The 130,134-nt window shown below is 41.3% G+C and overlaps 4 protein-coding genes and 1 long non-coding RNA gene across 7 annotated transcripts; 3 read left to right on the forward strand and 2 right to left on the reverse strand.

The window, feature by feature from the left end:
* The first annotated feature begins 7,453 nt into the window (after positions 1 to 7,453).
* On the forward strand, positions 7,454 to 45,085 carry LOC149323611 (uncharacterized). The gene is made up of 3 exons (XR_016277298.1): positions 7,454 to 7,566; positions 35,992 to 36,076; positions 44,988 to 45,085. It is a non-coding gene; the product is annotated as an uncharacterized LOC149323611 (long non-coding RNA).
* On the reverse strand, positions 19,600 to 51,200 carry RCL1 (RNA terminal phosphate cyclase like 1). The gene is made up of 9 exons (XM_089490063.1): positions 51,037 to 51,200; positions 47,604 to 47,675; positions 45,058 to 45,233; positions 37,256 to 37,330; positions 34,079 to 34,203; positions 33,307 to 33,432; positions 31,487 to 31,643; positions 26,906 to 27,009; positions 19,600 to 20,115 (listed from the first exon to the last, which is right to left on the reverse strand). Exons 1-9 carry the CDS (start codon positions 51,170 to 51,172, stop codon positions 19,968 to 19,970), a joined length of 1,119 nt encoding a protein of 372 aa, XP_089346189.1. The 5' UTR covers positions 51,173 to 51,200; the 3' UTR covers positions 19,600 to 19,967.
* Positions 51,201 to 53,816: 2,616 nt separating this feature from the next.
* On the forward strand, positions 53,817 to 69,169 carry AK3 (adenylate kinase 3). The gene is made up of 5 exons (XM_089490075.1): positions 53,817 to 54,001; positions 57,603 to 57,722; positions 59,452 to 59,624; positions 66,862 to 66,980; positions 68,737 to 69,169. Exons 1-5 carry the CDS (start codon positions 53,848 to 53,850, stop codon positions 68,834 to 68,836), a joined length of 666 nt encoding a protein of 221 aa, XP_089346201.1. The 5' UTR covers positions 53,817 to 53,847; the 3' UTR covers positions 68,837 to 69,169.
* A 1,122-nt stretch (positions 69,170 to 70,291) lies between these two features.
* Positions 70,292 to 86,489, reverse strand: CDC37L1 (cell division cycle 37 like 1, HSP90 cochaperone). 2 transcript variants are annotated; one of them, XR_016277300.1, is made up of 8 exons: positions 86,310 to 86,489; positions 83,590 to 83,871; positions 82,047 to 82,137; positions 81,376 to 81,491; positions 79,724 to 79,846; positions 77,788 to 77,952; positions 75,744 to 75,938; positions 70,292 to 72,821 (listed from the first exon to the last, which is right to left on the reverse strand). XR_016277300.1 is itself a non-coding variant. In XM_089490099.1 (7 exons), exons 1-7 carry the CDS (start codon positions 86,421 to 86,423, stop codon positions 75,855 to 75,857), a joined length of 975 nt encoding a protein of 324 aa, XP_089346225.1. In that variant the 5' UTR covers positions 86,424 to 86,489; the 3' UTR covers positions 73,899 to 75,854. The 2 variants fall into 2 exon arrangements, 1 of the variants encoding a protein (XP_089346225.1); XM_089490099.1 differs by lacking the exon at positions 70,292 to 72,821 and having other exon boundaries at positions 73,899 to 75,938.
* Positions 86,490 to 86,939: 450 nt separating this feature from the next.
* On the forward strand, positions 86,940 to 120,519 carry SPATA6L (spermatogenesis associated 6 like). Of its 2 annotated transcripts, none has more exons than XM_089511784.1 (13): positions 86,940 to 87,033; positions 89,996 to 90,133; positions 92,147 to 92,195; positions 92,659 to 92,700; positions 96,882 to 97,006; positions 98,075 to 98,152; positions 100,213 to 100,509; positions 106,274 to 106,385; positions 109,200 to 109,243; positions 111,979 to 112,154; positions 114,170 to 114,263; positions 117,613 to 117,728; positions 119,784 to 120,519. In XM_089511784.1, exons 2-12 carry the CDS (start codon positions 90,119 to 90,121, stop codon positions 117,712 to 117,714), a joined length of 1,134 nt encoding a protein of 377 aa, XP_089367910.1. In that variant the 5' UTR covers positions 86,940 to 87,033; positions 89,996 to 90,118; the 3' UTR covers positions 117,715 to 117,728; positions 119,784 to 120,519. The 2 variants fall into 2 exon arrangements, with proteins under 2 accessions (XP_089367910.1, XP_089367900.1); XM_089511774.1 differs by lacking the exon at positions 86,940 to 87,033 and adding an exon at positions 87,561 to 87,640.
* Positions 120,520 to 130,134: the final 9,615 nt, after the last annotated feature.

The following is a 130,134-nucleotide window of genomic DNA, read 5'->3' on the forward strand; positions in this document are numbered from 1 at the left end:
GCGGCCGGAGCTCCGACCGCGGAGCCGCCTCCAAGGCCTCGCTGGGGCCCGGGAGGGAGCGTCTCCGCGGCTGGAGCTCCAACCGCGGAGAGCCTTCCCAGGCCTCAGCAAGGCCTTGGAGGCGCCGCGGGGCCTGAGGTGGCCGCGGTGGGCGGGGCCATCCCGGTTTGGGCGCCAAACCGGACCGGGACCAGGTTGGCACCGCCCAAACCGGGATTGTCCCGCCCCCTGGCGGGATATGGCAACCCTACTTGTTGTAAGCCTCCCCGATCATATTAGAGAGGCGGGATAAAAATAAAAATTATTATTATTATTATTATTATTATTATTATTATTATGTCCAATCAAAAATCCACCAAACAGTGATACCTTTAGTTTTCTGTGGGTTTTTCGGGCTATGTGACCATATTGTGGAAGAGTTCATGCCTGATGTTTCACCAGCATCTGTGGCTGGCATCTTCAGAGAATGCTGGCATGGAAGAGAATGGTGTGTTTGTTTGTATACATACATACATATATACATATATATTACACACATTATGTGACCCGTGGTTAAGAGAAAGTGATTTACATGTTAATCTGTGTATTGGTCTGTTGTTGAATGCCCAGCCTCCGCATAAAATGCTGTTTGAAAACACTGAAATTCTGGAACATGCCAACAACTATCAGGTCAAAATGCACAGGGAAGCCACTGAAATCCACAAAAAGTGTGGAGTTCATCAGACAAGGGAAATTGGAAGTATAATCCAATGGCAATCTGAATGCAATCATGGCGTCTAACGTTATTGAGTGATAGACTACCACATGCAATTTCAGGCAATGGGAAGTCATTCCAAATGCAATCATGGGGTTTCACGTTATTGCATGAGAAGTAATCACATGCAATTTCAGGCAATGGCAAGCTATTTTCGGGCAATGGCAAGTCAGTTCGAATGCAATTCAAATTCATATAAATTCACTGAACTAAGGAATTCACGTAAATGCGTTCTGGCCCCACTTTCTTTTCATTTGAAATTAAGAGAAATTCATCCCGTGTGATAAACTCAACAGGAAAGAAGAAATCCTTAAAGTAAAAGATGTTTGGCTACCTGTCCTGAAAACCACCAAAATGAATAGTTTTTTGTGGGTTTTTCAGGCTATCTGGCCATGTTCTTGAAAAGTTTATTCCTGATATTCCTCCTGCATCTGTGGCTTGCTCTTCAGAGATTGCAGGCGAAATGTCAGGAATAAACTCTTCCAGAACACAGCCACAAAGCCCAAAAGACCCACAAAAACAGGATGCCAGCTGTGAAAGCCTTTGAGTTCACAGCAAAATGTAGACACAGCACATGCAAATGAACACCATGCAGGGTTAGGGGGTTTCCCAGCAGACAATGGATCACTAATGAAATAGACACAATCCTCATCACATATCCTCCCATCCTGAGGCCTTGCCATTCTCCAACAGACCAACACACAGATTAACATGCAAATCACTTTCTCTCAACCAACAGTATATATACCCCACTCTCCTCCATGCCAGCATTTTCTGAATATGCCAGCCACAGATGCTGGTGAAACGTTAGGAATAAACTCTTCTAGAACACGGCCTCATGGGCCAAAACCCCCCACAAAATATTATTATTGTTGTTTGGCGCCAACCCAATTGTGTCCCCCCCCCCACACACACACACACACGTGTTCTGGAAGGATTTGTTCCTGCTGAATATGCCAGCCACAGATGCTGGAGAAACATCGGGAATAAACTCTTCTAGAACATGGTCACATAGCCCAAAAACCCCACAAAAAACTATGGATGCTGGCCGTGAAAGCCTTTGACTTCACAGTGATACCTTTATTGGGCAATCAAAATGCACAATATGCAAGTTGCAAGCTTTTGAAGCTTGATTGGCTTCTTCATCAGGGCAAGGTATTACAAACCAAACAGGAGGGAAAAAATAGAAGTTGTGAGTCATAGGCCTGCATTTTGCTGTTGGTACTTATAGATGGAAAAGTAAATAATAAGATACCTGCACCAAAGGGCTATATTCGATTATCAATATATTATTGTCCATTTGGAATCTTTTCCAAATAGCTTTCCATATGGTGACAACAATACCTCTGCTTGGGACTGCCACTGTGCAATCTCTATCCTGTTCAGTGAAACGTACTTGCAAATGAGTGTGACTGATAGCATATCTTTGAGAGCTCAAATGCGAACTATTTTAAAAACATAGCATGTAGCTAAAGTTTGCTTTTACACACAGGTTATCACATACAACCCCAGTCCAGATGAGAAGTGTTGTGCTTGGATCGTATAGGAGTTTAACCCTTCTGGCTAACTGGATTACACCAAACCAAGCCATCAACTGATGGTAATGCAGATTTCTTCTTTTGAATGTGCATTTGGGAGCAGGCATAAAACTAGTTAAATCTCCCTGGTTCTGATCCAGACTGGAATGACCATATTTATTTGTACAGTGGACTCTTGGAATCTGCTAGGGTTTGGTTCTTCTGGGAGGTGGGGTGGGGCTGTGCATACTAAAATCCATGGATGTTCAAGTCCTATTAAATGCAACGGCACAGTAAAATTGTGTCCCTTTATATAAAAATAGCAAAATCAGAGTTTGCTTTTTGGAATTTAAACACACATACACAGACAGAGTCAAGCTGTGGATGGCTGAGTCCATGGATAAAAATCCATGGATACGGAGGACCAACTAAAAAAGAGAAGTGGTCCTTAAAAGCCTTCTGCTTGTTTCATGTAGCCTGCAGTTTAGCAGCACTAAGAGTTCTCAGCAGGAAAATATTAATTAGTCAGCAGTCTAGATGAGTGATCAGAGAGACCTATAAACAGAACCCTGGATTTAGTCTGTAAATAAAACCTTTGTTCATGAAGTAGCTGTCTTCTTGACGTAATGCTTGAAGAATAAGATAAAGTCTGGAATAAGCAAAGAGGTTTTGCAAAAGCCATTAAATGAAGAGCTGAAAGCATTTGCAATTGAAAACATCTAGAAATGTAAGACTGATTGATGTTGATGACGGAAAATATTTCATATATGAGTCCGATCTATATTTGAGAGGCAATGGCTTAAATCCCAAGGAAGATACTATGGAAGGTTATTTCAAAATATTGCAAGCATTTAAGATACTTTGTTATTTAACAGCAGTACAGCTCAGTTTTGTGCATATTTAACTGAATGTATCAAGTTGCACTGTAGTACAAATCACATCCAAGACCTGCCACAGATCTAGTTCTCAAAGCATTGGTCTAGTTGTTACTCACGGCACTTAGCCTGCTACAGTAGGGTTAATAAATCTTTTAGAAGGGTGTGAGGGCAGCTTCAGCTAGGGATTACCTGGAGTATAATGTATTCAGATACATGAGACAGCATTGCCAGTTTGGAGATGCCACTGAAACACCGAGCTTCTATTCTTTGTGAAGTCAAAGGCCTTCATGGCCAGCATCCATAGTTTTCAGTGGGTCTTCAGAGAAGATGCCAGCCACAGCTGCTATTTAAACATCAGGAACAAACTCTTCTAGAACATGTCCTCATAGCTTGAAAAAACCACTAAAACTTTATTATTTTCTAAGAAATATATCAACTTTTGAAGAGATGTCAAACTCCTTTAAAAAAAAAATAAGACAAAAGGTCTTAGTGTGGTACAAGGGTACTATGATTCAATTCAGAGCCCGGATTTGTGATTCAGATTGGGCCCTCATCTGATTTAGCACAATTTGGACCCAAGCTGACCCAGTTTGGACCACAAAACTAAATGAAAATTTGGAAAGTCAGTTGGGATTGACCTGTGCTTTTGACTTTTGACATATCAAAACAGATGTAACTTTTCGGTGGTTGTTTTTTTTTTTAACACAAATGTATGAAATCTGGAAAAATTGTAACTCCTTCAGAGAAGCTCATTCTTGCTAAAGATCCAAAGGTGTTTTATTTTAGTAGCCACTGTTCATAAGGTTTTTCAAATGATATATAATTATAGCATGTAAAATTAGTTGGGTATCTGTTCCTCCCAGTTCATGCTACTCTCTCCATTGTAGTGATACAGTATGACCCCCCCATATCCACGGGATTAGGGATCCACAGTTTCACTATCTGAAACATTTTGTTCTTGCTAGGCATTTTCCAGATACTTTAACACAATTATATGGTATGCTTCCAGCGGAAATAGACCGTGGGGGACATATAAATGGACAGAGAGGTGTTATCTCTAGAAATCTCTAGGTCTTCCAGCATGACTCTATAGTCAACTTCCTCTGGAAGTAATTTGTTTCAATATAGTTTTCTATTATCCTTGGTTTTGTGTTTCCACAGTAAGCCTGGGAACGTATCTCCCTGTGGATATGGAAGTTGTACTGTATATGTCTGCTGCTTGTGCCATACAAAATTGTGTGCATAGGTGACAGGGGAGTTTATCGCATGGGAGGAATTTCTCTTAATTTTGAATGAAAAGAAAGTGGGGCTAGAATGCATTCACGTGAATTCGCTAGTTCAGCGAATTTACGTGAATTCGAATTGCGTTCAAACTGACTTCCTATTGCCCGAAAATAGCTTGCCATTGCTCTAAATTGCGTGTGATCACCTCTCACGCAATAACGTGAAACCCCATGATTGTGTTTGGACTGACTTCCCATTGCCTGAAATTGCGTGTGGTACTCTATCATGCAATAACGTTAAACCCCATGATTGCGTTTGGATTGCCATTGGATTATACTTCCAATTTCCCTTGTCTGATAAACTCTGTGGTCACACAATACAGCCAAAGATAAATTAAAGACAAAAAAAATAAAATAAAGCAAAGCACCATGCGCACATGGGCACAAGCCCCCTGCCCCAGTAGTGGAGTCCCCATGCTAGAGTCCCTAAAAGCATGCCCAAGGTTGAGAATTCAAATACGTAGCACAAGGGAGCACAGCCAAAGGATAAACTACGTACTATGCTGGGAGACAGCATAGTAAGCACTAGGTAGGCAGGCCAGCCACCAAACATTTTGGTATCAGCTAAATTTGGATTAAGAAAAGAAACCTGTAGTGTGTATACAGTTCAGTGACCTCAGATTATCTCGCTCACTCCCCACCAAATGCTATGATTGGCGAGTGTTGATGTGATTGTTGTCTTGGACTGAGTGCTAGAGCTGTCACTGGGAAAAACCCAGCTGTTCCTACCCCTCCATCCCCCACCATGGTGTTTTTCTTACATGGCATAGTCAAAGATGCACTGTCTACTCCCTATGTCAGATTAGTTCAATAGTTCCAAATTACTTCCAACCAGGCTAAATCATTCTGGATCCAAACTGGACTAATCCAATCCATTTTGGACCTGATCTCAATTGGTTCCAATCAACCTAATTCTCTATGGAATTGTCTGAAGTGGTTGCACAGCCTTAGAGGGCACATAGGCTGTGACTTTGTAAGTGACTAGCATGCAGTTCATTTGAACAGTTATTTTATCTTCATATGAAATCTAAAAAAGCAGGCATATACTAAGTGTTAATAAAAAACGGTGTCTGAAAATAACAGCCCAACTCAGGCAAAAATAGCAAGAGGGAAAGCCAAAGGGTACGCATCATGCAAACAGAGGTACATAAAGCAATATGGTAGGAATTTGGCCCAAGAGTTGTCAGTCAAAAAGTTAAATAGTCCTCCAGGAAAGGTCTTGTGGTGTTTTCTTTACCCTACTAAAAATTCATCTAGATTAAGGCTGCATACGCACTGCAGAAATAATCCAATTTGACACCGCTTTAATTTTGTTGTTGTTGTGTGCCTTCAAGTCATTTCTGACTTATGGTGACCCTATAATGGGGTTCTCTTGGCAGGTTTCTTCAGAGAGGGTTTGCCATTGCCATCCTCTGAGGTTGAGAGAGTGTTACTTGCCCAAAGTCACCCAGTGGGTTTCCATGGCCGAGCGAGAATTCAAACATTGGTTTCCAGAGTCATAGTCCAATGCTCAAACCACTACACCTCTCTCTCTCTCTTTTTCTGGTGTTGTAGCACCAGAGCTTTCTGTCAGAGAAGATTAAATGTCTCACAAAACTACAGTTCCCCAAACCCCATAGCACTGAGCTATGACAGTTAAAGTGGTGTCAAACTGGATTAGTTCGGCAGTGCAAATGCATCCTAAATCATCTGGAAATATAGTTTTGTTACATAAAATCAGAGCCAAACCATTCAGTTATTAATTCTGTTTAAAAAGGTGTTTAGAGAAAAAGAACAAAGTTTCTTGAGGAGCGGCACACTGCATGCAACTCCCCCTTCCATAATACTGATATAGGAAAAAATGTACAAATTCCCATCAGATGTCCTAGTGTGCCATGATAACACATTTGGAAGCCCAAGTGCACAGTGGCTTTGAGACATCTGTGAATCAATCATCCCTGACAATGATTACTGTATCCAGTCAGGGTCACTTCTCCCAGAGCCATGCCCTGTGGTAGCCCTGGTCCACAAAGGCAGGCTTTGTTTCACTTAGAACAGATTGAAAAGCCACTTGAATGTTTTCTGGTTCTGCTGCATGGAGTACAAAACCTGGGGTTGGCTTTTAGCTGGGGAGAACAAGATGTTCTGTGAGGGCTGATAGCTCAGAGGAAATGAGAAGTTGAGCTTCCAATTCAGGTTAAATCAAATGCACCTGATAATTCAACAGAAACATTGATGTCACCTATCTTCCTTGCCAGAGAAATTGAACTGCCCTTGCTAATAGAGGTAAATCCAGAATATTTTTTCAATGAGACACATATTTGGAGAACTGCTTCAGATATGGAGTTTGGAAAAGATATATGTGTCAGGAAGGAAGAGTAGTGATTATTTGACAGGACATAGTTATTTAATAAAGGGATCAGATCAACAACGCACTGAATTATTTGTTCTCTGGCACTTATTTTTTTAAATATTGTCCTTATTGGCTTTATATAATGATTAGCTATTAATTACAAAGCACACACGACTGTGAAGAGCAAGAATATACTGTATAAGGGATAAAACCAATACAATAAATCATAGTGCTATTTATTAGTTTCGGTGCATAGATTCTGTTTGATAAAGCACATAAAAGAAAGGGATTGGCTCATTTGTTGTCTTTCCAAAATTCCTTATATTGAGGCATGGTGTTTTATAGATACAATCTTCTTTTTAGCTCTTCTCCCTCTGTGCCTTCCTTCCTAATATGTCTTGGATTTAGGTTAACTTGTAAGGTAGGGCTTGTATTTCTAAACTAAAATGAATTCATGGTGAGCCTGCCAATTTTTAAGTGCTCAGTAAAATAAACTGATGAAGAAATATGCAGTCTAAAAGAGATGCCTTCTGGGGTGGAACAGAGATTTTGTAAAGAGTGAGGAAAGTCCAAGAATTAGCAGGATCAAAAGGTTTCTAACTTTTGACTCTGTAATTATTCCTTAGGACCGGAATGGGAAAGTATTGCCCTCCAGATGTTGTTGAAATGCAACTCCCAGCAACCCTAACTAACATAGCCAATGGACTGTGCTTTGACTACATACAAAGTCGCAAGTCTATCCAAAATGCTGATGCAGAGGTGGAAAGGGTGCAACCCCAAAACCACAGCGATAGAGGCTCAGGTAGAATTCTATATTACAGATCTATACATAGAATGTATACCATAGGTCAGGAAAGCAAGTAAAATATTTGAGCGGAACATTTAGTCAGGAATGGTAAGCTGGACAAGATGGGACAAGGTGGATGAATCCTGGCAAAAATACACAGCAGCAAAAGACTTATATGGTGATGCTGTGGGGACTGTCTAAATAAATGATTTTGACATTAGTGTGCAGTGACAATATAGATGCTGTAACAATTTTTGTTCAGGAAGGAATAGATGATGGTGAGTTCCGTTGTACTGTGGTGCTATCTAGCCATACTCCCCTTGTTGATGTGCATCCTGCATTCCACAGTTTGTGGTATAGCTGTCTATATGTATATGCCTCCTTCCAAAGAGAAATAACAGGTTAATTTGGACTCTCTCTCCTACTCACACATGTTCAGACCCTTCACACTGACACTAGATGCACAACTACCATACGGCAAGGCCAAAATACACGATACCTAGATGGATGCAGCTTGTGAGAACAGATTCTACTCCAACAATGCAAAAACAGTGTTAATTTGTCATTTCTAGGAGATGTCTTTGGATGACCAATCCTACAGTTGAATCTCCTCACAACCAGTCCCACAGGTGAAAACCAAAACACTTCTAGGCTTAAGTGATTTGGCTGCCATCCTAAGTTACCAAGGAAATACGTTTTGTTGGACACCATGGGATTTAAGCTCTGAGTAACAGTTCACATGATTGCTTTATTGGCTCAATACCCAACTGTTACACATTTTGGTAAAATGTGTACCTTACTATTTAATATCTGAATGAGAAGATATTTTCAGTTGAATCAAAACATATTTTCAGTTGACTGCCTGGTGAGGAATGATAAGCAAGCCTTGTGAAATGTGGCCTAAGTTGACACTGAGTATTTATAAAGGCACTTAATTGAGACACTTTTTTTTGTACTTTCAGGTGGCCTCAATCTTCTTAGCCATGATAGTTAAAGTAGTGTCAAACTGCATTAATTCCGCACTGTGGCAGCAACCACAGTTTTGGGAGACTTTGGCAGGATACAGGCCACCCAAAAGGGTGGTCTCCCGCCACCCTTGTTTGTTGCGCGAGGGTGCCGCAGCGGACAAACCGCACGGCTCCCTCACGCAACAAAAAGAAGCCGCAAAAAGCGGCTTCTTTCTGTGGCGCCATTATGACACCGCAAGGCACCAATGGCGCACTTGAGGCGTCATGAAGGCGTCAAGACGTGCGGACACTAGGCATCCATCACGTCAAAATGGCGGTACCCATGTGTATAGGGCACCGCCATTTTTACACACTCGTTACGTGCAAGGGGCAAGGTGCATCAGGAAACACTGTCCCTTGTGCGTAACGACGGCGCCCGGTAGGGCCCGTCTATTCAGCGCCTATGAAAGGGCTTTTTCTTTACTCAGTAACAATTCAGTACAATTTTTTTTAAAAACTGAATTGTCCTTAGATTTGTTCACTGCCTCAGGAGTCCTTGTGGGCTGGAAGGCGATCTAGAAATACTTCAAGTAAATAAATCCTGGAGGTAGCTGAATATTGAGCTGGATTGCTATCCAGCATTTATTTCAGAACTGTCACTCAAAGTGGGTCATGACAATATTATTGCAGGTGCACATGAAAGCTGATAAAAAAAGTACAGCTAATAACAGATAACAACCCACAGTAGCAAAACATAACCAAACTTGTTGCAATATTAAAATACCATTGGACTTCAAGCCAATTTAAAGCCACATTGGTAAAAAGTACAGCAGCAATCCTTTAAAAACACTTTCAGTAGGAGTCAGTCATTTACTAAAAACCATCCACTTATTTTTTAAAAAATGTTGTTGACTGCTGAGACACAGGCTTAGCGTTCACATGAACAACAACGTTCACAAAGTTGGGTGCAACCACTGAGAAATCCAAGATATCTGGAGGACCAAAAGTTGAAAAGGACTGTAACTTTTTCCAGCTCTGTGGTTCTATGATTTATTCCCTCCTTCACAATGAAGGTAAATTTGTGGCCAGCAGGATGCATATGTTTGGTTGGGGATTTTTTTTGTGGGGGGGGGGATAGTTAAAAGTCATGATTCTATGTACCCTCAAACTTCAGTTAGCACAAGAAGGGCACAGTGTGATCTCCTCTTCCAAAGTAACTCACATGTCAACCAGAAGGCCTCTTATCTAAATAAGTATGTGGCATTTGCTTGGTACCAGAGCAATGAACAGAATGATTTTTTTCCTCTTAATCATAGCCAACATTTTTGTGAGCAGTATCTAATAGTGCAGAGGGTGATGAGTGAATACATTTACGTTAGCAAGCATTAGTAATGCTGATGGAGAAATCCCCTGGCTTACAAAACCCTTTTTAAATGGGAACATCAGGAATGCTTTTTCAGAGCGGAGAATTACGAGAGACATCCAGTAAATTAGATTACTCATTGTTGTAGGTTTGAGAAAATGGTTAAAGCTTTGGGAGGATCGGCAGGATGAGTGTTAAGGATTTGTCAGCATTAGAGCCAAACTGTCATAGGTCGTTATCACATGGGGCAAAATCGGAAGTTTAAAGTGGGTCAATGCACAGTCATCCAGGGTTCAGGGACCAATTTGCAGCTGCTTTTCACATGATGCTGCAGCCAATCAGAAGAGAATCCAGGGTGAATGTGAGGTCAGTCTGGAAATAAGTAAATTTGCAAAGCTACCGGATTTATGAGTCCCTTTTCCTTACGAATTGGCTGCTCTCACGTAATGGCTGCTGTGTGAAAATACAAGGCTCCAGATGCGTCCACTTTCCTGATTTCACAAACTGCCTTGCTGTCCCTGGGAGAGACTTCTTAAAGGGATACACACAGACATCCCTCCTCACCCTGTTCTCTGCTCCTCTAATGGAGCCTCTCATGAAGGGCAGGCAGAGCTGGTGGGAGAAGAAGGCAGAGGGAGGGTGTCTTGGAGGGACACGGTTTATGGACCCACTCTCTCTGACAGAGATGATAGATAGATAGACAGACAGACAGACAGACAGACAGACAGACAGACAGACAGATAGATAGATAGATAGATAGATAGATGACAGAGAGAGAGATGACAGAGATAGATAGGTAAGTGGATAGATAGATAGATGGCAGAGATAGATAGGAAGGAAGGAAGGAAGGAAGGAAGGAAGGAAGGAAGGAAGGAAGGTGACACACACACACAGAGAGAGAGAGAGAGAGAGAGAGAGAGAGAGAGAGAGAGAGAGAGATGGATGACAGACAGATAGACAGACAGACATGGATGGATGGATGATAGACAGGGACCCTGCTTGGTCATAAAAGCCACTGGGTGACCGTGAGAAAGTCACATTCTCTCAGCCTCAGAGGAAATAGGACTCATATGACTCTTGTGTGTAGGTGTGTGTCTTTGTGGTTTTACGGAGTTTGTCTGCCTTCCTCTGACACAGCTTTTGGGGCAAAGAGGCTTCCCTCCCTGGTTTCCCCTCACTCCCTGTGGCATTTGGGGGAGGGCACTTCCAGAAGTGACAGTTTTGAGCATACTCAGAAAAGATATTTCTAAGAAGGCAATGGGGATTTGTCCTCACCCATCTGATAGCCAAATTCAAATCTAACCCTCAGTAATGTACCTTTAACCCCTTGTTGTGCTCTTGTGTGTGATAACCATTAGCAAGTGGGCTTGCTTTTCTGGAATGACTGCACTTTAACCATTTTTGGGATGACAGCACATAGGTCACCGTGTGATAACTTCCTTAGTCTCAGAAAATTCTGTGATAGTTTATATTAATTAAAACATTATTTGTGATTGTGTTTATATTTAATATCTGTGATTTAATTTTTTTTAAAAGATTGGGAATTGTTCATTACATATTTGCAGTCTTATTGTGGATACCTTACCATTTTGTAAGGTAAAGAGAGTTGTTATTGGTAAAGGTATAAATATTTTTTCATATACAAGGAAGTAGAGAAGTAGCGGTATATATCGGTCAGTGGAGGTGGGGGTCAGTAGTGAATGTTTACTTTTGTTTAGTAGTTTAATTCATTTTGTTAGTGTTTGTTATTTGTTTGTGTGTTGGTGTTCGCTGTGTTTTTAAAATGTTTGTGGCTGTGTTTAATGTTTAATAAAAATGTTTATATGATTTAAAATGATATTTAAAATGAAAGAAAATAAAGTTGGAAATGAATTGAAGACATAGAACAGCAACAAAGATGAGACACATTTCTGCTTCTCATGGATGCATCCACATCGCCAAAAGAATCCAGTCTGATGCCACTTTAACTGCAATGGCTCAGTGCTATACAATTCTGAGGTTTGTAGTTTGTTGTAGCACCAGAGCTCTCTGACAAAGATGACTAATATCTCACAAAACTCCAAATTTCAGATTTCCATTGCACTGAGCCATGGCAGTTAAACCAGTCTCAAACTGGATTATTTCTGTAGTGCAGATGCAACCTCAGTGTCCTTAATTCCCCCCCCCCCCCCAGCAGCCACCGTGGAAAAGATAGTGTGTTATCTGGACTGGGACCGCAGTGCAAGGGATAGGGTTAGCACCTTTTTTTGTCATGCCATTATTCCACTTGCTAAAACCACCCCAGCTGCTACTTGCCCTGACAGAAACATGTATGTGTGCAAGTGTATTTTATCTTTTGGGAGGATGTTCCCTAGCAGTTTATGTGGAGACATTCGTTAGGCTATGGTGCTGGGTGAACAGGCTAAACGTTGTCCGATTGTCCTGTGCCAGACTAAGACATTTTCCTGCTTCTGGCCGCGCAGCCAATTCCATCACATACCCTTCAAGATATATAGTACCCAAAGCTGGCCAACTTATTTTATCACATGAGGTAGGAAATCTTACAAGTCTCTCCCTCTCTCTCTCCCTCAAATGCTTGCAGTGTGTGTGTGTGTGTGTGTGTGTGTGTGTGTGTATACTATTTACTGACCTTCCATGGGACAGAACATTTCCTGCCTAAGCTAAGCTTTTCATTCTTCCTAATGGTAGGATTAACCATTCTGGTACAAGGCCTTTAGCCTTGTTTGCCAAAAGAGTGCTGGTGTTTCATAGAACTACAAATCCCAGGATTTTGTTGGATGAAGCCAAGGCAGTTAAAGTGGTGTCAGACTGCATTATTTCTACAGTGCAGATGTACCGAGTCCTTGTGGCTTCTGGAGGGTGGTGGAGATAAGAGATGGAAATGCATCCAGGCCAGAATTTCAAGAGAGTAACTTGCGTGGACAATAGTAGTGGGCTTAAGGTGGAAATAATGCTTTTGTTGTTATCGTGTGCCTTCAAGTAGTTTCCCATTTATGGTGACCCTATAATGGTGTTTTCTTGGCAAGATTTGTTCAGAGGAGGCTTGCCATTGCCTTCCCTGAGGCTGAGTGCATGCAACTTGGCCAAGGTCACTCAGTGGATTTCATGGCCAAGCTAGGAATCAAACTCTGATCTCCAGAGTTGTAGTCCAGCACTCACACTACTATGCCACACTCGCACTGAGCAACTCTCTTTCTCTACCGTTAACCCTGAGGCTAACTTTATACAGAAAAAAGTCCTTAGGGGGAATAAACCACCACAGAGCTTTCTATAATATGTAGCTCCACTTTTAAAGTGAGCCGCAATGTCTAAACTTTCCCAGAAGCAATGCAGTCTATTTTCTTGACTTATTTACCTACAAAGGACAATGTCATCAGTACTTTGGTACGGTTAAGCCACTTTACTGCTTTGGGCTTCTGGATTTCAGTAATAAAGGTTTTGAGTTACAGCTAGCAAGTCTGGTCTGTATGAAGAGTAACCAAAACAGGCACATGTTGAAGTACAGCTGTTACAATTTTGCTGCCTTCTCCAGTCGCCAAATGGTGCTTCTTTTTTCTGGCATGGTATGCAGACTAGACTGATGTGCATTTTAACAATATGTCTGTCCACCTGGTGCTTTTAACACTTTCAACACTCTCAAACTAAATGACTGCAACGATATTTTTTTGTAATATAGCACACTGAAACTACAAAGAGTCAAGGTGTTGCCCAGCTTTTTCTTCCTGCTTTTCATACTACAGTATTTCCTATTAAACGGACAACTCACAATTTAAATGAGCAAAGGTAATCCTGCTCAGTGATGTCTACCTGTTCTGGCATGAACTAAACACTCAACCTGATGTCAGCGGTGGCTGATATCTTCTTATCAATGGGCTGGATATCAGTCTAAACTTTAAAGGTGCTGAACCCTGTTCCGAATCATAGAAAGAGTTGGAAGGAGCCTCAGGGATGTCTAGTCCAACCCACTGCCATGGAGGAATACACAGCTAAAGCACTCCTGAAAGATGCTCATTCAACCTTGGCTTAAAGACCTCTAACAATAGAGAGTCCATTACCCTCTAAGGCAATCTATTTCACTGTTGAATGGATCTTACAATTAAAAAGTTCTTAATGTTTAAGTGGAATCTCTTTTCTTTTTTGAATCCACTGGTTTGTGCTTTAGTTCCTGGAGCAGCAGAAAAAAAGCTTTCTTCACCTTCTACATGACATCCCTTAGATACTTATAAAATACCTTTTCCCTCAAAATTTAACACATAAATAATTGGACATACATAAACATTGACATAAACCAACATGTAAACATACAAACAACAATCCCTGTTCCCCCTCCCTTATAAAAGACTTCCTGCTCATTCTCTATCTGGTTTCTTAAATGATAATATTCTTTTCCCCTTTAAGTCTTTTAAATTCATCTTCTAAAGTAAATATTCAGCATATTAATATTATTCCATGTTCCTCCCATTAACACAACTAATTAACACATTAATGCAACTAACACATTAACACAACTAATTTCAATTACTTATCAAACCCAATCATGTTAATATCTCCCTTTAATTGCTTAACATATTCTATACTGTAAATGGTTTCCATTTTTATATAAATATGTCAATTTGCCAGTTTACCAGTGTAGTCAGTTTATCTAACTGAGCCATTTCCATAACATTTTCAAGTCAATCCATACATGTTGGAATTTCATTTGTTTTCCACTTTCTCGCAAGAACCAACTTTGCTGCTGTTACCATATAACTTATCAGATTCCTATACTTGCATTCTTTACTATATCCAAATTTGTCAAATTTAACAAATATAATTCTGGTCATTCCTTCAGATATTTAGAGATGGCTATCTTGTCATAGGTTCAGTACTTTGGATAACTTTTATATAGGGCCCGTACAGACAGGCCAAAATAAAGCTGCTTCGGTTCACTTTGGAAGTATGCTGTTTAAATGACATGCATTTTAAGAGACCAGAAGCTGCCCCAAAGCTGTGCTTGGCCTGTCTGTATGGGGCCATAGTTCCCACTAAAATCCAAAGTGGATTCATGCCCTCCTCCTCCCCTCTCTTAAAAAAAATTCCGGACAACAGGAGCCACAAGCTACTGCAGCATAAAGAAGAATAAAGTTAATGAGGTGGGCACAGGTTTTTGGAAGGACAACACTGTGACATGGTTTGGTCTCCCTCATTTCTCACAAACAACTAATGAAGATTACTGAAGAGGTAGTAACCAGATAGCACATTCTGCAGTGATCCAAGGAAACAATAATGCTGCTCACAAAGAAGCAGAGAAGAAAGTGCTGCTGCTGGGGGGGGGGGGACTTTGCCTTTTATAATGCTGTTGTTCACAGCCCTATTGTGGATGGATTTGTACAGAGCTAAAGTGATAAATACATCATGACTGCAAGAAGCTGCAGATTGTAAATGAGAAAGGGAGTTTAAAGAGACAAGAAAATGGTATGAGGGACAAACACAGCTGCAGGAAGATCCTACCTAAAGTTACTCAGAAACAGCTTTTATTGTAACCAATAGGATTTATTTCCCAGCAATAGGATTACGTTCAGCATACAGCAGCATCAGAAGATGGGCCTTCTAAGCTGCGTGAATCATCCAAGCAGTACTTACTTAGGGGTCAATCAGAGAGTTACTGGGCTGTCATCAAAACATTCAGCTCTGACAACAGAGGAACAGAAGATACAATGATCTGCTACAAACAACTTTGCCAAATGTCTGAAATACACTTGCAACCCCTCTAGTATTTTCTTATGCTCCATAATCAAACTACTGATGCATTTCAGATTGAGAAGATTAGGTGCAGCTGCATGGAATCCAAGGCAAAACACATTTAAACACAATCTGGGCAGTTATAAACATAATGTAAGAACATAAAAACCCTTTCTGATTTGAATGGATTAATCCATTAACTATCCTCACTTATGCTGAAGTGGTCTCATTTCAGGTATGTGACAAAAGAATACTCAGCAGCATAGATAAACAAGAGTTGTAAGTCTGAATTTTTTCATCAATCTGCATTCATTCATTCATTAAAAATACCATTATTAATAGATAGATAGATAGATAGATAGATAGATAGATAGATAGAGATATGGCAGTACTATGTCAGGAGGTTCTGCCAAACAACTGCTCTGATTATCTCAGAGAAGGGGGTTTGTATAAGAGTACAGTAGGCCCTTGGTATCTGCTGGGATTTGGTTCCAGGACCCTTTATGGATACCAAAATCCATGGATGCTCACGTCTAATTAAATACAATGACATAGTAAAATGGTGTTCCTTATATAAAATGGCAAAATCAAGATTTGCTGTTTGGAATTTATATAGTTTTAAAATATTTTCAAGACGTGGATAGTTGAATCCATGGATAAATAAAAATCTGTGGCTACAGAGGGCCAACTGTACATGCTTGTCTTTCATTAGCATCACTCTTTGGGCCATTCATCCTCACTGCATGAGGACACAGGTAGTCTCAGATGTCTAAACCAATGTGGGGAGTGGAATAAAAAGGTGGCGCCAGATCAGATGCATTTTTGCTGTTAAAAGCTCTTGTGGGAGGGATACTTGGTGGAAAAAATGACAAATTGCTCAGTTTATGAGGCTGGAAATTAGGTAGCACTGTCCAGCAGAAGGACGGACATTTTGCTGCGGCTGAAACTTCAGGGGCAGTGACATTATGTTAAATTCCTCCTTATTCAAACATGGTACTGGGTGTTTGGGACACTTAGCAAGTATGGCAGCTGGTACTGGAAATCATCACTAAAGGCTGTTTCCGCTGATGATCTTTATTAAAGCAAAATGCATACTTATTAGAGGGTTTCTTCTACCTCCATCATGAAGAATAAACAAGGAATGTGTGAAATGCTGCACACTGCAGAATTAATGCAGTTTGATGTTGCTTTAACTGCCATGGCTCCATCCCACAGAACTCTGGGATTTGTAGCTCTAACAAAGGCTATATATCTCATAAAACTACAAGTTCCAGAATCCATAGTATTGAGCCATGCCAGTTAAAGTGGTGTCAAACTGCATGAATTGTGCAATGCACATGCAACTGTGGGAGTGAAGTCAAGCCTAAAACTCATCAGACTGGAATTCAAGGAAGAAACAAAACAAACAGAAAAAGGAGATACTCCAGGAAAACTATTGCTATCTCTGTTGCCCTCTGGTGGCACAAATTCATCTGGGCATGGATGAGTGCACCTTTCTTCACTTCCTAGTACCAGCAGTGTGTATTCTCACCAACACAAGTGAATTCTTAATATCTGAACAGAGCACTATAATTCTTAAAATCCAGAACCAATGTGTAATCCAGTGACAAATTTGCTGTTTAAATAACAAGCCAATGTTTGGACTTCCTTATTCTTAATGGATTTTAGCAATCCTGAAAAAGAATGCTGAAGGGATTACCAAGTGAAACTGGATTCTCTGTGAGCATCGATTAAGCTACAAACTGGATAACGTGATTGGGTTCCTTGAATGTTGCCTGACTGCCATGTAAATGTGTCCAGTATTTAGGATATTTTTTGTAAGCCTGGTTTCCAATGTGCCTGCCACACAAAACAGGCTCAGAGCAGGGAAATGTTACTTTTTTGGACTACAACTCCCAGACTTCTACACCCAACATGAACAGCAGCATGGGTTTTGTTGTTCACTCTTATCCTCCCCAGAGAGATTTTGACTGGCACCAAGACTGCTTCCTTCCAGAAGGCAAGTTACGTTGTTTTTACTCTCCCGAGTATTTGATGGCAGACCAGTTTTACTGCTTTTATTACTCTGATCTCTTCTGTCACAACTGTTGTTCACCAACCTAAAGGCTATTATGCAGAAAGTTGAGGTAGAATTTAAAAACAAATAACAGTTCACCAGCATTAATGGTGCTGGTTTAGCAAAACAAAAAAGAGCTATCTGAACTACTATTTGGTCTACTAAGAGATGACCCAAGTCTAGATTTAGCTTTTCAGAAACTGTGTTAAACCTCAGGGATGTAAAATAAAGAAAACGCCTGTTTATAATAGGATAATGGCCATTCCTTCCATTCTAGCATCTGTGGACAGATGCTAGAAGCTATATTATGTGTGGCAGTAATGCAAATGTCTGCCTCCAATAATGTATATTTCAGTGTAATCACATACTCCAATGTTAATAAATGATCAACATAACTAATGCATGTGACGTCTTTGCTAACTTGATGCAATAAAGACTGGATGCAAGAACTACAAACAGGCAGCATTCTGTATGGCTCAATATAATGTTGCAGTTCTGTGGGCAGAATTAGATTACAGTTCACTATTCCCTACTCCTTGGAGTTAACACTACACCCCATCAGCCATTCCATTCCATTCCTGGTGGAGAGGTGTGGGATTGGAGAAGCATCAGGCTACATCCCCATAGCCAGATGCAAAATGGTATCATCACCCACTGAGATCTTCCAGTGTGTTACGGAGGTCTGAGCATATGATGAAACCATTTTGTGTCTGACTCCATTCTACAGGGACACAACCAGGTGATTCTTTGATTTTCCCCTTCTCTCCATCAGATACAGAATAGTCATGGAGAAGGCTGCTTTAGTGGCTCTACTGTATGCTATAGGGGTGGCTTTAGTCACTGTTGAGAAAGCCAACATCTTTGAAAGAAATATATGCAGGTATAAGGCTGACCTTCATCTGCATGTGCCACTAACAGGCAGCCAGCCACAATGTGAATTAATTACACAGTTGTAAGTAACTTGTTATGAATGGGAAGGTTTTCATACAATATGCAGTCATGGATTGTATCCAGATATGAATGTCCCCCAGCAGGTCTGTGTCAGTAGAGTGGGCTTCCCTTCACCGTGGTAGCCTTCCAAATCTGCATCACAACAAATATGGGACATGCATTTATCCGAAGAGCTCAATAGATACCCTGTTCTAAGGTGCTTTCCATGCACCAGCACTGACCCTGAACTACTTCTGTCCACAGAAAGCTAAAACTATTTCAATGTTAGTGCAATGAATCAGCACTAATGGGCTTATAGTCCTCTGATTATGTGTCCGACTCAGGTACCTTAGTTTCCCACAGTTGCTAGGCAGCAAAACCAGTCACTGTCTTCATCAGTCATCACTAAAGAGACTATGGCCTGTTACAGACTGCCAAAATAAAGCTGCTTCGGGTCTCTTTGGAGGTATGCTGTTTAAATGATGCATGCATCCTAAGAATCCGGAAGCTACACCAAAGCTGCACTCCAGTGCTTAGGAATGGAGTGTGGCTTTGTCGTGACCTCCGGACTCTTAGGACCCATGCATCATTTAAATAGCATACCTCCAAAGAGACCCGAAGCAGCTTTATTTTGGCAGTCTGTAACAGGCCTATAGTTTTCATTCAACATGGCTAGAGACAGCATGGCACGTCTATAAGCACCATAAGTATTCATCTGTTTGAAAACATGATTATATAAAGTCTAGCCTTAGATCAAGATTTGACATAGGAGTCAGCAGGCAGATAATGCAGATGAATAGTAACTCTGTTACCACAACTAGCTTATTTGCTATGGTGCACATAATAATTGCAGTCTCTCTCTACAATGCATTAACTGTTAGCCCACCTATAGGATGAAGAGGAAAGCTTTAGAAAAACAAAACCAAGTAGACTAAGAGGAACTCATAACATATAGACAAAAGTTTTGGTTTGCTGTCATTTATAAATAGGCTTTATTTTGTAGCCTAGCCTTAATAAACATATGATTACAATGGGACCTATTTATGAATGAACTTCTAGCCTGAATTTTTCAAGGGGAAAATTGCAAAAGAATTTTGTATCTGAAATGCACAGTTTCATATTATATGGAAGCATTCCTTACTGAATTAGCCACTCACTAAACATTTTATATCATATAACTTATGTACTTTTTACATAATATTTCAGAGTGAACAGTTTAACAAAAATATAGCAGCTATTGCATTACAAAGTTTGTAAAAAAACAGATGCAATTAGAAAATCCACTTTTTTTTGAAAGCAAAAACAGATGTTACATGAAAGTTTTACAACAGAATTATCTCTTATGTAACAAACCATCAAGTGCCAAAGCAATTTTAATTAAAAGCCCACAGAAACAAAATCATTTTACTGTCTTGCTAAGATTGGAAAATCCTATGCCAACACATGTCATTAACACCTTTTCGCCACCTTTGTATTCTTCTGGTGATTTGGTTTCAATTTTAAACATAACCTGGAAATAACTCCTCAAATGTCGCAGAAACTCAATTCTGAAAAGAGAAAAGAAGTGAAATATGAATATACAAAACATCTCAAACTATACCACAGTTAACAAGGAAACCATCTGGACTCTAGTTGGGTGGGGAAACAAGGCTTGTCTCAATTGGTAACAATCCTCTATGCTAGGGATGAAAATCTTTGGCCCACAGTTCCCCCATTTGGCTTAGAACTTCTTATATTGTTTATTGTTGTTACCAAGCAATGATACACAATTATTATTTTAAGTCCTGGATTTGAGTTTTGGGAAACTAAGATGTGGCTTGTGGCCTGGGAGGATATTCCATGGAACCTAGCTCCAGCCTGGAACCAGGGTTTACTAAAGAATAGACATTTACAGACCTGAGCTGTGCTTTATATGGCTAGTTGGAAATGTCAAAACTAGAAAGATTTGCTATGGCCCCTTTCTGTCCCTTCCTGTCATAGAAATACTGTTACCAAGACCATTCCCAAATTGTTATTCATCAGAGACCAAAAAAAAAAAAAAAAAAAAAAAGGATTCTCCACCCTTGTTGCAGATTGTGGCTGGAAAGCCTATTTCAGCCTGAGGGCCAATTTCAGTTCCAGAAAAGTTCTTGGAGGGGAAGGACTGCATTCCGGGGAAGGGTGGGCCAAAAGATAACTGCATGTGTTATCTTAAAAGCTTTTACTAACAGTGACTAACCTTTAAAAGAACAATTCAAAAATATAGCCATGTTAATCTATAGAATCAGTATGTAGAGAGATCTTATACCACCTTTGGGACAGAAAGAAAGAAAGAAGGAAAGAAGTTGGCAGCATGAGCTTCCGTAGATATAAGTCTTAAATCCAAATGCAACTGAGGAAGTAGACTTAAGTCTACAAAAGCTCATGCTTCCAACTTCTTTATTTCAGTTAGTCTCAAAGATGCTACATACTTTAAAAGTAGTACTTCAAATTTTTTGAACAATACACACACAAATTGGGGGAGACCCCAAATGATGGGGTCGTAGGCAAGGGAGTGTGGTCAACTAGCAGGGGTGAACTCGGAGCTTAATAAGGTATAGGGTTCTTCACCTCTGCTCTATAGCATTGACCTAAAGAGGTCCTTCTCAAGTTCCTACGCAGTGTTACAGAGAGTATATTTCATAGCAGCAGATTATTCTTACAGCTGGTGCAGATGTTGCTGGAGGTGGGAGAGGGGATCACCTGTCCCATTAACTGATCTCACTGATCTTAACTGAGCTCTCCCTTCAGCCCATCTGCCATGGCCCCAGAGGAGAGAAGAAGCAATGAACATGATTCCTTCACCACCACCATTCCCATTTCTTTTTGTGTCACATCTTTTAGATTGTAAGCCTGAGGACAGGGCACTCTGTAATTGAAAAAATAATTGTAAGCCACTCTGAGAGCCTTTGTGGCTGAAGAGTGAAGTATAAATACTCCAAATAAAATAAATAAATAAAATCTCATGGAATCACTGGAATGCACTGCAAGAGCCATTTGTTCTAAATCCCTGCCATGCAGGAATACACAACTAAAGCACTCCTGAAAGATGACCATCCAGCTTTTGTTTAAAGACCTTCAAAGAAGGAGAGGTCTTTATATAATTAGTGATCTAATTAACTAAGGAGTACAGTATGTCAAGAGCTGCTCACCAAAGGTCACAGCAAGGCCTAGGAGGTCATGTGGCCCTCTGGATGTGGTTGGATTGCAACTCTCAGCAGCTGTAAACAACAGAGCCAATGGAGAGGAATGATGGGAGTTGCAGACCACCAACAACTGGGGGCCCACAGAATTCTCACACCTGCTCTATGGAGATGGAAAGTATCAGCTTGCTCAATGCACCCTGTTGGCAGAAATAATCATCTGAGATGTCGTATCACTTTTTTTAGTAACAGCACTTGCACAAGCAGTTGTATATTCAGGGAAGCCCCTCAAAATCATGCCAGTACCAAAATATGGCATTCTAAGCACTTATGACTTGAAATTCTACAGCGTGTATGTTTCCATTTCATGGTTTTAGAACCTGTACTTTAAGGAGATTTTTACTAAGAGATACTTGCACACCAAAAGGTAATCCATTCTCCCCTTACCAAATGGGACTTCTTGAATGTAACCCACTTGTAACTCTGGATTGGAATCCCAAGATTAAAACAACACAAACCTGTATGTTTATATTACAGTAAAGCCCATTGCTTTGAGCTCTACTATGGCCCTGGAGATCATGGTTTGGTTTTTTCCTCAGCCATGGAAACCCATTAAGTAAACTTGGGTGTGTCACAGACTCTCAGTCCCAGAAAAATCTGTGATAGGTTCACCTTAGGATTGCCATAAATCAGAAACTACCTGAAGGCTCATAACAACAAACTCCACTGCATTTGAAAGGATTACTGTTGGGTATATGCCTACAGGAATGAAGATAAAGGCAGACTGAGGGTCTGAACAAATACCATATTGCAGGGACATACAATTGGCATTTATGTCATGATGACTGAAATTAAAAATCAGGCAGTCGTGCTTATCAGGAGCAATTACATGGTGCTTGAAGATTTCATCAAGCATCACTACACTCATAAGAATTAGGTCTTCTGTATTCTGATGTTGTCTGCATTCCTACACAGGTTTTGAATATGAACCAACTTTTCCATTTCCACCCTTCAAAATACACACACAAATATTTAACAGCACATTCCAATGTACGGATACATTTGTTGCTGCTTATTATTTTGGGGAAAAGAGTTAATTGGAAGCATGACAGATGTGAACAAAATTGAGCATGTGCGGAGTAAGTAGCTATAGTAAGGGTCTTCTTCATAACATCAGGCCCACTCAAGAAACCTGAATGATAGGAAATTCAGTAGAGGTAAAAAGAAGTGGTCATTTATACCACACATGGTGAAACTGTGGGGACTCATTGCCACAAGATGGCTTGCCAGCTTGGATGGCTTTAAAAGGAATTATATGAAGTTATGTCAGGTGGGGCTATCACTAGCTACCAGTTAGGATACCTGCACATCACTTCCAGTATCAGAGACCATGTGTCTCCGTATTTCAGTCATTTGGTAGGGTACATGAGGCAGAAGATGCAGTTGCACTCATATCTAGCTGGTCGGCCATTGATTGGGCTGGTAGCTAATGAATCCACAGAATGATAGATTAGATAGGCCTCCAGCATGATCTAGCATGGCCTATTCCAACACAGGTTAGATTCAAAAACATAGCCATGTTAGTCTGGAAAATCAGTATGCAAAGGGATCTTGTAGCACCTTTGAGACTAACAGAAAGGAAGAAATTGGTAGCATGAGTTTTCATAGACTTGAGCCAATTACCAACTTGTCCTTTCAGTTAGTCTCAAAGGTGCCACAAGATCCCTTTGCATACGTTAGATTGTGTTTAATGGAGCTTTCTCCAAGCAAAGTGTTTATAGGATTCAGAATGTGGAAGTAATGAGTTACAAGCAATGAAGTTACCTGTAATAAATTATCTTTCTTGGCAATGAGAGATGCAATGTAAGTTACCATTTCAAAAATAACATACTCAGTAGCGGAAAAACCACTCTATTAGTATAATGGTTTCTGCTCACTTTTAAAAGTTCCCCCTTTTAAAGGGAATTTCAATGCAATCTGACAGGGAACTTTTTGAAGTGTTATGCCATTCCCTTATCAATCCTAATAACTGACTGGGATATGCCAGAGCTCCTTCCTCTGTCGTCTATCAGGTGTTCTGCAGGACAGCCATTTCCAAAGAATTAATCCACCCAACAGGGCAGGTCATCAGGTAGCTTTGCTTTGAAGCCAAATGATGTCTTCCTATGATCACTAGCACCAGTGACAACAGTTTAGTTTTTACTAAAGCCAATAGACACTACTTTCTTGCTTTTGTCTCTTGTCAGCTATAAACACTAGTTATAATCAATATTTTTCAGAGAAAGTACTAGTTAAGAGTGAAATTGATGACAGCAGGTCATTTTGTGATGAACTGTAGCAGGCTGTGAGGAACCTGCGGCACTCCAGGTTTTGTTACACCACAACTCCCATCATTTCTGTCTGTTAGCATCATTTCTGTCTGTTATACAAAACATAGCCCAACAACAACTGGAGGACCACATATTCCCTACCCCAGGACTAAAGAAAGCACAAGTGTCATGGACATTTACAGGCTTACTTCCAACTTTTATATTTATTTATTAATAGGTAAGTTGATACCAACATTTGAAATCTTTCTTTTGTACCATAGCTCCCAGAATCCTCCAACCAACATGGTCAGTGATTGCAGATTCTGTGAGTTACAGTACAAAAATAATTTTCCAAGTCTGACATTTTCATTTCTCTTGGAAACGCTTAATCAAACAGATGTTTGGGCCTAAATCTAATGTCTAATCTCAACTAGAGGAGACCCACTGAACCAACTGCCAGTACACTCATAAAAAGAGCAATTATTTGCATGAAGAACTGGCTTGCGTATGGAGGACTTTGGCCTCATTTTAATATACAGTCGGCCCTTCTTATACACTGATTTTTTATACACGGATTCAAGCATACACGGTTTGAAAATGTTCCAAAAAAGTATAAATTTACCTTGATTTTCCATTTTTTATTAGGGACACCATTTTGCTATGTCATTATATTTAATGGGACTTGAGCATACATGGATTTTGTTATACCCAGCGTATAACAAGGGTCCACTGTAATGTTTAAATGCAAGTTATCAGGTCAGCAATGACTTTTCTCAGCTAAGTGAGCCTGACCTGAATTCACTAATAAATATCAAAGTGGATTTTTAATGCCAAGCAAAAACCTTTTATTGAAAACTAGAATTAACATTGTAAGACCATAAAATACAAGAACTATTATGTCTATAATTTAAATTTTTTAATTTGAATGACTTATTGGTTAAGCCTGAAATATGAATGGAAAATTCATCTAAAGAAAGTATATTTAGAGCTGGGTGGAGAGTATCTAAGGATCTCCTCCAACATGCCCATCCTTGAATTCCCCTAATTGTTTCCCCCAAATTTAAATTTGGGCCATGAAGGCTTCTGAGGGACATGACTTGTCATTTAAGCATAATACCCTGGCACTATTTAAGGTCTCAAAACACTTTTGTTCTTTAGAAACAGGAAGTGACAGGTCAATGTGGAAAACATATCCAGCCCTACCTTTCTGAACCATGAGAAAATTATCTCTTTCCTTCCAAATAAACTAGTATTAACAGTTTACTAAGACTGCAATCCTATACATTCTTGGGCATTCACTCAAGTCAGTTTTCAGTCTGGCAACTCTACATGAATGTGAGATGTTCTAAAACCTGAACAGCAGCAGCTTCTGCTAAAAGATGTGAAAAAGGAGAAACTCCTGTCATCATTAACTACTTGGTCATGGCTTCTGCACACCAATCTTCCACTTCTCACCACTGCTTGTCAAAAGCTAGTTTCAGCCAACATTCCTAAAGAACTTCTCTTACCCACTTGAAATATTTTTCCATTCTGACCCTATTTATTAAATGTCAAGGAAAACAGATAACTTCCTTTGAAGTCTCTTAGGTTTTCTACATCTCCAATGCCAGGGGAGAGGAACTTCTGGCCCTTCACATATTTTGGCCTACAATTTCCATAAGCCACTGGGAACTATGGGGCAGAATACTTGTGGTGAGGGCAAATGTCCCCCCCACCTCTGACCTCAGCTACAACCCTATTTACTTGTCCAGTTCTTGCATATACATACAAAACACTATACCACTTTCACACATATACACCTGGCTCCTATTCTATCATCCCTCTTGCAAATTTTGCAATTAAAACTCACAACCATCATGAATCAGCTACTCTATTCATCCCTTTCAGCAACCACAGTAGGACCACAATACTCCAATGGATTTTACCCTTTATAGGCTTATCACCTGTCTAATGAAGTCCACATCACTGAATTACCATGTACCAGTATGCCACACAGGCTTTGCCCCTTCCAGTGTATTCTGAGATCCTATCATTTCTTACTTCTAAAGTCAGAGACCAATGTTCAACAGTTGTTTTCCAGTACATCCCATCTCATTGTGATGGCACCATCATTCTTCAGTTATCACAGTACTGTACCTTTCAGATATACAGCACCGGTACCATGATAACCGAAAAAGGACAGTTCACAGTCTAGTTGTTTTAATATTATTCCCAAATAAATGAGTATACCACCTGGCAGAAGAATCCTCGAAATGTGAAGAATCCTCAAAACAAAGCCAACTATTTTCCCCCCAGAAGTAATAAGTCACATACAAAGAAAGCAAGAGTCATATCTAATATTCAAACCCACAACTCAAAGAGAAAGAGTTTTCCTTCTTATAGATGGCTTTACGCCACCTGCTTAAGTATTAAACACACACACACACCTTCTCTCTCCTTTCATCTCTGCACACAAATTGTCAATGGTCCCTGATAGTTTCCCCTAAAGGATCACAGAACATATTAGAGCATGTTTTAACATATCTTTCCAAAATGACTGCTGCTCTAAGTCTTAACTATGAGGAACTGCAAGAGGCTATAGCAAACTCTCTCTTCATGTGTGTGTATGTGTGTAAGATCTGTCACTACAAATTTAATTTCTCTGGCCTTGTGAATTAACCAAGAGTAAGAAAGTCATTGGCTTAAGTAAAATCAGACAGCATGAAGTGTGTGGCATCATATATATTTAAAAAAGAAGAAGTACAAGTTGCTCCTTCAGCAGCTACAAATTAAGTACTCAACGCAAGGAGAAAAACTATTATTTAGTACAGTTAGCAAAAACTGAATAGGACTGGGTAATAAAATTTTCAAAAGGGGGGAGAACTTACGTGTATGGTGACAGTGGTCCTAACAGGACTTTGGAAACATCCTGCTGTCCAAGGGTCATGAGGAGCAGGACAAGGCTTTGGTTTGTTGAGTCCACACAGCCTCCCTGCAAATGCAAACACTTTAATAATTAAGCTTTGTACTAACCAGAAAATATGGGCAGAAAGGGGAATACGGAAGGGGAGGGAAAACCACAGGACAATGGCACTCTGCATTTCAAGGGTCAAAAGGTAAAACATTAATTCTGTAACCATTTTAACAAAGTGGAAAAAAGTTTGAAATTATTAGCAGGACCCATCTGTTTGTTTAAATAGGTTTCTAATTCCTGCCTGAAATCCAATCATTTGGTGAACTGAACTGTTTGTGTGAATCACCTTCCAGCTACAAATTTCAAAGGCATCATCTCAAACCCCCCTAATGGAAGGGCTGATAAGGGTGCAGTAATGACAACACAAACTGTCTCATGGAGACAACTTGACCTGTACTTATGAACACAAAGATTTTACACAAATTCAACCTGGACAATGAGGAAATGGTAATAGTAAAAGAGTTCTCATACCTAGGATCAAACATTGGTCAGAATGAGGATTGCAGTCAAGAAATCAGAAGACTAAGAATGGGGAGGGAAGCTATGAAAGAACTAGAAAAGATCCCAAAATGTAAAGATATACAACTGAGCACAGACTTGGGGATCATACAAGCCATTGTATTCCGTATTACCATGTATGGATGCGAGATCTGGATAGTTAAGAAAGTGCACAGGACGAAAATCAATTCATTTGAAACATGGTGCTGGAAAAGAGTGCTGAGACAGCCAAGAAGTCAAATTAAAAATCTCTCTGAAAGCCAAGATGACTAAACTAAGGCTATTGTACTTTGGCCACATCATGAGAAGACATAGAATCATAGAGTTGGAAGAGACCACAAGGGCCATCCAGTCCAACCCCATTCTGCCATGCAGGACCTCTCAATCAAAGCATCCCTGACAGATGGCCATCCAGCCTCTGTTTAAAGACCTGCAAGGAGGGAGACTCCACCACTCTCCAAAGGAGTGTGTTCCACTGTCGAACAGCCCTTACTGTCAGGAAATTCCTCCTAATGTTGAGGTGGAATCTCTTTTCCTGGAGCTTGCATCCATTGTTCCAGGTCCTGTTCTCTGGAGCAGCAGAAAACAAGCTTGCTCCCTCCTCAATATGACACCCCTTCAAGTATTTAAACAGGGCTATCATATCACCTCTTAACCTTCTTTTCTCCACACTAAACATCCCCAGCTCCTTAAGGCGTTCCTCATAGGGCATGGTTTCAAGACCCTTCACCATTTTAGTTGCCCTCCTTTGAACACGGTCCAGTTTATCAATGTCCTTTTTGAATTATGATGCCCAGAACTGGACACAGTATTCCAGGTGGGGCCTGACCAAAGCAGAATAGAATGGCATTATTACTCCCCTTGATCTAGACACTATACTTCTATTGATGCAGCCTAAAATCGCATTGGCCTTTTTAGCTGCCGCATCACACTGTTGACTCATGTTCAACTTGTGGTCTACTTGGACTCCTAGATCCCTTTCACATGTTGTCTCCTTCAGCCAGGTGTCCCTCATCCTATATCTATGAATTTTCATTTTCCACCCTAAGTGCAGTACCTTGCATTTCTTCGTATTGAAGAATTGCATTTTGATCCTGTCCTCAGGGGTATTAGCTTTTCCTCCTAATTTGGTGTCATCTGCAAATTTGATAACTATGTCTCCAATTCTGTCATCCACGTCATTGATAAAGATGTTGAATAGAACTGGGCTTGGGACAGAACCCTGTGGCACCCTACTGGTCACTTCTCTCCAGGATGAAAAGGAGCCATTGTTGAGCACCCTTTGGGTTTGGCCAGTCAACTAATTACAAAGCCATGTAACAGTTACTTTGTCTAGCTCACATTTTACCAGCTTGTTTGCAAGAATGTCATGGGGAGCCTTGTGAAAGGCCTTACTGAAATCAAAATATACTCTATATACGGCATTCCCTTCATCTATCAAGCTAGTAATTGTATCAAAAAATAGATCAGATTACTTATTGGAAAAAACAATGATGCTAGGAAAGGTGGAGGGAAGCGGAAAGAGGAAGACTGCATGCTAGATGGATGGACTCTATGCAAGAGGTCACAGGTATGAATTTGCAGGAACTGAGTTGAGCAGTGGAGGTCAGGGAGTCTTGGAGATGTCTCATCTACAGGGTCAAGACTGACTCAAGTGGATAACAACAAGCTTATCTCTTTATGGATGTGCTTGAAGCAGCGACCACTTGGCCATGTACTGTATAAGAAGCTGCCCTCTGGCTAACGGAGGGGTGTATCAAATTGCAGGAAGAGCCTTGCACCACTCTCACGTTTAATCATCATTTTGCTACTGGGAAAGCAAAAAACAGCTTCTCTGAAGATGGTCATATGTTGGACATTACACACCTAGCAAGTGAAATGAATTCATGCCAGCCTTTCAATGTTTCATGGTTAGTCCCAGTTGCAGAAAATTTGTAAGAGCTTCCCACCCCTCTCCAGAGACTTTAAGATCTCTCTATCCCTTCATTATGAAATGAGTCTTCTTGTGTGTGACTATGTTTTCAGCTGAGGAGGACTCAAGTGATAGCAGAGATTTCAGGAACCAGAAAATATCTGACATTTTTGAACACTGCAGACCCCAGATCCTGCAGCCAGAATGGCCAATGGGCTTTGTTTGAAATACAGCTCTCAAAATTCCCTAGCTGGTGTGACCAGTGGTCATACTGGTGAAGACAGTCTGAGAGTTGTGGTCCGAAGAGCAACTTTTCAAAGCGTAAAACTCAAGCTTCTGCACTCTACAGCAACCTCTTCAATTCTGTGCCTCACAGCCATTGCATTACTATTAGATCTCACTTCTGATGTATATCTTGTTCTCTACAGACAAGCAGACATGAATGTACTTTTGAAGAAAGCACCACTAGTTTGCACTGGTGATTTCACTACTTTGAGTTTTCTGACAGGGCTCGGGAGAGCGGAGCGTCTGCACACTCCTGAGCCCTACCGTGCTGTCCAGGCACCATCTTGCCCTGCGCACATTCAGACGGCATGCACGCCAATGACGTGCCTCGTGTGCTGCATCCAAATGGCATGGTGCACAAAGGACATTACAGTGCTGCGCCAGGGCGCTAATGGCACCTCGGCAGCGGCAGAGAAAACCATGTTTCATAGCTGCTTTTTCATGGCGTATTGTTGCCGCGCCATTTGGTTGCCACAGCCACAATCTGGGGGAGAAAGGGGCAGCCTCTGTCCGCTCCTTTCCCCTCATCTGTACAGGCCCTAAGTTAGCAAAAACTGGTTGTTCAGACACATATCACATGCTAAGAGTCAGACAGATGCCATCCTGTAGCACCAGCCATTCTGACCTTTAACATGTATTTTCTTGACCTTAGAAGCAATCAGGCAAGTATGCAAAGAAATTTGCTCTGGCTTTCCAATTCCATTCTGAGCCTTGCAGCCCATTAGGCTGACATGGATAAGGCCCATCTGTTTCTTCAGCTTTCATTAGGAAGTAATATAGACAGCATGGTGTCCAGTGACTCAATTTAACCACTAATGGATCAGCAGCCCATTTACTGAGGGTGCATCGGCAGCAGACACAAAACAATGCTTCTACCCACAACCTTCCACTACTATCTCCTAATTAAGCAGGCAAGGCTTTTAAAATGACATACTTGTTCCAATTGCCTACTAAACAAAAGTCATATTTTTGGCCAAGATTATTTGCTTCATTAGGGAAAATAGATTACACACAATTTAGCTTCACATTTACCATCTATGGCAGGAGTAGAGAATTTGTGGCCCTTCAGCTGTTACTGGATCACAGATTCCATCATTCCTCACGACTGGTTAGGCTGGCTAGGCCTGATGGGAGCTGCAGTGCAATAACAGTGAGAGGGCCACAAGTTTCCCATCGATTTATGGAATAAGGAGTACAACATGTAACAATGTAAAATAGATAAGAAAAAACATACTGAAACACGTGTTGAGAAATCAAATACAGCATGCCCCCATCATACGCAGGTGCACTATATGTGGCTTTCAGCTTACACTGAAAGCCGCATGGCAGAAGAGGAAATGGCATGTGCGCCCGCACACCATGTGCATGAGCCCCATTGTTTTCAATGGAGCTTGAGCATACACGGAATTTGCCTTACACAGGGGGCAGAACAGAACAGATCCCCCGCATAAGGCAAGGGCGCACTATGGTGAGGTACTCTTGTGTTTTTTCCTATAGCAAAAGTGGGTAACTGAGACCCTTTACATTTCTGCCCTATAACTTCCATAAGTCCTAACTAGCATAGCCAAGGGGAAAGTATTGTGGGAGTTGCAGTTTAAAAACATCAGGAGGGCCATAACTGTATACCCTTGTTCTTAAGAGACACTAAAACCAACCTACTACTCCATGAATCTGAGAAAGTGGACTCTTGTTCATGATGCATACTATAATAAATCTATTAAGTGTGTCAAACAATTCCTTTATTTTCTTTGCAACAGACTAACAGGGCTGCATGCTTTGGGAATTAAACTATTCACTTACTCTGTAAATTTCTTCAAGTAGCAGCTTTGCACAGTTTGAACCAAGATCTTCTGGGAGTACAGCTGTGCCCTGTCCCTGAGGGTTAGAGGCCAGCTCAGCACTAAGGAATGTTCCATTTGTTGTCTCTGCTACAAGAGAAAGTCCAAACCCCGGAGACCTGAAAAAAAAATGTGTGCAAAAGTATTGGCACATTGTTGTTGTTGTGTGTGTTTTTAATTAAAGCTCTCCTGTAAAGTTTTTCTCTATTAGAAGCTGCTTCAACCAAATTTTGCTGTAAAATTAAAATGTGGATATAAAATGATTAGCCCTGAACATTTGCCCTTATTCTTATCAAACTGGATCTAGAAAATCTTTCTTTGCATCAAGGAACAAAGGAAGCCATCTTGTACTAAGACAGACTATTTATCCATCTAACCTAAGTTAATTTCAGTTGGATTAGAAATGAATTTGTTCCACCATGCTCTGGATCTATTACATACTGCATCCCTTCTGAAAAAGTAATGTTGCACCCTCCCGCTCCCAAATCAGAAGTTCACTTCCAGGTTTAAACCCTGCCCTCTAAAAGAGCATCCTTACACTGATGCAAAATCCTGTAGCTTGAAGAAGTGCTACTTCTAGAGGCTTCTAAGACCAGCAATCTTCCTTGTTTTGAATCAACTGCTGCTTTTACCTGACTGGTAGCTCCAGGGATCTGCCCTCATCAGACACAATATCATCAACTATCTACCTATGGCCCCATACAGACAGGCCAAAATAAAGCAGCTTCGGGTCACTTTGGATGTATGCTGTTTAAATGATGCATGCGTACAAGGAATCCAGAAGTTGCACCAAAGCTGCACTCCAGTCCTTAGTATTGTATCGTGGCTTTGGCGCGGCTTCTGGGCTCTTATACATATGCATAATTTAAACAGCATACCTCCAAAGTGACCTGAAGCAGCTTTATTTTGGCCTGTCTGTATGGGGCCATTGACTCTCCAACATAAGTATTTTCCATCATCTCTTACCTGATCCTTTTATAAAGGGACATCAGAAACCTTTACAGGCAAAGCATGAACTCTTTCTGAATGCAGAGCATGTGACCTGAGGCTCTGTCTCTATCACACATACTCCAACAAGGAACATGCAGGGTCAGAGTATTAGGTAACAGATGACTGAAAGACCTCTTCTCGATCCATTCAGCCCAATACTGTCAATGAGAACTGGCAGCTGCTTCCCAGGGCTCCAGATTGCTTTGAGCTATGAGTGCATGCTGGCAAAGTGAGTTCATAGCCCAGCAGTTTGACTTTTACAAAGCCATTGCTCCTAGAGATTCATGAATACCTCACCTGCAACAAAAGCATACTGGCAGGGGAGGCGGTGGACCTGCAGATGTTTTTGAATTAAGAGCTGTGTAAAAACGGAACAAACTATGTCTCCTTTATAAAAATGTTTTAAACAGAGGCTAGATAGCCAGCCATTAGGAATGCTTTCGCTGTATATTTCTGCACTGGAAGGGAGTTGGACTAGATAACTCTTGGGGTACCTTCCAAGTTTATGATTCTATGATCTTCCATCATCCTTGACCACTGTATGGGGCAGATGGAAGCTAAAGTCTAACATTTAGACAGCCCCAGTTCTCCACCTGCCTTCCAGGGCTGTTGCAAAGATTACTGGGCTTACGCACATTCAACAGTGCTTAGAAGAGTTATGTACTGTAGAATATAACTGTTACTACTAGATAGTATTTTGGTAATTTCAATCTATCTGCTTCCCCTTCTATTGAACATGAAGTTAGTACACTACAAATACTTATCTTACCAAAGTATTGTCTGAAAACTTACTTCCCAGAGCTGGTTCCTTTCATATGGTCAGTGTGAATGTAAATATCTGGCAGGAATTTATTCAGGATGCTCCTTGCAGAATCCACAATTCGGTTTGCTATCTGAGGTGACACTCTGACCGAATAGCTGGTTTATGAAGTTAAGAAATCTCTTTCATGAGCACTTTTAAATAAGCAAAAAACCAATATACAGAAGATATTTAAACTTTGGGTTACACTTTATAGCTCTACTAAGAAGGGGAAATAGAGGAAATATAAAAACCAGTCATGAGTCTGATCTATAACATGGATGAAAGAATGCTGAGTGTACTCCATCTTAACACATTCCTTCCTGCACTACTCACATCCATGGTGAGACAACTTGTTTTGTCTCATCTGTAAAGCAGAAGTTTTAATTTATGTACGCACTGTGCAGAAAAAAACAACACAGAGATATGTTTAAGTTTCCATATGACACATTTTTTTAGATTACACTCAAAAAGAGGTGGCAGGGGTGGGGAGGCTAACAGTCCAATCTATTGGCAATTTTCTTTTAAAATAAAAATGGGACTTGAGAAGAAGCCAAGACTTTATCATTTACATTGCCACCCAATGGTAAAACATGAAAAAAAAGTTCATCTTTCAACAAATTGCTCGGACATTAAGAACTGGCTGTGGTGAAGAAGTTGCACCACAGCTAACTGTAATTTTTATTTGATAATCATTTATTTTATGGATTTCCACGCCCTATTTCAGAAGTTGATTTCCATCAACGAACACAGAAGGAAGGATACGCCATACCTCGAATACGTTTAATTTTCCCAGGGTCAATGTACTGAATAGGCTTTAATGCCTTCCTAATGGGACAACTGAATATCACCTCTCCTCCTCCTTTGGGGGGCATACCCCTCCTTGTGATCTGAAAACAGTGAAGAATTTAAATTAAGAAGCAGTCCTTGATTTTCTATCCAACTGAGTTATTGGTTCCACTTGGAACCAAAATGGAGAGAAAGAAGGTCCATCCAAAGCAACAAGTATCTTAGGATCCAATTATTCACTAGGATTCATACAGCACAGAATGGGAAATACTGTTCCTTGGCAATGGACTCCTAATGTAAGGACAAAAACACACAGGTTGAACACTAGTGTGGACTAGCATGTAAGAAAACGTCCATCCTCACAACCACTACCTATCACAGTCATTCTCTACCTACAATATTTCTCTCTCATGATTATGGAACTATGTATATACCTATAACTATGGCTCTACAGATGTTTTTGGTCCACAATTCTCATCAATCCTAGCCAGAGGGTGTGCCTTCAAGTCATTTCCAATTCCAACTTAGGGTGACCCAAAGGTGACCCTATGATGGGGCTTTATTGGCAGGATTAGTTAAAAGGAGGTTTGCCATTGCCTTCTACTGACGCTGGGAATATGTGACTTGCCAAGGTTACCCAGTGGGTTTCGGGGTCAAGCTGGGAATCAAACCTTGGTCTCCAGAGTCATAGACCAAAATTCAAACCACTGGGAGCTATATTAAAAACAACAACTCCAAAACAAAACAAAAGAAACCTCAAGGATTATAGTTACACATTCCTGTATTCATGTTGTATACAAAAATGTTAACAGGGGAATCCACAAAAATCAGACCCATTCAAGACTAATTAAATAAGCTACTATTGTGCATGTGTGTCTTCAAGTCACCTGTCGACATATGGTGACCCCATAAATTATATAGGGGTTTCTTAGGCAAAAAAAATACTCAGAGGTGGTTTTGCAATCCTTTCCCCTGAAATACAGACCTCATTCCCACTACATAATAAACCGGATGGCAAGTGGATCTGAACCGGTTTAAATGGCCCTTGTTCTGACTTGTGCCGATTCCCTGACTCAGTTTGTGAAGGGCCCCCCAGCTCTAAACTCATTTCAAGTGCTTCTTCCAGATATGCTGAATTACCCACATCATTTGCAATTAATTGATTCAGCGCTAGTGTGAACGAGCCATGGACCAGAATCGGTTCCCTGTGGCACAATCAGGCCTGTGACCCAATTCCACGTTGAATCGATTCATTGATTAATGTGAATGCAAAGTGGATTAAATTGAAATGTGTAAAGTTTGATTGCTGCTCGAATAGTGGGAACATCTATTTGGCACTAAATCGCTTCATCAATTCAACTCAAAAACCAGTTTATTCTGTAGTGGGAATGAGGCTACATAGCTTACAGCACAGGTATTCATTGACAGTCTCCCATCCAAGTACTAACCAGGGCTGACCCTGCTAAGGGTCCTGATCCTGATCTAGACAAGATATTTTGAGAAAAAAGAGGCAGCAAGGTAAAAGGTCATTTTCAGAGTTCAGTTCCTTCATAAAACAAACAATATTGACAGACCTCACGATCCACACAAAGCAGTCACTTGTGATAATGACTTCCCATGGAGAAAATAGGAAGTGTATTACAGGTATAAGTCTGAAGAAGATAAGCGTCACAAGAGAATGGGAGAAAAATGACCAAATCCTTCTAATAATCAGATTGGGGGGGGGGGGGATCTAAATCAGGAAGGGAAGATTTTCCTTATCACAGGACATCTGGCTGCACTGTTTATTGAGTTCCACTGTTTGGTGCCCTTATTCATATTTATGTTAGTTATGTAATGTGGAAAAAAATGTTTACTACAGCACACTTCTCAACTCTTTTGTTCTTCAGGCAAGCTGGGCTCCATATTCTATCATTTCCAGCTAGACTCGCCATGGGGGCGATGGGAGTTGTAATCCAACACAGAGTGTGTCAGGTATGAGAAGGTTGTTGTGTAGTGCTATGTTGATAACCACAGGTTGATATATCCTCAACGAATCTGTCAAATCACTATTTAGCTACCTCTGATTACCTTCCACAATATGACAAATAAATTCCTCCCGTAAGCGTGTTACAGACCACCTGAAAACGGCGGTTGCTGCGGCCAGGAACTGCAGCGGTCAAACTGCGCGGTTCCCAGACGCAACAAAAAGAAGCCGCAAAAAAGCGGCTTCTTTTTGGGCCCCGGAAGTGGCACCACAAGTGCCCAATGGCACACTCGCGACGTCACTTTTGTTGCGGGACATGCGGATGCTATGCGCCCACAACGTCAAGATGGCAGCGCCCGTGTAGAACGGGCGCTGCCATTTTGTACGTCCCCAGGACGTACTAGGATTAGGGGCATGCATAAAGGACGCACTTTCCTAACCCTAGTATGTCCTAGGGACGTACTTTACGCCCATGCAGAATGGGTCATAGGTAACTATCTGGACCCTAAAATCATTTTCAGTGATTCTTTTCTGTATACTCCTGACAAATAAAGTGTGACAAGCGGCTACTGGAGAAAGAACCTTCTCAAGAGTGGCACCCTGGTTATGAAATGCTCTCTCCAAAGAGGAAGCTTGCTCGCCATCTTCCACATATGCCACCCTTATAATTTCCCAAATTTTTAGTATCTGTGTATCTGTACACTTTTTAATCCATTGAATTTTAGACGTACTGTATATTTTCTCTGATGTGGTGCATCTTGTTATATTGTTTTACTTACTCCTTCTGAAATGCTTAGGTTAGTTTTATGGTATTGTTGGTTTTGTGGTTGCACTGTAGTTATGTTATTTGTTGCAAATTAACCAGGGGACTGTGTTCTTGGGTGATATACAATCCTGTCAATACATGCATAAAAATACTCAATAACAACCATTTATTTAAAATTAATTTACTTAAAATACCACCTTGACTAGTATGAGAGAGAAAATAATAAAAGACCCCTACCAAGAAAGAGCAAATAGCAGCAGAGAAAAATGTAAAAATTTCACCCTTTTTTTTCTCAACCCCCACAGGCTGAACATAATAGATTAAATGAGTGATGCATTAAATATTTCTCTTAGTTTGATTATGCATTCTTTTTACTCTTCTATGTTGGAGAAAATGTAATGCACAGAAATTAAGCTCTTACCTTCAGTTCCAATTCTTCGCCATCAATTCCAAATCTTTTCAATAAAGGTATAGCCGTTGTCTTAAGAACATCCACCTTAAACATATTCCATGAGAAAGCATCTTTAATTTAATTCAATTTAAATTTAACTTTTTGTAAGTTTTTAACAACAACAGAAGAAGGAGAAGAAGAGGATGCCAGTAGTATTTGTGTACCTATACATTCAGAAGTTCATTCTGGTTAGCCACTGCTACCCTACAGTTCCCAGGATTCTCTAGCATTGAGCCAAGGCAGTTAAAGAAGTCTCAAAATGGATTATTTCTGCAGTGTGTTTTGGACCTCTGTGGACAAGTTTTATAGCAGTGCTTCTGGTCCATCTAGTTCTATAAAAAGCAGAGCTTTCCCTTCAAATGCCTTTTTTCTTCCTGTATATGCTCTGTGCCTTCATTTAATCTAGTGCAAGCTACTAAAGGAGAGTGCTGAACTAATTCTCCCCTGAGTTACACTCGCTGGCCATGCTTCTTGGTAGTTTTAAAATGATGACCCAGCAAGACTTGTCTAACAATCCTACCATGAAAACATATTCATCTACATATCTGCCTATTTTATGCCTCCCACATCAAATGTTACACATAAGAGGCCAGTCCTACCAACAGTCAGATATGTCAGATTTTGGGTGTCATGAAATAACAACTGATGATGATGGATGGATGATGATTATTTTACTGCTGGGAAAAGGAACGTTGGGTACTTACCGTGACACGTTCATTTCCTGCAGAGAAGGGTCCTGGCATCCTGTAATCTGGGTTTAGCTCCTCCTATTTGCTCCTGTAGGCAGGGACAATAAACAAAAGACCGGCCCCTATATAGGGAGGAGCTAGCCCCCCTGAGCCTCAGTCAATAACAAGCCAAGCGACTAGTAAGGTAATCAAGGAACTGAACTTCAGTAACATCAGCTAAGGGTTAACTAGAACACCATAGAAAAAACTAGTCCAAGAACAAACAAGAACTCAGAAAAACCAATCCAGCAACAAGAAGAAGAACAAGGCAGGTCCACCAACAGGCAGGCAGGGTCGGAGGCCGCAGGCAGCACCTGGGTGGGCAGGATGCCAGGACCCTTCTCTGCAGGAAATGAACATGTCACGGTAAGTACCCAACATTCCTTTTCCCAGCAGAGAGGGTCCTGTCCTCCTGTAATCTGGGATTTACAAAAGCCCTCTCGAACTGGGAGGGAGGTGCTGCTAGGAGACTGTGGCCCCCGACACAATCTGTTGGAGGAACCTCCTTTCAAATGACGCTTCTGCGGACTGAGACACGTCCAGTTTGTAATGTCTTATGAAGGTCGAAGGCGACTTCCATGTGGCCACCCTGCAAATATCTGACAGGAAGGCGCTAGTGGTCAAGGCCACAGAGGTAGATGCACTCCTGGTTGAGTGCACCATCAACCCCTCGGGTGGAGTGAGATCAAGAGTTCAGTAGCTCTTTTGAATACAAGACCTGATTCACCTACTCAGAGTCGAGACTGGTAATTTGCACCCCAAAGAGCCCGGGCGAAAGTAAAAGAACATCTCAGATGACCTTAAGGTTGAAGTCCTCTTGATGTAGATTTTGAGGGCTCTGCACACATCCAATGTGTGCCATGTCTTTTCCAAGTCCTTCTAAGGATCTGGGCAGAATGAAGGCAGGAGAATGTCCTGTGACACCTGAAAGGCTGAGTTGACCCTAGGCACGAAAGTAGGGTCTGGACGAAGGCACACTGAGACAGGCCTAAAAATACACAAGTCTTTACGTACTGACAGGGCCCCAGCTCTGACACCCATCTGGCGGAGGGAATGGCCGTGAGGAAGATGACCTTGAGGGAGAGGTGTTTGAAGAAGGCCTCCCAAAGGGACTTGATCGGCCCAACCGTCAGAGCTCTTAAGACCGTGTTCACATCCCAAGATGGAAAACGATGTCTGGTGGGCAGACCCTGTTGGAAAACTCCCCTCAACAGCCTCTTAATGTGAGGATGGCTGCCATTCTAGCTGCTCTCATATGGAGCAGAAATGACGTGATGGCAGACACCTGCCTTATAACCATGTTGGGTCAAGTCGCTTCTTAATGTCATCTTGGATGGACTATAGCAGGTCAGCCACTGAAAACCTGAAGCAGTTGATGAGAACTTGCCTAAGCAGTGGATTATGTGATCAATCAGAATAGAACCTGATCTAATCTGGACCTATGGCAGCTTCCAGCCTATCACTGATCACCTTGTCAACTGGTTATAGCAATGAAGGTGATATTAAGGTGATTTCATTTGTAGTAATTAAGATTTACCACTCTGAAAGAGGAATGTTAATGTCTGACCTCCAATTAAAATTTCAAAACAATGTGCAGTTCTTTACTGGAACATCTGTGAACCTGTGTAAAACAAGACTAATCCCATGGTTAGGCAAAGAAGACACTGGATTAACCTTTATCTCGCAGACATTGGTGAGTCCATGCAGAAGCATAGATGCACTCTGTGTTAACAGGGCATGTGGTCAGAATTAAGCCCGATTTCTTTTGAGGATGAACTTGTCTAGAGACTTCAAAAATCACTCCAACTCCATGTAGCAGACTATCATCAACCTGTATGAAGGCTGAGAGGTCTCGCGGCTAAATGAACTGCTGATTAAGGAGTCATGAAATGGGAACAGGGGGCTTGGCAAGGATAGCCCTCTGGTATCCAATTTCGAGGAGAGAAATTTCTCCAAAAAAGGGATCTGTCAAAGGAACACAAACCTAAATTTAAAATAGTATAGTGGGCCCTCGATATGTACTGGAGTTGGATTTAGGACTTTGCATGGATACCAAATACATGGAAGCTCAAGGCACATAAAATATAATCGCATAGTAAAATGGAGTCTCCTATATAAAATACTAAAATCATAGTTTGCTGTGTTGTATTTTTGTTTTGTTTGTTTTTTGGAATATATATATATACACACACATACACACACATACACACACACACACACACATACATACATACATATATATATTTAGAAGCTGTGGGCATATAGGTGGCTGGTGTAAGTCTGTATATGGAGCTGTATGGTATATTAAATCTGAGCATTTTTGCTAGCAGAAAACAAGGCATAGGCACTAGGAAGTCTGTTTTTCCAGCCCCAAAAGGTAGTAAACAATGGTGTTGTTTGGACCAGACCATGCCATGAAAACCCAATCAGGGATAAGACACTCACCCACACAGCAGCTAACCTTATAACCATCAAATCATAGAATCATGGAGTTGGATGAGACCACAAGGGCCATCAAGTCCAACCCCCTGCCATGCAGGAAATCACAATCAAAGCATGCCCAACAATATGCAAAGGAATCTTGTAGCACCCTGAGACCACTAAAGAAAAGAGATTAGCAGCATGAACCTTCATGGCCTTGAGCCCAATTCATCATATGTATGATAGATCCTGTTACAATAGGCTTTCCAAGCCAGGCAGCAGTCGAATGGCAAGCCCATCAGCAGGCATTCTTACTTAAAATTTAACAATCTAGACAAGGTAAGAGGTAATTGTGATTTTTGTGGCAGACCCCTCAGGGCTCTGTAGGATGTCTGAATGGGATTTGAAGCAACCCCTTAGTAGAGAAACCTGATTATATTGTTTTAAAACACTCATGGAGGAAGGGGAGTTTCTCCCCCCATGGAGAGGAGTCTGTCTGTTTGTTTTTGATAAGAATTTTTCTTAACCCTCTGTATTAGTGAGAACCATCTCATGGAAGAAACTGTATTTTTTAGTTTCTTCCCTTTAACAGACATCCCTCCAAGAAAGAAGGGAAGGCAAGGGGAGCCACATCTTTTGAGGCTAGCTGACTGAGTTTCACTGTGTTTTATAACAGGAACATAATCCTTTTGCCACTAAAATGGAGTTTGGTTGGTCACCTTAATCCAATATATCTATCACCTCATATGAGATGTTTTTCCCAAAGATCCTCAATGCATGTAAGCATTAGAGGTCTGCTGAGTGACCAGAGACCTTCTCCTTGCTTGAGTCACCCTGTTTATTAGCATTTAAACGAATCTGTATTGTTAAAGCTTATGCTCTTAATGAGAAGTGCTATGGCTGATAACAGTTTGCACAAAGGAGGTAGAACCATGTGCTCATCCTTTATCTTTGGCTGTTGCACCTAAGGCAAAAAGGCTCTGGACCTAATGGGGACAGTGATGGAGGCCCATGAGGAGGCAAGAAAAGTCATCATGTGGCTTTTATGGCTAGCCCCTCACTTGAAGAATTAGTTTCCAGGCATCTTCTCTGGCCTGGAAAAAGGAGAGGGGGGTGAGCAGAAACAGCACAACTAAAACCTCATGTGCTAACATTAATAAAATGAACACCAGAAAGGTTAACCGGTATCTCTTGTAAATCTGAGCCCACAGCCCTGTTGATGTGGGGGCTCTCCCCTCCTTTATTTGTCCCATCAAGGGAGGCTGCCTGGGCAGTGGCTTATTGCAAGCACTGAGGAAACTGCTCTTAAGTTAGCAGTTTCATGGGTAGATAGCTGCATATGGCCTGTAGTGTAGCCCTGATACTCACAGGGCATTTTGTTTTATTTATGTTTAAAACAGCCCCAACTTCAAGCTGGGGTTTACAGCTTAGCCCTTATAATTTCAGGCAGGCTTTATAGTAACCTGGCTGCATGATAGAAGCTAGCTTGGTCCTCAACTCCCTCCCACTTGCATAGGTAGCTGGGAAGGGCAGAGGGACTGCTGTGGGACATGGCTCTACATTTACCTGAGGTAAGTCTGTGTCCTGAGAAAGGATAATCTCTGATGGAAAGGAGAGGCCAAGCACTCAAGCTTTTCTCTCAAGAGTGCCAGGGTTTGGGGCAGCCAAACACAATTGGGGGTGAAGGGAACTCTCCACCCATGATATCCACAAATGGTTTACCCCTTTTTGTTGTTGTAATTTTTGGGGAGGGAACACAGGAGGATTTGTATCCATGTGGTCTCTCAAAGAATCCCTGGGTTGGAAGAGATCCCAAGGGCCATCCAGTCCAACCCCATTCTGCCCTGCAGGAACTCTCAATCAAAGCATTCCCGATAGATAGCCCTCCAGCCTCTGTTTAGAAGTGGGTGGCAGAGGCCATGCTCTCTCTGGGGTGGACATGAAGCCATTTTGTGCTTTTTGTGGGATGCTCTGTGGCAGCCAAAAAAGACCATTTTAGAGTTGGAAGCTTCAGCTCCTGCTGGGCCAAGTCCAGCTTCCTTTACAGCCATGTGTCTTTGCAACACAGAGGAGGAATCCTCTGCCTCCTTATACACCATCTCATTATAAGAATTCAAAAGGAATGTGCAGGAGCCCTGGCAACACCACCATGTGTTTCCCAGTCTGCAAAAGGATCCCCCACACCTGTTAGGGTCCTGGGTACCATTGGGGCCAGAGCTGGGAAGGAAGGGGGAGACCAAGGGTTAATGCCCCCATCTGCCCTCCTGGCAGAGTCCCAAACCTTATGCTAGGCATAGTGCCTGCAATGGCCATGGCAGAGGCCTCATGGCAATGCCTGCCCTGAGCGAGGGCATTAGATCTGGCAAAGGTTCTTTGGTGGCTAGAGAGAGAGGGCCCCTGGTACTCACCGTTCTCCTGTGACTTATGGCTGGCTTGCCTCTCTGACCTTGGCCATTTCAGGTTGGGCAGAGGTGATGCAGAGAGATCCTTTGCCATGGCTCTGGCTGGCCTGTCCTCTGAACTCTGGCTGGGCAGAGATGCTGAGGAGGGAGGTTTCCATGACTTCTGGCCAGTTTCCTCACTGATCCCTGGCCTTAAACAGGCTGGGCAGAGGTGATGTGGAGAAACAGAGACATGGAGGGGATACCCCTCACCATCTCTTCCCACGGCTCCCATGTGCTGCAATGCTGTTTGCAGAAATCTCCTCTGCTCCCACCATGAAAGGGGGCAGCTTTGGAGGAGAGGGAGAGTCATTGGCAAAGCCAAGACCTTTCTCCAATCCTGGGAGCCCTTGCCATTTTAAGTCTTCTTCATGCTTCCAAGGCTGTAGTAAAGAAGCTGCAGAGCAACAGCAGACATCTCGCAATGGGTCTCCCTCTGAAGCCAGCTCCCTCTGTTGAGCTGGCAGACCCTGAGCTAGGGAAGCCTGGGTTAAGGATGGCCCTTCACCCATGCTCTCAGGGTCCTCTGCCATAGCCACCACCAAGGAAGGGGGGAAAGGCAGGAGAGAGGAGAAGAAGGGAAGGCCAAGAAAACTCTCAAACCGCTTTCGTAGAAAGGAAAAACTTTGCTAGCTCAAAGAGAACATCCTGCTAGGAGCTTAGGCAGGAAAAAGACTGAGGCTCAGGGGGGCTAGCTCCTCCCTATATAGGGGCCGGTCTTTTGTTTATTGTCCCTGCCTACAGGAGCAAATAGGAGGAGCTAAACCCAGATTACAGGAGGACAGGACCCTCTCTGCTGGGAAAGGGTTGAGGTACTTGTGATTTATTTAGGTCCCAAGTGTCCAAATAATGTAACAGGCCGAAGGTACTATTTGTCTTGACATTGCAAGAAGGGGATGTCATTCCCTGCTCTGCCTCAGGTATCTAAAATGTCCTAGTTTGCCTTGGAATTGGCGTCAGAGTGCCTGTTTTACAAAATAATGTCTCAGGTTCAATCCATTGCATTGCCAGGGTGGGCTGGAAAAAATCCACATCAAAAAACCTAGAGAGCTTCTGCTAATCACTCTAGGCCATATTGAGCTTATGGACCAGTAGTTTGACTTATTACAAAGAAAATATTTGTCTTTCTAGGCACCTTATCTTTCACTTAGCTGCTCAAAAAAAGAGATTCAGTGTCTGGGAAATGGCAGGTTAAAAACATGACCATGATGATGATACCATAATCTCCATTTCTCAGATGGAAACTGGGACACATGTGGCCAAGCAATATCACAGTTTGCTTGAGGTGGCAAAAGTTATTAACAGGAAAGGACATACAAGGTAGGATAGACTGCAGCAGCTTGCTTTTTGCCTGAGCCTATTGGGAAGGGAAAGATTCTGGTTCCCCCCTTTACCCCTGTTGAGTAAACTAAATGGAAAGTACTTTTGCACTTTGAACTTAGTTTGCAGCAACAGCGGCAATCTGGCTCCGTCTCCGCTTGCAGCATCCGGGAACCGCAGCCTTTAAATGGCGTGGCTCCCGGATGCTCCGAGGAAGGAGCGCGGAAATCACGCTCCTTCCTGGGCCCCGGAAAAGACATCGCGAGGCGCTAGTTGCGCACTCACGGCGTCACTTCCTGGGCGCCACATGCGGACACAGAGCATCCACTACGTCAAAATGGTGGCGGCCGTGTGGAACGGCCACCACCATTTTGTACGGACTAAGTCCATAATAGGAGTAGAGGCGTCTAGAAGGGACGCCCCTTTTTCAAACTGGGACATCCTCAGGACATCCCTAATGGCGGTCTGTAACCCGCCTGAGACATTTTAAAAGCAGCTGAAAAAGCGAGATGACCAAGATTAAAGGGGACTATCCCTCTCAAACTGTGATAGTTACGAGGGCAGGCGATATAATATTTTGAGGAGAATAATGGTGTTACACAAGAGAAACGTTATCAGATGCCTTTAAACCACAGAGGGATGTGCTATTAACTCTGTATATCAGGTGTGGGAACTGTGCTCATGACCCTCTAAGGCCCCTAGTGCAGCCTTCATCCCCCCCATCACTAAACAACAAACACACAACCAAACAATGAACAATGACCCTTTTTAAATTCTCTCTCTGCATTTTAGGCACTATACTGTGACAGAAGGAAGGCAGGAGTAAGAGCATCATTTTGGTACCTGAAGCTTTGCAACTTACCGAAGGATCTACTTGATCGTTGGTTATGCCGCGGAGAACAATTCTTAATGGGTGTTTCATGAACGGTGCTAAGCAGAGAAGACTTTCCAAATAATATCCAATACTGCGACTGAGGCTACAATCATGTTCCAACGAACCTCCATAGAGGAGCCCTGGCTGATAGTATAAAGATGTTCCTTTTGAAAACAAAAGAAAGATTATCAATACACCTTTTTTTTGCACCTGTAATATTAACAGAAATTAGGCTTTGCCTAGCATTTGATGCGCAGCCTGGAAAAATTACTTTTTTTGACTGTCACTCTCAGAACCCACTCCTTCTAGTAGCACCAATACCTTCATGCTGTCTGGGGGATTCTGGTAGCTATACCTCCAGCAAAGTAACCTTTCCAAGTTCTCTACAGGAGTGGGAAACAATGAGGATTGGGACCACTATACAGAAGCAGAAATTTTAGTTTGTTCACCTTCCAGGCTGTCACTCTCATGAAAATAATTTTCTATGGGGCCATAAAACTACTCTATGCTCTATAAAGGAAACTGCAGTTCATTACTGACCAGACCAGAGATAACCACTTGTTATAATGCTTTAGAGATTTTTGGAGTTGCATTTTTTAAAAAAGATAATTTCACAGCTTTGGACTAGTTGTTGTTGTTGTGTGCTTTCAAGTTGTTTTTGACTTATGGTGACCACATAAGGGATCACTATCATGGGGTTTTCTGGGGCTAAGAGTGTGTGACTTGCCCAAGTGGGATTCCATGGCCAGTGGAGAATTGAACTCTGATCTCCAAAGTTGCAGATCATCCAATAAAGCAGCATTTTGTTCTGTGAGAAAGTTAACAGTATTTAGAGGTCAACTTGGTTATTTTTACTACTTTCAGCAAGCATTTTATGCAACTATTGTTATCTATTCAGATGTAAAACGTTTTTTGTTCCCAAGCTGCTGCATTGGGGGAGGATGGGGTAGGGAAAGTTCCAGAGAGCTCTTCACCATAGCCTGAAAACAGGGCTAATGAAATCCTGCTAAGATACTCAGAGGCATTACGATATACTCCACAGCATCAACAAATATGTGCCACTATGATAAGCCAGTAGAGAGTGCTTAGAAACAAGACAGCGGGGATGTAAAAATTATTTTTCATTTTGCTACCTTTAAAGTTCTGTATCAGATTCTAAGATTTTTTCTCCCCTCTCAGCACAGAGATCTGTGTGTATTTTGGTAAGGCACTTTTTGTTATCAAGGCATCTTTGTCTATATTTTCTTAAAAGACACATATCTCCATATTTCCCAATTGCTAATGTAAGTTTGTGTGCATTTTTCAAATATATGATTTTTGTTGTTGTTGTTGCTCTGTGAATTTACTTCCAGTATAGTGTAGTGCTTTCAGTGCTGGACTAGGATTTTGGGACACCAGGGTTCAAATCCCTGCTCAGTCATGGAAGCCCACTGGGTGACCTTGGGCAAGTTGCACTCTCTCAGCCTGAAAAGCAGACAATGGCAAACCTGTTCTGCAAAAAAAAAAATCTTGCCAAGAAAGTCCTGTGACAGGGTCACCTTAGGTTCATCATAAGTCAGAAACAACTTGAAGGCCTGCAACTACAAATTTACTCCCATACTATTTGAAGGTGGGGAAGAAAATAAGTGATGCTCTTGATTTCCCTTTCGAACTAAAAGATATGTATGTGTTTTTGTAAAAGTCTACAAACTGGATGAATCTGTTTCAAAAAACACAACAACTTCAGTTAATGTGTTCCCCCCATCCTTACCAGACAAGCTCTTCTGAACATATACTCGAAAAACTTTGTAAATCTTAAGTAGTTTCTATCAGTCTCTCTAATTATTTGCTTGTCTTTCAAGTACTAACTCCCTTTGCCTATAATCCAGTTCAAGATTATGTCTGAATATATTGTGGGGCTAAATGGATGGTGGAAACATGAGTGCACACAGTAGTCCCACTCTCTGAATTTGGGTTCCTGATAATGGGATCTCTGTAATTATATCCACTAAAGTGCATAAAGAACCCTGTATCACAGCAGGGTGCATGGGGACAGAAAGGAAGTTGGATCTCCATGAATTCCGATGTCCTCAGAACCCATTTAGATCTCCATGCTTTCAGGCCAACTCCTGGACATGGGTTATATGTGCTGGTTATCCATCCTAGCCATGCCTGATAAAAATGGAAAAGACAATTACAGAATCATGCAAGAGATCAACTAAGATTCTTCTTGTCCTTGGCATTGATCAGGTTTAATAATTTTCAGCAAATGAGTCTATACTGCATCAGTGGCAAAGAAAGACTACATGAAGATAAGCAAATTTTGAAATGTGTGATACAATAAGAAACAAGCTCCTGTGACTTGCTGTAATTAAGCCTATAACAATTCTTAAACACACACGACCCAGTCACTTTTCTCTATTTTCACTTCTCTGTCCTCCCCCTTTGTTCCCCATGTCAAATTATAAACTTATTGGTGGAGAGATCTTACTCTGTTGCATGCTGTAAAGCACCACGCACACTGATAGCACTAGACAGATGCTAAACAGATTTACCTGTTTGGTTTATTTCAATCCGAGACCCATTGGTTATTTTGTCGATCAGCCTTATAAAGTTAGCTTCAAAATCTGTCAGAGAAACATAATGCATATTACATTCTAAGCATTCAGCAGATATTCCAAGAACCTCTACAGATACTTTCACGAAAACTAAGAAAAGCACTGTACTGCTGTAATCAAATTGATAATTTAATTCTCCTAACATTTTGTGAACACTGAAATTTGGGCTGGCAGTCTGAACCAGTATCCAGTCTGGTGCAGTAGTTTGAGTGCTGGAAAAGGGTACTGGGAGACCAGGGTTTGAAACCTTGCTCAGCCACTGAACCCCATTGGGCAAGTTACACTCATTCAGCCTCAAAGAATGGCAAGGGCAACCCCCTTTTGAACAAATTAGGTCAAGAAAATAGGTTTGCCTTTGCCGTTGTGTGCCTACAAATTGTTTCTGACTTATGGCGACCCTAAAGGGAACCTTTCAAGGGGTCTTCTTGGCAAGATTTGTTCAGAGGAAGTTTGGCATTGCCTTCTCCTGCGTCTGAGAGCATGTGACTTGTCCAAGATCACCCGGTGGGTTTCATGGCTGAGCTGAGAATCAAACCCAGGTCTCCAGGGCTGTACTCCAACACTCAAGTCACTATGCCACACTGGCTTTCAGGTTTGTCTTAGGATTGCCATAAATCAGAAATGACTTGAAGGCACACTACAACATCAATAACAAGTTAAACACAAGGTGGGGTTCCAACAGCTTTAATCGTCAACAGGCAGAACTGTAGTCCCTCATCCCCACTAAACTCATCTTTTAGCTGACGCAGACCCTCCTTGCTACATGACCGTTTACTGGCCAGTGGAAAGTATTGGGGGATGGAACATGGGACATCCATTACCATTCCTGTAGTGAGACTTGTGAAATATAAGACTGAAGGTACTATGTTGCAGGGATGGAACTCAAGGATTCTTCCCCGCCACCGATTGCACTTTCCACTAGTCAATAAACAGTCTTGTTGAGCAGAGGGAGGCTGGCTGCATGAGCTAAAAAGTGGCTTGGGGTGTGAAGGAGATATTTCTTCTGAATGAAACTTTACAGCTCCTCTTCTAATCCACATTCTGCTAACCCTGATCTGCTAACTATGGATCAAAACACACAGCAGAAATAATCCAGCTTGAGACCACTTTACCTGCCCTGGCTCAATGCTAGGTAATTCTGGGAACTGTAGTTTTCTGAGACATGTAACCTTCTCTGTCAGTTACAATAAATTACAATTCCCACGATTCCCTAGCATTGAGCCAAGGCAGTTAAAGCAGCCTCAAATTCGATGTATTTCTGCAGTGTGTTTTGGATCTACAAATGCCCTGTCTCATATTCAACCTGGCAGCTCTATTGACAGTTAAAACAGACATGAGGATAAAATGTATTTCTATTTTACAATTGCAGGAAGCATGGGAAAATAGGAGAAAACCCTCAATGAACTCAAGGGTGCAATCCTGCATGTAGCTACATTACAAGAGTGAGGACTCTCTTTGTGTTGGACTCTGAGGAGCAGGGTACGATTCTCCACTCCGCCATGAGACCCACTGGGTGACCCTGGGCAAGTCACAAGCTCTCAGCCTCGGGAGAAGGCCATGGCAAACCTCTTCTGAATAAATCTTGCCAAGAAAAGCCCATGATAGCTTCACCTTAGTGTTGCCATAAGTCAGAAATAACTTGAAGGGGCACAACACACACACTCATTCCCTTGTTCAGCCCTCAAACTGCTTGCCCACCAGGGTGATCAGGTGTCCTCCTCCCCACAAAGAAGGACAGGCCGCTGCCAAAAGTAGGGCATTCACAACAAATGGATGGGAACCAAACAGAAGTTCAGAACTCTCCTAAAAAAGACAATGAATGCTCCTTAAGTCCTTCTTCATGACTTGAAGGTAAACAACAACAACAAGAATGAAAGGAAGACCACCACAGGCCAGATGGCTAGACTCAGTCAGGGAGATCAAGGGCCTGAATATACAGGACCTGAGCAGAGCAATGGAGGACAGGAGGTCTTGGAGATGCCTCATCCACAGGGTCGCCATGAGTCAAAGTCAACTGGAGAGCAGCAAAAACAACAACTTCTCTGAAGGGCTGATGAAGTTTCTCAGGGCTCCCTCTACAAAGTGTCAACCAGAAGGTGGTGGATCTGGAAAGGAGGTCAGGCAATACCCAGGGAAGATCTGCACCCAGAACCTCCTTCTTATGGTTCTCACTTGGATGAAAAGAGGCAGCCACCCAGCTGGAGTCTTTCATTGCCCAGCAAGCCCTCCTTTGTCTCCTCTAGAGAGGCCCAGGTGCCAGGTAGCCTTTGCCTTGCCTCCTCCTCCTCCTCCTCCTCCCCCAGGGAAATCCAATCTCTCCTCCATTCCCCTTGCAAGCCTCCCAATGTCCAGGGTGACCAGATGTCCTCCTTTTCCAGGACCCATCCTACATTCCCGCTTTCTGTCCAGGAGGAATTCCCAAAAGTCCTCCACTTTGTGCATCATTAAGAAGTGTACATTTATATTTCTATAAATGTTTTAGCCCTTTATTTTGTCATGCTCTCCATTTTTCTTGAAGATCCTACATGTTATAGTGCCTTGTCCTCTTTTGCAGTTATGACATCTGCCCCCCCCCCCCCCGGACAAGCTATCCTCCTTTTCTAGGATGTATCCTCCAATCCAGCTTTCAGTCCAGGAGGCATTCCCAAAGGTCCTCCACTCTGAACATATGATGCAGGAGCAGGACTTGACCTTTCTAGGAGTGTGTATGAGCTTTTTATTGGGTCATGCCCTCCATATTTCTGAATGTCCTCCATTCTGAGCAGGATTAAGCATGAATTTACAATTCTATGAGTGCCTTTAGTTTTGTATTTGGTCATGTCCTCCATATTTCTTGAATGTCCTGCATTCCGAGCATATGACTCAGGAGCAGGGTTTGATCCTTCCAGGAGTGCTTTTAGTTTTGCATTGGGGCATGTCCTCTACAGTGCCTGTATGTCCTCCATTCTGAGCATATGACTCATGAGCAGGACTTAAGTCTTTCTGGGAGGAGTGTGTGAGCTTTTTATTGGGCCATGTCCTCCACATTTCCTAAATGTCCTCTATTCTGAGCATATGACTCAGGAACAAGACTTGCTCTGGAGTGTGTGTGTGTGTGTGAGAGAGAGAGAGAGAGCGAGGTTTTTATTGAGTCATGTCCTCCACATGTCCTCCATCCTGAGCATATGACTTGCTCTTTCTAGGAGTGCTTTCCCCCCTTTGCCCTGGGCCATGTCCTCCATCCTGAGCCTATGACTCAGGGGCAGGACTTGCTCTTTCTGGGAGGACTGTGTGTTGTGAGCTTGCCTTGGGGCCCCCATTCTGGGGCTGCTCTCCTGCCAGAGCCCAAACACCCTCCCAGCCAGGCTCCTCTGCCCAGGGAGAGACCCACCTCGGAGCCCGGGGCTCTCCTCCTTGGCCCGGATCCTGCGGATCTTGACGGGGCGCCCGCTGAGGGTGGCCAGCACCAGCCTCTGCCGCAGGAAGTTGCAGCCCGCGAAGCCCTCGGCGCCAGCAGCCTCAGCCATGTTGCGCCAGGCCAGCAAAGAGGAGCAGGAGCAGGAGCAGACGCTGCTGCTGCTGCTGCCCACGTGCGACGCCCAGGGGAGAGGCCACGCCCCCGCTGGGTCAAAGGGCCAGGGGGCGGGGCTAGGCTCGCAGTGGCCTCCAGGCCCCGCCCCCAGGCCTCAGCCTGCCTCCTTTCTGGCTCCTCCATTTTGAGAAGGACTAAAGAGCTTGGAAACCCCAGGAGAGAGCCATTGTGACTGACAGGGCCACCAAGGGTCCTCATTTTCCCTGCACATGCCCTCCATTCCCAAATGTCCTCCATCTTGAGCAGGAGCAATAAGCTTAGAAATCCCACTAGAGAGCTGGCCCCAGGTCCTGTCATCCATTTTGAGCAGGACTAAAGGGATTAGAAATCCCACCAGGCGCCATCCTTTTCATGGGCCTGTCTTCCATGTAATCTGCCAATAGACTGGCAGCAGCTCTCTAAGGTTTCAAGCTGGATTCTTTTCTAGCCTCACATTGATTCTCCTTGATATTTCTTTGCTGTTTCTCATCCAGTTACTAACCAGGCAGGGACATAGCTAGGATTTTAGGAAGGGGGGGTTCCAGACTAAGTGCCACCATTATAATGGGGCTTGAGTGCGGTGGCGCAGCAGCACACACCATTCATTTTTCTAATGGAAGGGGGGGGGGGTCCAGACCCCAAGACCCCCCCCCCCTTGGCTACGTCCCTGAACCAGGCCTGCCTTACTTAGTCTCCACAATGAGGAAAGACTGGATGGCTTCAGGGAGATGTGGTGGGGCAAGATCTGATGAAATGATATTCACAAATGGGGGAAATAGTTGTAAGAGGCCGTTTGCACATTGCTCTGCTCAAAAGTACTTAAGCTAAAGTCCCAGCGGGAACTGCACCCAGGGCCTTGTCCAGATTAGGGATCATCCCTGTCTGCTGAGCTACAGTTCTTCACAATATTATTTCATTTGTGTGTTCTATTCTGTGTAGTTTGAACACTGGGCCATGACTCTGGAGACTAGGGTTCAAATCCCTGCTTGGCCATGAACCCATTTGGGCAAGTCACACTCCTTCATCCTCAAGATGGCAATGGCAAACCCTCTCTTGAAGGCGCACAACAACAAGATGGCAAAATATATTAATGAGGAAGAGGACACAAGCTAGGAGAGGCTGCAGCAGTTTGTTTTTGCCTGAACCTACAAGGAAGATTCCCCCTTCCTCTCTGCTCCTTCTGCTGAGTTATTTGAGTGCAACCAACGTCTGGACTTTTAATTCTGTTTGTACCAATTGAAGTAAACTTTTCTGTCCCCCCATTCTTTTCTAGTAAAGAGAAAGTGAAATTGCAATCTTCTCTGGATATGACATTTCAGCAGTGCTCTCATGCATACTTTGAAGGGCATGCCTGCATGTTGTTGTTGTGTGCCTTCAAGTTGTTTCTGCCTTGTGGAAAAGCTGTCATGGGGATACCTTCAGAGTTGGTATGCCATTGCCATCCTTTGAGGCTGAGAGAGTGTGACTTGGCCAAGGTCACCCAGTGGGTTGACGTGGCTGAGCCAAGATTTGAACCCTGGTCTGCAGAGTCCAACTCTCAAACCAGTACACTAAATAAAAATAACTAACATCAAAGTCAACTGAGAATTCTGCCAAACAGCAGTCTAGAAAGAAACCAACAGAATGGGCCATTTGGCATGTGTTTGATTTTTGTTAATGATGACCAAGAATGACCAGAGGCAGAGAATCACGTCTCAAAGCCTAATCAAAGCAGAGTAAGGCTAATCGAATGTCATGCTTCATTGGCAGGCTGCTGAAAAAGTTTCTGCAGCCAAGTCAGGTTTTCATAGGATTCTTTATGCCATGTCTGGTTACTAAATTATGTTCAGTGTCAAGGAGTAGTTTGGTATCTCCATGCATCCCTGCAACACCAGTCCTATTCAACACATCTTTCAGGGGATTGTCTGCATTTCTTTTTCAAAGGGACCCTGTACATTTGATAGGTGTCTGATGTGGAGAAATGTAGCAAATAATCTTTCTCAGAGGTAACAAAGGGGAATGTTTTAGACCTCCAAAGGAGTGTTGAGCGTGTTCCACTGTCGAAATGTTGAGGGGAAATCTCTTTTCCTGGAGCTTGCATCCATTGCTCCATTGGGTCCTAGTCTCTGGAGCAGCAGAAAACAAGCTTGCTCCCTCCTCAATATGACATCCCTTCAAATATTTAAACAGGACTATCATATCACCTCTTAACCTTCTCTTCTCCAGGCTAAACATCCCCAGCCATGGCTGAGCAGGGAATCCAACCCTGGCCTCCAGAGTCCTATCTCAGCTTCTAGAAGCCTTAGTCTGGGAGCTGAAACCCAAAACCCTTTAAAAAGCAGTTTGGGGACCACTGTGATAATATCAAAGGTTCAGCAGTGGTCCCCAAACTGTCCTTTAAGAGAGCTTTTGGACTTCATCTCCCAGAAGCCTCTGCCATGTTGGCCAATGGCCTGGGATTGTGGGGGCTGAAGTCCAAAACCCTTTAAAGAGCCCAGTTTGGGGATCCCTGCTGCTCCAGAGTGGGAGAGGCCTTAATTCTGGGGGAGGAGGAGGAGGAGGGCTGGGCTGGGCTGGCCCTGTGGCCTGGAGAGGCGGATCTTGGGCTGCAGGAGGAGGAGGAGGAGGAGGAGGCTGAAAGGAAGCTGGACCATGGGGCCTGGGGCTGTGCAGCTGCTCCGGGCGGTGATCATGGGGCCCCCGGGCTCCGGGAAGGGCACCATCTCCTCCCGCATCGTCAAGCACTTCGCCCTCCAGCATCTCTCCAGCGGAGACCTCCTCCGGGAGAACATGAACAAGAGGACAGGTAAGGAGGGGAGGCCCCCAAATGGAGGAGGACCCCAGGGACAAAACCCCAAACCTCCTGCTCAGGCTGAGGCTGCATCCACACAGGAGACATAACCCACTTTGGCACCGCTTTAACTCTTTGTCTGGCTGAAGGCTATGCCATTCTGGGAGTTGGAGTTCGTTGTGCTTCCTGTCTCCAGCGTGCAACGCTTGGGTGCATTTGTACATTGGCTTCCATTGCCACATCATTTTAGTACTGTGAGTACAGGTTAACCCTCCCTTACGTGGAATTCCAATATCCAAAACAATCCCTAAAATGCAACCTTTTCCATAGATGTCTGGGATAGTGACACCCTTACTTTTGGATGCTTCAGTGTCCACAAACTTTGTTTCGTGCACAAAATTATAATTAAAAAAAGCATTGTATAAAATGACCTTCAAGTTATGTGTAGAAGCTGCATATGAAATGCAAGTGCTTAAGTGCACTGATAAGTAGTATAGAAACATACTTGCTATTGCTATAAATGACTTGAGTCCCATCTCCAAAGTATCTTGTTATGGATGTACAGTCAACCCTCCACATTTGCAGCTCTGGTTATGTGTGGGTTTGATTAATATGTCCTCTCTAGGAATCTCCAGGTCCTCCAGTGCAACTCTGTGGCCAACGTTTGCCTGAAGTTGAGCTGGAAGACCTAGGAATTCCTAGAGAGGACACTTCTCTGGGCATTTCTTGTGCCTCCAGTGCAGTTCTCTGATTAAGGCACAGCAGATGTTGTTCATAGAATTGTGCTGGAGGACCTAGAGATTCCTAGAGAGGTGTTCTCTCAGGTTAAAAATAATAAGTGGCTTTTTCCACTTTCACAGGGGTCCTGCATCTCTAATCCCAGCAAATGTGGAGGACCCACTATATATGCAGAGGGCTCCAGGTTGACTCAGCCTTCCATTCTTTCGTAGGCCAGTAAAGTGAGTACCCAGCTAGTTGGGGACAATTGGTTTACAGATTATAAACCGCTTAGAGAGTGCTGTGTTCACTATGAAGCAGTATAGAAATATATATGCTATTGCTACTGCTATGCTAACACAAGCATTCCAAAATCCAAAAAGATCCCAAATCCCAAACACCTCTGGTCCCAACATTTCGAAGAAGTGAGATCCAGCCTGTATCGTAAACTGGAAGGACGGCTTTGTTGTGCCAGACTGAAGGTCTGTCCCTAGGATCTTTACACGCCAAATAAAACCAGAGCTTGGACTACAACTCAGAATCCCCTGACCAGCATGGCCAATGGCTTGTTTTTTCAGACTATTTCTTTTCCTTTCTTCTCTTTTTAACTGACATGTTGCTTGTGAAGTGCTGCTGGTATTGTGGTTCTTGGAGAGTTGTTTTACGGTGTCAGTTTACTATAAGCTTTCCAAGCCCTATGTGACGTAATTAATAATGTCTAGTTGTTTCCAGCCAGGTGCCAGCTGAAGGCCTCTAGAAGCTTACTCAACATCCCTCCTTGTTTCTTTGTGTCCTTGTGGCTTGCAAACATCTGCTACTTTTGAAATTCCAGTCAGCATCCTTGGCTAATAGGAGGAATGAACTATTCTTCATCATTATGGAGCTTGACTCTCCTGCTGGCACCAGGTGGCCAGATTTGAACCCATGGCTCCACTTTTCTTTTCTTAGCTTGGGGAAAATGTTGGAGTACGCTTTCCATCATCTGGTATGCCAGTTAAAACTGAAGGGAGTTGCAGCCTAAAGGGGAAAATCTTGTCCAAACATTTTCTCTGTGATTTTGATCTAATCTGCATTGCAGAAATAATGCAGTTTGAAACCGCTTTAGTTGCTACATCTCAATGCTATGGAATTCTCGGATTTGTAATTTTGTGAGATATTTAGCCTTCTCTGTGAGAGAACTCTGCTGTCACCACAAACTGCAAATCCAAAAATTCTATAGCACTGAGCCAGGGCAGTTAATGTGGTGTCAAACTGGTTTATATCTGCAGTGCAGATTAGAGCCCACAAAGCCACATTTTATAGGCTTGCTGCTCTGCAGAAAGGAAACTCCTGAGACAGCAAGTGCTGGTGGATGGTAATGGGAGTTGCATTCAAGAAACATTTGAAAGACCACAGTTACCCATCCTTGCCTTGCAGTCTGTTTTGTCCATGTGCTGCAGAAGTACAGTGGGTCCTCCATATTCGCTGAGGTTAGGGGCGCAGGACCCTCATTAAAGTGGGAAAACTGCAAATAAAAAAAAAAAACCACTATTTTTTTAAACCTGAGAGAACACCTCTCTAGGAATCTCTAGGCCCTACAGCGCAACTCCATGGTAATCATCAGCCAGAAACTGACCATAGAATCATTCTGGAGGACCTAAAAATCCTTAGAGAAAGGTTTTCTCTAGGAATCTCCAGATCCTCCAGTGTGAATCTATGATCAACTTCCACTAGAGTCACACTGGATGACTTTGAGATTCCTAGAGAGAACACATCAGTTAAATCTGCAAATGATCAAATTCACAAAAGTCAAAGCCACAATTGTGGAGGGCTGACGTAGTGTTCCAGCATTTTGAGACTTGAGTGTGAGGTTGTACAATGTCCTCTTGGACGGTTGCTTCCTTACCTTGTTAACTTATCCTGCGGTGTTGAATCAGAAGCGTCTAGCTGGTTTAAGCACACATTGCAACACTCAGAAGTTCCCCAAGTTAAACATTCTCTTTCCCTGCCACTTAGAAGCCTGGCATGTACTGATTCCTCTTTGCTGCTCTCGGCGCATGGTGTAATTTAGAGAGTATATTAAGCAATCACAGTGAGCTTCTGGATTTCAAAAATGTATTGCTAAAGTACTGGTCCTAAGGTAATTGTCGAAGGAGTTTAGAATGGGGAATAGGATGATAGCAACTGTGGATGGAGTGGGAGAAGCAGACAGTGAAAAAGGCAGAAAGGAGGCAATGTTACGCTGTTTGCAGAAGTGTGGGTTCTTTTGTGTGCTGGCTGGGCTCTCCTTGAAATGTCCAAGTATAAAAACAAAGCCTGAGGACTTCTTTGCATCTGACTTGCATCCGAGGATTTGGAAGCCAAGTCCTATGGAGTTCAGTGGAACAATTCCAAATAAGCTGTATTTCTCTCCAAAAAAAGTACCATGTATACTGGGGGATTCCAGTGTTTGCTGGCTGGTTTGGTCAAAAAGGTCACTTTTCCAAGCTCTGAGACTATCACAAATTGTATCCTCACCGCTATGCATTTCTTTAAAACAAGGGGGGAAATGTCCTCTCATGTCTCCCTAATCTGATTGCATTTAAATGAAATCCTGACTGAAAGGATGAAGAATGAATACTCGGGAATTTCCTTGACCATGGTGTGTGGTCTTGCTTTGCCTGCCCTTCAGTGCTTTGCTATTTATTCTCTGCTGGACTTTTTGTGCAAGGGCTACAGTTCTGTTTTGGTCTCTTCTACAGTCAAGGCCTTATTGTCTTGAAAATAGTAACGCCTCTTTCCTGACTTCTCCTTGTCTCTTGATAAGAAAGTGAAAAGTTGAGTGAAAAGCAAACAATTCATAAACAACCAGGTGTTTTTGAGAGTTGTATAGTTCCATGTAGGATTCTCCAGAGGCATTTTTGTTTCTTCCCTTCCTCAGAAATTGGTGTACTTGCTAAGTCATACATTGATCAAGGGCGATTGATTCCTGATGATATTATGACACAGCTGATGCTACGTGAGCTGAAAACTCTAGAGCAGAACCACTTGCTACTGGATGGTGAGTCTTCTATTGCATCTCCATATTCAGCCAACAGTGGTCGTTTGACAGTGCCTTGTGATAGGGTTGCTGTAAGCTGGAAATGACTTGAAGGCACACAACAACAACAGAAGGTTCATTAAAGGCAGAGAAAACAGGCAGAGAAACATTCTAGGAAGCGTTTTTAAAAAAACTATCTAGGATCCTCACGCTTGATTTATAACAGATTGGGCATGTTTTCTACTCTCAGGCCCATTGTGGGTTGCACTGGCCTCCAAAATGGGGTGGCTGGCATGGGAAAATAAAACCAAAAGTGGTTAAACATCCACTTTTGGCATTTGGAGTAGAAAAATGAGATGCAGGATGCCTCTGTGACTTTTTTCAATGCCGATTTGCCACTGTGGGGACCATTGTGTGTGTTTCTTAGTTTTTCATAAAAAATGATAGGGGGCTAGAAGAGGGAATTGTCTTGCTGGACTGCAGATGGCTGAGATTTTGTCTCGCTATGTTGTTCAATATGGCCTATTTTCAAATGGGTATAGGTAAGGTACTGTTGCAAATCCCATTCAACAAATCCAGTTCTTAAAAACAGAGAAAATTCTGTCGCTCTCAAGGAAGATTCATTGTCTTGGTTGGTCATATTCTATCAGTGAGAGTTTGTTCCAAGTATATGGGCTTTGGATTGGTTCCCATTGATTTCAGTGTTTCCTAACTGGTTCTGGAATCCTCATCCTAGGCTATAAGAGAGATGTACCCCAAATCATGGGAAGGAAGACCAAAAAAATCAGATATTTACACAACTACAGCTTTATTAAATTACGAATGATGTGATATTTCCCAAATCCTGTTATTTATTGAGCTGGACTTTTGGAAAAGAAACTTTTGAGGATATGTACATCTTCCTGAAAAGGTTGAGGTCAGCATGAGATAGTCTAGGACAGTGGTTCCCAAGCCTCGTTCTTTCAATTGTTTTAGACTTCATCTCACAGAATCCTCATCCAACTTGGCCAAAAGTCAGGAATTCTGGCAGCTGAAATCCAAAACTTCTGGAGAACCTAAGTTTGAGAATCATTGGTCTAGAAGGCAAGCAACGTAGAGAAGAGAAAAACTTGTTTTTCCTCCATGGCAGTATGGATGCTACAGTTCAGAGCTCCTTCTTGACTCCAGTTCAGTCAGCCTGGTAAACTTACACTGCCACATTATATAGTGCTAAAGAATTATGTTTATAGGGAGGAACATTCAACTCTCACCTGCAGTCACCCTGACCAAACCCAGGTTAAATTGCCTACTACCTATAATGAGGCCTCTGTTGAGTCATGATGGTTGTCATTACCATCGTGCACAAACGCCTGAGCCTACATCTGCAATGAAAAGTTACTTTCAGACTGGTTTGCCACATCAGTGAAGCTTTTTTCACTGTACTTACTAAGACATCTTTGGTTATGACTGACAGGAAATAATAATGCTGACAACTTCCCCTATATATCAGTAACTGAAAAGAAGTGAATAGACTAAGAGTACATCCACACTGTAGAAATAATGCAGTTTGATATTACTTGTAGTTTTGTACAGGGGAAAACAGTGTCATTGTGAGAAGATTCCATCTTTTTAAGCACATAGAGTGTCTCATCATTGATTATGCTGGCTAGAGCTGATGAGATCTGTAATCCAACTGGAGGACTGCAGAAGTTTCCACCCCAATTGTTGTTGTTGTTGTTGTTACAATCAGGCCATTTTTCTTTCTTTCCAGGCTTCCCCAGGACTGTTCCACAAGCTGAAGCTCTTGACAAAGTATGCTCAATAGACACTGTGATTGACTTGGATGTGCCTTTTGAGACTATCCAACAACGCCTAACTGCACGCTGGATCCATCCTGCTAGTGGGAGGGTATATAACCTGGACTTCAACCCTCCCAAAGTTCCTGTAAGTAATGTCTATCTCTAGTGTTTGTTGTTGTTTGCCTCCAAGTCATTTTTTTACTAATGGCAACCCTAAGGCGAACCTGCTATAGTGTTTTCTTGGGCAAGTTTCTTCAGAGGGAGTTTATCATTGCCATTTCCCAGCAGAGAGGGTCCTGTCCTCCTGTAATCTGGGTTTAGCTCCTCCTATTTGCTCCTGTAGGCAGGGACAATAAACAAAAGACCGGCCCCTATATAGGGAGGAGCTAGCCCCCCTGAGCCTCAGTCTTGTTCCTGCCTAAGCTCCTAGCAGGATGTTCTCTTCGAGCCAGCAAAGTTTTTCCTTTCTACGAAAGCGGTTTGAGAGTTTTCTTGGCCTTCCCTTCTTCTCCTCTCTCCTGCCTTTCCCCCCTTCCTTGGTGGTGGCTATGGCAGAGGACCCTGAGAACATGGGTGAAGGGCCATCCTTAACCCAGGCTTCCCTAGCTCAGGGTCTGCCAGCTCAACAGAGGGAGCTGACTTCAGAGGGAGACCCATTGGGATGTGTTTGCTGTTGCTCTGCAGCTTCTTTACTACAGCCTTGGAAGCATAAAGAAGACTTAAAATGGCAAGGGCTCCCAGGATTGGAGAAAGGTCTTGGCTTTGCCAATGACTCTCCCTCTCCTCCAAAGCTGCCCCCTTTCATGGTGGGAGCACAGGAGATTTCTGCAAACAGCATTGCAGCACATGGGAGCTGTGGGAAAAGATGGTGAGGGGTATCCCCTCCATGTCTCTGTTTCTCCACATCACCTCTGCCCAGCCTGTTTAAGGCCAGGGATCAGTGAGGAAACTGGCTAGAAGTCATGAAAACTTCCCTGCTCAGCCCATTTGGGGCCAGAGTTCAGAGGACAGGCCAGCCAAAAGCCATGGCAAAGGATTTCTCTGCATCACCTCTGCCCAGCCTGAAATGGCCAAGGTCAGAGAGGCAAGCCAGCCAGAAGTCACAGGAGAACGGTGAGTACCAGGGGCCCTCTCTCTCTAGCCACCTAAGAACCTTTGCCAGATCAAATGCCCTCGCTCAGGGCAGGCATTGCCATGAGGCCTCTGCCATGGCCATTGCAGGCACTATGCCTAGCATAAGGTTTGGGACTCTGCCAGGAGGGCAGATGGGGGCATTAACCCTTGGTCTCCCCCTTCCTTCCCAGCTCTGGCCCCAATGGCACCCAGGACCCTAACAGGTGTGGGGGATCCTTTTGCAGACTGGGAAACACATGGTGGTGTTGCCAGGGCTCCTGCACATTCCTTTTGAATTCTTATAATGAGATGGTGTATAAGGAGGCAGAGGATTCCTCCTCTGTGTTGCACAGACACATGGCTCTAAAGGAAGCTGGACTTGGCCCAGCAGGAGCTGAAGCTTCCAAGTCTAAAATGGTCTTTTTTGGCTGCCACAGAGCATCCCACAAAAAGCACAAAATGGCTTCATGTCCACCCCAGAGAGAGCATGGCCTCTGCCACCCACTTCTAAACAGAGGCTGGAGGGCTATCTATCGGGAATGCTTTGATTGAGAGTTCCTGCAGGGCAGAATGGGGTTGGACTGGATGGCCCTTGGGATCTCTTCCAACCCAAGGATTCTTTGAGAGACCACATGGATACAAATCCTCCTGTGTTTCCTCCCCAAAAATTACAACAACAAAAAGGGGTAAACCATTTGTGGATATCATGGGTGGAGAGTTCCCTTCACCCCCAATTGTGTTTGGCTGCCCTAAACCCTGGCACTCTTGAGAGAAAAGCTTGAGCGCTTGGCCTCTCCTTTCCATCAGAGATTATCCTTTCTCAGGACACAGACCTACCTCGGGTAAATGTAGAGCCATGTCACACAGCAGTCCCTCTGTCCTTCCCAGCTACCTATGCAAGTGGGAGGGAGTTGAGGACCAAGCTAGCTTCTATCATGCAGCCAGGTTACTATAAAGCCTGCCTGAAATTATAAGGGCTAAGCTGTAAACCCCAGCTTGAAGTTGGGGCTGTTTTAAACATAAATAAAACAAAATGCCCTGTGAGTATCAGGGCTACACTACAGGCCATATGCAGCTATCTACCCATGAAACTGCTAACTTAAGAGCAGTTTCCTCAGTGCTTGCAATAAGCCACTGCCCAGGCAGCCTCCCTTGATGGGACAAATAAAGGAGGGGAGAGCCCCCACATCAACAGGGCTGTGGGCTCAGATTTACAAGAGATACCGGTTAACCTTTCTGGTGTTCATTTTATTAATGTTAGCACATGAGGTTTTAGTTGTGCTGTTTCTGCTCACCCCCCTCTCCTTTTTCCAGGCCAGAGAAGATGCCTGGAAACTAATTCTTCAAGTGAGGGGCTAGCCATAAAAGCCACATGATGACTTTTCTTGCCTCCTCATGGGCCTCCATCACTGTCCCCATTAGGTCCAGAGCCTTTTTGCCTTAGGTGCAACAGCCAAAGATAAAGGATGAGCACATGGTTCTACCTCCTTTGTGCAAACTGTTATCAGCCATAGCACTTCTCATTAAGAGCATAAGCTTTAACAATACAGATTCGTTTAAATGCTAATAAACAGGGTGACTCAAGCAAGGAGAAGGTCTCTGGTCACTCAGCAGACCTCTAATGCTTACATGCATTGAGGATCTTTGGGAAAAACATCTCATATGAGGTGATAGATATATTGGATTAAGGTGACCAACCAAACTCCATTTTAGTGGCAAAAGGATTATGTTCCTGTTATAAAACACAGCGAACCTCAGTCAGCTAGCCTCAAAAGATGTGGCTCCCCTTGCCTTCCCTTCTTTCTTGGAGAGATGTTTGTTAAAGGGAAGAAACTAAAATCAACAACAACACAGTTTCTTCCATGAGATGGTTCTCACTAATACAGGGGGTTAAGAAAAATTCTTATCAAAAACAAACAGACAGACTCCTCTCCATGGGGGAAGAAACTCCCCTTCCTCCATGAGTGTTTTAAAACAATATAATCAGGTTTCTCTACTAAGGGGTTGCTTCAAATCCCATTCAGACATCCTACAGAGCCCTGAGGGGTCTGCCACAAAAATCACAATTACCTCTTACCTTGTCTAGATTGTTAAATTTTAACTAAGAATGCCTGCTGATGGGCTTGCCATTCGACTGCTGCCTGGCTTGGAAAGCCTATTGTAACAGGATCTATCATACATATGATGAATTGGGCTCAAGGCCATGAAGGTTCATGCTGCTAATCTCTTTTCTTTAGTGGTCTCAGGGTGCTACAAGATTCCTTTGCATATTGTTGGGCATGCTTTGATTGTGATTTCCTGCATGGCAGGGGGTTGGACTTGATGGCCCTTGTGGTCTCATCCAACTCCATGATTCTACGATTTTATGGTTATAAGGTTAGCTGCTGTGTGGGTGAGTGTCTTATCCCTGATTGGGTTTTCATGGCATGGTCTGGTCCAAACAACACCATTGTTTACTACCTTTTGGGGCTGGAAAAACAGACTTCCTAGTGCCTATGCCTTGTTTTCTGCTAGCAAGAATGCTCAGATTTAATATACCATACAGCTCCATATACAGACTTACACCAGCCACCTATATGCCCACAGCTTTTATATATATATATATATATATATATATATTCCAAAAAACAAAAATACAACACAGCAAACTATGATTTTAGTATTTTATATAGGAGACTCCATTTTACTATGCGATTATATTTTATGTGCCTTGAGCTTCCATGGATTTGGTATCCATGCAAAGTCCTAAATCCAACTCCAGTACATATCGAGGGCCCACTATACTATTTTAAATTTAGGTTTGTGTTCCTTTGACAGATCCCTTTTGTGGAGAAAATTCTCTCCTCGAAATTAGATACCAGAGGGCTATCCTTGCCAAGCCCCCTGTTCCCATTTCATGACTCCTTAATCAGCAGTTCATTTAGCCGCGAGACCCCTCAGCCTTCATACAGGTTGATGATAGTCTGCTACATGGAGTTGGGGTGATTTTTGAAGTCTCTAGACAAGTTCATCCTCAAAAGAAATCGGACTTAATTCTGACCACATGCCCTGTTAACACAGAGTGCATCTATGCTTCTGCATGGACTCACCAATGTCTGCGAGATAAAGCTTAATCCAGTGTCTTCTTTGCCTAACCATGGGATTAGTCTTATTTTACACAGATTCACAGATCTTCCAGTAAAGAACTGCACATTGTTTTGAAATTTTAATTGGAGGTCAGACATTAATATTCCTCTTTCAGAGTGGTAAATCTTAATTACTACAAATGAAATCACCTTAATATCACCTTCATTGCTATAACCAGTTGACAAGGTGATCAGTGATAGGCTGGAAGCTGCCATAGGTCCAGATTAGATCAGGTTCTATTCTGATTGATCACATAATCCACTGCTTAGGCAAGTTCTCATCAGGTTTTCAGTGGCTGACCTGCTATAGTCCATCCAAGTTGACATTAAGAAGGGACTTGACCCAACATGGTTATAAGGCAAGTGTCTGCCATCATGTCGTTTCTGCTCCATACGAGAGCAGCTAGAATGGCAGCCACCCTCACATTAAGAGGCTGTTGAGGGGAGTTTCCATCAGGGCCTGCCCACCAGACATCGTTTTCCATCTTGGGATGTGAACATGGTCTTAAAGGCTCTGACGGTTGGACCGATCAAGTCCCTTTGGGAGGCCTTCCTCAAACCCCTCTCCCTCTAGGTCATCTTCCTCACAGCCATTCCCTCCGCCAGATGGATGTCAGAGCTGGGGCCCTGTCGGTACGTAAAGACTTGTGTATTTTTAGGCCAGTCTCAGTGTGCCTTCGTCCAGACCCTACCTTCGTGCCTAGGGTCAACTCAGCCTTTCAGGTGTCACAGGACATTCTCCTGCCTTCATTCTGCCCCGATCCTAAGAAGGACTTGGAAAAGACCTGGCACACATTGGATGTGTGCAGAGCCCTCAAAATCTACATCAAGAGGACTTCAACCTTAAGGTCATCTGAGATGTTCTTTTCCTTTCGCCTGGGCTCTTTGGGGTGCAAGGTACCAGTCTCGACTCTGATTAGGTGAATCAGGTCTTGTATTCAAAAGAGCTACTGAACTCTTGATCTCACTCCACCCGAGGGGTTGATGGTGCACTCAACCAGGAGTGCATCTACCTCTGCGGCCTTGACCACTAGCGCCTCCCTGTCAGATATTTGCAGGGTGGCCACATGGAAGTCGCCTTCGACCTTCATAAGACATTACAAACTGGACGTGTCTCAGTCCGCAGAAGCGTCATTTGAAAGGAGGTTCCTCCAACAGATTGTGTCGGGGGCCACAGTCTCCTAGCAGCACCTCCCTCCCAGTTCGAGAGGGCTTTTGTAAATCCCAGATTACAGGAGGACAGGACCCTCTCTGCTGGGAAAAGGAACGTTGGGTACTTACCGTGACACGTTCATTTCCTGCAGAGAAGGGTCCTGGCATCCTGCCCACCCGGGTGCTGCCTGCGGCCTCCGACCCTGCCTGCCTGTTGGTGGACCTGCCTTGTTCTTCTTCTTGTTGCTGGATTGGTTTTTCTGAGTTCTTGTTTGTTCTTGGACGAGTTTTTTCTAAGGTGTTCTAGTTAACCCTTAGCTGATGTTACTAAAGTTCAGTTCCTTGATTACCTTACTAGTCGCTTGGCTTGTTATTGACTGAGGCTCAGGGGGGCTAGCTCCTCCCTATATAGGGGCCGGTCTTTTGTTTATTGTCCCTGCCTACAGGAGCAAATAGGAGGAGCTAAACCCAGATTACAGGATGCCAGGACCCTTCTCTGCAGGAAATGAACGTGTCACGGTAAGTACCCAACGTTCCTTCCTCTGAAGCTGAGAAAGTGTGACTTGCCCAGTGGGTTTTTATGCTCAAGCGGGGAATTGAACCCTGATCTCCAGAGTCATAGTCCAATACTCAAACCACTACACCAGACTGGCTCTCATATCTCTAAAGTACCACTAGTGAAACAAGTCTTTCTCCCAGTGGCTAGTCAAAAGAGTGTACTGAACATACAGATTAGACTATCTTCTGCAGACATCTAGTATTCATTGCAATGATGGTATCATAAACTGAACAGTGCGCAGACTAAATAATTTTATTTTCAGTTGGGCATGACTGAGAGTAGAATAGACTTATTTCTGCTGAAGTTGGGAGGCTGATGGTGGAGAAGGATCAAGTCTGGTTGAGATTTGTATTACTTGGGAACATAAAGCAATATATAATTTATGGTAAAGATGGTTGAGACAGCTTGACCGGCTTGCGTGGGGCCAGATAATTGCAGCTCTTGGAATACTGAGGAAGGGGAAGGGACAAAGGAGGGAGAACATAAAAGGAGAGGTGTGACTGTTCAATGGTCAGCTGGAGACAAGGAGGAGATCAAAACTGAGATTTAGTTTGAAGCTGAGGGGGTAGTGAAAACTGAGTTAGAAGTTCATGGGAGAGAAGCAGACATATTCTGATATACAGACTGATAAATGAATACAGTTTATTTGCTTCATGTTTGAACATTGTGCTGTGAAATAAATCTTTCCTTTTGTTCCATTTTTACATGTCTTCCAGAGCATTGTTGCTTTAAATGTTTATGGACAGTCATGCAAATTATAGAAATCATATTTAATTTGTCTAGCATTTTAATCACTTTAGGCCTACAGTTACTACACCCAGGGAGTGGTTTAAAGATTGTGTGGGAAAGAATGATAAAAGGGTTGGTGTCTGAATAAGCAAGAAAGGATCTGTCACACTTATGTTGTTGTTGTTGTTGTGTGCCTTCAAGTAGTTTCTAACTTGTGGTGACCCTAAGGCTGGGTTCATGGTGTTTTCTTGGCAAGATTTGTTCAGAGGAGGTTTACCATTGCCTTTTCTTGAAGCTGAGAGTGTGTGATTTGCCCAAGATCACCCAGTGGGTTTGGTGGCTGGGCTCTACAATGAATTAACTTACTCCCTGCTCACTCTGTGTGTGTGTGTGTGTGTGTGTGTGTGTGTGTGAGAGAGAGAGAGAGAGAGAGAGAGAGATGAACAAATATGATCAGCCAGTCTCTTTCTGTTTCTTAAAAACTGTCAATCTCTTCCTGTTTCTGAAAAAAAAGAGTCTTTTGGGGGACATAAAAAAGGCTTTGGGGGAATTATATTTAGAGGGCAAGATACTTTCTACTAGTGATTTCTGGGGAAATAATTTCCATTTTGGAACAAAAATTTGCAGAATGGGCCAAAGCAATGCCTTTCACAATGAGAATGGATAGGGAAATTGCATTATGTGTGTGCCTTCACTATACTCAGGGTCTGGATGATGATACAGGAGAGCCTCTCATTCAACGTGACGATGATAAACCAGAAACTGTTATGAAGAGGTTGAAATCTTATGAAGCAGAAACCAGACCAGTTCTTGAATATTATCGGTAAGTAACTTTTTTTTATTATATATGTTTCAGGATGCATCCTTCTCTCTAGCATTTTTATTTTAAAACTTCCCACAGCTGCTTAGGGCTGCAACTCATATTCTACAGCAGCCATGGGTAAAGTGTGGTCTGCAAGATGTGTGTGGCTCCAACCACCCTCCTTTGGCTTTTTTTGCACCCATCTCCCCTGAACCCCAACCATTCAAAGATCTGGTGTTCTTTTCCTTGATACAATTGGCTGGTGCAATACAGTATAATTGGTGGTAAACTGCTACAGCTAGAGGCCTTACTGATCACCCCCTGCTCTGCACCACTCCAAGGAGCAAGAAGTGGAGGTGACAACAGCCCGCTGTGATTTGGCTGCTTTCTGAATGGCTGACTCTGTGGGACTTCAGAGCCAGGCTCTGTGAGAGGGGTAGCAGCGGCTAACAAATTGCCTATATGCTGGCACTTGAGCCATTTAGCCTACTTTGTCAGAGAACTCTGTGTCAGAATAAAGTACAATTCCCAGGATTGAGCCAGGGCAGTTAAAGCAGTGTCAAACTGAATTGTTTTTGCAGTGTTTTGGACCAGTGATTTGGGTAGTAGCAGCTAAACTGCAACTTGATAAATGGGATAAAGAGGCATCTTATTCCATCCCATCTGCTTTATAAAATATGTTGTTATAATACAGGGATAGACAACCTGTGGCCTCTGGATGTTGTTGGACGTGGACTTCAACTCCCACCCCAACTAGCATCACCAGTGGTCAGGTAGAACGCCATAGTCAGAAACATATAAAAATTCACAAGTCCTTCACTCATGTTCTCTAAAACAATAGCAGCTGCGTCGATGTATCATGTACTCAATTTGTTTAAGCCATTTCCCCAAAATAGCACTCAATACATTAGAGCTACTGAAGGCAGTCCTGGAAAGATTCTTTCTCCAACTTGCTGTGTGGTCCTCCCGCTCAATCTTTATGTACTGACCTATATATGTACTGTACTGCAATTCTACATGAGGTCATGTAATTCTTAATTCTGCTACTGTTTTAGCATTTTATCCCATTTATCAAACTTATCCCAAATCTACCTGGTTCTGCATTAGCAGAGCTGGACTGCTTCTTCAAATGTGTCAGGTGTGGCATTCAGATACAAAACTCAGCACTGTGAATAGTCACTCCGATTTTTTTAAAAAGAGAAATTCAAATTCGCCTTGATGTCATGCTTACAGATATGTTTGAAAATGTTGGAAATGTAAAATCATAGAATCGTAGGGTTGGAAGAGACCACAAGGGCCGTCCAGTCCAACCCCATTCTGCCATGCAGGAACTCTCAATCAAGAGAGTTTAAAGACTTCCAAGGAGGGAGATTCCACCACTCTCCAAGGAAGTGTGTTCAACTGTCGAAGAGCCCTTACTGTCAGGAAGTTCCTCCTAATGTTGAGGTGGAATCTCTTTTCCTGAAGCTTGCATCCATTCTTATAGGAAAAGAGATTTTAGCATGTCTAGTGGAAGGGGAGAAATGAAAAATCTGAGAGATGTGCCCTTTCATGTAATTTTTGACAGGCTTATGTAAATTATGTGTGTTTGTAAATTTAGGAAAGATTGCATAATTTGCATTGCTCATAACATCCCGATTTTAGTTGTCTCCTCTCTTTGAGCTCCTATGGCTAGGGAGGCACTCTTCCTAGTGCCTCACCAAGATCTCCAAGACTTGGAAGAGTGAGAACTGTCCATAAAGAAATATAACTAACTTATCTCTTATCTCCTTTGTAGCCAGAAAGGGGTGCTAAAATCTTTTGCTGGAACAGAAACCAACAAGATCTGGCCACATGTTCATAGTTTCCTTCGAACGAAGTTGCCTGACATCGGTTAGAGTGAAGCTGCCAGTATCACTGAAGCAAGCATTATTACTGTACTGAGAAACAGAAGCTACTGGCATATGGCTAAGCTTCAAGAAATTATATTTTTTAACGATTACCAGAATCATGAAGATTGGGTGAGGGTGTCTTCTTTTTTAACAAAACAATGCACCATGCTAATAAATAGCTAACCGAATGACTACATTTTACTTCTGTGCCATAATCTAGTGTTCCTGTTCTGATAGGTTGATTGACTGTCAAGTGTTATTTTTGTATTAGCTGTACCTGAATTTTGTAAAATTAATTTAATATTGTACTGATTTTCAATAAAATCCAACTCAAGTGTCTTATTGACTTTAATGGCCATTAATGAAGTAATAATTAAGTACTGAAGATTTTAAAAACTTGCTTTCTACTTCACCTACCTCTCAAACATGTAAAAGTGTGGGCGTTTTCAGTTATTATGGCAATAAACTCCACATCAGAGAGGAACCTAGCATCCCTCCATATGTTGTTGGGAGTCCTAATCCCCAAAAGCTCAGAAAACCTGGTGAGAAATAGTAATAATTCATCAACATCTGGGGGACTACATTTCCTGCTCTTACTGTATGCCAGTGGTTCCCAACATTTAGTCCTTGTTTTGCCCTTCAACTCCCAGAAGCCCCAGCCAACAGGCAGGAATTGTGGGAGTGAAGTCCAAATCATCTGGAGGACCAAAAGTTAAGAACAAGCACAGACCAATGTATTTTAATTCAGCAGATAGTAAGGTCACTATACAGTTCTCTTCTATAGTAGTTATGAGCCAAATATCTCTTTAGATTAATTTCCAGAGCAGTGGTGTCACTAGAGTTAGTGTCATCTGCCCCATAGACCATCTCCCATAGCACACCATACAGAATCCTTAGTAATGCTTTTTATACAGTATCACATGCACAACCTATATGTATTTATATTTTCATAGTTTCATCTGATTAAAGTGAAAATTTGTAAGATGTGATGCTTTTAAAGAATATTTATTAACAATTTTTATAAGCCACCTATTGGCCTCTCCTGTCTCTGCCTACTAAGCCTCACCCCACTCATGTCTTCCCTTCTGCTGAGAGCTCTAAGGCTTTAAATGGACATGGGCAAATACCACAACCCATTTCTGTCAAAAGGCAGGCATTTGAGGAAGAGTGGTGTCACACACCACCACTTTAGGGTGTCACCCAAATTAGCCTGTACCCCCTCACGCCCTAGTGATGCTCCTCTTCCACAGGTCAGGCCACACAAGACGTTGCTCTGAGCCTGCTAAAGACAGCTGAATGTGGATGCAGAAGCTATTGGTCAATCCCCTCCTAAATGGGATGGTTACATTAGAACATGTTTTGTTAAGCCCATGGTTTGAAAAAGCTCTTGACCTATCAAAAGTTCTGATATTAAATGAAAGATGTATTATAGCAAAAGTACATTTTATTAAGAGCTAGTTATATTTCATTTTCCAAAACTCACAAACAGACTGTGAAGCAAAGTTTTACCCTTTTAAGGCTATGAGTATCTGCTTCTTTAACAATGTTACAAAACAGTGTGCCTTGTTAAGGACTCCATAGGTTAGATTTCAGAACATCCCTCCAGTACAAACACTTTGAGACTGCAGTGTTACTGGACCACTTAAAACCTTTCCTGTTCAACAAATCAAAGCATCCACATAACTCATTTTCATAACTGAAAGCGTGTCTTTCTACCATGATGAATATGTTTATTTCTCTGAGCAAAGTTCTCTGAACTGGGTGTAACTGTTCATCAGCTTTAGTTTCAGATGACGTTCACCATGCTGCTTCTGTGTCTGGAGCTGAGTGAGGTCAGAGATGAAAGTCCCATCTTGTTCAGGTATACATCTTGATCAAAATATCTCCAGAAAATAATAATTCAAGACCACACAGATGTTCAACAGTTCTGCAGCCAGAGTGGAGTTTGCAGATGACAAATTCAGCTCTGGGCTACATGCCAGCTGTAGAAATCCATTCCCATGAAATAACTGCCAAGAATGCAAAACGGATGGTACAGCAGAAAGCAAACATACTCTGAACAATCTTTAAAACGTAATCAAAACAGGCAGACGAATACTCAAATATGCGGGTGAATTCAGCAGGTGGCATGGATATATTGTATTCCAGCAGTTTGGACATGCAGTTCAGTAACCCAGAACAAAAACATAGTAGTCTGAAAATATCTCATGCAAAGTAATGTTATTGAGTAACACAATACAGAGCTTACCTTGTAGCAGATTCACTCTTCCTATAGCTACAATATAGCCGTGATAGAACTTGTATGTGTCTCCTGGGGCTGCTAATCTCATTTAAAACGGTATATATCCTGTTCTAACTTGTTTTAGGCACCCCCATTTTATTTTCAGAAATCAGAAGTAACAGAAACTGTGTAAATTCTGGTCATTTTTAGTTTTGCAAAGCGAGACTATTTTAGCATTCAGATGTCCCTTATTTATAGGAAGGCTTAACATAAAGATTTTTTTTATTGTTCCTCAAGCCATGCATCCTGTAAACTAACCATAAGGACCTTGGGAAATTTGGGTACTTGTTCCTTTGCTCCCACACAAATAGCTAAAATCCCTGTTTGAATAACACTGTGAGATCCCTATTCCAAGTTCTCTATTCCTAGTTCTCACTGTGTGAACTGGGTCAAAATAATCATACATTGTATTAATCTATGGGGTGGGTAGGCAGACTGTATTTTTACACAAGATAAGCACCCTTCTCTTCCCTTGTCACACCTTTGCCACTGTGCTTTGTTGATTTAGACAGTTTTCTCCCCATCCACTTACCTTGTTAAAATTGAGCGAACCTGAAAACATTGCTTCAAATAAGAAAGAACAATGAGAAAAGTCAGGAGAAGGTATAGAATGATTTATAAGTCATTTCTTGTAAAACTGAGTTCCCACCCCATTCCCCTTATCTATCAATGAGTCGGCCATGACAATAAAACACACATGGCTGCCCTTTCAACATCAGATTTGGTCTGATCTTCTCTACTGATTCTGTAATGTTAGAAGAAAGCCACAATATTTTTGGCACTTGGCTATTCATCATTTAAGTATGATCCTGATTTAAATAAAGGTCCTGATTTCACAGAATCATAGTTGGAAGATATCTCAAGGGCCATCCAGTTCAACTCCCTGCCATGCAGGAATACACAATCAAACCCCTGACAGACAACCATCCAGCTTCTATTTAAAAACCTCCAAAGGAGGAGACTCCACCACACTCCAAGTCAGTGTATTTAAATTAAAAATATAATATAAAACTGTACGCAATAGAAAGGTGTTTGTTGCTTTACAGATCTTATAGTTTACATGTATACTTGCTAGGAAGCTCTGACAGTTTAGGCTATTTTGAGTATGCTTGACAAGAAAGACTAATTTGCCTTTGCATGGTGTGTGAAATGGCTCCCAGGTAACAACCATGAAGACAAGTATTTAAAATACTGATTTTAATGGACATTCAGGTTTAGGACAATACTTTTTTCACAAATATCCCAAGTGCATGTGACACATGATCCAGAATTCTAATAGCAAAATTGGACCTTACAAATCCTGCCAGCTGCTGCACGAACCTGAAACCTCAGACCAACCATGATTTTAAAATGAAATCCAAATTTCACAAAATTTGATTTTGGAACAGTCAACGCAAAGGACAAAAAAGGGTGGCTTTATGCTCCACAAACTGCATGATTTGCAAGTTGCCTGCCTTGTCCCAGATGCTGCTTGTACTTATTGAGAAAACTTTCTTGGGTACTTGTTACAGTTAACTGTATAAAACTATAAGTAGAATAATATGCAAGGCAGAATATAAAAACACCATTATGGTCATACCAGTAAGGCCAGTCAGTGTCCTGTCGAGAACAGAGCTTGACTAAAAGTCAGAGGTAGAGTTGGGAAAGTTACTTTTGAAGGTACTATATTCCATTACTTGTTGTGTAGTCCTTTCCAGATTAACTTGTTACCTTTAGGGTCATTAAAAGAAATCCTCATTTTGACATTTTTGAAAACTTATTTTAAACACATAAACAAGTGACATTTATTTTAAGTGACTTGTTATTTTCTTACTATTTGGTTTAAGAAGTAATCTGAGAAAGAGAAAAATTTGAAAAAACCAACCACCTCAAAATGCCCTTAAGCTTTCCCCCCTCAAAGTAACTACATATTATTAGTAACACGCAAAAGTATGTTACTACTTGTTACCTTATTTTGCAAAAAGAATGTTGTTCAGCCCTTACTACTCTCCCTGCTGCAAATAAAATAATTTCTTGTGATGCATTGCTTCCAAAGTATGGAAGCAATGTCATCAGTGTTGTTTGGCTAACATATACTTTTCCTTTCTTGTTTGTATCACCGGGTGCTTCCTCTCATGCAGGCCTTTGTTTGCTCTAGTTCCTGGATTAGAATACACTATGTTCCAGACTAGACAGAGCAAAGTGGAAAGAAGACTGTTTTGAAGCTTCAAAAATCTAGAGGACTGTACAGGATACTAAAAAAGGGATACAGAAGCTACAGAACTGAAGAATGTAAAAGATGGCCTCTAGAACAGCCTATGGCTATCAGAGCTTGTTATGCAAGCTTTCATTTAAAAGCACTGTTGAACATGTAAAGAAGTACAAGTTATGTTTCAGTCCAGCTCTCGAGTCCTCTCTATGTTGTTCTCTAACCTGACATGCTTACTGCCTTACATTATTTTATGAATCTCAGTTCTCCCCCTTCCCAAGTCAATGATGTCACACATACCAAATTAAGATTAAAAAATAAATTATGTAAATTTATCTAAATTATAATTGATCCCTTGTCTATTAGTTAGGTTTTCAATGGGATTTTTCAGGACTAGAGCTAACTTGCCAATAAAGTTCAGCTAAACACCGAATTATAGGTCTCTCTTAGTATTATCTTTTGTATTGATCTGGTTTTTATCAAGACTTAATCAGTAAATCATTTGAAATCTAATCCAATACCCCACTGGTTAATCCCTTATTGTAGTTTTCGGCTTTTGCTCACTCAATGTACTCAATGAATTAATTATGAGACTTAAATTTCTCAATGTAAAATGTTAATAAGTTTTATTTAATATACAGGCAAGATTGTTAAAGGAAGCTACTATACAAAGTACATTTCTTTACATGGAAGAAATCTTTCCATGCACTCAGTGTTATTTATATGAAATCCCCAGAGATTAATGTACAATTTTGACAATCTTCTCTCTTGGGTTAAACATCAAGGCATCTGCTATTGTTTTAAGACAAGACATAAAATTGCTAGTCATGATTTCCTTCCATCAATAGCTTACAATCAATATTACCCTCTGTGATTTCCACAGCAGTAGACTGGGTTTAACAGCTGCCACATCTAAAGAACTTACTACCTTCTTTTCATCTAATGTCAAATTCTAGGCCATAGTAGCATGTGGATCCAAAACATTTTTTTAGCTAGAAACCTTTACAGACTGAGTTATGTTCCACACAGAGCCCAGGTTTTAAACAAATTACATGAACTCTAGCAGAACTGTGGCTTGAGTTATGACTGTTGTTTTCTCTCATATTGCTTCTCGTTGCTAAAACAGTGTTCTGTTTAAAAAGGAGTTTCTCTCCTTGTTAATGAGAAAACAAAGATGTGTAATCTTGCACAACTTGTGCATATTTCTGACTTCTCAGTAGCTCAACAAGAGACTTACATGATTTATCTGACTTCCTAGCTGAATACAAAAAGAGAGCCAATTTTTGTTTTTGTTTTTTGTGGGGGGGGACCCTAAAATAAAAATCTACAACACTTTTCTGATTTGGAAACTGATTCAAGCCATGATACTTCAGGATTGGAAAGCCACTTAATGAGTATGGCTGTGAACTGACAGAATATAGTAACAACACATTCATATTCTCAACATGTCGCCCTCATCCCACATCAAAGTTGACTTAATACTGACAGAGCATACTGACTCAGCAGTAGAAGGTGACACCACATAAGCAATATACAGGAGGAAAGTAACAGTGTCTGTCCTACACTGACAACATATTAGAGCCCAGAATTTCTCAAAGTCATTCCTTATTTGTTCCAGGTTTTAAAATAGTCAACTGGTAATATGACCTGAAGCACCAAAAAGCATACTGAAATAGAATTATTTTAAGCCTCACATTCACAAGATGTCACTGATAACACATTTAGTCAGTTTGGCACCTGAATTTCCTTAAATGCTCATTATTACTGTAAACGAATATTCTTAAGGTAGAAAGGTAACCAAGTAGTACTGATTTTGCTTCATCCTGTATACTTGCCAGTGACTAATGTTTGTCAGGCAGTTCTCTTTCAAAGACAAATAGCTTTTCTGCAGGTAGGCCCCTACAAAGTATATTTTATACTCTGACAGCTTTTAACAATACTGTTTATATTCAAGATCATAATTGCCATTTACACATCAAAACAGACAAGTGGTAGAAGAAAATATTAAAGGGATTTGTCCAAAAGGGAAAAAAAAGAAAAGTCTCATACCTGTAAAATTAAAAGGCCAGTACTTTAATCTGAGCCAAGCAGATCTACAGTATTAATAGCTACCACTGATTTATTGCTAGTCTTGATAAAATCAGATTTAAACACTGACTATACAAGCAGTAGAACATATTACAATGATTTTAGCATCCAGAGTGGGGATATCTAGTAAGATTAAAGCAGATTCCTCCAAGAATCAATCATTTGTAAACATTGCAAATATGCAAATTATTTCTTATACTTTGATTCCTAAAATTTGAAAGGCAAAGTTTAGTAGTAGCAGAAAACATCCAGTTTCACATTCCTCAACATACAGGAATTCCCTTCTCCTAAAAAAACTGAGATAAAACATAGCAGCATATTTTCTAAACAAAATGTAAAGAGTGTTTTTGGATTACCCTCTCTCCAGACAACAAACACTCAAAATAAAGTGCAGCACCCATAAAAATGTCTCAAAGTCATGACATTCTTCTCCTTTAATAAAAGTTACTGGCTGAGTCTTAGGAGTACTATACTGTATCCATCATTTTAGGTTCTTCATCCTCTCTGTGTACCACTGAGTTTAAATTGCAACTCTGAAGTAAATCTGCATTCTGCAACAAAGAACATAATAAGCAAAAGATCAGTCCTAAGGAAATATCTGATCTGAAATTCATGACTCTTAATCCACTGTATACTTGTACATAATATATTTTGTAACATTCACTCCAAGAGTACTTGCCATCAGGTTTCATGTTGTACAAGCCATTCTAATATGTGAAGTACCAGTACTCTTTTATTAATTGACCTGCTCCTAGCTGTTAAGAGCTGAGCTATGAGCTTCTTTCAAATCAATAAAGCTATCAGCTTGGTAAAGATACCATAGCAGTATCTGCATAATTTACATTAAAACAAACCTAACATGGTATATCAGGAAGATGAGTCTAGGGGAGGCACAGAGTTACAGTATAACACAGTCAATTGTGTTCAAGGCAAATTACCTAGGAATTCCTCAACATCTTGACTCACAAACCATTTAGTTGAATTTGCATCACCTAAGTTGACTTCTGAAATGTTTGTATTGTTGGAGCTGGCTAACACTAGATAGAAGACATCAGTGCAATTGGTGAGTAAAAAGTTATGTCGTAAATGAAATCGGCACATGGACTAACATAACAAATGCCAACAAGTGCACTGTAGCAGCTAGAATGTTGGTCCTAGACCAGGAAAGTGTGAGTTCCACTCTGGTCAGTCGCAAAGCTTACTGGATGATTTTGTGCAAATAATAATCTCTCAGCTAAAGTGAGCTAACAGTATCTTTATGAAAATAAAAAGGGGACACAAAAACAATTCCTTCACAATGGAAACACCTGCTGGAACAAAATTATCTGGTTGGCTTGATATTGGATGGGGGAAAAACATAGCAAATAAAAAGCTTTAACAGATACTGATCATAAATTTGTTTGAAATATAATCTGGTTCCCAGTCAATCTGATGTTAATATGGTAAACAATATGAATCTTTAATCCTGCGCTTGTAAGATCTATTTTGCTTTGCTGTACTACTTCAAATCCAAATATCCTTGCTTGTAAGAAACCCACGTCTATTGCTTTTAAAAAGTTTTCAGGTCAGTTAAGTTTGTGAGACTAGTGTTACTATTATTAGCAATCTTGTGAAATTTTATGACAATATAGAAGGAAACAGCATATATGAAAACTTAATGCCTTATGAATATATAAAGCACTGGGGTATTAGACACATGCCTATTATTATTAGAAATAATGTGAAACAAAAACTGTAGGTGTGTAGCTACTTGTTTACAGGGTTAAATGTCTATAATATGTAAGTACAAGCTTATACAGTCCTTCCTCTGTTCTCGCGGGTTTCGAACCCACATTCTTCACTTATGTGCGACTGTAGGGTTGCCATAATTGTCCACTATTACCAGGGACAAAATGTAGGACAATTTCGAGACCAAACTGTAGGACAAAACTCAGCCCAAAATGTAGGACATTTAAGGCCCTCCATTTTTCTTAAATGTCCTACATTTTGGGCTGAGTTTTGTCCTGCAGTTGTCCTACAGTTTGGTCTCGAATTTGTTCCACATTTTGTCCCTGGTAACAGTGGACAATTATGGCAACCCTATGTGCGAGGGACGAACGGAGGGAGAAATAATGAGGCGCATGCCCGAGGCGTGCTCCTGTGTATTCCTGCAGCACATGCCTATATTCAAGCCAACGGGGATTGAATATATGCGAAATTGTGGGTTTTTTTTGGGAGGAAGATCCCCCATAAAAATAGAGCGTCAACTGTATATACAAAGGAAAAAATATATATTGGCATGCTTACTCATCCCTAAAGATAAAATAAATATTTTCTAGTTAGATGTTTAAGCGTAAAGGCAGCAGAAGCTACTTTAAATCAAGTATCCATTCAGTATAAACATGGTTAAATAGGGCCTACCTGTGAAAAAGACGCAAGCCCTCCTATACAACTCAGATCCGGATGAAATGGGGAGTTCTGAATGGGTGTAGCTTGAAAGTTTTGTGGTTGCGAACAAATTCTCACTCTTGCTTTGAACGCTTCAAGTTCATTTTTAAAAGCTTCCAAATAGCCTTCTTCCCCTGTCTGACAAACCAACAAACAAGCCATTAAGTAGCTCAGCCAGGAACATCATATTCAATATCAAGAAAAGCTTAATTATGTGATCTGCATAAATACGTTGATGAACTTATTGTAAAAAAAAATACTTTGCATGTCTGTCCCTACAACTTTGCTTATTTGGTATAATTTCATATTTCTTTGCAAGTCACAGTAGCTGACAAGCAGCTTTGTACAAGAGTTAGGTTTCAAGATCCACTAATGGAACCAAGATCCACTAATGGAACTCTTATTTAAGCTTTTGCACCCTGTGTAGAATCTCTGCATATATACATCTCTTTTGTTAACTATCATTATTATTCAGTAGGTCTTTTTTCTTTTAACCTCAAGATGCACAATTAGCTCTGCAACTTCAGATATAAATCTTTCTTGCAGTAAATATATTTAAAACTGACTTGTAGAAGCAATCTTGCAAATTGCAAGAATACTTCAATAATCCCTGAACTGGAAAGGATGTAGTTGACAGTAACCAGCCTCAGTAATTATATTATAACCTTTCTTAAATTATAATTTGTGCCCTAAAAATGGAATAGATGCAACATACTGCATGATTTCTGCATTGTTTCACTCTACGGCCAGGAAAGTTCCTCCCAGGTTTTATTTGACAGCAAGACTGTCTACTTAGAAGGCAGTCATACTTTTTTCACAGCCACCCATAAGCAAGGCGAGCATCAAGTAACTATTTTTAGAATCCATTTTTAAACATCTCTTTATAGACTTTGCTGTGCTCAGCCTCAGAGCCGTCTAAACAGGAGGAGTATATTTAGCAGGTCCAGCATAAGAGTACTTTATATGATAAGAAAAGAGCTAAAGTGGGCTGCTCAAGAGATAAGTAGTTTAGTTTCAGCACTGTTTCTCCTCCCACCCACTCACTGATTACAGTGAAAGGTCTGTTCTGTAACTGCAACTTTTCATTTCAAAATGTTATGTTGTTATGTTAGTGTTTCTAGATTAAAGACCCAAAATTAAGGACTTTCTATAATGCAGGGCTACATTCTACAATGCAGGGTTTCCCCAACCCTAAAATGAGAATACCACCAGGTTAATTTCAATAGATAGCCCCTGGAGAGATTTTACATTTATTTAGATAATGCAACACTGGTTTTTAATACAGTATCGTACCTGTTGATCCTGTATTAGGGTACACCTAATAAATTTTCTAGCATTCCTTCCTGATTTCTGAAGAAAATTCTAACTCTAAAATGTGCATCTTTGTTTTCATATAGCATGCAATTTATGATAATGGTGCACACACAATTTACACTCTAAACCTAAACTTATGTACTTACATTAAAACAACCACAACACAAAACACATAGAAATTTCTTCTAAGTAAGATTGACTAGGATAGTTTTACAGAAGCAGAGAGTTTAGGCAAAGTCTGTATTCATTACCAAGGTCTGTCTGCATGGCCATGATTTACTGATGTAAGAACAGTTTTTGATGTCTGCTTAATGTTGCAGATTTTTTGCAATAAAGCTCTGACAAATATCAAGATTCCTTTTTATGGATTTGTATAAGATACATTAAAAATAGGGCCCAGAGGCCATACATTCAATAAATATTTCCTTTGGAAGCTTTTACCATTTTAAGAGAGGCACAGCAGTGTAACAAAAATTTACTAGGCAATCATATCTATGTCTCTGGATGAGGAGTTCTACAGCTACAGGAAGAGAATGGACAATGATACAACCCCACCAGGCAGAGAACCACCCAGGAACCAGCCTGGGGAACTTACATTAGCTCTTTGGAAAAAAAGACGAAAACATCCTCGTGGATCCACATTACAGCTTTTGGCCATTTCTATAATAAACTGCATCACCACTGCTTGGTGAGCCACTTGTTCCATCAGAGCTCCTTTCTGAAAAGAAGGCCATTATAATCTGTCAGATACTAGCAACATTCATCCTTCCCAAGGGAGTAGACTAACAAGAATAGATGCAATTAAAACCATGTTGAACATTCACTGAAGCAACCTGTGTCTCACGCTTGGCATATAATATTTTTTAGAGTCAGAGATATGACAAATCCTAAGGGGTATGGTGAAGAATGCAAGGTTCCTATGCACTTTAATCTGTTTAGGTTAATCCAAATATTTATCAAACTTTGAAATCTTTGTTCAAATTATTTCTTCTCCCAATATAGACTGGAGGGTATGATCTGAAGTCACAAGATACAACTTTATCATTGAAACCTGGCATGTTTATACCATGCAAACTGCTGGAGTAGGAGACTACCTGAGAACCCTACATACAAACTACACAGATCTCACTTTTCCAAAGAGTTCAATATGTGGCAGAATAATTTAAAGAAACACCAAATTCAAAAATAAATAAATGGCACTGAACTGGGGAAGAAAACTAGGCAAACAGCTATCTAGTTGGCTCCATAAAGATGAGAATAATTGCCTGTTGTTTTCCAACAGCTCACTGGCTTTTATTTCATTTAATCTCTGTGCCTTTGCATGCAAATGCATGTGTAGAGGACGATGGAGAAGATCACTTCCTGATGGCGGCACACTGACATGTGGCCAAAGCATGACAAAGTGAGTACAGCTTCTCCTGGGCCTTCTGAAGCAGGTAGAGGTTAATGCTGCAGAGGCAGTTAGTACATAGTGTGTGTTACAGGTTGTTCAAACTCTGGTGACTATGTTATTGTTATTCCAGCATAAGAGCCAGCATGGCACAGTGGTTTGAGTGTTGGACTACGACTCAGGAGATCAGGGTTCAATTCCCCGCTCAAGCATACCCCACCACCACCACCACTGGGACCGCATCCGCACTGCAGAAATCATCTAGTTTGTTACCACTTTAATTGCCATGGCCCAGTGCTATGGAATTCTGGAAATTGAAGTTCTGTGAGACATTCAGCCTTCTCTGTCAAAGCACTCTGGTGCCACAATGAACTAGTTCCCAGATTTCCGTAGCACTTGGCCATGGCAATTAAAGTGGTGTCAAACTGGATTATTTCTGCAGTGTGGATGCAGCCTGAATTATCTTGGGCATGTCACACTTTTTCAGCCTCAGAGGATGACAATGGCAAACCCCTTCTGAAGAAACTTGCCAAGAAAACTCTATGACAGGGGCACCTTAGGGTTGCCATAAGTCAAAAGTGACCTGGAGGCACAGAACAACAACAACAACTTCCACAATGGTTCAGTGTATCTGATAAGAAGTTATCACATGGTGATAGGCCACTGGCAAATTCAGAATACTCTAGTTTAGCAATGTATGGATACAATATACATTTCACTAGAAAGCTAAGCTATCAAAAGGCAGAAGGAAGTTTGAAACTAGTTATCTCTATGGACAAAGTGAAAGATATAAATAGACCCAAAGAGAAAAAAAAAATTCTTCTCCATATTAAAAGAAGAGAGCATCTACATGATACCTGTTCTGCTTCTAGATGGAAACACCATAAGAAGAGGTATTTAGCTGTTTCTTCACAAACAAGGTATGGGTGGTCAGAGAGAAATCTCTGGCTATCAAGCCATCTGTTCAGCATGCCTGGAAAAACAATGAGATGCAACATAAATAGGGTTTTTTGCAAATAAAATAATGTTTTGAAATTACTTAATCCAATGTTAGGTATGAAATCTTTATAGGCTGCATCTGCACTGCAGAAATAATGTAGTTTGACAGCACTTTAACTGACCTGCCTCCAATGCTAAGCAATTATGGTAATTGTAGTTTGTTGGGGCACCAGAGCTCTCTGACAAAGGCTAAATGTCTCACAAAACTACAATTCCCAGAATCTCACAGCATGGAGCCATGGCAGTTAAAGCAGTGTCAAATTATTACTTCTGGAGTGCAAATGCAGCCCCTAGTTTATAAAAAAAAATTTAAGCCATTTTGCTACCAGCTGCACTCCAGAGACTATACATTTAACTGATTCCCATGCTTAGTTCATTCACTCATCATGGCCAACACTATTTATGTATAAAGTAATGATGAAAAACATGAGTAAACAAAGTCAGTATTTTGGCAAAATGGGAGTTTACAGAAGTGATATGACAGTGTTACAGATCATGATACACAAAAGTTCAGGAACAAATGACTTACCAAAATGTCTAATCTTCTGCTCATGTTTTTGCATGAATGATTTAGATACATCATCCTCTGTTTCTTTTCTTTTCTTTTGATTGATGAAACTCTGGCAATCAGAATGTCAGTAAAGATTATCTGATCATGACAGGATAATACTGAAGCAAGAAGGTATCACACTCAACAGAGATAATTTAAGTATCAACATATTAATTCTCCCAAATAAATTACTGTTAGAGAAAGGGAGTGGGAGAAAATAGACCTTGTTAATTACCCCTAATTCACTTGCTGGGGGAATATCTGTATACATTTTCTTCATGAACATATGCATTATATTTAAGGTTTTCAAACTGCAAAATTAGCTGGTAATAGTCTGAAACAGAATCTGTAATTTCAGACTTTATATATAACCTATCTCTGTCCTTATCATTTTGCAAGTATGAATTTTGGCTCTTTTGTGCACAATACTAGTTCAGTCAATGTGAAATGACAAAGGCTGCATTCACACTGCAGAAATAATACAGGTTGACACCGCTTTAACTGCCATGGCTCAATACTATGGAATTCTGGGACTTGTAGTCTGTTGTGGCACCAGAGCTCTCTGATAAAGAATGCTAAATGTCTCACAAAACTACAGTTCCAAGAATTCCATAGCACTAAGCCATGGCAGTTAAAATGGTGTAAAACTGGATTATTTCTGCAGTGAGGATGCAGCCAAAGTGATACTGGATATCTTTCATAAGCAACTTCTTCCTTGTCCCTTTAAAGAGAGAACCTGAGTAGTGATCTCCCAATTAATCTTCTGGCTGTGGCATTCCTGAATAGTAAATTTCAATTTCAGTGTGGAGCTGCAAAGACGACAAACCCCACAAAACAGGAATTGCAGCAAGAAATGGCAAACTCATAGTGACTGAACAGAAGCAAGCCGTACATTAATAAGGAAGAAGAAGCTATTAAATAAGAGAGAGTCACAATAAGAAGTGGGAACTCTTCTGCAGGGCATTTACTTTTCAGTAAGCTCATATAGAGACCTTTCCAACAGCTGGACATTGTAAAAAAATTTCTAAAATCAAGATACGGTTTTATTAAACAGTTTGCAGCACTATTTCTTAGGTTCACTTCCAGGTGATTGTAATAAAGCTACTAAAGGTACTAAAGGTTCCAGGTATGGAAGCAAACCTAAATGTAATTCCTTAGGCTGCAATCACCCATCCACTTATTTGGGAGAAAGGACTGCTGAACTCAATGGGTTTTCCTTCTGTGTAAACATGTGCAGGTCACACTCAGGCTTCTAAATTAAATGGCAATAATTCAACTTACAAATAAATATTTTTAGTTTGCTGGCATGTGAGTTATACCCCTTGTGTCCACTCCTAACTTCACTCTTTAAAATCTGAATATTTACACTAACACACTATTCATCAAAGTCAATCCTGTGAGAAACATTGCCAAAAGCCAGCTATTGGACAGGTGCTGTACAAATGCTCTAAAATGTACTGTAGCATGTATCTTTCTTTAGGGACTCTATCTTTGCTCTTAAAGAATCTGAATAATTTCATACCTTATTAAATACTTCCCTGCTAACAAAGTCAGTATTCCACAGATCCTGCCTTTCCTTTTGCCTTAACGCCTCTTCCTTCCGCCGCCACTCTTCCTCCCTCCACTTCAACTCGGCAACTTCAGTCTGTGCTTTGGCATGTTCTTGATCCAGAGATTCAGAATTGTGTAGTGCTAAACTGCCCAATTTTTGTTGGGCCTCTGCTAAATTCCATTTGCATTCCACAGAGTTCTTTACAAATTCCTTTTGCTGTTGGCAGGCCAGTTCAATCCCATCATTGTAAACCTGAATTTAAAAAACAAAAAACCTTTTTCATTATCTGAGAATAACACAGGCAAAACTCTTGTAACATCTGCAGATAAATGAGCTCATTTAAAAGATAATGAGGCTTCTGCATAAACATGTCTATGACTGGGTCATGAATGGTTTTTAAATGACCTGAGTTTTTGTGATGACACCCCTTTTCAGGAGATTTATTGCACAGACTGCAAAGAGGACTAATAGGCAAAAGTAAGAGGTACACTCTCTACTAAACAACATATAATGAGGCTGGTTCCTGATCTGTCTTCTCAGGATGGAAGCTCTGCCCACAGAAGGTACTGCAACCCATCCAATTCAGCAGAGTCACTTAACTGTGTAGTATTTGAGGTGGAAGAGAGGGGCTGCCATGAGGAGGAAGGGAGACTTGAGTTATATGTTTTTATACCTCTAACTGTCTCAGTCTGCAATGGACAGCCCCAGTTAACCCTCTTCTGTCCCACTTTTAAAATGTCCCAATTTCCCTCTCCTTCTCCCACTTTCTTCTTTCATCCTTGGCTTACTTCAATGGCTGCAAAATGAATTCATGTGCAAAAACAGTTTGCACATAGTTAACTCAGCAAAAGGGAGCTGGGGGAGCACACTTTTGCCCTTCCAGGCCCGCTCATTTGTTCTTTTCCCCTAGTCTTTTCTAGATTCACTACATAAATTCCAGGTTCTCTTTTCTTAAAGAAGGAATTTTTGTGTGTTCATGGATAACCTTTGCTCTCGTGTTTATCGGTCACACTCTTTTGACCATACATGGTCTGGTTTTCTCGTTAAATGTTGCGAGGGGTCCGATATCTGTATTTAACCATATATATATATATATATATATATATATCACACACACACCAAAACCAAATTTCAATCTCACATCCAAGAGTCACAGATGTTGGTCCAACCCTTGCTGAAACTAAAATAAAGGGGAAATATCCAGGGGTAGCCCTGCTGGCCATATTGCAGAGCACAATAACATCTAAAATCCATAAAAAACTGATCATAGAATGGTAGAGCTGAAAGAGACCACTAGGGCCATCCAGTCCAACCCCATTCTGCCATGCAGGAAATCACGTTCAAAGCATCCCTGACAGATGGCCATCCAGCCTCTGCTTAAAGACCTCCAAGGAAAGAAACTCCACTACACTCCAAGATTATATATTCCTCTGTCAAACAGCCCTTTCTGTCAGGAAGTTCCTCCTAATGTTGAGGTGGAATCTCTTTTCCTGCAGCTTGCATCCATTGTTCCGGGTCCTGTTCTCTGGAGCAGCAGAAAACAAGCTTGCTCTCTCCTCAATATGACATCCCTTCAAATATTTGAACAGGGCTATCATATCACCTCTTAACCTTCTCTTCTCCCGGCTAAAGATCCCCAGCTCCCTAAGTCGTTCCTCATGGGGCAAGGTTTCCAGACCCTTCACCATTTTTGTCGCCCTCCTTTGGACACGCTCTAGTTTCTCAATGTCCTTTTTGAATTGTGGTGCCCAGAACTGGACACAATATTCTAGGTGGGGCCTGACCAGAGCAGAATACAGTGGCACTATTACTTCTCTTGATCTAGACACTATACTTCTATTGATGCAGCCTAAAATCGCATTGGCCTTGTTAGCTGACGCATCATGATATTAGTCACAGGCTTGCATTTTGTGAATATGTTGTTGCTGTTGTTGTTCTGAATAGAGTGGGATATCTTTGCAGGTAGGCCACCCCTCCTCCTGGGGTACTGGCAAATGAAGCATTTTAAGTCCAGGAGATTTAAATTCCATTAGCAAAAACTTCCTCAGCCCTTTATTTTACGCACTGGGTTGCCTCAGACTTGCCATCAATGAGAAGTGATTTCAAGGCACGGCAACAACAACATATCCTGGGGGGGAGACGTTGGCCATATAGCGAAGCACAATAACCCCTCACATCCACCAGACAGCAATCCCTTTATGGGGGCAACCAAAATGAGTAGGGTACATGCTGCAAGTTTTTGAAGCTCCACTGGTTCCTTCCTCAGGCTTCCTTCAGAGAAGAGGCCAGAGATGCTGGCGAAAGGTCAGGAATAACGTCTCCTAGAACATGGCCACAGGGCCTGAAACCCCACACAAGACCCCTATACCAATAGTTTTATCCAGGCAGGCTCTTCCTGTGTGAGTCTGGGATGGCTTTTCATATGAGGCGTTTATGGTATGGGGTGATAGCACACTTGTGTGTGTGTGTGGCTTTAAGGGTTGTCAGAAGTTTCTAACGTGCTTTTTGATGTGTGTGAGCTGTCTAAGGAGGGAGGAGTGTGCATCAACGCGTTTACATGCGTCCATGAGTGTTCCTGAGCTTCTCTTTTGGGCCTCCTCCTCTGAGCTTAGGAGCCCTGACTGGGAGCCACCCGCCGGCCCTGCTGCCCTCCCCTCCCCGCCCCTCCCTTCCCCGGGGCCCACCCTCACCTGCGCGTTCGCCCTCGCTGGCCTCGGCGGCGGCGGCGGCGGCGGCGGTGGCAGCAGCAGCTCCTCCTCCCTTCCCGGGCACGGGCCTCGGGAGCGCGGGGGCCACAGCGCCATCCTCTCCGAGTCACCGCAGACCGTTAGGCAGCGCCCGCCCGCCGGCCCCTCGCCCCTCTCCTCCTCCTCTTCGCGCCGGAAGCGGCAAGGTCGCGAGTCACTTCCGGCAACAACCCAGCGTCGCTGTCTTGTGACGTCATCGCGCCCGTGGCCGCCCCTTCCTCCTCCTCCCCCTCCCTGGCGGAGAGTCACGTGGTAACGCCGCGGGACTTTGAGGTTGCTAGGAGACGGCAGAGAGAGAGAGAGAGAGAGAGAGAGAGGGGCCTTTGGGAGGCTACGGGGTCGCCCCAGGGAATCAGCAGGGGGAGTCTCTGAGGGAAAACATCATTCCTCGCTCCCCCAGAGAAGGAAGGATTAAGGACCCGGATGAGGAGGAGGGTCAGGAGAGTGGTGGGCCACAGCAGCAACAACCACAACCACAACCTCCTCCTCTGGATGATATTAATAACAACTGTAGCCACTGAATATTAACAACACTACCCTCTGAATAGTAGTAACAACAACAACAACAACAACAACAACAACAATATTAGCGTTTCCCTATTGGCAAGCATTCTCCAATGATGCCCTATGAGCAAGCGTTCCTCAATGGAGAAGAGAAGGTTAAGAGGTGATATGATAGCCCTGTTTAAATACTTGAGAGGGGAGCAAGCTTGTTTTCTGCTGCTCCAGAGATTAGGAACCTGAGCAATGGATGCAAGCTGCAGGAAAAGAGATTCCACCTCAACATTAGGAGGAACTTCCTGAGTAAGGGCTGTTCGACAGTGGAACAAACTCCTTCCTCGGAGTGTAGAGGAGCCTCCTTCTTTGGAGGTCTTTAAGCAGAGACTAGATGGCCATCTGTCAATGGGGATGCTTTGATTGAGAGTTCCTGCATGGCAGAAGGGGGTTGGACTGGATCAGGGCCCTTGAGGTCTCTTCCAACTCTAGGATTCCCATGCTCCCCTATGGGCCAGTGCTGTCATTGCTTTTAATACTTCCCTTGAAGAAGCTTGGGACCGCCCCCCTCTTGCCCCTCCCTCTGCGCCTGGAATCTTAGAACGTTGGGGTCTCCATGGCGACGCGGCGACGCTTCTGCCCGCTGTGTGCCTGGATCCCAGTGTGCTGGCCCTCCTCCTCCTGCTCCTCTGTGAACGTGGAGTCCCTTTGCCTCTTGCATTTGCAGACAGAGGGTGGCCATGCCACTGAAGGTAGTGGTGGAGCTGCAGGTCCACGCGGTGAGAGGGGCGGGGAAGGAGTGGGAGCTAAGCACAGCCCAGAGGGGAGGGCCCTAACCATGCAGATGTGGAGGAATGTGTGCAATACCCCCCTTCTACTTTGTAGGGTGTGCTTGTGTAGAGTATATGCTTCTGTTTGTTGTGCTGTGCCTTCAAGTCGTTTCCCACTTGTGGTGACCCTAAGGCAACCCCTCTTGGGGTTTCCTTGGCAAGGTTTGTTCAGAGCAGGTTTGCCATTGCCTTCCCCTGAGGCTGAGAGAGTGTGACTTCTCCAAGGTCCATGGACAAAGAGGGATTCGAACCCTGGCCTCCCAACACTCAAACCACTCATGATAAGCCACGCTGGCTCTCCTGTGCAGAGTGGCCAGATATTTATAAAGCTCATTTTATTATTATTATTATTAACCTTTATTTATGAAGCGCTGTAAATTTACACAGCGCTGTACATGCAATCTTTTTAGTTAGACGGTTCCCTGCCCTCAGGCTTACAATCTAAAAAGACATGACACAGAAGGAGAAGGGAGTGGTGGAGGGAGAGGGTAAGAGGTCCAGCAGTTCCTCTCTACCTCCGAAGCCTGGACCAAGGCAGATGGACTGGAGGGAGGGCTTGGCTTCAAAATGGAAGGTTAATCATTATCCAGGGAAAATACATACTCACAAGTAGGATAATACATATACAGTACATAGCAATACAGGAAATGGATCGATAAACAGCCAACAACAGAACATCAGATAGTAAGCGACAATTATAATAATACAATTTATTTATATCCCGCCCCTCTACAAGATGCAATCAGGGCGGCTGACAAAGATTAAAAAAACATACAATCCAAATCCCTCAATCCAATTAAAACAATGTGAGAATTAAAAATGAAGGACTTTGAAGGTTCAAAACTGTTGAAAATTTCAAACATTTTGATAAAGCAGGGGAAGTGGTTGGCTTACAAATTAAGAAAGCAGAAAAGCAGAAAACTGTCACCGATTTGAGATGCATCACGAAACACCAAATAACAAGGAACAATGATAGAGAACAGAGAAAAATCCCCCAAAGGCAGAGAAAATGTCTTAGGAAGTCAGTATGACCCGATGGAATCCAGTCCATACAATTAAGATTTGTCTTTTTGGATTAGTTTATGGTAATATACGAAACATTGAAGAGGAAATTTTCTGGACTGGAATTTATTGTTTATTTTAATGTATATTTTCTATGTGTTGAAACTATTAATAAAGATTATAATAAAAAAAACAAATTAAGAAAGCAGAAAGAGGAGAAAATAAAATGAAGGGCTTGATTGATTGATTGATTGATTGATTTTCCCCCACCTTTCTCCCAAGCTGGGACCCAAGGCAGCTCACAATACACACACAAATTAAAACAACACTTTAAAAAACAACCAAAACAGTCCAATTAAAACAGTAAAAAGTTTTTAAAATGACAACGTGAAAAATTTAAAACATACAAGGTTTAAAATAGCCTAATAATCTAAACCAACCCCCCCCGTCCCCCAATAAAACCAGGCCTGAATGATTTTAAAAAGCTTGCTTGAATAAAAATGTCTTTATTTGCCAGCTTCTTTGAAGGAAAAGGGAGGATACGATCAACATCAAAGCTAAAAACACTCACAGAATGTAAATTCATGCTTCTTAGTCATGCTCAAAATGGAGGACCTTCAAGAAAAAGGGAAGATAGCATCAAAATAAAAGCTAAAAACACTCATAGAAATGTAAGTCCATGCTTCTTAGTCATGCTCAAAATGGAGGACATTTGGGGAGTCCTCCTGGACAGAAGGCTGAAATGTAGGACATGTCCTGGAACAAGAGGATGCCTGGGCAGCCTGTTGTTGTGATGCAACAAAGCCACACAACAATCAAAACAAAATATTACAGAGATTCCCAGATCTGTCTATGGTCAGGGCTAGATCAGGGCTGGGAATCTATCCTATCTCATGTTGTTGGCCTTGGACAGCATAGATCAGTGATGGTGAACCTTTTACAGACCAAGTGCTGAAACTGCAGACCCCACTTATTTATTGCAAAGTGCCATGTCCCTCTGGCTTTCTAGTAAGAAACTCTAGCAAACTCTATGCTAGGGTGACAGCATGTGTGCCCACAGAGAGGGCTCTGAGTGCCACCTCTGGCACGCATGCCATAGGTTCACCATCACTGGCATAGATGGTTGGGAGACATGATGGAAGTTACAATATTTGGAGAGCTGCATGATTCCCATCTGGGCACTAAATTGATAAACCATTGTGTGTTTTATAGAAGTTATAGGAAATGGCAACATGCAGCTCATTGACCTTGCACAGTTTCCCTTGGACTTAACTTCTGTGATCTTCCCTTTCTTTCTTGAAGGTTTCTTGTCCTGGTGTGTACTTGACGGAGAAGAGTGATGTCTACCTCCATGTGTGCATTCTGGGTCAGTGCAAGGAAACTGATTGCCTTCCTCCCATCTTCCCTCTTTTGTTTCATGAGAAAATGTGGTTTGAAAAGGTAACTCAGCATTTTATTTACTTTTTAAAAAAGTCTTTCTGTTGATTCTTCTCTGAATATACAAACCATTTCCTGGCTCAGACAAAGGTCCAGCAGTAGTCTCAAGATGTCTCAGAAGGAAGATGCAGACTTAGATCAAAGAACTATAGAATGTAAAGAACCTTGGAGTTCATGGAGTCCAACCCTGTTCTCCATAACAGATCCCTGGTGCAAGATTAAATCCAGACAGATGGGTTCTCCGGTACAGAAGGTATACTGTCACCACATCCTGACACAGCTTGTTTTCCTGTCAAACAGCTTGAATCATTAGGAGGTTTATTCTAATGTTTACCTAAAATCTCCTTCCCTGAAATTTCCACCCATTGTTTTGTTTTTTGAGCAAAATAGAGACCTTGGCCCTCTCGTCATGGCAGCCTTTCAGATAGTTGCAATGTTGCATATTTGTATAAAACTGAGGAAAGATTTTGAATATTTATATATATATAATTTGCCTTTCAAAGTGAGTGCATTGTTACCATCAAGGTGTGCTGATAGTGGCTACTAGATATTTTATTTCAGTGTTAGCCAAGAGAATAGTACTCCAAAATGACAGTGGAACTTGATTTATCAATTGTTCTAAAGCTGAGATGGGAGGACTGTGGCCCTCCAGACAGGGCTGGCTCTAGGTATTTGGCCCCCCTAGGCGAGAAATATTTTGGCAGTATTGAGCCAGGGGAGTTTAAGGGAGTCTCAAGGTGGATTTATTTCTGCAGTTTGGGAATTGCTTCTGGAGGGAAGGCTGGGATGGAAGAGGAGGAGGCATCCTGGGAAAGGAGGACCCACCTGGCCTGCTAGCAGCCCCAACTGCCTGCCCTTCTCGGCTGGGCTCTTCAGCTGGGCTCCCTTGGCTTCATGGAGGGAGACAGACGCCATTTTGCCTGGGCTCCTCTCCTCCCCAGTGCCTCCCTGCCTTCCATGGCCAAAAGCAGGAGGAAGAGGAGGCCCTTTCTCCTTGTAATTTTTGGGTGTCTCTGTGTCCTTTCGCAGCCTCATCTCCTCCACCTCCTCCTCCATCCGGAAAAAAAATAAATCTCGCACTGCCGCGACTTGCGCCTATTGAGGGAAGGGGGTGGGACTTCTGGGACTTATCTCTGACTCTCTCTGGCTTCCTTGCTATGCCGCTCCCCCTAAATTTTGGCACCCTAGGCCGCTGCCTACGTCACCTATATGCACGAGCCGGCCCTGCCTCCAGGTGTTTCTAGATTCCAGTTCCCATCATCCCTGACCATTGGCTGTGCTATCTGGGGCTGATTAGAGCTGGAGTTCAACAGCATTTGGTGGGCACTAAGTTCCTCACTGTTGCTCTGAAACTTTACAAGGATTTTAGTGCTAGGTCCAAAATGAGCATGTGGCATGGTGAAAGGCTGCTGCCACACTGCAGAATTAGTGCAGTTTGACATTGATTTAGTTGCCATGTCTCCATCCTATGGTTTCCTGTGTAATTTGTTGTGGCACCAGATAGAGAAGTCTAAATATCTCACAAACCTACAAATCTCAGGCTTCCATAACATGGAGACATGGCAGCTAAAGCAGTGTCAGACTGCATTAATTCTACAGTGTAGATACAATCAAAGATAAGAGGAAAGATGTTGCCTAAAACCAAGGTCAATCGATAACATAAAAATTGTGGAAGGAGTTATTGGAGTATAGAGTGATGCTGGCTGGGAACCAGAAAGAAGGTGTGATAAACTGGGCAAGAGAGCCCTCATAGACTGGGTGTGAACTACTGTTATAGTATGTGTAGTGTGCCAGGAAACCATTGTCTCTGTTCAACCCATTGTCATGGACTAGAGGGAGGGCATCTTGTTTAGAAACAAATAGTAAGTAAGAAATTTCTTTTTAATAGTTTCTGCACATAAATTTATTTGTATGTACTTGATTAATAAATTAAGCTGCATTTTATTTCAGTGAAAACATACTTAACTGTTTGATAGCTCTAATTATTTTTTAAAATTTACTTTGCTTTTGTTGTAGATATTTGAAAAAGCTACTGACCCTGTTGCAGTAGTAGAACTGCTAGAAAGTAAGTTTCCCAAGAAAATATTTTCATGTTATCTAGCTGAACTAGCCCTGCCTCAGATATAATGGGCTCCAACTAGTCTGCACATACAATGTCTAAGGTCCAAAACACTGCAGAAATAGTCCAGTTTGAGACCTAAGAGGTCAGAAACTGCACCAAAACAGTCCTTAGGACTGGAGCGTGGCTTTGGCATGACTTCTGGCCTCTTAGAATGCATGCATCATTAAAACAGCACACTTCCAAAGTGAACCAAAGCAGCTTTATTTTAGCCTGTCTGTTTGGGCCCTATATGTATCTTATGCCTCTCAGCCAAATGCAGGGTTTCATTGTTATTATTGATATTGTTGTATCTCATAAGGTCTGGAAAAATGGATATTGAAATTATATTTTGTACTAAAAGTATATTTTAAATGCCACCTAATTATTCAGTTGCCACAAACAATATGTTTTCTTTGCTTTCTTTTAGAAAATGTGACAAAGATTCGATTATCTGAGCTGATACCTTCAGGTAAATGGGATGTGGGAGAATATTCATCACAACTTCTTGGATAACATAAGAAGAAAATGACTGTCTTGGTTGATGTTGGGGTTACACATGCTCTAATTCTCTCTGGTATTTCCATATCTGCCATTATTACTAGTTGAATCTGAACAATAATTGTTTATGCTACCCTGTTCTGAACAAAATAGCTTCCCAGACATCCCTCTATAATTTAAATTTTATGGGACCAAAATTTAAATTTGCATGTAACAATATTTTGTAGTGGGTTTCTGAAAAGTAACCACAGGGTGGCAGAATAAGCCTTCTCAATCTGTTTTGCTCCCAAGTTTAGCTTTGTGCATCATTGAACTGGAAACACAGAGAACCATGCATGTGTGTCTGTGTATTGTGCCTTTAAGTCACCTGTTGATTTATGGAAACCCCATGAATTTCACCAGGTTTTCTTAGGTAAATATTTTTATTTTTATTAAGAAAAGAAGTAGCAAAGCTAAACTTGGTAGTTAGGGAAAGAGGAGAGGACATTCTGACAGCTTTTGAAAAAAGAAGAAGAAGAGGAGGAGGAGGAAGAGCAAATGTGGAGGAGAAATTGCTTACTCTAATGGCTTTCAAAATGTGTTTTGAAAGTGCTGTTTAAGGATAGATGTGGAGTCCTTGGGAGTTTATTAGACATTGATCGATAACAAGGTTGATAACAGGGGACATGTTTCCTAAGAAATCATCTTATCCTGCTTCATGTCCACTTGTTCCTCCAACATCTAGATACAGGAGAGTGCTGAGTGTTCTATCATCCATTCTCTGCTCAGTCTAGGCAATGATACAATCAGTACTCAGTGTGAACTGATTGTATACAGCAAGAACAGAATCATATACAAGGCGCAAGAATACTGTGTGAATGGGCCAGAACAGATGAGCCTTTAAAGTTGCTGTCTGAGCAGCTTGGGAGTATGGCGTTTGTATGCCACAAGCTCATATACTACCCTGAAGTCGCCTGGAAGTCGGGCGGGCACCCAGATGTGGCCAGGTTCAAGGTGTTCCTGCGGTGTTTACAGTATATGCTGCACACCACTGGAGCAGCTTGAAGCTACCAGGGGTGGGAAAAGCTACCTTTTTCCCAGTGGATAAAGGAGTGGATCTTTGCTACTCCCTTTTCAGCCAGCTTCAAGATGTGTGTTCACTGTGGCCCCTATCCAGCTTCAAGCCATCCCTTCTGCCTGTGTGTTTCACCCCAATGGCTCCATCTTGAAGTGATCAAAACAGAAAGAGTTTCTTGGTGGTAGACCATGACACAATGGTTTCAGTGTTAGGTTATGACTCCACTCACCCATGGAAACCCACTGGGTGACCTTGGGCAAGTCACACCCTCTCAGACTCAGGCCCGGGACAGATGGGCCAAAAGTGGCATGCCGCCGCCGATATTAGGGTTCCAGAGTGCGCAGCAACTGCATGCTCCGGAACCGTGGCACATCACGGCAGCAGCCTAATGGCGGCCTCCCATCCATATGGAGGCTTCCATATTGATATAAGCGATGCGCAGCGTACAGACGTTTCTGTGCGTTGCTTATGTCACCAGTGTGCCAATGGCACACTCATGACGTGTGCCGGGCGCCACAGAAAGAACCTGGTTTTTCCGGGTTCTTTTTACTTTGGAGGCACGCTGCATGGTTTGGCTTCTGCAGTATCCCTCCAGAAGAAAAAACGGCGCCTCCAGGTTGCCGTTTCAGGGTGGTATGTACTGTGCCCATGACGGAGGCAAAGGCAACCCCATCTGAACAAACTGTGTTAAAAAATCCCTGTGATTAGCTCACCTTAGGGTCACCGTAAGACGGAAATGGCTTGAAAGCATACAACAAATAAATGAAGAGATTATGATAAAGGACCATTTTATGCTTTCCGCTGGGGGTGGGACCCAGGCTGGATTTAGGTGGAGATGAGCCAAGGTAATTGCCTCAGCTGCTGGACTTTGTTGATGCACCTCTTATAAGCTATTTTCTAAAGAATCAACACCTGGAACAAATAATGCACACAATACATATGGCCTGAATAGTTTCAGAATTGCAGATCTTAGCTTGTATTATTGTCATCTTAAATATAAAGATTAACTGTAGATACAAATTATATAAGTTAACAAAAATTATATGTGAAATCAGATACAAATATAATGAAAAATGTATCCTCACCTGGATATTTCCTTTTAAAATAGGGCTTATTTTCTTTTGAAATTGATTCTGATAATTACTTTGGACAATCTCACCATCACTCTGTCTGTATTGACTTTTTGATATTCATAGCTTTGGCTGCATATTATATTTGTACAAACAGTTGCCAAGAAACTGAGAATAAAACACGATGATGATAATGATTATGGGCTTAATATTTCAAATTCCCTGATGCCACATTATTTTAGATGTTGCCCACAAATCACCTGCGTGGTTTGGCACTGACGTTTGTGGTCATTCCTAACTCAAAATAGAATGGAGTCCTTGTGACTAGCCAGCCAAGAGCTAAAGATGACATCTTGTTCTAATTTTATTGTGCTAAGCCAAGCCTTCCATTCCAGAGCAGAGATAAACCTCTGTCCTTCATTTCTTCTTTGTTGCTGTACACATTGATAGCCACAGCAGCCAAATCAGTGGAAATAAGCTTAGCGAGTTGCTTGATTTTGGGACTGTTCCTTTGCTTTTTGGACTGGACAGGAATGGCCTTTCTAGTATCTTTCTCATAAACTCTGGTGTGATCGAATTTTATAGATTACTAATTTTATAGAACCACATGTTTGTATATTCTTACCTTTATTGTAGTGACTGCTAGGTGGTCTGCAGTTGAAGTCTCCTTGTGATTTTAGTTCTCATTAAAGATCACTGAAGCCCAAAACACACTGCAGAAATAATTCAGTTTGAGATTGCTTTAACTGCCCTGGCTGAATGCTAGGGAATTCTGGGAACTGTAGTTTTATGAGACATTTAGCCTGCTCTGTCAGAGAGCTCTGGTACCACAATAAATTACAATTCCCTGGATTTCCTAGCAGCACTAAACCAGAGCGGTTAAAGTGGTCTCAAACTGAATTATTTCCACAGTGTGTTTTGGACCTGAGATACACCAGAATGCAGAAAAGGACCATTTTTATTGTGTCTTATGTTGGACACAAGAGGAAGAGTTACATAAAGGGACATATAAAAGTTTTGCATTTGGGGCTGAGGTATTTCAGTTGAACTAACAAACAGATACCCTATTTAGTCATGGCACAAGGTGCATCATCCCCCTCACCCCGCTTTTAAAGTACACATTACTATTTCTCTATGGAACCTGCATCTTAAATTTGCACATGTGATTGTGGGTTATGGTTTATAATTTGTCTTTGCTTCTGTTTGTTTTGCTTTCATGATATGGCAGGAAATATCTGTAAGTTATGATTCTAGATATTTGTAATTTTAGACATACAGTAATTTTGTGATTTTTAGATTAATGGGTTTAGTCATTTTAGGTACCGTAATTTGTGATGCTGGCTATGCATTTATATTTAAGATTGTTAGCTGTCTTTAGCTGTTGTGAGAAAGTTCAGAACATCAGTCAATCAATCAAACAAACAAAATTCATGTCCAAACAAATGAAAATTCATGACTCAGAGGCTGCTGCCACACTGCAGAAATAAAGGAGTTGGACACCATGTTAACTTCCATGGCTATGCTATGGAATCCTGGGGTTTATATTTTGGAGGGGCACCAGAACTCTGACAGAGAAGGTTAAGTATCTCACAAAAGTACAAATCCCAGAATCCCATAGCATTGAGCCATAGAAGTTAAAATGGTGCTAAACAGCTTTATTTCCACAGTGAGGCAGAAGCCTTAGTAACAAACCTTGGATAAATAAACGGATAATTCTGGACTCAGATGGCCAGTTATGCTATGCTTTCTTGATTCCTTGACCCATTTGTGTGAACAGGCTGTGTACAAACAGGCTGTTTAATAAGGCAGGAATTTTGGCTTATTATGTGCACATATAACTTATGTGTTATAGGTACTGTATCAAAGAATACTCCTTGGAACAGTCTATACTTCATAATGCAGTAATTCTGAGGTGGGAAAATCCTTTTGAGTCATAATAGAGACTGTGTTCCAGAGGGAGAGTAGTTGAACTTGTCATAATTGATATGTCTTACCTCACAATTCTTAAATCTTTTATTTATACAGAGAATGAAGAGCTTGCATTTTATAAAGAGAACACTCGAGATTTTCTATTTCCTGAGCCCAAACTGACTCCTCCATATCCAGGAGTGGACAGAGAATTGCTAATGAACAAACATCCCTGTTTCCCAGTGAGTTATTCTGGAGTGGGATTGGAAATGAATTTACCAAGGATGGAGATATGTTAGTATGCTGATTTAGTGGCCTGATTTTGATATGAATGCCTCAGCTAATATTTTAAATTATTATTACTCAATATTACCTAATATATGTTAGGTAGTACTTTATCTAATGTCTAGCAGTAACTGTTTGTATACTTATTTAGCTTCATTTATTCACACCATCTATATTCTGTTTCCTTGTGAAAATTGCTCAAGGTAACATACAAAAAGAATTAATATTCAGAACCTACTTTTTCTAACAGTCCCTGGAATTTCCCGCCACTTAGCAAATATACAAAAAAGTATGGTGGAAATGCTTCAAAATAAGAACATTAAAAGACATCCACTGCAACTAAACCAAAGTTACGATGTGCTTTGAGTACATACCACTGGAATAGTTTGGGAAAATGAAGTATTTAAGTATGATAAATGAATACTCACAACATGTTGTGCCACTACTCTCTTATGGCAGTGGTTGCCCCTGCTGTTTTTAACCCTGATATGTTGACGGGTCATTGATATCAACAGTATGATCATTTGTGTCAGCAACTAATTACACATAGTTCTATAACAGTATCTGTACCCCATTACTGAAAGGAATAGGATCTTGCTTATAAATCATGAAAGTGACTCCACAGGATTTTAAATCAGTGTTAAAAGAAATACAGAACAGACTAACTGAACTGCTAGTCAAATATATTGTTTCCTGCAGTAACTTCAGTGATGTGATAGCCTGGCATAATGAATGGGTAGAATCTTCTGATGGTGTCAGCAAATAATTTTAGGTTGAAGACAATCTTTCTATGTTTATTTGGAAGAAAGTCAACTGAGTTCACAGATTTATCCTATATTCATTGCTAAATTAAAATCATATTTAGATTGAGGTCTCTCAGATGATTCTTGTAGTGTTCTTCAAACTAAGATGAGAGTATCATGATGAAAAAAAAATGCTGTTCTTTAATCTCACTTGCTCCTTTTATATGTAGCTGTTTGGTGCATTTCTTCATACAGATTTCTCCTTTCAATTTTTCTCCTAAGGGCATTGCACCAAAATTAGAGTTTTCCACAAGAACAACAATTACAGAACTTCCACTTCTGCCCAGAAAATGGTATCGTGTAAGTAATTTTAGCTAATTAACACACATATTGAGGTAAATCTGTTTAATCACATCTAATTTCTCTCCGTACTTCATTATAACAATAGAAATAGCTAGTACATTTCTATACTACTCATAAGTAAACTAGCACTCCCTAAGCAGTTTACAATGTGTAAGCCAATTGTCCCCAACAAGCTAGATACTCATTTCACTGACCTGTGAAAGGATGGAAGGCTAGATGGACCCTGGAGCCCTGCAGGATCAAACTCACAATCTTATGGCTGTGGGTGACTGCAGTACAGGCATTTAACCATCACACTACCAGGGCTGCTTCAGTTTTTACATCCAGAGAGATCTCTTAAACTTTACTCAAATTAATAGCTGTTCCAAATAACTTCACTATTAGAAATCTGTCATAATTTTATCTTTTTGTCCAACATGTTACTATTCTTGGAAGATGAATAGTTGATACATTTTCACACTTTTATTTGGTGTAATTTCTAGTTATCTAGTCATCATCCAAATCCAAGTATGGAGCAAATATTCTTCATACATCTGTGGAGATTTGGTAGTCAAACAGTCCACAAAGCCTGCAGAAGCACAGCAGAAATAATCCAGTTTGACACCACTTTAACTGTCAGAGCTCAAAGTTATGGAATTCTAGGAACTGAAGTTTTGTGAGACATTTAACCTTCTCTGTTAGAGAGCTCTGGTGCCACAACAAATGACAGTTCCCAGAATTCCATAGCATTGAGCCTTGGCAGTTAAAGTGGTATCAGACAGGATTGTTTCTGCAGTGCTGATGCAGCCACAGCAGTAAATGCAAGCAACTGTTTATACATAACAATTTGTTGCCCTAAATACTTACAGACAGCCAACCATAGATGCCAGTTTTCTTTTCACTGCTTTTGCTTATTAAAATTACTTTACTTTGTTTTCTATTTTATTGTTTTATTATAATACTTTAATATACAAATAAAAGATGCATGTAGCCTATTCAACAGAGCTTGTTAAGTATTATAGTGGAAATGGGAACAGAAAGCTATAAGCACTTATCTCTCCCGATTAAGAGGAAAAAACAGCTGATTATCAACTTTCTCATTGATAGGCAGTTAAATTTGAATGCTTAATTAAAGATAGCTTAAGAGTGAGTAATAGCTTTTATTTATTAAGTTATAATAAATGATTTCAAAGCAGCATCTATACTGCTATAATGCAACTATATTAATATTTTTCTTTTAAAATACTCCTCCCATTTTTTCTTGGGAAAGGACGTAGCAATGTATGCATAGAGAACCTTATGGTGAGAGTTTTTCAGTACTCTTCATGGCCTGAACAGATTTTCTTGAGGGTTTATTCTCCCTGATTCCTGAAGTTTTCCTGAAAGGCTCCTTACCTGAAATGTGCAAGTATATCAGTAGTAGATGAAATCTGCTTTAGATGACGATGACAATGATGACTCTGAAATAGAGAATAATGATTTCTATTATTCCCTCATTTTAATCTGATGATTACACAGAAGTAAAAAACATTGGCCTCAAAGTAAACATTTGCTGCAGTTCATAAATAGCTCTAAACACATTTACAAAGTACCGTATTTCATTTGAAGATATTGAAATAAAATGGATTTTGGGAGCAAAACATCAGAAATAACGATCAATATCTAGCAACATTTGTACACTTCCCAGAAACATCCATCTAGCTGCTGTTAGAAATCAAATTCCACAGTCGATGGTCCAGTAATTTGATCTAACAGTGCTGTTCCCATGAGATTTTTTTTAAAAATGTAATCATGCCAATTTGACCCTACAATCCATTTGCTGTGGTGCTTCAAACTGTACTGATTACAAAATAGGTTTAGATAATTAATAGGGAGGATCATAGGTAGTCTACATTGCTTTGTATTGCTGACATGGCAGTTGTACTGGAATGAAAGATACGTCCCTTATTCAGGAGTATTTCAGGAGTATTTCTAATCCTTTGTACAATGTAGCCCCTACTGTTTCACCATTTAAAATGCCACATCTGTTGATCTCTGGTGTCCAGGTAGGAAGTGTTGGAATTTAATATATTTTGCAGGACAGTAACAAAACCAGGTTACAAAGGGCTGCCTCAGCATCACCTCGACGGAGGAGTGTCTCACCAGCACGGGGTAGGATGGCCAAGACTAAGAACTGCAAGAGATTTACAAGAATTTTAAGATCCCGCTCTCCATCTCCAAGCTCAGCAAAACATCTCCATGAGCACCACAGGGAAAGTCAGCAGCAGCAGCAAGAGCAGCAGCAGCAGCAGCAGCAGCAGCCATCTCCTTTGAGCTTGAGGTCCGTTAAATTCAAAGCAGAAGCAGACCACAGGCCACCTTTTGTAGTTAGACATGTAAGTCCTGAGTATGATGCAGTGAAGGTAACTTCTAGGCACTATTTAGTGGAATCAGTAGGATATTTACCACCTTTTTTCCAAGTACACGAAGAAAGAGCATATGAGGAAATTAAAAGTCCACAAAGGTAATAGCCTGAAAATTTGTAATTTAGCCCATCCACCAGTGTGGATTACAGTATTCTATGCATAGTTCCTAGGGCCATTTTGTTTTTTAGGGGCTCAACAGACCACCCCAAAAGAGCAGGTTGGAGCCGCCTGTTTTTGCTCCAGAGGGACACCGCAACAGCCAAACTGTGTGGTGTCCCTCTGCACCAAAATGAACCCGGAAAAACAAGTTTTTAGGTGCGCCCGGTCAACGTAACGAGTGTGCCATTGTTGCACTGTTGCGCATCGATGCGAGAGCAGCACCGCGATGTGCAGACGCTGTGCCATGCTTGTGTCATCATGGCAGCCCCTGTGGGCTAGGGTTTGGGAGCGTGCGGTAGCTGCGCACTTCCAAACTCTAGAATCAGTGCCAGGACAGCGCTTCCCACCCATTTGTACCGGGCCTTAGTGACTGCTGTTCTGTTGATGAGCCTCTCTGTACTTAACTTGACCGTTTCTCAAATTACAGACACAAAACCCATCTCTAGAACAGTACGGTGGGCTAGTTATCCATGGATTCAGATGCCTGGAGATCACCATGCCCCATCTTATTCAGTGGCAGCATATGCATACAAGATGCTCTGGCATGGCTGTGTGCACATTGCCACCACTGAATAAAATAGGGTGAGATAATCTGGAACCAAACCCCACAGATGCGAAGCAACCTTTACTGAAGTCTTACCACCCTGGTGGAGCCTGCACACGTAGTACAGAAGAACCAAGAATCACAATGGGACAATGGAATAGGACTTTCCAGAAAGCAAACATAATAATACAAAAATACTTTTGTATGTATGTTTGCAGAGCACACGAACGTCCTATTGTAGAAACAAATTCCTTTGAAAAAAACGTTTTCACTTAATTACTGGTTCCAGTTTGGAATTAATTTAAGTACCAATGCAGTGTGCACATTGATTATAAATGGACCTAGTGTACATTGATGCTGTTACTGAGATTTGGCAAAATCTAGAAACCACTGAATAGGCTGTAGCCTGCATGCTAGTGGCCAGGCATATTGCTCTGGAACTGATTAAGCTAGCAGGGAGGACCTGGTATCACATTCACACCTTAATTGTTTTGGAGGTTTTGATGTTGTCATGCTTGTCTTTAACTCTGGTGTTTTGAGAAATGTATTATCATGTGCCCAGAAGTGTCCTTTCATGGGGAATAGAGATGGCAAACCTTCACTTTCCACACCACAGCCATCTTAGAGGCTTGTAGGCCCTGGTCCTGCCTGTACAAGGCCTCTGCTGGGGAAATGGGTCTTTGTCACCACTGCCATGTCTAGGCATTACATCATACTGGCTATTAACACTGTTAATATAGAAGCCTAATGCTGGGAAGCACAACAATTCTGACCTCCCACAAATTTTCACAGTTCAGATCACTTACTGCAGGAGTAACGAAGATGTATTATACCAAGGTTCAATAGAGCAGACTACTGTATTACAACAGTAGGATTAATTTGGAGACACCATTGGGGGAATGCAGGTGTTAAGTGTTTATTTGTAGGGTAGTAGGCAACAAAGCTACTGGGAGTTGAAAATAATAATAATAATAATAATAATAATAATAATAATACATTTTATTTATAGACCGCTATTCCGAATGATCATAGCGGTGTACAGTAAAAAGTGAATACAAAACAAATATAAGGTGACAGTTAAAGGAGGGAGAAGTCTCATCCTTCAGGCAGTCCCTGATGTTGCTGGGTCTGCCTGATCACTCCCTCTGAGGTCGAGATGACAGTTAAGGAGGGAAACTTTTCTCATGAATACACTGCTTTGCATTTATCTCTTACAGGCTTTTATATGACAGGATGTTTGAGTATCAGAATTGCCTTACTATTTTACTTTTACACATTTTGGTCAGTTTACTTTGTTCCAAGTATGATTCCTATGCAGAGTTGTAGCTGTGGCAGTGGCCATGAAGGAGGGAATGAAGTAATTTCTCTTCCCAATAAGAATTCTGCCCCTTGCAATGACATTTTCCTTCCGTCCCCAAATTTGTAGCATTGCAGAGACATTGAAAATGATTCATACTTAGAACTCTTACATTTTCTGTCTTCACATTTCATTGGTCACTTTGCCTGCTCCCATTCCTTTGATGGCTAAACTGTATTTCTGAATGTTCAACTGAAGTTTTAAGTTTCTACAGTGCTAGAAATTTGGAGAGTGAAGGACAGTTTCATTGGAAGTGGCAGAATTCTTATTCGGATGGGGGGAATGTTGTCCCCTCCACAACTACATCCCTGGCAGTATATAGTTGAAATACTGAAAGAAAATTGGACAGAATCTGAACAACCATATTTGTATTGTTTGCAAGTGAAGTATCAAAAGACCATGATACAAAAGAGCATGTCTTGGGATGCCTTTTCAGTGGTTACAAAAGAAAACACCAAAACTTGAGAGTTTAAATACTGTACATGCACCAGACATTCCAGTTGTGACTGGTTCACATTATAGAGTCAACAGTTACAGTCACACTATGTTTCTGCAAAATGCTGATGTTTCAATGTACAGTACATGTGTTGATTTCATTTGTGTGTAGAAATGCTCCATCCCAGTTCTGCATGCTCTTCCACAGTATACTGCAGATGCAAAACAAGATGTACATGCTTCAGACATTTCGCTTTTCATAGTATGCAGTCATAACAGGTGAAGAGGGTTAAGCTGTATTTTGTTACAGTAACAATAAAATCTGGGAAATATTTACAATTTCCTGTTCACATGAAGGTGGCTATGAACACCTGTCAACACAAAGTATTTACTTTGGTGCAAGTATCATTGTTTCCAGCACGGCTTTTTTCCTATTAATCAGGTTTGTGTATTCTAAAGAAAGTCCCACTGAATTCAGTAAGACATACTCTCAGGAAAGCATGCAGGATTGCAGCACAAACCTGAAACTTTCATTTAGAGGGAATGATGCCTCAACATAATCTTATGATTTTGTTCACTTCCTCCAGATATTTATTATGTGCCTTCTTTCTTTCTTTCTCAGCCTGTACAACCCAGTAATTTTTATGTAGGGCAGCCTTTTCTTCTCCACAGTTTTTCACAATGCTTGGAGATTGCCTTGATTTGCTTCACTAACTTTGTAGTGATTATCTCCCCCAGAAGCTGTGCAGTCATAATGAACAACTAGAAATATTCTGGGTGATGACCTCAAACACAGTTAGCACATGCATTGCTTCTACTCACAAAACTCCAGGGTACAGTTAACAGCAAGCTGCATAATGGCGATGAGGCACTTTGGCCCATAGGCATATAGTGAAGCACAACAAGATTATATTCCTTCCCTGTGTTTCACAGCAAAGCTTTAAAGGAATTATCTTTCTTTTCTTGTACAGGCTGTACATTCCCTTTGGAGAAAGGCTACTCTGGATCAAGGGTGGGCATCTACAGAGAGTCACAGGGTCATTCCTGGGTCCTCCTGAACCTTTGCAGACTACATGCGAAAATCAGAAGTGACACTCCAGTCACTGTGTGTGTGTGTGTGTGTTAGCATTTCCCCCCAGGGAAACTCTCTAAGCAGCATGTCCCAGAGGTGTTTGGGGGAAAGGTTCAGTAAAATTGCACTTTTGGTCAATTTGTGGGACACCTGAGGGCTTTTATGGGTCTGGGAGGTCCAAGGGCCACAGAGGAACCCCCTGGGCTGCATGTGTCTCATAAATCACATAGTTCCCCCTCCTTTGCTAGACACAGAAGCTCATCTGTTTCTACTTGAGTCATTGCTCTGGACTTGCTCTGGTGTTTGGAAAGAGGCGAAGGCAGAGTACTGATCCATCCAGAGGCAGAAAAGCAGAACAAACTCTTTTGCTCTTTTAAAAAATCTGTCATAGGCAGTGGGGCAGCAGAAGCAGGCTTAGCTGGGAAAGAGGTAAGCTCAAAACGACAGCCAGCATCACCTGTGGACTGCTCCTTTGGGCTAGGAGTAGACAGATTGCAGTATCTGTGCAAGTTTCATATTGCATTTTAATTTGTAAGTGTGTTATTTCCTGTTTCTACATTGATCTGCTGCTTAAAAAAATACTACATGGAATTAGACATCAAGATTCCCTTTGAAGCAAATTTATTTCTATTAAACATGACATATAACATAAAATCTGTAAAATTTAATAGAATGATTTTATATATGGTTTCTTGTGCAAGGATTTTGTATGCTGAATCCTGGAAAACCACCACTAGCCCATCAATTGAAGATTGGTTGATTAAACTTTTTGAAGCAAGAAATATGGATATACTATCTGCCTCACTAAGAGGGAAATCCAAAGACCAGTTAGAAGGGGAATGGAAATGTCTTAAAATATTTGAAGAAAAGATAAAATAGTTATATTAATCACTAAATGATTTTTGATTGATAATGGAAAATTTAAATGTCAACATGGGAAATTTCAAATTAAAAACAAATATCAGGAGTAAACAATAAATTACAAGATGTGGGAATACCCAATTGTAAAGGAAGTATAAATAGAAAGACAACGATATTGATTATCTTATGTAAATAGATATATGTGATATTTGTACAGGCTGTAATGTATGTTTTGAAATGTTTGTTTTGTGTTTTCTTATCTGCTTTCTGTGTGTAAGATGATATTCTAAATAAAATTAAAAAAATATTACATGGAAATGTTGTATACATTTTGTATACATTTTGCCCCAAATATGCATCTTAGGAGTTTTATCACATGGTGGGGGGGGGGGGGATGGGACTTTAAACAGTGATTAACCTGAGAAAATTGTGCAATTGACATTAAAATGTGATTAAAATGAGATTAATTTAAGACCCATTATCCTGTGAATAACCAGGGAATAACCAGGCAATAAACAGCAAAAAGTCATTCATGGGAAAATCCTGTGAATGATTTGTTGCTGTTTCTTGCCTGGTTATTCGCAGGTTAATGGCGTTTTAAACATGTTTCACCTCGACATTATGTGAAAACCATTAGCGTAATTGTGCGATAACAGGTTATTCATGGGATAAAATAATTTTGAACACGATGTTGTGTGAAAACCATTAGTGTAATTGTGCAATAATAATGGGTTAATCACCATTTATATTTCCAATTGTCCCCTGTGTGATAAACTCCTATGATCTATTTATGGTCAACTCTGAATTTGTCTATGACTTTAGAGCTTTTTGTTGAATTGAAATGATGAACTTCTTGCTTCTGAACTGCACATTTGTGTATGTGAGAGAGGGTAAAGTCCCTGCCTTGGACTTATGCAAACTATTATTATATAGAATCAACATTAGAGAAATACCTTTATTACTAATTACTAATATGGATTTTGGAACTTTCTTTATGGCCCAGACAGCTATCCTTACTCTTTAATTATTCAAGACTCATAAGAAGATCTTTTGTGGTCCACTTGTTGGGAGAATTACATCTATCATAGCTGTCTCTGAATATCTCAAAGTATTTGTTCAATTAATTAGAGGTTTTTAAAATCAGCTAACTGGTTTTACTTTTAAGCAGCAAAGAAGACAAGCAGTGCATAATAAAATAAAGGGAAATGAGGAGAGAATTATTTAGATTTGTATCCAGATCTGCTTTTGGTTGCATTTGGAGCTCCATCTTGGTTTTTTTTTTGTTGTTGTTGTTCATTTGTTTTAGGTAGATACTTCTAAAGCATTTGCTGAACAAACTCCACCTCAGGTACAGTTTCGAAATGTAAGGCAAAGTACAAGTCCAACAAGAAATTCTCACAAATTTCAATTGAAACGAGGTAAATATGTTGCTGTTATATATAACTTTCTGTGTGTATATGTGTGTGTGTGTGTCTGTGTATGGGAGCCAGTGTGATGTAGTGATTTCAGTATTGGTCTATGGCTCTGGAGACCAGGGTTCAAATCTCCACTTGACCATGGGAACCCACTTGGGTAACATTAGGCAAGTCTCTGCCTGAGATAATGGCAAGAGCAAACCTCCTCTGAATAAATCTTCAGGTATCTGCCTACAATCTCAGAAGCACCATGAACTGGGAGCTTGGGAAAGTGCCCAGCCAAATCACACTTGGCTAGTAGCCCTTGTGTGATCCCAAGTGAGCCTCCGTAGTTGGCTTGATGCTTCCCCGCCACTCAGCACTTTCATTACTTGCAACCGGATGTTAATCGTTACCAGAAGGGAAGGTCTTACTTATGGTACAAAACTGTTCACTTACATGTTTTTTTTCATATTTCAATAAATCCTACAAGTATCCTATGATCAATTCATGGATATTATAGTAACATAAAATAGAATTATAATTTTTTATCTTCTATAAAATTAATTTGCAAAAGAAAATGAATATTTGTACTTAGCATCATTCAAACTAAAGGTTATTGAATGTGCAAAGGAATCCAATAATTGTGCAGTTATGAGAGAATTTGGCATCAATGAAAAACATACCCTTTATAGCCTTTGTTACATGCCCTTAAGTTTTACCCTTGACTTATCCACGGATCATAGTAACGTCTTTAATTTTGAGCCAAAAACCTGCCCTTGATTTGTCCACAAGATTGACACGGCAAAACTGAAATAGCTGCAGCAACTGGGCACTGGAACTTACTTGAAGTATATTAGAAGGCTCTTTGTTTGTTGGAAATTAAATGAACTTTTGAGATAAGAGATTATCAGGGAAATAAATGTGCAGTTGTGACATAATCATGGAACACAGCCAGATGTATTATCCTAACAAGATCTTTCTTTTTCTTATTTAATAATTTTTATTGAACTAAAGTTTATACAATAAATTTGATACAATACATAATTCTGTATATATATATTCTACATTCTATTACAATTTATCTGAATATCTTTTATATCCCACCTCAGTGCTCCCCTTCCCTGGAGCCATTTTCACCCTTTTACTCCATCCAAAATCTCCGTTCCTCTCGTGGAGGTAATCTTCCTTCTTTTTTTCTCAATATTTTCTCAATGAATTCTTTCCAAATTCCATCAAAGTCACTTCTTTTCCATAATCCCTTTTTTACTTTCAATCTGCATGTCAATTTATGATTAATCACTAATTTTTCATACCTCTTTATACCACTCCTCCAATTCTACAGTTATTTTTGTTTTCCAACATCTTACTATAATTAATCTCACTGCTGTAATCAAATTGTTATTAAAACTTTCCCCTCTTTTTTCCATTTCTCTGAGTTATATAATGATAACAATACAGTACTATATTTCTTAGATTGTACGCCTTGGGCAGGTTTACTCTTACCTATTTTATTGTTGTATGTACAGCACTGTGCAAATCTACAGCACTATATAAATAAAGCATAATAATAATAATAATAATAATAATAATAATAATAATAATTGGACTTCTATCTATTTTTATATTCATAATGCTTTCTATTTCTGTTACCACTTTTCCTCAAAATTTTTGTACATATTCACATTACCACCACATATGCATATTTGATCCTACTTCTTGAAACTTCTCCAACAGTTTTTTGAATTATTCTTATCAATATTGTGTAATCTCACTGGTGTCAAATACCATTTCCATATCAATTTATAATAATTTCCTTTGATCTGTACCGATAAATTCTTCAAATGTCTTTGTTCTCAAATTCTATCCCTTTCCTTATCACATATTTTATATCTTAGTTCTTCTTCCCATATTCCTCTCAAAATATACTCCTTCTCATTTTCCTCCATTTCTCTTCCTTTCTGATTTAATTGTTCAAACTGTGTATACTTTTTTTCTTTCTACACTCCCTTTTCTTCTTCTAAGGGAGGAATTTTATTATTTTATTAGCTATGTTTATCAGCATGTTTAGAGGGAAAGTCAAGTAGCTCTTTGATATTTAAGGAAAGGGGGATCAGGGTGTTGGGGGATACAAATTGGGCCTTGGGTCTCATGTGACTCATGGGTAAAATGCTGCATTACAGCTCTTTTCTCCACCATGACTATTTTCCTTGCAGCAAGGAGTTAATGCATCTATTGTATACAGCATTTCACTTGAATTAGCAAATAGCAACCCTCTCCTTGTTGATCACATGCTGGAGTGCCCCATTCTCACCTCAGCAGAAGAGATGGCAAAGGCTAGACTCCACATATATAGACACACGGATGGCTGAGTCTGTCCAGATTCAGCCCCATCCAGATGTCTTCACATCCAACACACCTGGGTTCACTCCTTCAGAGTTAACAGCATTTTATGTTAAACTGGATAAATGTCTTAAAGACATGGATTTGCTGCATGTCCTGTGAGGACTCATTGCTCTGGATTTGGGGTGAGTACAGGGTTTTTGGCCAGTATGGACATGCCTGAAGTCTACTGTTGAAATTCCAGCTCCCTTGAAATGTTTGTCAGCTCTGGATATAAAAGCCTAAATCCAGTTGCTCCCAACTATAATGGAATTTAGGTCAATATAGTCTAAAACACTGACCTAGAAGGAATGTGCATACCCACACATAATAAACCATCTTGTGAACTTTTCTCAGTTGTCTTTCCATATATGAGAAACACACACACGTCCACACTCTCACTCACTGTAGGCTTATTTTGATAATTTAGAATGGATATCTTTTTGTTTCTTGCAGCATTATCGTTTGATAGCTGGAAAGCAACGTGTCCAGCAGCCAAGGTAAAGTCAGAAATGGAATCTATAATCATAGCTCATAAGTTGACTGATGCAACATATATGCTTTTAATGAAATGCAGATAGGTTTTTAGCGGCTTACTTTCCAAGTAAAAGTATAATTAATGATTACTGTATTTTCTGGCGTATAACCCATAAAAATCTTCTTCAAAGTTGGGGGTCGTCTTATATGCTGGGAAGGAGCGCTGCGGCCGGCGCGAGGGCCGCTGGCCTTCCCTTCCTTCCAGGCCTTCACGGAGGTCAGGAAGGAGCACTGTGGCCAGTGCAAGCGAACGCCAGCCTGCTCCCTCCTTGGATTTGGAGGAGGGGTCTTATACAGCGAATATATCTCAAAGTCTAAATTTTAATAAGAAATGTTGGAGGTCGTCTTATACACCGGAAAATACGGTAAACTATTTTGCAAATAAACCATATTATAAAAAAGGGAAATATAAATTAATATCAGTTAATTACACTTATTAATTAATATTTTTCTTATCATTAAATCATATTATTGTTTCAAAAATTACTTTCCTAAAAATTACTTTCTTGGCTTCACTGCCATTTGCTAGTGCCAAGGTTCTAATCTGCCGGTTGTCTCCACAGACTGTTTTTTTCTTATGGTAGAGTTTAAGATTATGAAATGACCAGCACCAAAGGAAAAAAATGAGATGATAATAGATACCATGTATATAACTTTTTAAAAAGCATCCAAAAGTCCCACAATAGACTTTTCAAAAACCACGCGTTCTCAAGATGAATCTCTTTGAGTTCTGCTGCTTGTAATTAGTTCCACATCTACTTGTTCCATTGCAGGGGAAGGGGTGTTTATAGCAATTTAGCAGATCTGTACTAGGGCTCTTTGAAAGTTTTTTTCCCTTCTAAACCGGGATGTAGTTTGTTGAGATGGTCCTATAGTATGAAGAGCTGATTTTACCCTCTTAATTATTTTTTTCCCTACAGCTTGCATCTTGAGTTGCAGTGTTTAACTTTACAGCAGCCTTTCTCAAATAGTGGGGCAGGCCCCCCAGGGGGGGCGCGAGGCTCCGTAAAGGGGGGCTCTGTTATGCAGAGGTGTACTTATAACAATTTTATAAACAAATGATACTATTTACAGTCGTGCGGGGGGCGCAAAATGTTTTCTTCTTCCTAGGGGGGGGCATGACAGAAAATAATTGAGAAGCACTGCTTTACAGTGACAGAGCTATGTCACTGACATGATACACAACCATGTTAGAAATCTGCAACAATATGCAATAGAACACAGTGCAGGCTGTCCTGCTGTATATCAGAAACCCCCACTTTTCTGGCTCAATGCTATGGAATTCTTTGTTACAGATTTCTCCTTGTTATTGTTGGTATCCCCTTTTGTACAATATGGAAGTATGAAAAGGACAGTTATCTGTGTTTTTTTTATTATATATGACATTTCAGAGCACAATATCTGCTGATAATGGTGCTCTTTGAATCCATGGTATTTATCCTTTGAAGTGCTCCAATATTTCTTTTTCTGTCTGTGATTTGTAAACAACCATATAATACTAATAGAGCCTAAAGAGTTGATTTGAGTTGTTTTCCTTCGACTCTGTTCCCTTCTCAGCCAAAGTAGATAAAGTGGTTGTTATCCTAAACAGGTGTCTATGGTCAGTGACAAATTTGGGTAGTGGGGAACAAACTGAAGCTGAGAGATTCACAAAAGATGTTAAGATGGTAGGTCCAACAGAGTTGATAGCTGGGAATGCTCTTGTTCTAGATTGAAGAGTGTACCCCTAAAGGATCAGTGCACACTTTAAAGCAAGAGTGAGCAGTCTCGGGACTTCCAGGATCTGCACATGCTTTCTTCTAAACCCAGGTGGGGGCCTTCATGTGCCCTTACAACCCCGCCCCAAATTTTTGCTTAATTTTGTTTTGGATTAAACAGAGCCTATGCCCTTTGGAGTCTGGAGGTGGGGCTGCTTTTGGATCCCTGAAACAGGTTGCTGGAGGGAGTTGGGTTAATGTAAGAGCACAAGATGCTTTCTAAACCTGGGGGATGTTGGGAGGGGATGCTGAAGATCAATAGAGTGCACTTTGTCCACTCTCATGTAGGAGTACCCCTGTTCAAAACATCACTCTTTCCAATCCACCCTAGCAATAGTGGCCAAGATACTTTTCGCTGATATAGGTTGGTTTACTTGCTATGATCACTGCTAGAAAATCTGTTTACTTTGAATGGGCTATGATAATTTACTGGCTGAGTTGCATTTGAAGACGATTTGGAAGCTTCCATTTGTTGAAGCTGCGGACACCACTTGCTAGTGGGAGAAAGGTAAAACGCCTGTGCTGACAGATCTTCAGTGCTCTCAATTTCTTTTCTGAGCCTTTTCTAAGATACTGCATTTACTTTCAAAGCCACTTTGGCTCAGTTTCTGTTAAAGCCCTATTTTTGGTGAGCTGTCCTCCCACCCCAGTACTATAAGGTTGAATGTCAATGGTGAGAGTAAGGGATAGAAGGATAGAACATCCATATATATAAAGGTGTCGACCTGGAAGAAATGATATATTTGCTTGTTTTTGAGAATGTGTAATATATATTTCATTTGCAGAAATAATTTCTCTCATCACTTTTTTTCATGTACAAATGCCCCCTGAGTCCAGTGAGCCCCTTCAAGAGTAATACAGACATCATCTTGGCTTTAACCTTTGTTTCCTCTTCCAATTTCCTTGCTCTAACTACTGGAAAATTGTTCCTTTCTTCACAGGTTATCAGAGAGCCAGATGAGCAATATAGTTCAGATCGTGCTTCATCGTCATCTCCTGAAACAAAAGAACCTATCAGTCCCCCACGGAACACTCCTGCTATTCCCCATAGCTCTTCATTTGACTCTTCAATGCATTACCAGTCACGAAATCCTCGTGGGAGAAGGGCACAACACAGGTTACCATTCCTAGGTCGGAATTTTCTTAGGGACATACGCATGCGTAAGTGTCCCTTACACGTGCGGATGTCCTTTCATGGACGCTGCAGGGGTTGCTATTCCTTTCTTTCCTCCGCAGCACCCAAAGCCTCCCTGCACCGCCCCAATTTACTGTGAAGCCATTAAAGCCACACAGCCAATCCAGTCTTCATGGTAAGAAGGCAGGATAAGAGAAATATCTAAGTACATCTTCATAAACAGATGTGTAATGATGAGATCCATGAGGTCCTCCAAGGGTCCCAGTCCTGATGTCATCATTGTGCACCTGGCTCTCTGGAAGTTGTCATATTCTTTTCCAATACTGCCTGCTTGTTGGACTTCAAGGACTTTTCAATAAATTGTATTTGTGTATGTGCCTTCAAGTTACCTGTCACCTTATGGAGACCTCATGCACTTGATAGGCTTTTCTTAGAAAAGGAATGCTCAAAGGTAGCTTTGCCAGTTCCTTCCTCTGAATATAGCTGACAGCACCTAGTATTCATTAGGGGAAGAGTGTATGGCTCAGCATAGTGTAGGTCTGCATGTGGCTATTTACACTGCTGTGCGGATTTGAATTGAGATCCATAATAATCACATGGCAGGCCTAGCTTCAGCAGTGAGAATATCAGGAGCTCCTGCTGCCATCCTCAGTAGCTGCTAATCAATATTATTAGCTGTTGTTTCTCTTCCTTCTTGTCTCATTAGGATTAGCAGCAAGCCCTTTGGGGAAACGGGAAGAAGGATGTGGGGGGAGAGATAGAAGAGCAAGGATGTTAATCTTTGCTTACACAAAGAAGTAAATTTTTTATCTCTTGTACATTATGACACACAATAACATTACTCCTAAAAATAAAACTATAGACAGTGTTATTAGCTGTAACATATTATTTCCAAGTCCTGGTTCAGGCAGTTTCTGACTCCCACAGTACCATGTTGTAGGATCAAATGTGTGAAAGACCATTACCTTACAGTAGGTGTGGGTAACCTGTGCTCCTTTAAATGTTGGGCTCCAACATTTTCCAGCATGGCCAATGGTCACCAGTTTGCTTACCTTTACCTTATTTTCAAATCAGACTATTTGTACATCTAGCATAGTGGTTGGCAATGGTTCTCCAGTATGTCACTTGCCAAGGATTGAAATTGGGACCTTCTTCTTATACAGTGTTTTGGAGGGGTTTTTTGGCAGTGTGTTATAGGCCTTTTCCTTTCTGCATTGATTTTGACCAACACTGGAATCAGAATTGCTGACTGCAAGAATCTTGCGTTGACTTGATCAATTGATATCTCATGTAGAACAATCTATCAACTACTTGAATATGTTTATAATGGACATAGCTTAAATGGTTACACATTCAGACCAGAATAAATCCTACTTTCATTGGATGTTGCTTCTAAGTAGGTTATTAATAGTTGCTGTCTTACAAGATTTAATATATTTGTTGTTGTTAGTTGCATTGCAGTTAGCTTCAACAGAGGCTTTCAAGAACCCCATTCATTAACAGCCATGCTCAGGTCTTGCAAACTCAGGGCTGTGGCTTCCTTGATTGAATCACTCTAACTATAATGTGGTCGTCCCCTGCCTTCAACTTTACCAACATTATTGTGTTTTCTAATGAGTCATGCTATTTGATATTATGACCAACATAAGAATAGTCCCAGTTTGATCATTTTGGCTTCTAGGGAAAGTTCAGGATTGATTTGCTCTCTGATCCTTTTAATTGTCTTTTCGATAGTGTGTGATAATCTGTGGAACTCTCTTCCAACACCACATTTCAAATGAGTTGATTCTCTTCCTGACAGCTTTCTTTACTATCCAGTTTTCACAACTGTACACAGAAATAGGAAATACTATAGCATAGATGATCCTGACTGTTTTTAGTATACTGTATAAAGGTGGTTTCTTAAATATATGCTTTTAATTACACTGCTTGTTTTACATGATGCAGAGAAAAAAAGTATGAGTATAAAGTGACTTGAATACACTGATATTTTTCAGGATATACTGCAGCCCCAATTCCAGCTGGGAGGAAATTAATGAGAGAGTGAGGAATCTCCTAACCTCAGATGAGGCCCAGCAGAGACTTTCCATGGTGAGTATGATGTACTTAACAGGATCAACCCAAGCTATTTTGCAATCCTAGTTGGACACAGTATTTCCTGCTCAGGCCAAAGTGCAGAGCTCCCAAAGCCAATCTACAGATGATCCCTCTCCCTTGAATCTTATTAAATAATCAACAATTTTCTGGATGTTTGTGGCAGGCAAAGGTAGCTGCCTGAGCTAATGACCTTGCTTGCCTAATGGTAGGGCTGGTTGTGCAAGTTGGTCAGTTTGTAATGATGGGAGTTGTTCAAGTAACTGGCCATCATATACCTATTTTACGCCTGCAGATATTGTAACAGAATTTTCAGTGTTCCCCACCTTTAAAATGTAAATTGAAGGCTTAGAATATACTTATGAAGCCAAGGCAAGGCTCTCAGGGCCAAACTAGATGAGGTGCAAGAGATGTGTGAGTAGCCTCCATAAGCGTTTGTATGTAGGAAAGAATACAAGACTCCTGAAACTTTTTCCCTGCAGTTTTGATGAGACAAATGGTCTTCTAAGGAGAAGATTTCATTTGTAAGGCCTTCTTGTGACAACTGCATTTTAGCTGAAATGATTATGACAGTGATGGTGGTGGTGGTGATAGTGTTATTGTTGATGTTGTGGGATGGCTCTGCAACCTCATCTACTTTGTCTCCAACTGAGATGATAAAATGTGTCTGGGCTGTATCACTTCTGGGGTACATAGTTGAATGCAATGCTGTAAAAGCATTCTTCCACACAAAAAGCCAAATATCAAGAATAATGGTTCCATCCTAGCTTTCTTCCTGACACAGAGACTTCTGTATAGATGAATTTGTTTTATTCCATTTTCTTAGTATGGGGAAGAGAATTAAACCTAATATGACCATGGCCTATTTGTACACCACATTTTCCACAATATTGTCCTTACAGGAAAGAAGTTTATGTTCTCTCTCTCTCACACACACACATGCAAGCATGCACACACACACTTTAGTATCTATAATTACAATCATAGTACATAGTGTTATGCTTGTATTTATGGAACAGAAAGGAATTTAAATCCTGGCATATTGAGGCAAGGTTTTCCAAAGCCATTGGGATCAGAGGAAAAGGTGGGGAAAGTGTAATTGTGTGGTACATTTTTTTTAAAATGCAGCTGACAAATGGATGTGTCAGGCGTGGCACTGCTCAAGATGAAATACAAGGAACAGGAGTTTAATTGGATTATTTCCCCAAATTCAAAGCTGTCATGTGGCATTGCTGAATATAAAAATGCAAGGAAATACAAGGAACAGAAGTTTAATTGAGTCATTTGCCCAAGTTCAAAGATGTGGGGCAAGGTTTTTTTGTTCCATAGTTACTGCATTTACAAACAACACACATTGTTTGTCTTCAGTTAATTTTTTTTTTGTTAAAATGCCCACAGACTTAGCCATATAAACAAGAGATTCCCAGACTTTGGTTCTCCAGGTCTTTTGGACTTCAACTCTGAGAACCTGCTTGGCCAACAGTCAGGAATTCTGGGGTTCGAAATCCAAAGTATCTGTAGGACCAAAGTCTGATATAAAATAATAGAAAATTCACTTCTCTAAGTACGTTTTTTGTTATTGTTGTGTGCCTTCAGGTTGTTTCCGAGCTTAAGGTGACTCTAAGGCAAACCTGTCATGGGGGTTTTCTGGCAAGTTTCTTCAGAGGGAGTTTGCCATTACCATTCTCTGAGGCTGAGATAATGTGAATTGCCCAAGGTCATCCAGTGGTATTTTATGCTGGAGCACGGAATCAAACACTCATCTCCACAATCATAGCCCAACACTCAAACCACTACACCTATATGTAGCCCAAAAGGCATGAACTAGGTACGAGAGAGAGGTATAAACAGGCTTAGGAAATGTGAAGTCAAAGGCTTTCATGGCTGGAATCCATAGTTTTTGTGGGTTTTTCAGGCTATGAGGCTGTGTTCTAGAAGAGTTTATTCCTGACTAGCAGCTGTGGCTGGCATCTTCAGAGAATGCTGGCATGGAAGAGAGTTGAGTATAAATGTTGTTGGTTAAGAGGAAGTGATTTGCATGTTAATCTGTGTATTGTTCTGTTGTTGAATGGCAAGGCTTCAGGGTGTCTATTTAATTAATGATCCATTGTCTGCTGGGAAGACTCTGATCCTGGGTGGTTTCTCATTTGCATGGGCTGGGTCTTGATTTTGGTGGTTTTCAGGACTGGTAGCCAAACTTTGTTTACTTTAAGGTTTTCTTCTTTCCTGTTGAAGTTGTCCAGGTGTTTGTGGATTTCAGTGGCTTTCCTGTGCATTCTGACCTGATAGTTATTGGCATGGTCCAGAATGTCAGTGTTTTCAAATCGTATTTTATACCCAGGGTGGTTTATAATGTGTTCTGCTACTGCTGATTTTTTCTGGCTTACTCAGTCTGCAGTGTCTCTTGTGATTCGTAATACATGTTTGGATGCTGCGTTTGGTGGTTCCTATGTAGATTTGTCCACAGCTACACAATATGCAATAAACTCCTGCAGCCATGAGAGGGTCTCTCCTGTCCTTCGCTGAGCACAGCATTTACTGGATTTTCTTGGTTGGTTTGTAGATTGTGTACAGGTTGTGTTTCCTCACCAGTTTCCCTATTCTGCCTCTCACTCCTTTGATGTATGGTAAAAAATGCCATCCCTTTGGGTAGTTGTTTGCTTCACTCTTATGGCTTTTTCTGGGTCTGGCAGTCCTTCTGATGTCTGAGCTGGAGTAACCATTAGCATGTAGAGCCCAGTCTTCAATTCATCTAGCATCTGGGTGCCTTTGGTAGCATTTATATAACCTAACCAAGTGTTCATGGGGCAGGTTTTGACCATTACTCCCTCTTGTCAGAGAGAGAGAGAGAGAGAGAGAGAGAGAGAGAGGGAGGATACAAATACCATATGAAAAATTACACAATTGGTCCTTTCTAGTTCCTGAATGTCAAGTTCAGTATTTATCCTTTAACTCTCTGTAGAATCCTTTGCTGTTCATAAATTCTGTAGGCTTTTTGTCTGTCTCTATAATCTCAGTGTTATGCTTTGTTTAAACCAGAAACTGGTTTCACTCACTCATCTGAAAGCCCTGTGATACAGTCACAGATCCATATGAGTTAACCCACACTGACATTACTTGCTGTTGTCTCTCGAAAATGATGCATTCTTCGAAAGGACCTTTATTAGAAGGGTAGTTTGACCAAAAAATCTATGGAGGGCAGTGCATACATCACTCATCCCTGAATGTGTATTAATGAGCTGCTTTAATTCTCCTAGAATGGCTGATATATTTGTTTTTAGGCAAGACCATTTAGCAGTGCTGACAACGATGAACAACCTAAGTTAACAGGGCAAGTATTTTGCAGGGAGCCACTGATCTGGAAATTGAAGAAGTCCTTGAAAGAAGGTCCATCTCTCTGAGGAGTTCTCCCCAGTATGACTCAATGGAAAATATATACGACTCATAGCTGTCACTGGCAAGGTATAGTCCTTTCTTTTTTTTATTTATTGGAATGGTATATTTCAGAAGGTCAAAAAAAAAAAAAAAAAAAAGAAGAAGAAGAAGGAAGAGGAGGAGGAGGAGGAAGAGGGCTGTAAACAACCTAGGCCATATGTGTAATATAAATTCTTACAGCTATATGCTAGACAGCCATATTTTGGGAATGTATGTCTATCATTTGATTACAAATTTTCTTTTCACACTTTATGTTTACATTTTCTGAAAATACCCAGTCATTTCTATCTTGAAAAGTGACAGTATGGGATTGTTATTTATCTTTGCTTCTCTCCAATAGTGTAGCACTGCTGTTATAACAAAGTGTCTTCCCTCAGTTATGAATTCTTCCTGGTCAGTGTACAATTCAAATGTCAACTGAAGATCATTGAGGTTATTTGGAGATATTTCCTTCTCTGGTTTCAGATGGGACTTCAGATCCTGAAAATCAGGAAAACTGTTATTGCTTTGTAAACTATTTTGGGGATCTTTCCATGACCATAAATGTTGGTCTAAATAAAGGATAGGTTGTGATAGAAAATAAAATGGGTGGCCTGGGATATACCATAGTCCTTTGTAATAGGCACCAGTTCTCTGGCTGATATTCAGGGTTCTTCTGCAGATAATGATTCTCTGAGAGCCAGTATAGTGTAGTAGTTTGACCATTAGACAATGGTGTGTTACAGACCGCCCAGAAGGGGCAGTCTGCTGCCGCCTTCATTTGCAGTGCGGAGGAGCCCCAGCGTCCAAACCGCGAGGCTCCTCCGTGCTGCAAATAAGAAGCGCCAAAATGGTGCTTCTCTTTGCGGTGCGGATATGACGCCGTGAGGCACCATGGGATGTGCGGACACAGCATGTCCGCTACGTAAAGATGGCGGCCCCCATGTGGAATGGGAGCCGCCATTTTGTATGGACTCGGTCAGTATTAGGGTTAGGGGCCTAGTATGGGCCCAGTCCGTACTATAGGCCCGTCTGTAATGGGTCTATGACTCTGGAGACCAGGGTTCGAATCCCCACTCAGCCATGGAAACCCACTTGGTTACCTTTGGCAACTCACACTTGCTCAACTTCAGAGGGAAAAAAAGGCAAATCTTGCCAAGAAAACCCCATGATAGGGTCACCTTAGGGTCACTATAAGTAGGAAACCACTTGAAGGCACAGAACAAGAAGAGTAGGAAGCAGAATTCCTGATCCAGAAGAAGGAGGTTTAATCCTTCAGCAGGAGAACAGATGCTTTAGCCCCCCCCCCCCCCACAGTTTCATTTTTTTCTTCTGGAATCCAAACAGGAATAAACCTACAATATAGACATTCTGTGGCATTGATATCTGGGCAGTTGAAAACAGTATCTCCAGATTTGAGCCACTTGTCATTCACAGTTTTGTTTTGTTTTATTCAAAAAACAAAAACCCAAAACAAAACCCAGAAACTCAGAAAACCTAGTGCTTGTTGCAACTGTGATTTTTGTCTCAGTCAATAAAATATGCCCAGTGCCATTTTTTATGAACAGTGATGCTGTGAATCAGAAGTTATGTATTCTATTGTCAAGATGCTGAGCTGATTTTGGGTAGGGGAACATTAAAAATGCTCGTTAGAGTTGAGAAATATCTCACAACTCAATCAATGCAAATTTTGGTAATCATAGTATATAAAGGTTTGATAAAATGTTGAAACATCATTTACAGACTTCTTTAGAAAAGAATTATGCAGAACAGTAACAGTTACAAAACAGAACAATTGACTAACTTTATTTTAACCTGTTTTCCAGTATATTTTACTGTTGTATTTTAACACGTACACTTATTATTGTTTACTTTAGATTGTACAGCTCAGGCAGGTCTTTATTTTTAACTTAACTGACTATGTACAGTGTTGTGTAAATTTATGGCACTTTATAAATACACAGTAGTAGTAGTAGTAGTAGTAGTAGTAGTAATAGAGCAAAGCAAAAAAATAATAATCAATAGATTTGTTCAAGGACAGTATATCTGTACAATATTTTATTTTTATTTCCTTTGTTAATAGATAACACTTTCCTTTTGCAGAGAGAATGCAGTAGCCTTGGGATATACTTGAAGACCCCTTGCTGACAAAATCATCATTCTAGAGGAGACCGATGGATGGCTCCTTTTCTGTATGACATTATGTCTAAATTGTTTTGAAAACAAGTCACTATATTGTATGATTAAAGTGTTGATTTATACATTTTCAAAGATGTGCAAACTTATCAGTTCAAGCTGAAGCCATAACTATTTTGATGGTGCAGCCCATCCTTGGGTTTTACCTGTGAAAAGCATTTTCTGTGAAAAAAATGGGAGTGGGCGTAATCTTACAAGTAACAATAGTGCTGAGTTTTGGGAATTTGCTCCATTTCAGTGTTTTTGAAGTAAAGGATGTAACCTTGTAATCCAGGAGTGCTATTTTTAATTTAAGAAAGATGGAAGTAAATAGATTTTAGTCAAGTGCTGAGAAAATTCATAGCAAGCTGCAAAGACCACCCTGCTCTTGAATATCTTTGAATTTGATGGATCAGTCCTAAACTGGAGAGGCTGGCTTAGAGATAATAGGTTATTATGGATCGTCTGTATTCTTATAGATTTCTACAAGAAAAGTAGCTCCTTATTGTTTATGGCCATCACTCCTTTGCTGCTGTTACTCTAAAACAGTAGGGGGTCCTTGGAAACATATTCAGGACTGGGCAGCAAAATACATCAGAATCAAAAATCTACAAAATTTGATGAAGAATTTTCTTCTGATGAAGAAGCCAGTGAATCTCTGGAAGCTTGCATGATGTATTTTGTGCATTTCAGCTGGCCCAATAAAAGTATCACTGCTTTTATTGGGCCAGCTGAAATGCACAAAATACATCATGCAAGCTTCCAGAGATTCACTGGCTTCTTCATCAGGCAAAGATGTTAAAAAATCATGCAAGAGGAGAAAAATGATGTTAGAGTTACAGGCTGAGATTATGTCATTGATAGTTGAGATGGTCTGCAGGGATATCAGTGTAGGCAGAAGCCATTCCCTTTCTTGGCCATGTGGAACTGGGCAGAAAGGGCAATAAAACACAGGCAGTAAAATTTCAGATCCATGAGCAGTGGCAAAGTCCTTGGATCCATGGCATCCAAAGCACTCCTATTCCCTAGAATATTCCTGACAAGAGAGAAATATCAGCCCTGGATCTGACATAAGGCTCATCTACATAGGCCAAGTAAAATGTCCTTCCCCATCTTCTTGGGGAGGAGTCTGGACAACGTAGACCCAATCTCTGGGTCTGCTACAAACTGTCTTGATGACGTCTGGCCAGCTCAGCACTGAAACCACTGTATACCCCCTTAAACCATTTTTTTTAAAGTTACATTTTGCCCCACTTATTCTAGAGCCTTCTGTTGCAATGCCAGGCAGCTGTTTACAATGCGTCCCACTGAACTATCCATTGCCTCTGGTATGAGTTTCCACAATGAAGTCACAACGAGGTTCCCAGCCATACAATTGATGCTGTGCCCCTTGTTACTTCAGAGTGAGTGGCTTGCAGCAGTGGTGGCAGCAGGTGGCACAGGGATGCACATGCATGGATACTTGGTGTTGCAACAGAGTACCAAGGTGATGGTGGGACATTGGGGCAGCTTTGGGGCCAGAATACTCCAGCTGCTCCCTGAGTATTCTGGCCTGTGCAAACCTAGTCGTGGTTACTTTGCCACTCAATGAGAGGAAAAATGTTCAAAAGGATGACAGATGTATAAAAAAATGGGGAAAGCCTCTCCCAATATGCCTACCCTGACTGGCACAAGCTCAGCAACATTTTCGAAGTGGCAGTTTTTCTGGCATGGTGTCTCTTCCCCACACCTCCTCCCCCCACTTTTTAGGATTGCTTTGCTTAATTGCAATCCTATACGTATTGAAAGTAAGGCCCACTTAACTTAGTGGATCTTAATTCAGAGGTGACATATATAAAGAAGTGCTTACAGAACCCTACAAAAAGAGTATGACATCTAGATAGCTCTTTACCTCCCTCCCTTCTTAGCATTGTATTAAGAGGCAGGCTCTGTATGAAGCTAGAAGCCTCCTTCTGATGTCATGTTCTAATAGTTGTAAATATATTTGTCCTCTGAGAATTTGTCTAATGCCCATTTAAAGATGCCCTAATATTAGCCATGATGACATCTTGTTGCAGCAAATCCCAAAAGCTAGTAACACATTGTGCATAGCTTTCTTTCTTTCTTTCTGGCCCTTAGTCTACTGCTAACAAATTGTTAGGTATAACTTTAACATCTACTGTAATGACAGAGACAGGAAGAGAGAAGAAAGATTTTAATTACTTTCTTTCTCCAGGCCATACATAATTCTGTACACTTCTTCCTTCCCCACATCTCTCTCCTGGAGCTGTACTGTGGTGGAAGGGAGCTGTAATCCCTTGACTATTTTCATTGTCCTTTTCTACAGCTTCTCCAGTCCTGCAGTGTCCATTTTGAAGTGGGCACCAAAGCCATTGCAGTGAAAAGGGCCAGACTGACTTTGTCCTCAAAGGGGCCTAAAACTTCAGAATGATGACGGATCTTCTTTCTTAAGGGTGCTCATATGGAGATGAACTTAAATCTCCAAAGCAAATGAAAATGAAATCCCCTCAAATATTGGTTTCTTTCCTCCCTTTATTGCCAAGGGCTGTTTCCTCTTGCTTCTCAAAAAAAGAACTGCAGAGATAATTAATTGCCACTTCTTCTTATGTTCGTGCATGTAAGAGATGATTTAGGTGTTGTCATCTTGGCATTGTTGATTAAATCTGGGGAGACTATACATGTCTTGCATGACAACCTAAGTTTTCTCTTATTCCCTGTCCTGCATTTATTTTCTTCTGTAGTGTGGATAGCAAGAGACAAGTGAGAGATCAGTGCTGTATCTGTCCTAGAGTTGTCTACAGCAAGTTTTAAAACCAGAATCAAATGTCCATCCCAGTCATCAGGGCTTGAACCATAGAATATCAAAATGCTAATGAAAATGAAGGATGGGATAGATACATGGAAAGGGGCTTTGTGAGTTGGAAGCTTTAGTGTCCAGGCTGCCTTAAGGTTTAGCACATTTTGATGGAAAGCAAGCACTGATTCTGCCTGAATCGAAAAAGTGATTAATAGGAGGGTGAAATTAACCTTGCCTTTTCACCTTTTTGATGCTTCTGCTAGGAAAAATATAAGATGACCTTGGACTACACTAATGTATTCCTCACAGCAAATTGCTAAATCAAAGTTACATTTCAACAGTTGGAAGAGGATCAAAGTAATTTTCTCTTAAAATTGCTGCTTTAATGATTGTCCACCCTTAGCACCTTGTAGGAAATGATTTATAGAAATGGAAGCCTTAATGCAATGGCAGCCTATTTTATTTCCGCTCTGATACTCCACACTGCACAGACATTGGGCTGTAGTCTCAATTCATTTCAATCAGGTGAGTTACTTAACCTTGGAAGGAGTAAAATTCCACATAGCAAAATGTTGCTCCCAGATTTCTAGAATATGCTTAAGGAAGAATTAGAAACATTTTCTTCCTTTGTATCTGTTGTGTAAGTTTTTTATTCTGAAAATGCATAAACGATATTCAGATACTCAGAGCAGAAAACCAATGAGAACATAAAGACCATTGGCAGTTCATAATTTTTAGGACATTAATACTGTTGTAAAGAATTGTCTTTTTATATAAAAAATCAATTACTTACTTTTGTGTGTGTGTTAGAGAGAGAGAGAGAAAAAAATGAGTCAATTTCAGTAAAGAAGCAAGTCTTGTTTATTTTGCTGTGTCATTATCTGTTAATAAATAATACAAATGACCATATTAAATATGTCTTTCCCTTCTTTCTGAATGCATTTATTGTAGATTATTTTTTGTACATTACCTCTTATATATAAGAAAAAAAACTTGTGTTGATTTGTGTGTGTATATATGTGTGTGTGTTTGGGAGTAGGTTTTGGAAGTTATGGGAAGGCATAAGTGTGCTTGCTGCAAATGCTAAAGAAAATGTGCATTTTCTGGGATTTCTTCTCTCTCAATGAGATTTCCTCAGCATTATGTGTATCAGCAATCAGACTTGCTAATTAAAATATTTTAATAACCAGTCACAAAATAAAACATTTTGACAGTTCAGGACAATCATGCTATTGTAAATAGGTGTATTTCCTACTTGTGGGAGCAACTCTTCCAAATATGGGCTAAACATATAATCTAAAGCACTTCTTGATTTACCAGGAGGTGAATTTGCTGGCCAGGGGTTGAAAGGAGCAAAGTGTCTCTTTCCCAGAAGCCCATGCATCCACTCAGGCTCTATAAAAGTGACAGGAACCAATCAGATTCAAGCACTGGCTGGTGAGCAGAATTGGAGTGAGAATCCTGGTTAGCTTTCTCTCCAGTCAGGTATTGGAGGACATAAGCAGCCCCCTTAGTATTTGGAGCTGTCTATTCCTGCGCATTGGCCCACCCACCCTTCTGTTGTCAGTGTGTTGGTTGGCTTGTTACTTGTTGAACTGTCACAACTCTGTGAACTGTGCGCATGGGATTTGGGTCCAGGATTATGGAGTGATGGCTGTCCAACTAAGTGGCAAGGGGTCCCGTTTGGAGAATTTGGGTGTGTGTGTGTAATGGGATCATACCGAGGTCTAGGTGATGCTGGGGGGGGGGGGGTCACTCAACTGACATGGGATCCACATAGTGGCTTTTGCCCATGTAGTATCCCAGGTCACCTGGCAAGCAGGCTGGTCTTTGTCTTATCAACCAACAGGCAGTGTCTGGGAAAGATGCCAACGGACAGCTGATAAGAGTGTGCCAGGCAAAGGTAAACAAAAGCAAGGCTGTATAGCAGCAAAGAAACAGTTCCGAAATGAAAATACCAATCCAGTGTTCGATGGAGCAAAACCAAAAGCCAGTCCAGGGTCCAGGGTTCCAGAGGGCAGTTCCACAAGTCCAGTCCAGGGTCAAGAGTGCCAGAGAATAGGTCAATGAGTCCAGTCCAGGGTCAAGAGATCTAGTTCTATCCGAGGTTTAGGAAGCAAGGAGTCCAGCAACAAAGTCTGAGCAAGTCGGAGAGAGCAGCTTTCACCAAAGGAATGCAGATAGACTCTGACAAAGAGGCTCGGCGTCTGCCAGGTGCTTATATCAGGCCAGCTCCTTATCGCAGCTGCTGGGTGATCAATGAGTGTTTCTCAGCTAACCTTCAGGAATGCCGAATGCATGCCCTTTCAGTCCTTTCGCTGAAGGTAGGTACCTCAGTGTCTTGCTCCTCTATGTCTCCCAGGCCTGGAACCTCTGCTAGGGAAAGACTGGGCTGCTGAGCAACAGGGTCCACTGGAGATAATACAACAGGGGTAGGGCCTGGCTGAGCCAACTCCAGGAGCTGGGAGAGCAGAGCTGGGACCTGGCTCAGCCTCAGGTTCCCCCTGAACCTGGGGGGCCAAGTCTTCCTCGTCGTCCTCCGAATCTTCCTCGTGACTGGCCATGACAAGCAGGTTGGTTAATGCCTGGATCTGGACCCATGTTAGCACCAACCTCTTATAGCTGTAACCAATAAAGGTGTCCTTATTTCATCAAAGTATGGGCCTAAACAGACAGCACGAAAGAGGTGGCATCATGCTGCCCCTTTCTCTGCCAGATCAGGGCTGTAGCAACTGCAACACCAGCCCTGATCTAGGATTTTTCTAGCCTCAAAAGAAGCAGCAAAATGCTGTTCCTTTTGGAGCTGAAAAAAGGGCTCCTTTGCTTCTGCCGTGGCACTTTCTGATGCTCCTTTTGGTGTGCATCATGTGGGGGTGGAGTTGGGACGTACGTCATGCAGCCACCAAGCCCCCATACCACCCTGATGCTGGCTCTTTTGGCCAGTCTGTTTAGCCCCTATGTATCTTGGTATGTCGATGGAGTAACTGGTCCCTTGGATCAGCAAAGCACAAAGTATTTTGCCTTTCTAGCTCAATTACAAAGAGTATAACGTAGAGAGAGCTAGGCAAGCTTAACTCTCACCAATGTCAGTGCAACCTAAATTAGGTATATACCTAATTGGGAATAAGCTCTATTTTAATACTATTCTTCCGAGTAAACACACAGAGCATTGGGCTCCATGAGCCTAATACAGAGTATGTTTAGAAGGAAAGTCCAAGCAACTGTGCATAGAATCACACAGTTAAGTGCATACTAGTATTTTTTTTGCAACTAAAACTTTAAATGTGCTAAAATCAGACCTCTTTTTCTGTAGTGATGGCTAGTATTCTGTTGGACATCAACAACACTTAGACCCCATTCCCACTGGGCTATAAAGTGAATCAAGAATCGGATTATAGGGACATAGTTCCCATCTAAACTCGCGTTCAATCCTTGTTTAAGGAAAATCGTTCCCATTTTAATTTGCGTTCGATCCTACTTTGATCGATTTCTCCAGCAAAAACCCGAATCAGTGGTGGATAACCTGGGTTATCCTGACTGCACTTTTCCAGTGTTTTGTGTGTGTGTGTGTGTGTGTGGTTGCCATATCGGATCCGGGGCAAACTAATGGGAACGACGGGTGTCCGAATCAGTATTTTAGGAGGGGAGGAGCAATGTTCAAGGGGATGTCCCAGGGGTCAACAAGCAGCAGCTTACCTTTCTCTCTCAATTATGTTACATGTTTGCACCATTTGGTCTTGATGGTCATGAATAGGAAAAGCGTTGCACCATGAAAACATCACATTTCAAAGAGAATTGCTGTTAAGTGTCCAATTTCTGTCTGTAAGAATAAATTTGAAATAATTCCATTGAGCCCTTAATTCTTTGAATATAATTAAATTAGTCTAATTTTTAGAAGTGTACTACAGGCTCTTCTTAAGCAGGGCTCTATTAAAATAATGCAGGTTTATTTTCTTTTTAAAACCTATCTGTAATACTGTAACTGAATGAACCCGCTTCCCTCTGTCCTTGTGTCTCCCTGTCTTCATGACTCTGGGCCAAAGCTGCATTCAACTAGGGACTGTCTTCATATGGGAATGGTAGTTCCTCAGTAAATCTGGGCTACCCCTCCCTTAAACTGATTTTAAAAACTTACCATTTGCTCTGGATCTTCCCAGAATATTAGGCATTTGATACTTCTGCCTTGAATTAGGGAATGTCATTAGTGTTCCAACATGAAATTTCAATCCAGGTAGATGCCTACATATATACACAATACAATTGGCTGTATGTCTGTTTAGAAATACATCTTACTGCATTAAATGAGTTTTGTTTATATATTACACTCATTTACACATTTATATACAGGATTTCAAACAGAGTGGCATAAAACCTGGGGTTTCCCTTTTGTAATAGAACAAGTAGCCTTTTGACATTGCCATATTCAGTTTGACTTACTTCTGAATAGACGTATAGGGTGTTGGAAAATTATCTTTACAATTTCAATTGTATACAGTTAAAACTTTAAAAATAATTCTGGCTATCCTGTATATAGGATTGTAACTATATCATAAGACATATATAGTCTTAGCTATAGGTTCCTTTATCTGTGGGAAAGCGCCAAGATAATAGCAAAACAATGAATCTTTTGCAGAAAAGGATTTTGTTCTCCTGCCCCACACACTTAGGGGAATTTTAAAATCCTGCTGAAAGATGGAGGTGTCAAAGAATTCTCGCTTTAAGTGCTATTGTCTGTGAACACATCCTTCTCTCTTTATGGAGAGAAGCTTATTTGTAATTAGGCTACTGCTGTCGCTCCTCAATTTATCTCTGAATATTGTGAGATGTGACAGTATAGTTTCATGATTTATTGATTGCAAACAGTAATGCCAAGGAATAAATAGAAGCTATCAATCATACATCCACTTTTATTATTGAGGCTGGCTTGGAACAGTGTTTCCTGTTAGTACTTTCTGTTACATATGAACCACCCACTTCTCCTGAAAAGATGCCTACATTATTTATTTAGGCTTTGTTTAGTACAATGGAAGGCAATTCCTTCCAGCAGTTCATCTAGATTAGAACCATTAGTAAACTCACAAAGAAATCCTAGAGTTTGGGATCACCCAATGAAATTATTAACTGATTCAGAATGGATAAAAGGGAGTACAGTGCGCCCGCGTGATGTGCAAGGGATGGTGCTTCCCATTCAAATGAATGGGATGCGCGCCCATGGCACGTGCACGTGCCCCATTCAAATGAATGGGGCTCAAGCATAGGCAGAATTTGCCTTATGTGGGGGCGTCTGAAACGGATCCCCCGCGTAAGGCGAGTTTCCACTGTAAAAGCAAGGTTGAAAAACACTGGATTAGATGAATATTGATCGGATCCAGCATTGGATTAAGGAAGTCTTCTTTAAGCAGACTTTGAATAATCAGGGGAAACAAATTTTAGAGCAGAGTTGGTCAGATATTTCAGTGAAGATGATTACCAAATGCAGGAAGCAGTCTTCACCTTCACTAGAAATAGCCTCCCCTATCACAATTCCGTGCCCGTGTAGCCAAAACATCTCAGAAGGTGAGAGACAGAAGCAGGATGATGGAGACCCAAGCTGTGTCTTTAGAGCTACATGACTGATTCCAGGCCCTCCCCTCTTAGGCAGTGGTTCTGGGTCACTGAAACAGAGGCAGCAATCATGGACCTCAGAGAGCACAGATGTGGCCTTGGATGGTTCTGTGGCAGAAGGATTCCTGCTCCTGCTAGGAGGAGGAAGAGATATATGGTGTTAGGTGATTCCCAAGAGTGGGGGAAAGGGGAGGCAAAGATAGCAGCATGCAGATTTGAAAGGATATCTTGAGGGGTGTCCTGTCTTCTTGGTACAGGTATTCAAGATGTGATGAGGAAGGCTCCAAGACTTGTCAAGCTCACTGACCACAACCCCTTCTTGAGCCTTAATATAATACAAAGTTCCACAGTTCCTTTGAATCAGACGTGGGCAGTTGTGAAGGGGATGAACATTTTTCATTCGAGCAACACCCCTGAGGGCTGCACAAATGGTTCTGAGTGGAAGAGGAGAGAATGCGCACATATATGGATGCCCAAGGCATATTTACACAAATTGGGTAAAAGAGGGATGTCCAGCCACAATCATAGCCTTGCATCCTTTCAGTGAAACATGCCAGAGTAATGGTCTTTTTCTAGTTGTTGTAAAAGGAAGAATTCATGATCTCTTTCACACAATGAACCCAACCCCTCAAAACCCACTAGTCTCTTGTAGTCCCCCTTGACCTGGCCATTTAGTGGCTGATGGAGAGTGGAGTAGCAGACAAGAGCATGATGTAGTCATCCATTGGGACCTCCCAGGAGTCACTGTGCTTTTGACTATAGGGACATAACCAGATACTTCTTGGCTGCCCCTCATCCTCCACCAGCCACTCCATGGCTATATTGAAAGACAAGGCAGCAAGAGACAGGTGGGTTTTAAGAGAGGAGAGGAGGGAGACATGATGTAGCTCCACGCTGCTAGAATATTCCACATCTCCTGATATGGAGATGGCCATAGCTTAATGCTATGTAAACAAGACTCAGGTTCATACCCTGTCTTTCCCTCCTTCCTTTCCGCCACGGTTAGAAAGTATCTTTGCTTTTTATTTAAAGCTTTATCTGTAGCTTCTCTGAACAAGCAAACTTCAAATTTTAGCTTGTTTGGAGCTGGAAACCAGTGCTATTATCTGAATTGTTGGATGTATTGTGTTGTTATTTGCCTTCATGTTAACTCCAACTTACAGCAACCAATCACAGGGTTTCCTTGACAAGATTTATTCAGAGGAGGTTTGCCACTGCATTCTTTTTCGAATGAAAAAGTGTGATTTGTCAAAGATCATTCAGTGGGGTTTCATGGCAGAATAGGCATTGGAACCCTATTCTCCTGGAGTCTTAGGCCACTACTCAAACCACTGGCTCACATTGTTAGACTATAGTTACCATCATCTCTGACCACAGACCCTGCTAAGTGGGGTTGATGGGCACTGGAGTCCAATAGTAGCTTGAGCACCAAACCACCCAAGATATAGATGTTTATTAAAACTAACTATAAATTCAAGTTTAGCTAAACTGACAAACTATAGCTAGTTGAAAATGTTGAAAATTTCCTTGCAGCATGCCAAAGGAGAAGGAAAATACATATCCCAAACAGGTCGCAATAAACTGTGAAGCTCATGGGCACACATTATGGTCACTGAACACTATTTATAATGTTACAGCTATGTAAACTTAATAAAACTGCAACTGATCAAACATGTCAATTTTTTAAAACAAATGATCAGCATAGTACTAAATTAAATGCTTGGTCAGCTCTGGCCAAAGACTTATGTTTCAGCTGACTCTGGAATGTGTCCCAGTGAAAGATGGCAAGGACTGTGTAACTGAAATACCCTTGTATTAATAATCAAGCAGACTATATGTACACAAAGGGAATAGGCTCTTTAATACTTTGAATAGATA

Source organism: Sceloporus occidentalis, unplaced genomic scaffold, assembly GCF_023333645.1.
Source record: "Sceloporus occidentalis isolate IW3139 unplaced genomic scaffold, rSceOcc1.0.p SCAF_1, whole genome shotgun sequence".
Classification (NCBI taxonomy): Eukaryota; Metazoa; Chordata; class Lepidosauria; order Squamata; family Phrynosomatidae; genus Sceloporus; species Sceloporus occidentalis.

Coding starts and splice junctions, on each gene's coding strand:
- RCL1 (XM_089490063.1), bottom strand. CDS start 51,172: ATGGCTGAGGCTGCTGGCGCCGAGGGCTTCGCGGGCTGCAACTTCCTG. Junction 27,010..31,486: donor TACTTGAAGAAATTTACAGA/GTAAGTGAATAG, acceptor TTGCATTTGCAG/GGAGGCTGTGTGGACTCAAC. Junction 20,116..26,905: donor GGACCACTGTCACCATACAC/GTAAGTTCTCCC, acceptor TTCTCTTTTCAG/AATTGAGTTTCTGCGACATT.
- AK3 (XM_089490075.1), top strand. CDS start 53,848: ATGGGGCCTGGGGCTGTGCAGCTGCTCCGGGCGGTGATCATGGGGCCC. Junction 57,723..59,451: donor GAACCACTTGCTACTGGATG/GTGAGTCTTCTA, acceptor CTTTCTTTCCAG/GCTTCCCCAGGACTGTTCCA. Junction 66,981..68,736: donor CCAGTTCTTGAATATTATCG/GTAAGTAACTTT, acceptor TCTCCTTTGTAG/CCAGAAAGGGGTGCTAAAAT.
- SPATA6L (XM_089511774.1), top strand. CDS start 87,602: ATGCCACTGAAGGTAGTGGTGGAGCTGCAGGTCCACGCG. Junction 97,007..98,074: donor ACAAACATCCCTGTTTCCCA/GTGAGTTATTCT, acceptor TTTTCTCCTAAG/GGCATTGCACCAAAATTAGA. Junction 106,386..109,199: donor CAAATTTCAATTGAAACGAG/GTAAATATGTTG, acceptor TGTTTCTTGCAG/CATTATCGTTTGATAGCTGG.
- CDC37L1 (XM_089490099.1), bottom strand. CDS start 86,423: ATGGCGCTGTGGCCCCCGCGCTCCCGAGGCCCGTGCCCGGGAAGGGAG. Junction 79,847..81,375: donor TCCATCTAGAAGCAGAACAG/GTATCATGTAGA, acceptor CCTTCTTTTCAG/AAAGGAGCTCTGATGGAACA. Junction 75,939..77,787: donor GGCTTGCGTCTTTTTCACAG/GTAGGCCCTATT, acceptor TCTTTGTTGCAG/AATGCAGATTTACTTCAGAG.